Source organism: Uranotaenia lowii, unplaced genomic scaffold (assembly GCF_029784155.1).
Source record: "Uranotaenia lowii strain MFRU-FL unplaced genomic scaffold, ASM2978415v1 HiC_scaffold_52, whole genome shotgun sequence".
NCBI classification, from domain to species: Eukaryota; Metazoa; Arthropoda; class Insecta; order Diptera; family Culicidae; genus Uranotaenia; species Uranotaenia lowii.
Window position 1 is genome coordinate 1 of NW_026598445.1, and position 125,000 is coordinate 125,000.

The 125,000-nt window shown below is 36.0% G+C and overlaps 1 protein-coding gene and 1 pseudogene across 1 annotated transcript; one reads left to right on the plus strand and one right to left on the minus strand.

Moving 5' to 3' along the window:
* The first annotated feature begins 4,316 nt into the window (after positions 1-4,316).
* LOC129760232 (BMP-binding endothelial regulator protein) lies at positions 4,317-81,097 on the plus strand. Its single transcript, XM_055757838.1, has 4 exons — positions 4,317-4,411; positions 4,503-4,679; positions 63,887-64,323; positions 69,884-81,097. The coding sequence occupies exons 2-4, from the start codon at positions 4,523-4,525 to the stop codon at positions 71,069-71,071; spliced, it is 1,782 nt and encodes a 593-aa protein (XP_055613813.1). The 5' UTR covers positions 4,317-4,411; positions 4,503-4,522; the 3' UTR covers positions 71,072-81,097.
* A 17,835-nt stretch (positions 81,098-98,932) lies between these two features.
* Positions 98,933-120,335, minus strand: LOC129760231 (uncharacterized; annotated as a pseudogene).
* Positions 120,336-125,000: the final 4,665 nt, after the last annotated feature.

Below are 125,000 nucleotides of genomic sequence, written 5' to 3' on the forward strand. Positions count from 1 at the left end.
AAGCTTTTCAGAAGACGGCGGCAAATTTGAGTACTGGTCGGCTGGAAATGTTTGTGAGTGATTATACGGTGGGTTCTCTCTTCTAAATCTCTCGATAAAATAATGGCTTCGTTCACGGAGTTTTAATAAAAGTTTACGCTAAATTGAATTAAGAAACAAATGAATTTCTTAATTTTGCTACCTGTTACAATATGATTGAATATAAGTGGATTATTGTTGGAAATACAATACTTTTCTTTTCGTGCGTTTTCAACTAGGTGGAGTCTGCCCGAGACGTTTCGACCATTTTTGGTTGTCTTTCTCAAGGCTTTCGATGTCTTTCAGTTTTTACTGCCAAAATCGTTTTCGTCAATGTTGTCTAACGTTCAGAATTGCAGTGCTGCTGCTCTTTAATTTGATCGCTAAAAATGCACTGCAAACATTAAACTCATTACGTTGGACGAAAATGATATTGACAACAAATAAGGGGCAGACAATTTCCTTGAGAAGGGCCACAAAAAATCGTTGAAACGTCGGCATTTAAAAACAAAAATTGTTTTATTGAGGGTGTTCGGATCAAAATGTGTAAATGCATGTTAGTCGATTATTTGTTTACCACGGAGAAAAATACTTATTCAAGATTTCGTTAAACCTAGTCTAAATTGGCGAGCCTTTGGTTTGACGCCTGTCATCAGATTTTGTACAGTCACCTAAGGTTGCCAAAATTTTTTCAGCACGTATCCGGGCCAGACAATACGGGCATTTTTCTTTAAAACCCTGGCACAATCATGATAAAAATATAGAAAAAAAATTATTTTTTTTTTATCAAAATTCATAAACAGATTTTAAATGACATTTAAGGCTTCGAAACATCTTTTCATGATTATTTTTGCAAAATTTGTTCAAAGTTTTAAGTATCGGTGGCTTAATAAAAAAAAATTTACAACACAATTAGTTTTTTTTTGTTTGATTTGCCAAATAAAGTGAAGAAATCCGAGCATTTTTCAATGGAATCCGGGCAACCAGGCCGGACCGGACTGTTCTTAAATTTTGTATCAAATATCCGGGCAAACCCGGATAAAACCAGGCAATCTGGCAGCCTTACCTTATCCACTTTTTTCGCCACAGAATGCCAGCTAGCTTTGAACTGCTTCTCGCTGCCAACAGTTTTTGGGGTCTTCTTAACGTTCTGCTTAACTATCGCCCAATATGTTTCGATTGGGTGAAGTTCTGCCTATTTGAACCTCCCCCTCTTATGAGGGTCCAGAAAAGGCAAGCGAGGTATTTTACTCTGCACTCAAAATGCTAAATTTTGGTAGGTAACATTCTTGACTCAGTTCTAGTTCAAAATCAAAATTGTATTACTGTTCTAACATTTCGGTTTCTGTGTCCAGTTTGGGATTCTTGATTTTAAGTTCGAATCATCATTAGAAATAGGAAATGGTAAGCGGTTTGAATCCTAATTTAAATTCAAAACACCGTCAACCTTTTGCGAAACTCATACGCATTTTCAAAGTTTAGGTAATAATTTTCCGTTTGTAAAAACCAAGAAAATTAGAAACCATCTAGAATTTTCGTTTCACATTCAGTTCCGAAGCTCTTAAACTAAATTGTCATGCATAATTCTAGCATCATAAAGCTTCAATTGAAACTGATTCCTCATTCGAAGTTAATTAAATGCGATTTCCGAATGATGAATCTGATTCAGATTCACAAGTTGGATTAAAAATAAATAATTAAAATGACGAAGCGAAATTGAAAGCCAACATATCGAGATTTTACTTGATTCATGATTGAGAGCTTTGAATCAAGTTTCACTTCTTAGCTCATGCTTAAAACTGTGATCTGGAATTTAAATCTGTGATCTGGATTAAGAAAACGTTTTTTTTTGCTTTTCAAAAATTGTATTGAAATTCGAAAACAGAATCCGAATTCAAATTTCGAATTGATGTCCAGAATTGTGATTCAGAATTAATATTCAATATTCAGACTCAGATTCAGCTCGCAAATGAGTTTCAATTCATGACTAATGACTATTTCGTTGGGGGGACTTGCATTTTTGATTGTTAAATCAATTTTCAAATCATTTTTATTTTTTGAAGAAAAACTTAGTTTGTTCACACATTTTTGATAAATATCACTTGTATCAAAAAAGAATTTGCAGTTTTTTTTTATAAGTTATGTTTATGAAAAATTCTGATTTTATTTTAAAAAAATCCTACATAGGATTTAAAAAAGGGATTTTTTAATGAAATATATGAATAATGATATCTTCACGTGAAAAATACCGAAATATATGGTATTTTTCATGGTGTTCAGTTTCTTCAGGAGCTCAGTTTCAAACTGAAATTTCAAATTCGCGTCAAGTTTGCAAAACAAGATTTGAATGACAAAGTGTCTTTTTTATACTTTCTGTTTTGAAAATTCGAGTTATTGTGAAGAAATGATTTCAACTGTGTAAGTTGTAATTTCAAGGGATAGATTAGATTAAATTTGATGTTGTGAAACAAGCGAAAAAAATTAGCCTTGTCTCCCGGTAGGACTTGAACCCACATCTTACGCCTCTCTGGTGCCCATATATTAACATAATACAGGAGACAACCTGGCGTGTGAAAGTTTTACTGGTCGAGTATCGAAGTCTATCGGAATGAGGGGAAATTTGCTCTAGAGTTTGATGGAATAAATATTTTTCAAGTAAATGAAGGCTTTCCAAAAATAACTTCTTCAGAATCTAATAAAAAAAAGTCAAATCTACTAGACCTTAGACATGAGCCAATTCAAAGATATTCACGATCGATTAAAGTTAGTTTCCTAAAGGGTGATACGATCAAAATTTGGTCAATATCAACATGACGTACTTCTTTCAATTTTGCAATTAAAAAACCTGAACTCCCCTCATTTTGAAGGTGTGTGTGTGAAGAATGTTGCTCCTATTTTGATTTTGGAATTCACTCTTCAGTTGTCAAAATGCCGTCCAAGTAAGAAGAGCAGCGTATCAAAATTTTGCTCGCGCATCGCGAAAATCCGAGCTACTCGCACGCAAAGCTGGCAAAATCGCTAAAAGTTGCCAAATCAACCGTAACAAATGTAATTAAAGTGTTTGGGGAACGTTTGTCGACAGCCAGGAAGTCTGGATCGGGGGGAAATCGAAAACCGGAAGCCGCTGAGACGACAAAGAGAGTTGCCGGTAGTTTCAAACGAAACCCTAACCTCTCCCCCCGAGATGCCGCAAATAAGCTGTATCGTCTACAACCGTGCATCAAAACGAGCCGGACTATCGACTTACAAGAAGTTAGTGACTCCAAATCGCGATGAAAAACAAAATACGACGGCCAAATCGAGATCCCGGCTGTACACGACGATGCTGACGAAGTTTGACTGCGTGGTAATGGACGACGAAACCTACGTCAAAGCCGACTACAAGCAGCTTCCGGGACAGGAGTTTTATACGGCAAAAGGAAGGGGAAAGGTAGCAGATATTTTCAAGCCCATGAAACTGTCAAAGTTCGCGAAGAAATATCTGGTTTGGCAAGCCATCTGTACCTGTGGTTTGAAAAGCAGCATTACGGTAAAAAGACCATGCAGTGGTCCGCCACCAACAACGTGCAGGTGGTTGCCGAGGACAAGAACCCTCCCAACACGCCAGAGCTCCGCCCAATTGAGAAATACTAGGCTATTGTCAAGCGGAACCTAAAGAAGGACTAAGGACTGCTAAGGACGAGCAGCAATTCAAGGCAAACTGGCTTTCTGTGGCTAATAAGATGGACAAGGTGGCTGTACAAAATCTGATGGCAGGGGTTAAGCGTGAGGCCTGGCAATTCGGATTTGGAAAAGCGGAAGCCTTACTAAATATTTTTCCTGATTTTTTTACTAATTAAACTTGAAAAAGAAATTTTATTTGATTTTTTAAATAAACGATTTCACCGATTTACACGCGTTTTCCCTTGACCAAATTTTGACCGTATCACCCTTTAATATTCTATGCCAAACCGGAACTAACAAGCTTCCTTATCGCCGGCAATGCGGCAGACGACCAATGCAGTGTTTTTTTTCGTGGCGTGGGAGAAGGACTTTGACAATAAACCTTCGTCGACTGGCAAGTCAAAATAAAAATGTTGCGTCTCGCTTTATATTTTAATTTCTATTTTGGGATAAACTATCCAAAAGGATGAAAATCCCACAAAATGATTTTCTTGTTTTTGCGGCATTGAAATCTGCAACCTCTACTTTGAGTGAAGCAGAACCTATGTTAAGCTTAGAAACTTGTTGCGCAGGAGGCTTGTAAGGCCTTAAATGGATCCTAGGAAGCGTTAATATGGTGTTTTCGTGAGACTTTCTATTATTTACGGACAACTTTGTGTTTTGATTTTTTAAGCGATCTCTTAGCATTTAGTTTGGCACAGACAATTTAATAGCATTTCTGAAACATCATGTACTACTTTTCGAGAACTTACAATAAAAGATCTTCATACAATCTAAGACTTATAACTCATTTGTTTTTCTTCCACTTTCATTCTTTCCAGGATGCCTCCACGAGGGCCGTATGATCGATAGCGGCACCGAATGGACCGACCCTAATGATCCTTGCGACCACTTCAAGTGTGTCTCCGGTGTCATAACGCGGTCCCGGATCAAGTGCTACACCCCTTGTGGGAATCCTCTCACCACCAGGCCTGGCCAGTGCTGTCCAGTTTGTTTAGGTAAGTTTCAACTGGTACGAAAAAAGGACCACCCAAGAAGGGACTCGACGATGATTTGTTCTTAAAAGGGGTCGAATGTTTCTGTCGGCAGCTCAATGTAGACCCGATCGTTATCGATCGTTCCGAACAAATCGATTAACAGCCTCATTATTGTAATCATATTAGTTTCTGATGGTTGAAAATTACCCAAAGCAGTCTATATTCAAATCGACAGCTCTTGTTTGGTTTGTTCCTTGGCCCGCCGACGGCTCTTTTTCATCACGTTGTTTCCCACCAACCAGAGATTCGATACACAAATTTTACGAGAGTGAACATGCTTTTTTGGGGCGCGCATGTCAGTTTGGAAATCGATTGAAAAAGTCCGATAATTACACGATCATCTTTCATGGGTCCGTTCTTTGGCCGGGACGCTACTTATTTATTCTTGCTGTTGGTTTTCGTTATGCTCATCTCAAGTCGGGTCACGGCTTCGGCTTCTTCAAGTTCTTGTGAAAATGTTGGATGCCGCCGGCGCTTTTCGGGATGTTTTTTTTTATATTTTTGGGTTCCGGGGCCAGGGTCTTTAGCGATCACTCATGCATTCATGTAGGTATGTATATGTGGTTGGGTCAATCTCGTTCCCGGACGATGATTTATGATTCAATAAAAGGCAGCTGCCTGGGGAAAATTCCTGCAAAAAAAAAACTGGATCTCCAGCAACGTGGGTGATCTGTATTTTCAGATTGGTAAATTTGTTTTTTTTGGAACTGCCCGTGAAATAATTTAAGTTTCAATTTAACATTATTTTGAAAAAGCTTTTGCTAAACATTTATAAGCAAATAAGATTGTACAAGAGGCCATCGCCAGAACGTTTTTAAGAGCAGACTTGCAGCAGAAATGCTTATTGAGTTTAGGAAAAGCAACTAAATTTGAATGACAAATTACACCAAATAAATAGAAAAAAAAAGACAAAATGACAAAAATGATAAAAACGATAAAAATGACAAAAATGACAAAAAAGACAAAAATGACAAAAATGACAAAAATGACAAAAATGACAAAAATGACAAAAATGACAAAAATGACAAAAATGACAAAAATGACAAAAATGACAAAAATGACAAAAATGACAAAAATGACAAAAATGACAAAAATGACAAAAATGACAAAAATGACAAAAATGACAAAAATGACAAAAATGACAAAAATGACAAAAATGACAAAAATGACAAAAATGACAAAAATGACAAAAATGACAAAAATGACAAAAATGACAAAAATGACAAAAATGACAAAAATGACAAAAATGACAAAAACGACAAAAATGACAAAAATGACAAAAATGACAAAAATGACAAAAAAGACAAAAATGACAAAAATGACAAAAATGACAAAAATGACAAAAATGACAAAAATGACAAAAATGACAAAAATGACAAAAATGACAAAAATGACAAAAATGACAAAAATGACAAAAATGACAAAAATGACAAAAATGACAAAAATGACAAAAATGACAAAAATGACAAAAATGACAAAAATGACAAAAATGACAAAAATGACAAAAATGACAAAAATGACAAAAATGACAAAAATGACAAAAATGACAAAAATGACAAAAATGACAAAAATGACAAAAATGACAAAAATGACAAAAATGACAAAAATGACAAAAATGACAAAAATGACAAAAATGACAAAAATGACAAAAATGACAAAAATGACAAAAATGACAAAAATGACAAAAATGACAAAAATGACAAAAATGACAAAAATGACAAAAATGACAAAAATGTCAAAAATGACAAAAATGACAAAAATGACAAAAATGACAAAAATGACAAAAATGACAAAAATGACAAAAATGACAAAAATGACAAAAATGACAAAAATGACAAAAATGACAAAAATGACAAAAATGACAAAAATGACAAAAATGACAAAAATGACAAAAATGACAAAAATGACAAAAATGACAAAAATGACAAAAATGACAAAAATGACAAAAATGACAAAAATGACAAAAATGACAAAAATGACAAAAATGACAAAAATGACAAAAATGACAAAAATGACAAAAATGACAAAAATGACAAAAATGACAAAAATGACAAAAATGACAAAAATGACAAAAATGACAAAAATGACATAAATGACAAAAATGACAAAAATGACAAAAATGACAAAAATGACAAAAATGACAAAAATGACAAAAATGACAAAAATGACAAAAATGACAAAAATGACAAAAATGACAAAAATGACAAAAATGACAAAAATGACAAAAATGACAAAAATGACAAAAATGACAAAAATGACAAAAATGACAAAAATGACAAAAATGACAAAAATGACAAAAATGACAAAAATGACAAAAATGACAAAAATGACAAAAATGACAAAAATGACAAAAATGACAAAAATGACAAAAATGACAAAAATGACAAAAATGACAAAAATGACAAAAATGACAAAAATGACAAAAATGTCAAAAAATACAAAAATGACAAAAATGACAAAAATGACAAAAATGACAAAAATTACAAAAGCTACAAAAGCTACAAAAGTTACAAAAATTGCAAAAATAACGAAAATTACAAAAATCACAAAAATTACAAAAAATTACAAAAATTACAAAAATTGCAAAAATACAAAAATTACAAAAATTACAAAAATTACAAAAATTACAAAAATTACAAAAATTACAAAAAATACAAAAATTACCAAAATGATAAAAATTACACAAATTACAAAAATTACAATAATTACAAAAATGACAAAAATAAAAAAAAATAAAACAAAACTGACAAAAATAACAAAAATTAAAAAATTACAAAAATTGAAAAAAATTACAAAAATTACCAAAAAGTGTCAAATTTTCGGAATGTTATCAAATTTGAGATATTTCTCAATTATTTGCCAACAAAAAATTCAATTCAATTTTCTAGATTTTTCCAGCCCAGGTGAAATAATCTTAACTTTGTCCATTGAGGCACCATTGAATCAAGTCCAATTGTGCTGAAATTTCGCAAAGGCAATTTTTTATGAATCTTCTAAATTTCTTCGATGGTCACCCCATTGTACATGACAGAATATTTTTATTTTCCAAGGCACACAATCCTCCTTTTAAAGCTTGTTTTATTACTAGCTGGCCCGGTGTGCTTTGCTACTCATTTAAAAAATATTCAAATTGATAAAATTTAACTTTTGTTTTTTTACATATTAAATCTCAATGAAACTTGAAGAAGCCACCGTTTACAAAAAAAAAAAAATAGGAATGATCAAAGCAATAAACAGTTTTATAAAACTGAAAAGTGGGAAAGTTTTGAAAGTGGGAAGAGTCTTCCATTACAATGAATTTTCCAATTAATCCAAAAATAGACCAATCTTTTTAAAACACACTTAGAAATTGTTTTTCAAGATAATATGTAAGTAACACTCATTGAATATGACAATCTTCGCTCATTGAGATGGAAATGGCCAATAAATACAATATGTCATCTAGTTTTATTAAAAGTTATTTGTCAATTCAATAAATCATCTCTTTATGTCAAAACACTGATTAAAACATTGTTTAAAATAAGTCACATTCTTGTTAATTTGGTATGGGAGCTCCCTTTTTTAATTTGGACGGTTTTGGAAGAATTACAGAAATAACATCTAAAAGTCTCACAATCCAACCCGTTAAAAATTTGTCCAATTCTCTAATTAAATATTAAAAATTTGGCTTCTGCATGAAACATCAAAAAAGGCCCGCTTTAGGTTGCAATTGTCACCTGCAGACACCAAAATGGAATATTCACACCTTTTAGAGTTTTGAAAAAAAAAACACATTCTTACATCGGAAACTAACAATTATAAACAACAACAATCAAATATATGCGGGTAGTAATTGTTTCTAACAGCGTTGGTGTTGAAGAACTTTTAATATGAGGTATTTAACCCCTTTTTTGTGTGGAGTTTTCAGTAAAAGTGATATAAAAAATTTCAGGGAAAAAATGGCCCTTTGCGCAAACTTACAGACTATAAAAAGAAATCCCAAACCTTAACATACTCGAAATGAAAAAAAAACTCAACATAATCATTGAACGGTTAAAGTTAACAACAAGTACTTTTAATCAATTTTTTTCCAATGTGATCGATGGGTCATATTTTATTCTATTGCGAATCTCCAATATGAAGGAATAACTGTTAAAACCCTCGAAAATTTGTTCTCAAATAATTTTTTACTGAAAATTTGAATTTTATACCTATAAAAGACATCGAAATCAGAAGTATCGGAATTGTACTATGGTACTTTTGAAAAAAAATCTAGGTACTTAGTATTAAGTTTTGTAGTAGGCTCGATGATGCTTTTCAATTTAATTATGTAATTTTTTGAAAACTAGTCTAATCTGTTGTTTGTGAACTGTGTGTTTCAATTTTCAAAATATGTAAAATTAAAATTTTTTGTCATCAACCTAGTGTCTCCAAAACTCCTCCAGCACCCCGTTATGTGTAAAATTGTTTTAAATATTGGTCGAAAGAATTTTGTTTTGACTGAAAACCACACGCTTACCGGGAGCTTAGCCTTCGATCCTTGCATAATGCTATGGCTGAAAAATGGCTTAGCGAATGCGAGCGTTTCAGCAAAATTTCCATACGCGCAGCTTAGCTCAGCTCGGTTGTTATGGCCGGGAATCGAAAATTGGTTTAGAGAAACCTTAGAAAAAAAATGTTTGTGATAACACAAGCCAGAGCGATTTGGCTGACTCTGTCTGGGTCGTCTTCCTTTTTACCCTTTTCTTCCGACAGATTGGTGGATTTTAATAGTAACCTTTTTTCTGTAATAATTTTATATTTTTACGATATCATGCGGTTTGTCTTTGTGATTGGTACTATAAAAATGTCATATTATCATATACATAAGCTTCGCTCTTTTTCAAAGGGGATAATAGTTGGTAGTGAATCTTCGTGATGTTTGGGACCGAAAACAGGAAAAAAAACGAAAAAAAATCTCAGAGCACCTGCGCACGATATGATGGGAATGATAATGATGGCAGTGATAACGGCGAAGTTTTCATCAAGCGACGAACCCTACCTGTAGATATCTACTAACTGGTTGGCTGGCTGAAGCTGCTGAATTAGGCTGGCCGAAGAAGTGTCAAAATGTTAATTTGTTAACAGATTTGGGAAGCTTTATGGCAGCAACAGCCAGCAACTTGGGGGAATCCAAAAACAGAAAAAAAAGCCTCGCAGCATATCTTCGGGCAGCAACATCATCGGTGGAGGTCCATCATGAGTTGACTCTAGGCTCTCATCCATTTTGGAGATGCGCGTTTCTCAATTGTATTGCTTCCACTTTAATTTATGGGATTAAATATGGAGATCAACATGATGGTATTATAGGTGTCAAAAAATTCGAGTTCCGTGACGAGCGATGACCAGCCCGTGGAATGCGGGGATTGACATTTCGAACGACCGGCGATTGGCAAAGGTTGATTGGTTTTCCATGTTTATCGCTTTCCCAGGTTGGAAACGATACGCATGACAGACTGAACATATTTTCATTTTCATAAAATTCATGAATAGTGGATTTTTATTTTCAAGGACTGGGAATGTCTTAAGAATTTCCAATTCTGAAAGTTTTCATTTTAAGTTATGGTTTATCAAATATTGTCAAAATATCAATTTAGATTTTCAAAGGAAAAATTCAGTGGAAGAAACTGTAAACAAAATATTTTGTGGACTTCAGTAAACTATTAAAAATTTCATTCATATTTCGAGGTGTCCTTCGATAGACTGTAAATTATCATGAAATTCCAACCAAGCTAAACATAAAAAGATATGACAGGAACTTTATCTAATTCAAATGTATAATTTTTCAATTTGGTATTTTAAGGATTCGCTGTGTTCTTTTTAAAGGATAAGTGCAATGTTATTAAGTAACAAACTAAATATTGGATTCTTTTAAATTTAGAATACTTCTTTTCCTATTAATGTTTGCAAAATTTATGAAAGTGGATAGAATAAAAACAAAATCGGAAGGCTTTTTTTGCATGATTACTTCTATACCTACACAATTTTATTGGACCCCCTCCCCATTTCCTAAGTACTCACTGGAATAAAAAATGGTGTTTCAAATAATCATAGAACCATTTCTCGTACCAAAATGATTTCCCATGTCATATTTGGTTCGATTTGTTTGATAAATTCTTGGTTTATGCAAAACAATTTGATGTGAGCTCCTCTCTTCCATAACTTTATCCCCAATTGAAGAAGAACGGAGTCTCGAATAAACATATAACCATTCATCGTATCCAAATGCCTTCCCATGTCAAATTTGTTTCCATCTGCTCGATTAGTTCTCCAGTTATGCGAAAAAATGTAATGGAGCCCCCTTCTCTTCTTCCCATCATCCACTGAAAGGAGGCAGTATTACATATTGAACTGTAGTAAGGCTCCTTAAAGCTTATAAGAGGGAGCCATTCAATTGAAATATTTAAAAAAAAAACTTCTCAAAACATGTACAGACAAAAAGGAATTTTAGTCAATGAAGATGCTACGTCCAATGCTTAGCAGATAAAGGTAGTAAAAAATATTCGTTTATGCGAATATGTATCACAACTTCAGAAGATCTTGAAGTGATGAAAAGAATGTGTTTTTTTTACTAATTTTATGTCTTGATGTACACGTAACTTCCAAGTGCTAAGAATGTCATTCAGGAAAAAAATACAAAAAAATATGACATGTGCGGATAAAAAGTGTAAATTTTGTTGATTAGACTCAGTGAAACAGCTTTTTGATGCCTATATTTAAAACATTGAGGTTTGCTCTCTGAGTTCTGAAATTTTATTAGACTTAATTATTTTCCTCTTGGTTTGGTGTTACTTCGGCTAAATATCCCAAATGAACCACACTCGAGCAAAATCAGTTATTAATATCTGAAAAATAAACAACCTGATATTATGAATGAAAACTGAACTTTGAATCAATTTATTATCATTAATTTTATGAGGATCACGATATTTTTTTTCCAAAAATAATTAATGCACGATTTTTATAAAACTCTAGAAACAATTTTCTTTGGCACCACTAGAGAACTTCATTCATTTTGTTTTATACTTTTAAAAATAACAGGACCTAAGTTTAGTTGAAAATTCCTTCGAAATTTCTTCAACATTCACATATTTTTCTGAAAAAAAACAAAAGCCTAAATTCTTGAATTGTTTTCAGAAGCAAAGATAACTCAAATGTTTAATTTGATTGACTAAGATAAGGTTAGAATAAAAGATTCAAATAAGATAAAGTAACATTTAAACTTTTGAAGCATAAACTGTTAAGAAATAAGTCAAAATCGCCACGAAAATTGTAATTGCCACCAATTGTGGCATCTATGCCACAATAGTGTTTAAGTATTTTAAGCCATGGGGTCATAAGACCGAATCTCGGTCATGACTTAGGTTGCCAGATTGCCCGGTTTTGTTCGGGTTTGCCAGCATATTTAACTCCTCATCTCCTCTTTTGAGTGTCAATATGACACTATTGGAAGTTTGGCAGCTTCTAATTTTATTCGGTAGCATCCAAATAACACATTTTCTTCGAGACATTCAATGAATTATTGATATTTTTAATTTTGCATCATTAATTTTTTATAAACGCACCCTGAAAGCCCAAGAAAAAAATCTCCCTAATCTAGGCTTGCCAGATACGTTCAGAAAAAAGCGGGACATTTCACGACAAAAAAGTGGGACGCTGTCGAAAATAGCGGGACACAGTTGAAATTTATACGTTTTCAATCAGCCAAAGTTATTCATAAAAAGTACACTAAGGTTAAGTTTTTTTTGCATGACTTCTATTTACACGGATTTTGCCATAATCACGGTTATTTTCCACGATTCTCGCAAATTAACACATTTTTTGAGAAAATCATTTCAAAATACCTTTGTGCAATAACAAATATCAATATTTCAAATTTGTTTTAAAAATTTTAAAAATCAAAAAAACTTTAATCATTGTATACTTTGGAAGATTGAGGCGAAACAGGTGGTGTATAAAAGGTAATTCAACTAAGACAGCAATTGAAGCAATATTTTCTCCATACCTAAGTTTTTTTTACATTGCATTGTTTGAACGTAATCCAAGAACGTTCAGCTGAATTTGCCTTGTGTAAACTCTTATTTGTTTTATGTCAACTCTGAAAACCCGGAAATATTGATGCTTTTTTTGAGAAAAAACACGTATTCGAAAGATTTTTTGTGTCGAAATATATTGAGGATAATGTTTGATTTTTTTCAGTGTAAGTTAGTGAATTTTGTAGAAGTTTTCCATGAAAAAAAGCGGGACATTTAGAGAAAAAGGCAGGAAATTCAACAAAAAAGCAAGACATGTCCCGCATCATGACCTGTGAAAATATAAATGGAAAAAAAGTGCTGTAAAACCGTACTTTTCAATCAATGAATTGTCAAAATTGTTTGAGTCATACCAGATACATTTTGGAAAAAAGATTGAAAAGTTGACAACGTTGGGAAAATTTGGCACATTTTTGCATTTTTAAAAATTTGAAAACATGAAACACACAATGTTGGACGAATTTTCAAAGGTAGCTGTTTTTAGAAAATTTTGTGAAAATCGGTTTAGAAACAAGAGAGACTGTCACTTTGACTTTGAACTTAATAACATTTTACTCTGATGATATTTTTTGATCAAAATTTTCGCGTTAGATAGATCAACTATCACACTATTATATCACAAAATTTGAGGTGTCTGAAGTTTGTGTGGCCTGAGAAACAGTAATTCTTCAAAAATCGGACTTTTTGGACTTTTTCATTCAATATCTCTGAAACAACGCTACATTTTTCATTGAAATTTTGAATAGTGATTGTTGAAGTATAAAGCTAGCATGTCTGAAGTTTTCAAAAAGTTCTATCGATGGGATCAAAAGTTATGCGAGATGCAATATTTCAGGCATGAACCTAGAAATGCGATTTCTATAGAATTTTGGACGATTCATGAGAACAATAAAGTTTCCTCCACCAATCAGACAAAGAATGTCTGGCAAAGCAATGAAGAAAAAAAAAAAGAAATAAATGATTTATTTGTGTTTTGAAATCAGAATCTCGCGATATTGTTATCATTTTTTTAATTAAAATAGATTTACTGGTTGTTAAAGAGAGAGCATGATTTTCCTATGGAAACATTCGTCCAAAATTCTATAGAAATCGCATTTCCAGATCAATGCCTGAAATATTGCACCTCGCGTAACTTTTGATCGCATCGATAGAACTTTTCAAAAACTTCAGACATGCTAGTTTTATATTTCAACAATCACTATGTTAAATTTCAATAAAAAATGTAGCGTTGTTTCAGAGATATTGCAGGTTGAATGAGAATAGTCCAAAAAGTCCGATTTTCGAAGAATTATTGTTTCTCAGGCCACACAAACTCCAGAAAGCTCAAATTTTGTGATATAATAGTGTGATAGTTGATCTATCTAACGCAAAAATTTTGATCAAAAAATATTATCAGAGTAAAAAGTTATGGAAGTTTAAAGTCGAAGTGACAGTGCGCGTGCTTCCAATTTCTATAAAATTATGAACGGTACTGATATTGGTTTTAGTCAGTGGAGTGTTTGACACTCCAGGGACTGTAAGGGGTGAAAATTTCAGGGACGGATGATGGTTAATACTAAATTTGGAAAAAGTCTGGTCCGGTCCGGTTAACCGGATTTCATTGAAAAAGCCTGGATTTTCCCTGGATTTATTCATATTATTTCCCAAATCAAACAAAAAAAAAAAACAAATTGTGTTTAAAATGGTATATTTACAAAAAAATAATAGAAAAGGTGAAATAAAACCCATGAAAATGTATTTTTTATCGAGATACATCAGCGCTGTTTAAATCAACTGAACGATTGCAAAAAACTTTTTGCAAGTTTATTTTGAAGAAACAAGTTAAAAAAAATGTTGATTTTTGACGCAAAATCAGAAAATATGTTATCGAAATTTTATTTTTTGGTTTGAATTTGCTAATACTGTGGAAAAATCCGAGCTTTTTGCTCAAAATCCGAGCAACCGAGTTGAACCGGGCTTTTCCCAATTTATTCCTCGAAAAACTGGAGGAGATGGTGGCCTGATTGGAATAAACCAAAAAATATCTGCAGAGCGAAAATCAACGCACTGGTCCACGTTCAACACAATAATGGAAGCTCAAATAAATGTCTTACTCGATTAACAGGCCACTATCCTTATCCACCCGATTTGGCGGTGAAAGAAATTAGCTGTTTAATAATGGATAGCAAAAAATCCTAACTACATTTTTTCTTTTAATTTAATTTAACAGAAATGTTTCATAAATGTTCCGAAAACTGTTCCGATTCACCCCATTTTATAGAACCAATAAAGTTTTATAATCGTAAATAGTCATTTGTCTTCTGCTTACATGAAAGTTTTTTTTCGTGAAAATTACGTAATAAAAAAAACCGAAAATTTTTTTTAAACAGATACGCCATTAAACTGAGTTCATTTGGAGTCATTTTTGAAATTCTCAAACCTTGGGACCTAAAAAGTTTTCTTTTGGCTCAATACTAATCAATGTTTTTTTGCAGAATTTTAAAGTAACGTTTACATGAGTAAATTTGAACTCATAGGTTTATATGGCAAAATTGAAAATTTTGTACTGAAAAATCATCATCATTTTTTTTTCTTCTGTGGAACCAACCTACTAACAGTTTTTGAGCCAGTTTATAAATTCTCTAAAGGAAATTTTACCGCTGAAAAAACTTTGTCGACGACCTCATTAGCTATTTAAAAGAGATTTGTCTATTGACATTGAAAAACAATAAATACAATTGACATCACTACTTGTTGTGCCCCATTATGTATTGCATGAAAAAAAAAACATGCAATACCTTGCTAGGCACCCAGCAGTGATGTCAATTGAATTTTTTGTTTTTCATTGCCTCTGTTGAACAGCTGATAATTTTGTTTGGCTAATAAGATACGAAACTACGGTCTTCGACAAAGTTGTTTAGCGGAAAAAAAATCCTTTAGAGCATTTATGTACTGGCACATAAACCATTTACGGGCTCGGTTCCACTGAAGAAAAAACACTGATGTTAATTGGTCGGTACAGAATATTTAATTATCCCATACAATCCGAAAAGTTCCAATTTACTCATGAAAACGTAACTTAAATTTTTTTCAAAAAATCATGGATGAGTTTTGAACCAAAGCGAAGCTTTTGAGACCCCAGGGTTTGAGAAATTAAAAAATGACTCCAAATCGACTCAGTCTAATATTTTATTTTGATATTTTCAGTGGTTCTAGCATTTGTAATATGCTAGCCTCCGGCTTAACTCCAGATTAACTCCAGCTTTCTCTGTCCGAGGAAAAATTAAATAAATAAAAAATAGCCATCATGTCATTGAAAGATGTACGCCATAGATTTAAGTAAAATTAGATCTCTTCGAAGAAACATGAAGTTTCACTGAGATCCTATATGTGTATATTCGTTTAAAAAAATAGCTTTTAAAGTGCTAAGAACTTTCGGAGATTATGTTATATTTATGACTGCGAATTATACCTCAAAAAATTTTAATTAAATTTTTTTTTCATTAAGCGTGTTGTATTATCACATAAAAATAAGTTGTCTGTTTTCTAATGCAGAAATATTCATAATTTTTGTCTATTTGTTTGTAGTTTAGGTAATATCCAGTTTACCATTTAGTCCCAATTTTTTTAAAGTAACATCTACGTATCACACTTTTTTATGAACAGATCAAATGTTTTAAGTGAAATGATTGATGAATGAAATTGTGATTCAAATGATTGATAATAGTTTTAAACGAAAAAAAAAAAAAACAAATTGAAACCGCCAGATCCAAATCTGGAACCCATAAGAAGACAGCCTACGCTCATTTAAGTAAACAAATTCACTAGCCAACATACATACAGAATCCGCCTAATGGACCGGGCAGGTCCTTCGGCATAAATAAAGATAATCGCAATAAATTATATAATTTGTATTCAATTTAGATTAAGTTGAAACTCTGTGGCCGGTATAAATTAACTTTCGTTTAGTTGCTTGCTGATTCTTGCTGATTTCTGGACTCGATAGCCAGACCACGGCGTGGAGAACACGTGCTCGAATGAATGTCCGGGGAGAAAGATGTGTGTTTGTGGATTTTACCTCAATCTAATTTATGTCACTGGACTGTATTTGCCTGCGATTTGTTTGAGAGGGGGAAAATGAGGGAAGCCCGAGAAAGCGAGTAAGAGAAAAGGGGATTAAGTCGTTATTAATGGTAATCCCAGGGTGATGTTGAGCTTTGGAACTAACAGCAGTTTGTTGCCTTCCTGTGAGACATGAATTCCAGGCTTTGAGAGAACAACGTCAGTCAACTGCACAATTACCTTGCGTCGGATTAATGAAAACCGATTTCCCAGTGCCTTATTCCATCTGGCGCAGGTGGGAGGTGACTGAATGGGCCCGTCAGCAATTCAATTCTGCTGCTAATTGGTTCACATCACTTTTGTTGGGGAAATCTGTTGAATCATTGGCTTAACGGCAAGGGGTCATCATCGTGTGCATTCGTTTGTTTCTGGTTGATTTGCGTAAATAACCTTACATACGCTTTTAAGTAGAAAATCCTGTGTTATTGTTATTGTTTTATTGGAATTTTAACTTGAAACAACTCAGAATAATTGTCAGAGAAAGTAATATTTTTGCAAATTCAATCCAATAAAAAACTCCCAGCACTCCCACTTAAATCCACTGAATCTCCCATATTGTGCCTATTAGTCGAAAACGGTTGTAACCGATGAGTCAATTTGCTAACCACAAACTGTGCCGATCTTTCGGCCTCTTCCATAGCTCATCATCATCATCATTTCCATTGCTTGTGAGCATTTTTTTTTATTACCGATTTCTGAATGTCTTGACCACCCAGCTAGTCGTAAATCAAAAAATTATCAACATAAAACACATGTGTATTAATGAGATACCACGCTGCCGGCAGACGGCCTGACCAAGCAAACAGGCAAGCCGGCCGGCCGGTCTTTCGGTCCATTCGCTGATCGATTATGGTTCCCATAACCTCCTGCCTCCCTCGAAATTTGCCGGAGGAGTTTTTTGGAGCAACAAGGTGCTAATGTTACTACACTGGATCCAAAACTTTTGGGCTAGGTTTCTTTACCAAAAACCCCTTGGATCCTTTTCCAAACCGTTCGTTCATCCATATGGATGGTTAGATATGTTCGAGAGAGGTTAGGTTCATTACATATTTTATGGATGCGGTCGGTCGAAGGCAAAATGACATAAATGTCTCTATGAAAAGCTATATCGGGCCTTGGGCTTTCCGTGCGCTCCGGTGGGAAAAATAGCAATCTAAGAATGGGAAGATCCTGCAAAAGGTTTCCAACTCCCTCGACCCCTTTGGGTGGCCATCATCGGGGACATCAATCTTCGCAAAACGAGATGCCTAGCATCGATGCAAATTATTGGTTTGATGTTTGATCCCTCGACTTCTTGGGAAAGGGGAAAAAATATATTAGATACTTTTGCTCACGAATGGCTAACGAATGGTAATTAACCCTCATTTTGCAGTATACTGAGAAAAAAAAAGGATTGAAAAAATGTCTCATAAGTATAGTTTCGATCCAAGAAGTTGATCCTGCCAGTTTCATAACAATTTTTTTCGTTGTGACTTTTCTTGACAAGATTAGATTGAGTATAGAAGATCAACATAGAAATCTTATGAGCAACAAAACATGTTACATTTGATTATTTAGTGATTATTTTTTTAAAGGTTTTGAGCGATAACGCAAACTTTTAAATTTTTACCCATCCGCTCATGAAAAGTATTAAGTGTGCAGAGTTGAATACAAACGAATGCACTGGAAAAAATTATGCGAAAGTCGCAATGGACTGCTTGCGCAGACATCGAATCAACGTGCGCTAAGTTTATGCACTCAAATGTGACAGCGAACCGCAGCAAATAAATTCTTATCCGGCAAAATTGGCAGAAATGCTGCTGTCATCTTTAAGATCCTGCACGGGAAGAGTGAAAAAAGGTCTCGAGCGGTGTGGATCGTGTGTCGTCGGGGCAGAAGAATTCCGCCCGGAGAGCGAGATATTTCGCTCTGTGAAAGGCACCCGGAGGACAGAAGTCAACAGAAGCTTCCGCCGTTCGGCCCTGAGGACAAAAACGGAAAAGTTCTTTCCGTGAGAGCAACCAGCAAGAAGAAGGTAAGCGGCCCACCAAAGCCGACGGTCTAATTCACTAATTGCGGTGAAATTTCAGGCCAAAAGTGATTCTCGGGCCAATGAAGTTCAACCGAAAAACCAAAGGCACTTTTCTAAGCGGTCGTTCCGACGTAAGTACCCTCAGAGGATTGAAAAGCATTGGCCTTATTAATGGGATCATTTTCCCCAGTAGGACCCCTTTTGTGACCCGTTCGATTTCCTCGTGTGGCCACAATCCTTGGTCGATACCTGTTTCAACGTTCGGGATCCGATTGAAGCTGATAGCGTAGCCGGGAAGAAATGGAAGATGTAAAGAAATCCACGTGTTTTCATCGTGTTTTTGATCTTATAATTTACAGCCAGCGAGATGTCCTAGGCTAGCCAGGAGGTTCCACTAAAGGTCGAATCCGGGGAGATCAGGGATCGAGATGGATACTCTCGATGCTGTTACGGGCCACGTTGCGGTTAGCAAGCGTGAGCTCACAACCGACGGCCGGGAGGAGTCCCAGGATCCGCAACATGGATGGTTCACCTAGAAGGTCGGAAGGTTCATCCCGGAACAATTGGGTGGTGCTGATAGTCGAGAGTCTCATCCGAGCACATACGACCACCAGCGAAGAGGATCGCCAACGCAGAGGCCACGAGGTGCTCCAGATCAGCCAGTGAGTGCAACTGGAGTTCGAGGCCAAGAAATCGTGTTCCGAGCGGGCTACTCTCGATGCTGTCACCAGAAACACTGCGGTTAAAAGTGTGAGTTCATTTTCGACGGCCGGGAGGAGGGCTCTCGGGATCTGCAACGAGTAGGATGTTGAAAGAAGTTGTTTGTTGAGAGGGCTACTCTCGTGAAGCCTGATCCAAGCCAGCGATTCTTCTGAGGAATAGTGAACGAGTGCTGGCGATCGAAGTCTAGCTAATTCTCGGAGCCACCAAGAACAGGCTCTGTTAGCTACGATAGGATACTTTTCTGGGGCAACCAGAACTCAACATTCAAGATATGTTGTAAGTTTGTATGCTGAGGTAATTAGCCACCAGAATCAACGAAATATTCAATTCGTCATAGATTCTGATGCCAGTCGGCATCTGATACGAGACGAGAGCGACACCGACGGTAGCGATAACGAAGATTACGATGATGATCAATATTCCGTCAATCCCCAAACGGCCCTGAGACGCAGTTAGCAAACTAGATGAGCTATTCGGCGCTACGTGGCTAACGTAGCCGCTGATATTGAGTAGCTTTTTCTCAAATCACCAGCAGGCTAAAGCGACGGGGCAAATAAGGTTTCTGGAAGATCAACAAGAAAGTGGATGCCGGAACCTTGAGACACGAGACTCGAGCTGGAGGAAACTGAACGATGGTGAGATAATCGCTGAGAAGCCGTTCAACGATTTGGCCGGTTGTTTGCAGTCATCTCCGAGACCAAATAACTGTGCTGCTGTTAGCGCACTAGCGAATTCCTGGCCAGTCCAGCGAATTGACTGGGAAGCGGATGCCTTCGACGTATGACCGATATGGCGTTGGTAAACCGTAAAAATGCGATAAAACGAAACGTCAGTATACGGTCAGTCTATCATCGACCGAAGCTAAGACTGTAGCCTTGTGCCATGCGGCGAAGGAAGATTTGCGGTTAACAAACTTCCTCGGTGCGGTGGGCACTCTTTTAACATTGATGAAGAACAGTACCTGGAGGAGCCATGAATTATCACCGGATGAAACCCTATGGGTTCATCGAGGAGATCTTAAGAAGCAGTCTCCACTGACGATCAGCGAACTGATGCGTTCACGAAAGTGCTACCAATGGCGAAGCATGCAAATCTAATGGTCCAGCGTCGATTCTCTGGTGCAAAGAGCCGTTGTAAAAGACTTCCACTGTTGAAGATCCGGAGCTAGCATCTTCACTTGGTGCCAGTCAATATTCTCGTCGACGGTTCGGATTTCGGCGGCTGGGCTTCGCCACCACGAGTTTCTGGGTCTGCCTCTCCTTCGATGTCCCTCTGGAATCTACTCAAGCGCCTCTCGTTCTCATCTTTTTGCAGCGTGTGCCTAATCCATCTTTATTTACGTCCCGAATCTCGACTTCTAGCGCCTTCTGATGACACCGGCGATGTAGTATCTCATTTGAGATCCAGTTGCCAGGCCACCAAGCACCGATGACTTACTCCGCAGGCAGCGATTCACAAATACTTGCAATTTTCGCGTCGTCATCGCATATGTGCACCTAGTTTCACACCCGTAGAACAATACGGGTTTGACTTTTGAGTTGAAGATTCAGATTTTCGTTCGTAGAGAGATCTGGTGTGACCGCCAGATGTTCCGGAGACTCGCAAACGCAAACCGGGCTTTTGTGTTCCGGGTTTCGATGTTTTTCCTGATACCACCATCAGGTTTTATCTGGCTACGAAGATACTGGAAGCACTCCACTTTCTTATCTTGTTGCCCAGCTACCACGAAGTTGTAACGACTTGGTCTTTCTGATATTGATTTTGAGACCTACTGCCTTGGAGCTTTCGGTGAGGTCGTAGAGTTTGCTCTGCATGTTTTGTTGTCTTTGGGCGAGAAAAACAATATGCGAAGCTGTTCCCAATTCACGAATTGAGGGGAGATGTTGAACTATTTCGAATCTAGCTATCGCTATCTCCTCGTCGTTGAATTTTTATTGAAGCCCTTTTTTAAGACAAATACCACTTCAGCTCCGGCGCAATCCTTCAGGGACGGGGAAAGCTTACTGCCCTGATAGCCGTCTCTACATCGATGATTAACTGGTCCATCCCAAGGTTGCCGAAAAAAAAAAATCTGTGGTTTTGAGAAAAAAAAATCTGACTTTCTGTGATTTTATCCAAAAATTCTGTGATGGATTTCTGTGATGCTATTTCCTTTTATTTCATTGAAAATTCATGATAAATTCGGTCTTTTTTACATTGAAGTTGAGAAAAATCAACAATCCTATGTTTTTTTTACTGAATTAGAAAGTTGAAATTTAAATTTTATGTTGGCCAAAAAAATCAGAATTTTGGAAACCCTTTAAAAATTCGAAAATTCTGTGAAATCTGTGAATTTTTCAAAATTCTGTGTTCTGTGACACAGATTTTGTGATGAAAATTAGCTCAAAATTCTGTGAAATTACAGATTTTTCTGTGATTTCGGCAACCTTGGTCCATCCTCGGTTTTCTCGACACCGCGTTGTTCAGAACCGATTCACTACAAAACCCTCCAATACCGCCACGCTGGGTTTCTCGTAGATCCCGACCGATTGTCTCACCTTCAGTATCTCCAACTTATTCTGTAGCACATCTTTCTTCCGACACCAGGAATGACACTATCTTTTATGAACTTGTTTAGCTTGTTTAACTGGAAATGTTTCTTTCACAATCACTTTATGACTAACAGGAGTTACTCCAATATGAAAACATTCCTTCAAGAATGCTATGTTCTTCCGTAACTCCGCGATACAACGGCTTTCATGGCATTTTCACACTAATATGTGTTGTAAGCCTACTTGGTTGAAAAATTCTACTGAAGAAGATTCACTGAAAAAGATAGTAAATTGCAATCGAAACACCGGTATCTGAACTTTTCTTATATCGTGGTTGAATTAAAGGGAATCTTTCGATTGCTTTGACAAATTTAGTATTTTTATTACCATCCAGCAGAAATCCCATTGAAAATAAACACATCATAATGTGTTAAATATTGTTTATAAACTCCTCAATTTTCAATCACTATGGCCTAGAAGATAATCCATTTAAGACATTTATGAAATTTTCTACTGAAAAGCATCATTAATCAAAATAATGGGTCCAGCAAAATATTCTCAAAAATCGTGACATCTTAAAAACATGCAAAAACCATTGCTCCCCAGTTCACCGTGGCAGGTAGACCCGTCTCGTTCTCATTTTTCAATCAGCTGTAAATTACGCCATTATTGTTATTCTGACGTGCATATCTGATAGTGATTTGTTTACTGTAATGCCCAACAAAGGCAATCATATTAAATCACCGTTGATGATGTTCGGCAATAATCAATCATCAACCAGCGCAAATAAAAAAAAATCACGGTCGAAAACGAAGAAGATGCGAAGAATACAGAGAGAGTTCTTTGGATTCCTGGGACTCAATTAGCTGACCGCTACCGCACGGTGTGCCCTAGAACTCGTATCCGAAAGAATGGGAGGGAAATAAAGATGGCATAAAAAGAACTCAATCCAAAAGAACGGAGCCCGCTCAATGGATCCCCGCATCAATCTGAACAAATAAAGTCATCTTCTGATGGCTCGGTGGCTTCTTCTTCGGGTCTTTCCAGGCGATTCTTCATCTCGTCTTGTGCGATCCGATCCGATCCGTTTGTTTCCCTGAGCGGGCGCGTACCCATCAATTCCCTCGACAGAAATTGGTTCCTCTCAATCTGGGTCCATCGTCGTATGAGGGGATGCGGACCTTCAATCACCGTATCATTACGATCTGATGGACCTGCCGCATGGAGCGCCGTTTGGGTCCAAAGAAGAAGTCAGGCCCGGCAGAACCCCTCGTTTGGGGCCTTCAGAAGTCGCAAAGTACCCGGGACCAGAAGGAAATGGCAATAAAATCATCAAATTTGATTATATGCTTCATGAGGACGATGATGACGGCGTTGATGAAGGTTTTTGGAGGGTTTTTTATGCGCACTCTTTCTGGTCCCCTCCCGTGGAGCTCATGGAAAAATGGAAAGAACGAATCAAAGCCTAAATACCGCCACCCAAAGGAAGAATGGACCGCACAGCGACTGTTTGGGATCTCGAAGACCTTACGTACACAGGAAAGGGGCTGAAAGGGAGCCAAGCAAAACAAATAGAACAGCGTGGAACGGCGAAATCCAGCACACAAGAATAAAAGGGTAAGACAAGACGGAGGGGAAAACTCAAAATCACTTACAATAATGATGAGTTGTTTTGAAATTCTGCTTCCAATCAATACAATGCCATCAAAGCCGCGGACTAAGTATGGTCCCGTGGAGCGATTTAAGCGGCGCGGCGAGGCGTTCTACCGATTTGAGGAGTCATGTTGGGCTGAAAATAAAGTGCCCGTGACCACGAATAGCTTTGTTCTGGGGAGAGTTGATTCAACCAATTCGGATAATCCATTGATTTGTCGACAACTCTACTAATGGTTGAGAATGGTTTCGGAAACAACAAAGTTTTCATCGCCTTTTTCTAAGTAAAATCAATGCTGGTTGATGTCTAGTTAAGGATAAAAAACATTTTTTTCGTTACCTCAGATATTTTTTAAGTCTTACAATCGAGTCAATCAATTTACGCTGAAATTAAAAAAACTAAAAAATTTCTCTTTGAAAATTTTAAGACTTTGTATTCAAAAACAAATTTTAATCAATTCCAAAATAAACATTAATTTTTGTGTGCTGCTGTGATTCAATGAAAACTTTAAATTTCATTTTATTTTCTTCTTTTCCCTTTTGTATTTTAAAGAATAAAGCCACTTGCTGAGCGTTTACAGATGAGACGGGACAATTAACCTCCAAAACTCTCGGTACAAAAAACGGACAGTTGTGGTTGATTGTCCCAAAACTGAAAAGTGTTGGTGAAACAACCAGCATAATATCACCAACACTAAGGCTATGATCATTTAGTATCCGGGCAGTTACAAACGTGTGTATTTTAAAAACTATTAATTTGATTGAAAAACTTTCTATGGAGGAAATGAAGGTGTTAATATGACATTTAATGTAAAAATATAAAACAAAATATTTATCAATGAATTCAAGAAAAACTCTAACTTTTTCATTAAATCTCTTTTTTATCTTTGCACACTTTTTTCTGTCATGTATTGATTTATTTTTTTTACCACACCTTTGCAAAATCATGATATTTTACACAAACTAACCTGGAAACACCAATTGGAATCTGGTTGGAACCTTTTCATGAGTAGGCATCTCGGAGAATTTTATCTTTGAAATTCGGTTTTAACATAATTTTTATTGTCCATCAGAACACATCTGTCATATTGCGTAAAAACCGGATGCACAGATTGCGATCTTTGGAACTGATCATTATTAGTTATTTACTTGGTGTCTACTAGTCAGGCAACTTTTTTTGCCTGCCGGAAATAGATTTTTTTTTGCATTATTTAAGGAGACTGCATTCAGTTATCCCCAATAACCATAGACTTTTTACCATATTTAAGATCAAGGGTTGCACTCCGATGGTTGGTTTGAACTTCGTGTGGATCCTAGAGTGGCTCCTTATACTTCTTCACCATTTGGTTCGAAAAAAATATTAGAAAAACAAACAGTTCATGAGCTTTCAAGTCAACAATGAAGCATTTTCGAGGCGCAAAATGCGTAAAAGGAGCTAATTTGTGCAAAATTATTTTTACCATGTCTTTTCGCATCGTAAATATCTTAAACACACGTTAACTTAAAAATCTATCAAAAATAGGCAAGATAGTCCTTTTCATAACCATCACAACGCTACTAAAGTTTTGCATATCCGAGCTCTATTGACGTAGCTATCACCGAAACAAAGTGCCCGGATACTAAATGATCATAGCCTTATCAGCGGCAAATAGGACTATAGTCAAAAAAAATGTCTATGAGATTTTGTACAGATTTGCCTTTTTTATTTTTTTTTTTTTTTAAATACTACTAAGTTTCCCGATCACTTGGTTTCGTAGTTTTTAACAACTATTTTGAAAATATCTTACTGAAATTTGACTCGAAACCGTTATCAAATAAGTGTAGTGAATGAGAAAAGGTAGAAAATAAAATTATGTTAAATGATCTGATCCTGAACTATTTGAAAGTAATATCATAAACCGATTTGTATCAGTGTTTTGAACGATGATTTCATTTACTCTGTTGAAAGCTTTGGGAAAGAGCTTTTGCTTGAAAACATGGGAGAATAAAAGAGAAAGGTGTGGAAAAAAGGACAAATGATCTCCAGTTTATAGGAACGGGGCTTAATCCGTCATACGGTCATACTAGTTTCGACGCTTGCTTTAGACGTTTGTGTTTTCAAATTACCGGAAGGACGTTACGGATCGCGAAAGAAGCGCAGGATACGACAATGGCGCCGTCGGTATTCGAACCGCTCGGTAAGAAATCTAGTGTTTAAAAAAAGGAAATTGGAAATGTTGGAGAACTGACGAAAATTTCGAGGACGAGGATGATGTGTGAAAAATAAGGCAGAGCGAGAGAACTCTGAGTTGAAATCATAAATGTGATAGAAATGGAGGCAGAGCGAGAGATCTCTGAGCATCAGTGAAAGAATTGAAAGGCAGAGAAGAGAAGAGCATAGTTTATCGACAATTTTCGTTAGTCCTCCAAACAATTTTCATTTTATTACTGCCTTTCTCTCGGTTGAAATCCTGAGACGGTAGAACAAAAAATAATCTTCAGTTTGAAGCCTGAAGAATGTTTCCCTCAACAAAATGAAAGTTCATAATTTAAGGTTATGAGAAACGCGTGCGTGTCTTGTGAAATGTGAAAGCAAAATTACGCAAGAAAAAAGAGCGAAGAATCATAAGTAGTGTTATTTTAATCGTTTCTAACTGCAGATTCAAAGAAAATATTTGCGAACTTATCACTGAAGAGTTTTCACTATCGCAAATGAGAGAGAGGTATTATATAACCTGAATTTGACAGAGCGTATGGTTATTTCTTTCTTAAGAAGCGAAAGTGTAGTATTTTACCCTATTTGTGACCTAAAATAATCTTCATCACCTTTTCAATAATAAAATAAGGCTAATTATAAATTTGTTTTTTTTTTTAAGAAGAATAACATGTGTATTTTTCCCTTGATGCATGGAAAATTTTATAGCATTTTTATATTTCTTGACCTTGTCAATGGGCAATTCGAGAATAGAGAAGGAGAATAATGTAGTGAATGAGAAAAGTTAGAAAATAAAATTATGTTAAATGATCTGATCCTGAACTATTTGAAAGTAATATCATAAACCGATTTGTACCAGTGTTTTGAACGATGATTTCATTTACTCTGTTGAAAGCTTTGGGAAAGAGCTTTTGCTTAAAAACATGGGAGAGTAAAAGAGAAAGGTGTGAAAAAAAAGGACAAACGATCTCCAGTTTATAGGAACGGGGCTTAATCCATCATTCTAGTTTCGACGCTTGCTTTAGACGTTTGTGTTTTCAAATTACCGGAAGGACGTTACGGAACGCGAAAGAAGCGCAGGACACGACAATAAGCATTTTCAAATTGCTTGGCACTTGTTTCGACATGTTTTGTCCCGAATTTCATCCTTGTTGAAATACACCCTAGAAGCAACAAGTCATCTGATGTCCTTCCTGGTTGAAAATAATCGGCTCAAAACACGAGGGGCATTAAAATGAAAGAAAAAGTGGGAAATTGAAATATTCGCTTTTATTTTTTTTCATTGAATATTCGTTTAGTCGACTAGTTGAAAATGTCAACTGTTCGGTACATCTCTATTACAAATGAGATTAGACAATTTTCACAAAACGGAAAAGGGCAATAATATTTTATTTTCATGAACTGAATCAAATAAAATTTTGTTGCATGATACTTTCAAGGGTAACATTGCTTCCAAATAATGTAAGGATTTAGACTGCTGCAATATTTCAAGGTGAACCGGAAATTCAATAATAAAAAATTAAGAAAATTGCCCGGATACAGTGTGAAAATGCCTGCATTCACTAAAACTTTAACAAAAAGAACTGAAAGGAATTATGTTTTTTTTTTATTTTGATGCCCAACAACGAGTTTTTTTTAACGAATTTCATCATAATCCAAAATTGGATGTGGATGCTACAGAAGATCTTTGATAAAAAATAAAGATTTAGAATGTTATTTTGAGCTCTTCCTTAAGTAGTGTTTTACAGTACAAACCTGGATTATGTGTGGATGCGACCAGATATTATTAGATTTTGAGTTGAATAATTTTGAAGTCAAATGCCCGAATTTTGATAGTTTAAAAAAACCCAGATTTGCCAGGCCCAGATAAGCATTGTTAAAACTAAGAATATCTCAATTCTATATCACCAAGCTTCCGTCTAAACTACGAGATGATTTGATTAAATTCGGAAAAATCGGAATGAGTTTAAGTTCGTTACACTGTGGAGAAATAATATACCTAGAATGCATTTTCCATTTAAAAATAGTCAGACCAAGCAGATGAGCTCATAGTTTAAAAAAATCTACTGAACCGTTGTTGTTTTGGTTTATATCAAAGTTTATAACAAAAGTTCATGATCGTTTTGAGTTTCCACACAAAACTGAAAACATTGCATTAAAACTTTACAAAAATATTTGTTGGCTTAAATATTTCCTCAAAAATTGAGATGTAAAAAGAAATTTATTTGCAACTATCTAATGACATTTCTAATTCATTGAATCACAAATTTTTAGTTACTGATTTCAATAAGTTTTTCAAGGGAAAAAATAACTTATTTATCATAGATGCGTGATACATTGGGGGGGATTTGAGTGTTGTAATTTGCATCCAAAAAGAAATTTTTCGAACAAATTTTATAAAAATCATCCTGAAAGGTTTATGGAAGCCTTGAAACGATTCTGTTGACAAATTAAAAAAAAATAATAAGAATTTCAGTTTTTTCTTGACTCTTACTAATTATTTCCGGGGCTTTGACCAAATTTTCGCGGATATTGTCATGTTGTTTTGGTTGAAAATTTAGTAATCAAATGTCTTGATTTTGCCAGGTTTTTCTATAAAGTTGCCCGGATTTGTCCGGCCCGGATACGTGCTAAATAAATTCTGGCAACCTAATGCTAAACCAACCAAACTAGTGATGCGTTACAGCATTAAAAAGCAAATGGTTGTTCAAAGTTAAAACTTTGACAAAAAATTCGATTAACATTCTTTCATAAAACATAATGAAAAATGAAAATTTGGAACTGAACTATGATGAAAAGTCTATTTAAGCTTCCTAATGTCATTTTCGGAAGGGAATATATCACCAACTTGAGTTCTTGAGTAAGTATTCTAAATTCACTTAAAACTCTAGTTTTTTTTTCAATGACAGCCAAAAAAGGTTAGAATGAGAAAAAAAAATCTTTAAAATTAGTTCAAATGAGAATATCGCGTGCTTCAAGTTATCATGTTTTCAAACATGTGATTATTGTTCAACTGGAAAGTTTTTTTTACGTTCAATGATCTTGTTCTGTCGAATCTATATTTTAACTCTTTTTTAAGTATAAATCTTGAAGGTGGTGTATACATTTAGAATATTTTGCTGAGATACAAGTGATAAATTAAGAGCCGTTGTCATCTGTGCAGCCGGTCAATTCAAATTGAGGTTAAGTTTTTTTGTTTTTTTTCATAGTTAGTCAATGAAACTTGGTGTTAGTTTTTTTACAAAAATGCTGGAAGTTTTGAGACACATGACCCGCTTCTGCGGAATGGATGGCAACACTTGTTTAAGGGTATGTTATTTAGTGCATCAAAAGCGATTATAATTGGACATTTGAATTCAGCACACCCGAATTAGTTTGTGTGAAAATCAACGTTCAAATTCTTTGGAAAATTGAATTTTGTAGCCTTGGCCTTGTGTAATGACTTTTTGTTCTTTTCTTTACAGGTAAGTTGAGAAAAGTTCCATCAAGTGTTTATCAGTAAGTACAATTGAAATAACCAAGCGGAAAAAAAATCGAAACTTTATATCTCACTGTTGCAACTAAGCATTTCAGAGATCCGATTCAAAACCAATGAACTCTGCTCGGGTTGTTAACCTTACTCGGATTCGGAACGAGATCCCAGATGTTTATAGTTAGCGAGCATTTCATTCAAACCGACCGAATGATCCCTTTTCAAGCAAATTTTATTGTCGTAGGTCAACGATTTGTGCAAAATGTAATCCGATGTCACCAAACGCCCCGAGAAGAGGGCATTCAATTTCTGGTATTCTAACAACAAACTAACAAACGTTGATCCCTAGTCCAAAGCACGCTAGAGCATGAGTTTAGAGAGGATTAGAAACAGGAGTGGCAGAAGGGTGGACAAAAACTAAAAACACAACTAACAGCTTCTCGTCTTTTGGTTCCCCACCAAGAACCTCTCCCAATCCTACGTAATTCATCAAATATAGTCTTCGAACGCTAAGGGGGGCCACCTCTTCTAGAATAATAGATCGCATTCATCAACATGAGCTCGCAGAAAAACACATCAACAAAACACAAACTATAAATATGATACCGTAAACAATCTTGCCTTTTCACACTTGACTTGTCGTTTGGCTGGATTGGCGAATATGCTTGAATGTACGTATAAATATGTTTCTATACGAGTATCAACCAACAACGGATGAACGAACGAACGAACGACGATGATGATGATTATGGGACTGTTTTCTTGCGATTTGAGAAAGACTAGCCTTTCTCGTTGAAGAGGGATGGAATGATCGGCTGAGGAAGGTGTAGCACGGGTCACAAATCCGACCAAAGTTTTCCTTGTATCGCGAATTCCTTCGAAATTTTTGGCTGGCAACCACTTTACCAAGCCATCAGCCAAAAGTCTATCATCACGAGGGATTAAATCCTTGCTGGCCACGATCCAGGAACGTGAGGATTCGCTTTTGGCTGGTTACGGTAGGGTTGCCAAACCATATAAATTTGAAAGATACTTATACTCAGATCTCACTAGAATAGAATCTTAAGGTTATTTTCTCAACTTAAAAAAACAAAACACGTCTTACGTGTTATGTCTTACGTCTTTCGTCTTACGTCTTACGTCTTACGTCTTACGTCTTACGTCTTACGTCTTACGTCTTACGTCTTACGTCTTACGTCTTACGTCTTACGTCTTACGTCTTACGTCTTACGTCTTACGTCTTACGTCTTACGTCTTACGTCTTAACGTAAGACAGTTTATTAGGTATAAGATAAAAGACGTAAGACGTAAGACGTAAGACTTAAGACGTAAGACGTAAGACGTGAGACGTAAGATGTTAGAGGTAAAACGTAAGACGTAAAACGAAAGATGTAAGACAGAAGACGTGAGACGTAAGATGATAGACGTAAGACGTAAAACGTAAGACGTAAGACGGAAGACGTAAGACGTAAGACGTGAACGTAAGATGATAGACGTAAAACGTAAGACGTAAGACGTAAGACGTAAGACATAAGACGTTAGATGATAGACGTAAAACGTAAGACGTGAGACGTAAGATTATAGACGTAAAACGTAAGACGTAAGACGTAAGACCTAAGACGTAAGACGTAAGACGTAAGACGTAAGACGAAAGACGTAAGACGTAAGACGTGAGACGTAAGACGTGAGACGTAAGACGTGAGACGTAAGACGTGAGACGTAAGATGTTAGAGGTTAAACGTAAGACGTAAGACGAAAGATGTAAGACGTAAGATGATAGACGCAAAACGTAAGACGAAAGACGTAAGTCGTGAGACGTAAGACGTAAGATGTAAGACGTAAGACGTAAAACGTGAGACGTAAGATTATAGACGTAAGACGTAAGACGTAAGACGAAAGACGTAAGACGTAAGACGTGAGACGTAAGACGTGAGACGTAAGATGTTAGAGGTAAAACGTAAGACGTAAGACGAAAGATGTAAGACGTAAGACGTGAGACGTAAGATGATAGACGTAAAACGTGAGACGGAAGACGTAAGACGTAAGACGTAAGATTATAGACGCGAAACGTAAGACGTAAGACGGAAGACGTAAATCGTGAGACGTAAGACGTAAGACGTAAGACGTGAGACGTAAGACGTGAGACGTAAGATAATAGACGTAAAACGTAAGACGTAAGATGTAAGACGTAAGACGTAAGACGTAAGATGAAACACGTAAAACGTAAGACGTAAGACGTAAGACGTGAGACGTAAGAAGTATGACGTAAGACTTAAGACGTAAGACGTAAGACGTAAGACGTAAGACGTAAGACGTAAGACGTAAGACGTAAGACGTAAGACGTAAGACGTAAGACGTAAGACGTAAGACGTAAGACGTAAGACGTAAGACGTAAGACGTAAGACGTAAGACGTAAGACGTAAGACGTAAGACGTAAGACGTAAGACGTAAGACGTAAGACGTAAGACGTAAGACGTAAGACGTAAGACGTAAGACGTAAGACGTAAGACGTAAGACGTAAGACGTAAGACGTAAGACGTAAGACGTAAGACGTAAGAAGTATGACGTAAGACGTAAGACGTAAGACGTAAGAAAAAAGACGTAAGACATAAGACGTAAGAAAAAAGACGTAAGACGAAATAATAACATAAAAATTCGTTTCAACAATTTGTTTTAATATTTGTGAGTTTATACCGGCTCAGCATGTAGATCGGATACTTTGGAATGCTTAAATGAATGACTCTTCAGAAGCCACACCGCGTGAGGTCCATGATGTATTAACAAAATTATCAATTCAACCCTACTCTTCTGAATTCTGGCAACCCTATGCAGTTGACACGCGAGGATCCCAGCCACCCATTTGGCCGGCTCAGGAATGCATACCTCTGACATTCAAGATTTCGGTCGGTGGGCATTCGATTTTATCGATGCCATTAAACTCGGCTGGCTATGTTTACAAACGCACACAGCCAAGCAGAATGTCACCGAAAATCATCGAACCGGTAAGAGGAATCACCCCCTCGGCTGTTCCCATGACAAGAGTCAACTTTGCAGAACTGCCCAGCAAATTTGTCATATGTGGCAGAGGAGAGTTCTTAAGCTTCCACTCTTCGAGAGGCACAAGGCACACCTGTTCGAAAAAAAACCGGGAGAATCTTATGGAAATCCATGTGGTCTTTAGCAAAACCGCAACACCGCTCTTTCAAACCTCTTCTTTTCTCCCAAAGCCCAAATAAACATTTGGGTAAGGTAGACCTGTTTTGACGTACGATGGTTTTTTTTTTCAGCTCCAACCAAGTCTGGATGCAAAAGCTCGGATTTTGGAATATTTTTTATGGCCAAATCATAAGTGGATCAGGTGATTATTTTCCTTCGTTTGTGTGAGCTATTTCTAATAATGCGTTGCAAATTTCTTTTATAAACCCTCCTGATGGACGTCATAAAAGCTGATAGTCAGCTGATGGAGCAAAATTTGTACTGTTGCCATGGACCATACGAAACGGTTTTTTTTTTGAAAATCGTTAACAAATTCAAAGCTGCAAAACTAGTTCAGAAATGTGATTGAATCATGTATTTTTGATGCAAATATTTATGAACCATACATTAAGCTTCAAATAAGAAGATATTTTTTGACGGTCGCCAAGTAAGAAAAAATATTTACTTTGCAAAAGAGAATTTCTTTAGAATTTATGTATATCGCCACTTCAAATTCATATTTTTTAGACTATTCTATGCACTATTTGAAACACTTTTAGGTTCAATTTCCATCTATGGCTCCGTCCTATGAATCATCTTCACCAGTTACACCATGGGCCCTTATCTTGGGTCTAAATGGACTGCTCACATGAAGTGCCTCTGGATTTCAACTTTGTTTACCTACAGCGCAGTCCGTCCCTGGGCCAATCTGAAATGCGGATGATCCGCCCAATTGAAAGCAGGGATAAGATCAAGAACATACCTTTCCAGCTGCAGGCCCAGCAAGAAGCCACTTAGACTGGAGCCTCGTTTAGTCGTGTTTATTTTATTGACTTTTCAAGACAATGGACCCCGGTGTGGAATGTTGAATGAATGAAGACATGTGTGTTGGACTCAGCAACCAAATTACCGCTGCATGGCTGATATGCGTGCAGGTGTAGGTGAAAGAAGGTCGTGGAAGGGTGCTTTTTACCTGAATGCTCTGAGTCATTTTGGGGAAAAAAGGAACATCGTCTTCGGCGGTGGCCGCATCGCAACGCAAAGCCACGATACCAAGCAATATCACGGGGTATCGTTAGGAGGCACCCGGCAATCCCGGCAATGGACCACCGACCGTGTGCAAATTCCCAAGCTCTTCCTCCCTTTCGCTTTTCGGCAGGTCATTCTGAATGGTGGCTGCTATCAATCTCGAATCCTTGGCTTCAGCCAAGCCGAAAGTTGTAGCACTGTTTGTTCTGAGTTCGGGAATTGAAGATATCAATGCGGGTGCCAGATTATCTCCTAAGTTACGTTCAAAGCCCTTTGAACGAATATGCCAAGATCGAGAATTGATCTTATTATCATTAACATTTGTAGATAACTTAGCTTCTATCCATTGTGAAAAATCATACTCATAGATAATCTAATTAATAGAATTGTTGGTAATGTTTAGAACTGTCATCATTTCAAAACAAACAAAGCAGCATCCTTTCCAATCGTCTTATTTACCGGAACTGGAATCATCTTCAAACTAACAATGCTGCAGCAGTCTTCCAAATCTGCGTTACTTCAGTCCGTCTTGATCACCGGAACTGGCATCATTTCAAAACATACCAAACAGCATCCTTTCAAATCTGCGCTTTATCAATCCATCTTATTTACCGGAACTGGAATTATTTTTAAACTAACAAAGCAGCAGTCGTTCAAATCTGCACTACTTCACCGGAATTGGCTTTCATAACAAACAAGGCAGCATCCTTTCCAATATGCGCTTCTTTAGTCGGTCTTATTTACCGAAGCTAGCATCTTTTCAAAACAAACAAAGCAGCAGCCTTTTTTTCCTGCGCTCATGATGCCAACTTTGACGTGAACTGACGATTAATCTTTGCATAGCTCAGAATCTCGCTTTAACATGTCCATCTCTCACAAGATTAGACCAATAACTGATTTGTATTGTTTACACGCAGGTCCCGGCAACGATGTACAATCCGTATGGAGCACATCTCTCAGATTTAAGCTTTTTTCCTCAGATTTAAGCTTTTATTCCTCAGATTTGAGCTTTCATTTCCTATGCTCTCAAGGCAAAAAAAAACTTAAATCTGAGGAAAAAAGCTTAAAAACGAGATTTACAAGCACTTATTAAAAAGATGTTGGTTACACGATACATAGACAAATCGTGTATCGTTGCCGGGACCTGACAAGTTTTTGATACCTTTTGTTGTAATATTTTGACTTTTAAAAATTATACGTAAAGAAGGCCAAAGCAAAAACTTGGGTGGTTTTGGTTTCTAATTCAAATGAATTTAAAAAGTTAAACAAATTTAAGTTTTTATGAAGGTTTCATAATGATTAGGAAGTGAAACAAAATAGTGTTTTTGTATACCCCAATCATGTTAGTAAAATGCCTCTATCCTAAAATAACAGTTTAAATTAATATATAATTTTTATCATTAAAGCTTCAAATCTAAGCTTTCATTAATATCTTAAGGGAGAATTCAAGATCTCAAAACAGATTCAATAAAGTTATTCTTATGGATGAGCTACCTCCATAATATGGTAGTTTTGATTGATTGGTGGAAATTAAAAAAAATGATCAATTTTGAATAAATATCAATCATTTAGTTTTCGAGTTTTTTTATATTATCTTTCATATACTTTTTTTATGTTTCCTTTGTCATTTCTTCTAATAATGCACGGATTTTTCTAAAATTTTCCCACGTTTCCCGGGTAATGAATTGGAGAATTTGAGATCAAATGCCCAGTTTTTGCCATGTTTAAAACAAATGTTTAGAATTTTCCGGCTCGATTACGTGCCAGATAAACTCTGAAATGCTCAACTTATTCTATGCTCGAATCAGATAAGCTTAATCTTCTAAACTTTTGAGCTAATTTTAATGATTTTAACCATCGAGGAAAACAAAAAAAAAATTGTAGGCTAAAATCCGGTTGTTGCAATAATAAACAAATTTATGGTTTTAGTTTGAAATTTTGTTTTTGATATAACAACCATATTAATAATGTTAAACAATATACTGAAAAAATTCAGAATTTTGTGTAGATTTTTTAGATGAAAATCAGGTATTTTTTTTATCAGCAAAAAATTTTCATTAAAAATAAATTCTATGATGAAAATTCTGTAAATAATTTTTGTGATATAAAAATAAGGAGTTTTTCATAAAACAAAACTTCATGATTTTCAGCGAAATTGTGTGTAAACTGTTAACTTTGATTAAAATTTTAGAATTTTGAAATTGAATAAACAAGCAAATTTATAAGTTTGTTATCTCTTGAACTCCTCAACGAAATAGTTAATATGATATTTTTATCTCGAATGTTAAGCCCATTAACGAGCTAAATTTTATTCTGAATTATGAATCTGTATTCTGAATCTCAGTTTTGAACCTGATTTGAATAATTGAATTTTGAATCTGTTTCCGAATTAAATTTTGAAGCCTTGTCATGATTGAATTTTGTATAAGAATTTAGTTTTAGAGCTGCAAATCTGAATTTTCTTTTTTTTTAATTCGGAAAATTATTATCAAAATAATGAAAATGCATGTGATTTTCGAATACCATTAATCAAATTTGTGAGGACTAATGACCAGGTTGGTTAAAATCCTCAATGAATAGAAAAATAATAGAATATGATAGGTTGAAATTTAAATGAAATGCAAAACTAAATTTGAACCAGGATTTTAAAGCAGCTTTTCATTTCTAAACTTTCATTGAATATCAATATTGAAAATCAAGAATCCATAACTGGATTCGAAATACGAAAATAGAAATACAATTTTGTTTTAGAAATATGGAACTAAAACCTCCTAAGTTAGTTGATTTAATTAGAAATTAATTATTCAGAAAGTCCTAATCAATGCCTATGAACAAGTGAGAAAATTTTGAAAAACTGTAGCAGAATTCTAAACTTGTAGTAGGTTTTCGAAATTTTGGCATTAGTTTTTTTGAGTCTAGATTGTTATTTTTGAATAACCTTACTCTATCATCAAAATTTTATTACGAATTTAAAATTTTGCGTGGTAGAGTAAAATACATCGCCTGCTTTTCTTGGATCCTCATGGGGGGAGGGGTTAACCCCCAAACCCCCCACCACCCCCTCCCTGTTACTACGGTCATGGCAGATATTATTTTCAATAGGAAAATAATAATAATAATAATAAAATGATATAAAAATTTTGATTTTTTTTTTCAAAATACTCAAATAAGCTCAATGAGATCAAATTGTAGAAAAAAAGGCAGTATGCCATCCTCCCCTTCACCGAGCCCCCCTTCTCCCCCCCTCCCTTCCCCGGCTTATCTCATTCTTTCAAAACGAACGTATGTTCACTTGATATTAAGTTTTTTTCAATTGATCGATTTTGGAAAATTTGTTAAATCACCCACACACACATACAAAATTAAAAAATCTGTGGAATTTGTGAATGTTTCCAAAATTCTGTGTTCTGTGACACAGCTTCTGTCATGAAAATAATGCTCAAAATTCTTTGAAATTAATTTTTTTTTCTGTGATTTCGGAAACCTTGAAGATGAGCCGTTCAATTTTACAAAAAACTCATGGTGATTGCGGCTTATGTTCTTTCTTCCTTTGATATCTGATATTACTCTTAAAGTTTTTCCAAATCTTGCATTAAACTGCTGGGAGCAGATAGCATGCCTTCGGAAAAAATGATCAGGTCATAATGAATAGCATTTTTTCGATTCCTACATACATATATTGAAGAAAATTTCGATTTTTTTTTTTTTTTGGAAAACCAAATATAGAATTGATGATTTGTCAAATATTCTTTCACATTCAGAATCATTTGTAGCGTTGTTGAAGACTTTGAAAATAAACTTAGCTATTTCGTGTATGAAGGAGAAGTCACAAATTTTTTTCATAATATTCATACGAAAGGTATGAGTACCTAGTTAAATATTGTTCAACAGTTTTTAATAATGTAGTTTTCTATAAAATTTCCAATAGTTTCAGGACTTCAGGATAAGAAATAATCAGGAAAAAGCTTCGTTTTGCAGAAAATTAATGCCAACATTGTATCTAATAATTTTTATACAACTAAGAAAAGTAATGGTTTCAAGCATGAACGACACAAATTACGATATTTTTTTAGCAAAAAGTGTAACGGTAGTACAAATGATCAAAATGTAAGAGAGGTTTTACTTAAGTCTAGATATCGGTTTTTGATGTTTTTTAAGCCAAAAAACAACAAAGCTGATTTTGGAGAAGATTTAATAATACACCGAATATTTGGTTCCTGAAAACAATTAATCTGAGAATAACTTGCTTAAAACAACCTTACAACTGGGTAAGTTAAAACTACATATGAATCTGCTGCTGAAATATCAGCAGCACTGACAATACAAACCAAAGATTCCAGAAGACTTAACTCGACTGATTCAACTCGAAACAATCGGACGTTCCGACCGTTTTACACGACTTTGTTGAACATCGTCAAATGGAACGGACCGGGTGGATGTTCCTCGCAATCATTTTGTTTTTTAAGTTTATCTTATTGTTTCTTTTAATCTCTTCTTTAGCTGTTTTGCTCCCCGGGAACGCACAGCAGAATGAGTTTTTGTTTTTGTTCGAGGGTACTTTATTTATATCTTAATTGCATGTTTCTTCGGACGGCACGAACTTATCACGACGAGTGGGGATTCAGAAACATTCTTCTGGCGGCGGATCAGCCTATTCTTTGGATTCTGTTCCGGCCGCTGGGTTCCATTCACTTAAGGGAAGCTGAATCTTCGATTGATCCCTTTCGAAAAGCTGAAGTGAGTGGTGGTGACGTTGGGTGGTTTGGAGTTTCCCGCACAAGGAACACGATTTTCCAATGCCAAATGAATTCTATTGTTCTCAGGCAAAACATTCCCAAAATGAGCCACTAACCAGTCGGACCTCCTATGGGAACCCCGAGAACTTCGAAGATGACCGGGAGACCACCCGTTCGAAAATTTACTGGCAGCACCTGGAGGAAGGATCCTTGGACCATCTCAAACCTCATTCATTCTTTCTCTTCCCATCGTTCAGGAATCTGGAATCCACCCAGGAATCGTCGCTTAATTTATGACAAACTGTTCCACAATGCTGCCATCAACTGTCGCTGTTATTGGACTTTCAAGTTCACCTCCAGATGGCTGCTAATGGTATGCCTGATGGGATTTTAGTTTGTGATTTTGATTAAGTCTTTTCGGGTAATAAATTTTGAATTTTTTTTTTTTTTTGATTTTATCCCTCGATCATCCCCATCCGATCCTCGCAGTGCTCGCGTAGTGGCTGTTGTGTTGTGTTGTTTGATAAGAAAAATCATGCCGCACCCTGCTGGCAGAAATTGCTTATTTATGTTCGCCGCTTGTTTGGTCATCGCCGTTGTTTTCATTCGTACCCGGCCATCATCATCATCATACAGACATACATACGGAGACAGAGATGTCTGATGTCTTCTGTCAAAGATCTACATGGCGGCGGAATGTCAACGACAGCTAGCCACCACCAACCGGTGATGACTGAATTCTGATGGGCTTCAATTTGCTGATTTGGACGAAATATTATAATTTTATTTACATATGTATTTCAATCAAATTGAGCTGTGGAATTGTAGTTTTATTTATTTTTTTCTGACTTGATTAACCACCCTAGACGATGGAATAAAATGTTGCATGGAAAACTACAAACTGACAGAAATAGCAATGATAGAGGAAGGATGGCTATTAACAAGCAATCAATGACAAATGATAGCATAAAATAGCATATTTCTGCAAATTTTTGGACTATTTTTTTAAGTAACACAATCATTTTGGAATTGAATTATGTACAGTTCATGGTTAAATTGCGGGAATTGGTACTTTGTGAACGGCGTGCACTAAGCTTTAACATTTTCTTTTCCACGGATATTTCCGAGTTTTAAAAATAGAAATACATATTAATTTACAACTTAAGTTTGAGAGGAAAAGATGCTTTATTATGGGGTACTTAAAAGATTTAGTCGACAAATTTGGTTTTTGATGGGAATCATATCGGTATCGAATTTTGAATACGGCAAATGCGCCAACATCACGGTTTCGAGAGAAACGCGTTCAAAGTTTGACTGCTCCATAAGCTCCCAGCAAAAATTTTATTTTGTTTTCCTTATTTCTCGAAAACGAAATAGTCTTCGGTTAACGTTGTACACTCAAAATGTAGGTCTTCGAACGTATTTTAACACCCAGCTGATAACTCCATTTGTTTACATTTGGCGCTTTCGCCCTTTTCAAAATTCACTACCGATATACGCTCCATAGAGATGATAACAACACAAAGGGCTCACAGGAAACAATAAATAACAGCAAAATACTTGAAATTTTATCACCCTCACAAACACAAAATAATTCTCATGATATTTCTTAGATTCATTCATCTCCTAATGGTTCCCTTGTCAATATTTTAGAAATCTTCGTTTTTGTCTTCAAAAATTCAACAATAAAAAAAGGATAATGAGCAGGAAAGGGTCATATAGCCCCGGATTACTAACTTCAAAACTACTAATCCGAATCTCATAAAATATACCATTTTTGTTTCGTATTTATGTTCACTATCTATTTGAGCTTGAGTTTGATTGACTACTTACATCCAACTCAAGGTTGCCGAAACCACAGAAAAATCTATAGCTTCACAGAATTTTGAGTCAAATTTCATCACAGAATCTGTGTCACAGAACACAGAATTTTTGGAATATGCATAGATTTCACAGAATTTTAAAATTTTGGACGTTTTTTCCGAATTAATATTTTTATGTCAATTCAAATTTTTTTTAATTATCTTTGAATTGGAGTAATATGATAAAATTGATAATGTTTATTGATTTTTCTTAAGTAAAATGTAAAAAAGACGCAATTTGACATGAATTTTGATTGAAAATAATGGAAAAAGCATCACAGAAAATCGTCACAGAATTTTTGGGAAAAATCACAGAAAGTCAGAATTTTCTTTCGCCAAAACACAGAATTTTTTTCGGCAACCTTGCATCCAACTTGAATCATTGAACCAAAAATGCCATTTTTTAATAGTGAATTTTAAGATACATTTCGAGTTCCATGATCGCGGCGTGGCTCAGTAGAACTAAATCAACATCGCCAACGGAGCTACTCCGTGATTGACCGAGGCCACCAATTTTGTGCAGAGGTCAAATGAATGGTGTCTGGGATTGACATCACATTCACAATGTCCAAAACTGATGCTTTCTCTTAGAACCATCAATTACGGCGCCGGCCACGTCCTAAAGCTTAGTGCATTTAGAAATGGGACAGTTACGAATGCGTGTATCTCAATAATCATTCGTTTGGTCGAAATACTTTCTATGAAGGAAATAAAGGTAATGTTATGATAATTCATGAAAAATTTGAAAAAAAAAATTTATCGGTTTTTGTGTGAAAAATGTCTTCTTTATTCTTGATATCTCCCATCGGCCGGCGCACACTTTTTTTAGTCATGATATTGATTAGTTTTTACAACTTAGACTTCGTCTAATCCTCCTTCTCTCTTCCTTCAATACTTGCTAGTTTTTGGTCCAATACTTCTCTTTTTGATGAAACTAAGAAGGGCAATTTAGTGGATACTGCTGTTTCGAAATTAACAGAACATGATTATTTTTGAGCATTTTAAATGAAATTTCTTAAAAAATAGCTTCAGTATTTTGAAATAGAAATTTTAACTCTTTTAACCAGGACCTACATTTGTCTCTCATATTAAATTTCTGTTCTTTAACTCCTTTCAGTTAATCATTTTGTTTATTATCTTTATTTTTTTGACAAAAATATGTGTACCACCGAATTGAAATCAATGATTTCTCTAAGGTTGAAAAAAAAATAAAGTTTTGGTTCGAATACACTTTTTAGTAGTAAACAACATAATATTCATTTATTCTCAAAATACAATAAAGAAGTATTAGGAAAAATTTATTAAAACACACCTTTTTTCAGTCGATGACTTCTTAAATCTTACGTCTACAAGTATACTATCTATTTATGAAGAAGCATTATTATTTTAATTTTGTTGGTGTCAGAAAATTTGAGCCGAATGACAAAATGGTGAAAAAAAGATGGCGTTGTTTGAACGAAGATCGTGAAAACTCGGTTGAAATAATGAAATTTCACTATGTAAGCTAAACTTTGGCTGATTTAAAGATTTATTCAAAGTAATAAAAGTTTTGGGTTTCTGATTTCATATGTCATGAAAGAAAATATCAAAAAAAAAAGGAAAAAAAAAGGAAAAATCATCGATTTTCTTCTTGAAAACCATTGTTTTTTCACTGAATAATATGCGTACATTTTTAAATCTGGGCTGATATATAATTTAATCTATGAAAACCTCGAAATCAACTAACTTAATTTTAATTTTTTTGTGATATCATCCGTTCCTGCAATTTTTACTCGTTACAGTCCCTGGAGTGTCATTTTGACACTCCTAACTAAAACCAATAAATCTCGATGGTTTCCCAATCGTTTTTTTTTTTACCAAAATTATAGTTTTGGAAACCAAGTTCAACTCTCAAATATGTGTCTCAGACATTATTCACCAACAACTCTTCGATTTTCCGTTATTCAAAATAAAAAAAAAAATCATTTAAAAATAGCGTTCGAAAAAAAGACTGTATATCAGCTACGGAATGCTATAAAAAAATCACGTTTCGATCTGCGTCAAAAACGCTAAACCACCGAACTTTGTCTAATTTCGATACCAAGAGGTGAGCAAAAATAGACAAAAACGCAAGCGTCCACGTAAAATTTCTGGATTTACTTTTAGTTTTATATTTATCATATTTGTATAATGTATTGTAGCACTTATGTAATTACACAACTCGAATCGGTATAAAAAATCTGAGAAATTGCAAATTGATAAAAAGTTTGAAAAACAGTTACCTTTGAAAATTCTTCAAAAAACTTGTGTTTCGTATTTTAAAAATCTAAAAATCAATATGTCAACTTTTGAATCTTTTTTCAAAATTTTTCTGGTGTGACTTAAACAATTTTGTTATTGATTGAAAAGTACGGTTTGAACATCACTTTTTTACATTTCGTATGATGATTGCAAATGATCTTTGCAAAATTGCAAAAAATATGTCCTTATGTGCAACGTATAGTTTCCAGCTTCAGCTTTCTAGGACAATAAGGAATCTTTTTTTTTTTTTGGAGCATTACGTAGCTGATCTAAAGTCTTGTTTTCGAAGCATGTTTCTTCGGTTTTATTTTCTTGGATTTTGAATAACGGAAAACTGAAGCGTGGTAGGTGAATAATGTCTGAGTCGTATTGATCAAACCTACTGCGGTGATCAATGTTACCCCGTTTTACGTTTGAGTTACATCACGAGGTTTCCTTAACTATAACTTTTGTAAAAATCGGTTGAGCAACAAAAGAGATCTAGCGGTTTTTAGCGATTAGTGCCAAATTGACACGCATGGTCTGATAGAGGAGTTTTTTTCTGGGCTTTCAGGGTGTGTCCATAAAAAAATAATGATTTAAAATTAAAGATTTCAAAAATTTATTAAGGGTCTCTGATGAAATATTTATATTCGAATGCACCCGTATAAAATTTCATGCTGCCAATCTTCCAATACTGTCATATTGACACTCAAGAGCGAATTCGGGTTTGGAACCGCGAAAAATATTCGACGAAAGATTTCAGATATTCGTTGAGCCGTATTTCAAAGTAAAATGTATTAAATGTGCAGTTTTCAAATTCGTGAGTTAATTGAAGTGTCATATTTGATTTCTTATAATATTATTTAAAAAATAAATTTAACATTTCAAAGATAATGTGCTCAGGGTAGTAAAAGGCGTAAAGTAAAAGTTAAATTAGTAGTAGTAAAGTAACCTCATATTTGGTCCTCAATATGTTGAAATTCAATGATTTAATACTAGAATTGGTCATCCTTTCAGTCTCTTCTTTGTTAATTCAACACTATCGGTTGGAAAGGAATGTAATTGAGCAGAACGCAATTGTTTTCACTGAACCAAAGCAATCGAAAGATTCCTTTTAATTCAACCACGGTACGGTACCGTGGTTGAATTAAAAGGAATCTTTCGATTGCTTTGATTCAGTGGAATCATTCAACCAAGTAGGCTCATACCACAACAGAGTGAATTGTTTTCATCAATTCTGGTAAACCTGGGAACCCTATTCAAAAATCAAAAAATTAGAAGTTGAGGACCTCATCATTTTAGCAAAAGTAAAAAAAAATCAAAAAAAAATTCTATTTTCAAACATATTGCAAAATAGTGTTTTCTTTGAATATTTAATTAGTTTTTCGAGTTCTTGGTCAGTAGTTTGTTGTAGAGTTTCCAATCCCTCGGTTTCACGGGTTCAGCCTGTTTAGTACTTCTATTTGGCTGCTTCGGCTTAGCCACATCCCGTATTGATGCTGAGGGATATCGTTTGTTGTAAATAATCCTTGATTTTCTTGTCCATTGTAGGGTCAACAAGGCCAGGTTTCCTACCACGTCTCGGGGAATCTGTGAAAGTGCACTGTTCTCCATGCCCATTAGACTGAGTCGATTTGGGGTCATTTTGGAATTTCTCAAACCCTGGGGTCTCAAAAGCTTTGTTGTGGTCCAAAACTCATCCATGATTTTTTGCAGAATTTTTAAGTAACGTTTACATGAGTAAATTTGGACTTTTAGGTTTGTATGGGAAAACTGAATATTGCAAATTGAAACTTTATTAATAAAGGTTTGGGAAAAATGTTTCAAACATAGAAAACGTTGACAGGAAAAAGCATAATCGAAACTACTAGCCACCGATGTCAATAAATCTGCAATACAACAATCGTTTCTAGAGATAAATCTCTCGCTAACCGGAGATGGTATCAATTTCGGTAGCCAACAATGTTGACGACGCTTGTTGATGACAATTAAAAGTTCCTCAAACCTACTAAAGTTCCATAGTCACATTAGATTTTGTATGAAATCGAAAGCTCCTCAGCATTGGTAGAAAATTCGAGAAATGAAAACACATATTAGTTTCTGATTTCCCGCCCAGCCAGTCAGTAAACGGCAGCCACTGGTCATTGTCACAACTCGTTAGTGATAAAATATTATCAGCATGGTTCTGGAAACAAGTTAGGCTGCGTTTGGGATGGGTTGCTAGACAAAAAAAAGCGGCAGCGTTTAACTCTTGTCTGTGATGTCCCGGGGCGAGTTTCGGGAGTCCCCAGGTAATCGAGAATGAGCTCTGGCTTGGGGTTGGAGGATATTGGTGAAAGACAAATTCGTACTTTATTTATGAGCTTAAAAATATATCTCTTATTGCCTCTGCGTGCCAGACGACGACGACGACGGACTCTGCTTGAGATTAACCAAAAAGCGGTTCAATCAATGAGCAGCACAGATAAACAGGTGTGTAGTTGTTACTTAAGATTAAAATAGACAATTTTTCAATACATAGGTTTTTTTCCCAAATCAAAACTTTGTTTAAACTCTTGAAAAATTTTCCAAACTTTCGTTTCAAAAATAATCTTGTGTATTGTGTACCAGTCTGTGAAAAAGAAGCTCTCAGTGATAGTCGCAGGTGGTTTGGAATTTATGGATTAACTTATGCTATACATTCGATTTATCTCTACTTGGAATAGATGGAAGCATAGACACGCCGTTTATCTTCTTTTGTTCGGGAGTAATTTTCGATTTGTTTGGTTTTGATATTAAATTACTGTTCCTTCTCCTCTTAGAGGCAATTTATTGTTCAAATATGAACTTCGAATGAGGTGCACTTTATGACTTTGTTATAAGTTGTGAATATAACTGGAAACATTCGAATTAATGGTTATCCTCTGACATTGAAGCTACGCCTCAGAAATGGAAGCCTTCAGAAAATTGAAACTAGGGTGAGACGATCCACTAGCCTTCGCTTGAACATATGCTCATATTAAATAGTCGAGGTGGTTCAATTCCAGACAGCTCGGAGGCCAAAGATCAGTCGACCATCACTTCATATTCTCCACCAGTCATGTTTGGATATGTTTCCAGGTATGGCATGGGCTCCATCTTTTTGAAAACAACATTCTCGGGCTCACTGAAGTTTGCCGGAATCCACGGAAGCTCCTGATTCTTCAAAATTTTTATGTAGACAACTTTTACTACAGATTATACATATAAACAGGAGACATCTTCAATCCATGCGAATCAACCGCTCCAAACACCATGACCAGTATACTGCCCCAAATTTGTATGGGAAAATTTTATCTTAACTCGAATCGAAATACACTCTTAGGATGAAATATTTGTCATAGTTTAGGCTTTGAGAAAACCCGTCTTCAAAAGAAATCGGCTGAAGAGGACCAAAGTTTTTTTTTTTTTTAATTTACGTGAAAGAGTGTTTGAATAAACGTCTGCTGCCTTTAACTAACACAAACACATACAGGATCTCAATGAAACATGATGTTTCCTCGAAGAGATTCCTTTTTTCTTAACTCTAAGCGTACATCTTTCGAGGATATGATGGCTAGCATCTTACAAACGCTAAAACCACCAACCCACCGAAAGTGTACTATGTATGCCGTGACCGGGATTCGATCTCACACCCCCTGGCTTAGTAGACTTGAAGGCTGTCCTCTACGCCACGGGTGGCGGCAAGTTACTCATGAAAAACTGGATTTTCATATTTCTCCCGAACAAAATGTCTCAAATTCCCATACAAACTTTAGGCTCGTTGAGCGACCCCTTCTCGTGATCCGATCTGGCCCAAATTTGGCATGAGACCATGTACTAGGCCTAGGATCAATTTAAACCTGCAGCGCATAACTTTTTCAAATGTCGGGTCATTTGGGGCACTCTACTGTGCATCATAAGCTAAAATTATCAAACATTTTCAGGTTTTCGGAGGAAATTAACGAAAATTTGACAGTTTACGGTAAATATTAACGGCACTTTGGTCATAATTTCATATATACTGGCAAAAAAATCCGATTTTTCGGTAAAAATGACCGGAGTTTCGGTAATAATAACAAATATTTCGATAAAAATTACCGGTCGTTCGGTAAATATTAATGAACTTTTACAGTTTTTTGGTAAAAAATTATCGGTTTTTCGGTTATAGTTTCAGGCTGTTTGGAAAGGATGGTAGGCTGTGACCGTCGATGACGGAAGTGTTTTTTTTTTTCAGTGGAAAATTTTTCAAGGTCTGTCGAATCCTAATTTTTAAAGTATAGTTGAGGATAACTTTATAAAATTCAAGAACTGAAAAGTGCGAATATATACGAGTAAACGAGAAAATTAGAATTACCTACAATGAAATGCAAGCAGAATTGCTACAGGACGTCTAAAGGATCCGAACCATTCTACAACTTATCGAAGCTAAGTATCTTTTGATAAGTGTTTTAATAATTTTTTACTTACAGCATGGGGATATGCCAGGTGACTAGTGTATAAAAATTTATTTCTTTACCTTTTACGCCCCCAAAACTGAATTTCTAAAGATTTATGGTTTCAAAGGTTCGATTTAGTATTCCCAAATAGTTATTTGTTTACTGCGTTCTTTGAATCATCGTTATTTTGAGCAAATTATAGAATATCATTGGAAAAGTTTATAGTTCGAACATCTGAGACAGTTATTAGATATTTTGTTTTTAAAGATTTGCTGGAATAAAATTTAGCAGGTTCGCTCCACTTGAACAAATTAAACCAAATTGTACTAATAAGATATGAAGACTGTGTGCTGATTGATGTTCTGCCCAGGTATGCAGCACTTGATTCGAGATTTTTAAAGATAATTTACAAAAAGGCAAAATTCGCGTTTTGATAAGATAGGTCGTGTCCGGTAATTGTGTTTCAAGGATGATTATTGTGTTACCCATTAAACATTGGATTAAATTAAAAAAAAAAGAATAGAAGCTTATTAATGGAATCGTCATCAATCACGATAGGAACTTATCTGAGGCGATTGCTTAAAAATACATATTTCCAACATCGTTCCACAATCCAAGGACCTTTTTTGAAAAAAAAAAAAACAAAAATAATTCATAAGGGAAACGAATTTATTTGCATAGAAATATGCTAAATTAAGTTGACATATGAGATTTGTTCGAAGCAATCTGGAACACTCAAAGAGCTTGTGTGAGATAACTGAGGAATCAGCTCGCGATTTCTTATTTTCAGTAGAAGTTTATTTATAAAAACTTGATAATGAAAGGCTTTGAAAAAATTATACAAAACGAGATTCAAAGATTTATGTGAAGTTACAGCAGCATAAGCTCATCAAGTGAAATTTTGTTAAATGTTATAAAATTCCAATAACTACAAAACGTAAAACATCTAGTGGTCAACCTATGTGAAACAAAAGAATTTTAAATTATTTTTATTCTGAAATTTTTGTATTTGTTTCTTATCATTGCAGCGATAAGATAATTGACATAATTGACATAACTGACTACTAAGATAATCGTCGATAGAATTGCTTGAGGACTACATTAGAATTTTGTATCAGAAACAAGATCTTTTCCATGACACAGTAGAGGCGTTGATGAATTTATGGTAGAAAACTTAGATCGTTGCACTATTCAAAAGTGTCCCCTGATCATATCCTTTCACCCAAACCTCCAACCCAAAATTGTTTTGGTAGTATGCAGAGGTGACCTCGGTCCTAAAGCACAAATTTATTTCTGTCATCCCTCTTCCTATTTTTCCGAGCTATCTATTGACTTCTAGGACGTGGCCAGCGCCGTTATTGATGTGTAAAGAGAGAGCATCAGTTTTGGAGATTGTGAATGTTTTGTCAATCCCAGGCATCATTCATTTGACCTCTGAACCAAAATGATGGCCTCGGTCAATCACGGAGTAGCAACCATTGGCGATGTGGACTTATTTCTACTGAGCCACGCCTGTGTTCATGGTTCTCGAAAGCATTTGTTGTAGAAAAATGAAAAATAATGATAATATTATAATCAATTGATATTTAAAAGAAACACTCAATTTTTCAATGAAAATTATTTTGTAAAAATTGATAATATAGCATTACGGGTTCAATGAACTAGGTGGATGTGAGTAGTCAATCAAGCTAAGTTAAGCTAATAGTTTCAGGCTGTTTGGAAATAACTACAGATGTTCGGTAACAATAACAGGTCTTTCGGTAATAACAAAAAGGAATTTCGATAAATTCTAACGGTTGGTCGGTATATATCACCGAACTTTAAAAGTTCCGGGCTCCAGATTGATAAAAATGGATTCCATGGATATAAATGGATATAATCCGAAGCTGATTGAGCTGAAGTTTTGCACAGGTCAATGTTTGGACCAATTTACAAAATGTATAGGGTCGATTTGTAAAATTCGACATGATCCATTTGGCTGCTACCCTAATAGGGGAATGTGTTCCTAAATGCGCTTATCTGGGTTAAATGCGCCCATGGCCATTTGACGAAGGGTCATACGCTTTGAACATAAGGTAAGAAAGAATTTCATGAGCTTACCAACTCAAAAAGTTTAAAAATTCATTCAAGGTTTTGATGCCGTTTGATGTAATATTTTGACTTCTAAAATTTATATGTAAAGAAGCTCAAAACAAGAACTCGAGTAGTTTTTGTTTCTTATTCAAATGTACTAAAAAAACAAAGTTAGCTTTTATGGAGGCTCCATAATGATTAGAATGTGGAATGAGAGAGTGTTTCTGTATGCCCCCGTCATGTTTGTAAATTGCCTCTACCCTAAAATAACAGGTTAAATAGAATAAATAGATAATTTTTATGGTTGTATACTGTTTACCGGAATTCCATTTACCGGAAGTACCATTTACCGGAATACCATTTACCGGACTGTACTATCTACCGGAATTCCATTTACCGGACTATACCATTTACCGGAAAATCATTTACCGGAACTACCATTTACCGGAATTTCTTTAAAACGTTTAAATATGGGTTGTATCTCATTTCCCCAAAAAAATTTGGCAGAATATACCCCTCCCCGGAATTGTTATCACCCGAATTTATCATTTCTCAAAAAAAAAATCACCAGAATTACCATTACAAACAAGAATTCGAAAAAAATGAACTTGTATTCAAAAAAAGGATTTTTCAAAATATAATTCTTTGCGGCAAAGCCGCAACCAACGAGGATGAAGGGGCTGAGGCGGCACAAAGCCGCTGAGGCTCCCAAATCCGAGGAGGCCGCCGACCCGCCGTCGGAAGCGGCGGCCCTATTACATTGGTCTAGGTCTGTCGGGGCTTCCTAGGTCTGCGTGAAAGCTAGGGGTGATCTCTTAGCCCCGTCCGCCACGCGACAGCGTGAAGGACAATATGTCTTTCAAGTTCGAACGCGCAGCGTGAGGAGTCGGATATCAAAACGATTTTTTAATGCCACACTGGTAAGCATGAAATCAATTAAAATACTCAAACCTTGCCCAAAAATAAGTTTCCGGGTAAACGGGATACAATCACAGATTAAAAATACTTAATCCGGTAAATGGCATTCCGGTAAATAGTGCATTCCGGTTAATGTCATTCCGGTAAATGGTTCATTCCGGTAGATAGCAGTCCGGTAAACGGTTCATTCCGGTAAATGAATTTCCGGTAAATAGCAGTCCGGTAAATGGTTTTCCGGTATATGGAATTCCGGTAAACAGTATACAACCAATTTTTATGAATAAAACTTCGAATCTCAGCTCTAATATACATCTTAAGAGAGAATTTAAGATCTCAAAACAGATTTGTTAAAGTTTTTCTTATGGATGAACTGCCATAATATAGCCACCCTAACTTTTGTTGTTTTAAATAAAACTATAAGAGACATTGATTCTTATACAATTTCAGCTTTGTCGTATGAAAACTAACAGTGTCTACCATTTTTGAAAAAAATTTAACGAAAATATTATCAGAAAAACAGAAATTTTACCCAAAACATAAATAGGCACATTTAGCCTGTACGGTTTAAGCACTGACCATACTGACTGGACACTCGTTTTCGTTTTCTGGATAACAGTACACAAAATCGATTCCAGAGTGCGCATCGATCGAATTGAAGAAATGTGCTATCCCAGTTAGAAAATGCCACCCAACTCTAAAAAACAGGCAATTTATACGATAAAATCGGGCTAAACAGGTACACTTTTCCTACAGGGCATTTTTTGTAAAATTGTTCATATTCGCCACCTACCGTCGGTATTGCGAACCATCAAAATCTGACAATAAAAATTAGACAGAAAATGGATGAATTTTTGTTCTAAGTGTCGTGTCAGTGTGATCAGTGGTTTAAGGTTAGGAATTTTAGACAACATTTATGTAGGTATAATAAAATCGTTTTCTCCGAAACTAAAGAAGATTTCAACATTTAAATTACTCCAATGTATAGAAAACAGATGCTTGCTCGCTCATGCGTATATAGTTTTTGTACACATATTCGATGAATTCTAGATTTAATCAGTATTCGGCTTAATAGGCGCATATAGCCTGCTTCTTCCATATATATCCAAAAGTTTGTCGCATTAACGAACTTTGATTACTTTTATCTCCTTTCATCGGCTCGCAGGAAAGCATTTAGATAACTTTAATGACCTAAACCAACAAACAACGAACCATCAGCAGGACGATAAATTCAACTGCAAACTTGCTGCTGGTCAGCACATTTGAGACATTCCGTTTGCCAAATTATGAAGAAATAATCTCTTTTTTTCACACAATTTCAACTACTAGGCTACAATGCACAAACGGACCGGATAAAAGCTAGCCATAAATAAAGATCTCAATTCGCACAGAAGAGTAGAGCTGCAGGCCCGATTCGCTCCCGCCTTACGCCATAAATCTGTTGCCATAGACAAATCACTTCCTCGTAGAAGGACTGTTCCATTGAGCTGCTTCTGGTGAGTTGGTTCAAAGTCATCGATAGAATAAATCGACGAGGGTCATTATCGAAAGGGAGGGCCGGGAAAGAGGGAGGACAAGACACGAATTTATGGCGACATTGCCACTTTCTCGTCAGCCTTGAAACGCCTTAGAGTTTGATTTGTATTCCGCGAAGGCCCAGCCAGCTAGTGTAAGGTCATGTGCAGCAAGTAGCAAATCCGACTGAGACGGCAGCCAACTCAAGAACCTAAACAAAATAGGTAGGTATACGCACATGCAGGAAATTGCGATCGAAACGCAACTCATAGCGACTTGGCCGCCAGGCTTAGGCTTGGTTTGTCTGATTTTAATTTTCGATTTTTCGATCTGATCGATTTCATCGGCTTCGGCCCCCGCACTCTGGTTGTCACCGATATACGTCACCCAGAATGGGGGTGGGCGGGAAATATGATTTACATCTCTATTTGACTCAATTAATTAGCATTGTGACCATGTCAACTAGTCGCTCTAGCTAGCTAGACTACCCCGGAGGAATGGAGGCGGACAAGATGCGGAAAGGATTAACCCAGCCAGTGCTCGAGGGGAACGATTGAGCTGATATAAACATTACTTCCTAAGCCTGTCAACGATTGATACCTATGACCAAAAATGGATCCCCGATTTGATATTTGGAAATATTTTACTCTTAATTGTGTTTACATTTTATGCATTTAAAAACTAGATATTTTGACTTTTGACGGATATATGGGTTCAGTCCGTCATCTAAACTATCCAAAAAAGTGAACTTACAAAACAGCAATATCATTATTGGAAGATCATGAAATCATATTTGCGATATCGGTTCTCAAATAGATATTAAAAAAAAAACAATTTTTCCAGAGTTAGCCGTAAAATAAGCTGGCAACACTGTAGCAAATTAACAAAAGCACAGTACTAAAGTTGTATTCTCTATGATCATTTCTATCGAAGACAGTATGAATATTTGAGTTGAGTAAAGAAAGTTACAATTCAATAATTCAACAATATATTCCCCCTCCCCCTCATGAATTATTTGTACTTTGGACACCTATGGATGTGGATTTAAGAAAAATATATTAAAACTATCGGTTTTGATAACACTAGTTTAATCTTTAAAAAAATGTGAACTTTATTAACTGATCTTTATTTTTTGATTAAAATCGCGCGTTGAATCCTGATTTTCTATGGACCGTAGATGATAATTAATAAGAAAGGTTTCAAGAAGTTTTTCATCAAAATCGGTTGAAAATTGAAAAAGTTATGGGTATTTTACCATAACAGAAATTTGAACTATTAATTCAGGGTTAGGAAAACATTGTAAGGGTTATTAGCTTGCCAGAAGGTCACTTGCCAAATTTTAGAAAGATCTGACCATGGGAAAGGGTTGCTTGGATCTCAAGCGTGAATGCGATTTTAAAGTAGCTACAAATTGTGAAAAACACATAGCTTGACCCCTTAGTTTGCTTTTTTTTTAAACTTTCGCATTCCTATCTAAACTTAGCCTCAGAATTTCGGATTTAGTTTTCGTAAGACATAATTCATTTAAAATCAAATGTTATTTTAAAACACTTTAATCTTTGCAAGTTGAATAAACAAAAAATAATTCAAATTGTTCTGTGGCACAACCAAAATCTCAGGTATTTTTATTCCTCCCAGTTCATAACCAAACCTTAAACAATTTAAACCTCTTCAAATTCATTGAATTGATGATAACGCATGCAGTCAAAAGTAGTCTAATGAATACACACAAAAATTATGTCTTTCTACAAATTTGATATCCTTGAGTTACTGGGAATGTTGTGCTTTGTATAATAAAGTTCAATTAATAAATTCACAATTATCAAATTTACAATGATAAATGTTATAATAAAATTATTAATGATGTGCGAGAACTTATTTTCCAACACTCTTCCTCAATGAATATGATTAAAAGTTTTGTTATTCAATATTTTCGTTCGCTTGTTAAAAAAATTCGACAAAAATCTTCGTCGTTTCACGTATATGGTTTTACGTCCTTTTAAATAATTGAATAAAAATTATCTTCATTCACCATTAACGCTTCCGATTCATTACTGTGATTCAAAACGTGTGCGTGTGTTATATTTTAGCTCCTCTCACCATGGACACAGATTTAGCTTAGGTATTCGGAAACAATTGATTTTTCATAAATACACAGAAGTTAATTTCTCCTCACCTTCCCTCCTGTTATATTTTTTCCAAAACTACTAATTTGTGATTCTTTCAAAAACTTCAAATAGTTTCACGCAATTAGCGTATCTTCTGGTGTATGGAAATACCATTGTATAATTTTTCTTTTCTATGAATTAAAAAAAAACTATTTCGTTATTCTGAGCAATTTGAGAAAATCGATTTCTGAGCTATCGGCTCCGGAGAAAACAAGGAATTTCTCTTAAAATCTTTGGCCAACGCGATGATGGAATTGCCAGATACCGACGATCGCCTGTTTGATATTTGATTCTCCCGCAATGAGGATACATTTTCGCAAGATGCCAATAAGCTGGATGAACCATCTAAAGTTCGACTATTGCTTGTAAACAGTCCGACAACTGAAAGCCACAAAAAGGCGTGCCCATCGAAATGACAACAAGCACAAATTTCCACATACCTAGGAAGAATATCGAAAACTCACTCCGAATATAAAAAAGTCGGTCAACGTTGCTACCAAAACCATCTTAGCCGAGTTCAGCAAAACCTCAAGACTTACGTCAAAAATCAGCGTAATGAACCTGGATGGCATCATGGCGAATTCTGATTCCGGAATCTGCGTTCTATTTGCCAATAAATTCTCGAGCATCTTTGATACATCTTCAATAACCGACGATCAACTGGATTGTGCTATCAGGAGTGTTTTACCACTGGGATTTTCTTTAAACGGTGTTCCAGTCGAGGATATAACCATCTCTGAAGCAGCCACTAAGCTCAAAAGCGTTTTATGCCTTTTTTGCTAACTCCTGTAAGGCTTATCTTCCAAGCTTCACTGTGGATTGAAGCTTACATGTTCCCGGTTTATAAAAAGGGAGATAGGAAAGATGTCAATAATAACCGTGGAATTTCAGCTTTGTGTGCTATTACCAAACTTTTCGAATTGGTGGTTTTAAATCCCATTTTCCTGTTCTGTAAGCACAACTTCTCCAACGAACAGCATTGCCTCAACGCTCAACTACAACTAACTTACTGACTGAAGTAAGACTCTACTCTACTGAAAGTTTTTCAGAGAAATCTTAAACTGATGCCATCTATACCGATCTGTCTGCCGCATTCAATAAGGTGAACCATGATATTGCCATCGGAAAGCTCGAACGTTCAGGATTTTGTGGATCTCTTCTTGGCTGGTTCCGCAGTTACTTAGCTGGACGTTAATTGACAATTCGTACGGGTAACTGTTTTTCAGGCAGTTTTCAGCTTCATGAGGCGTGCCTCAGGGAAGTCATCTAGGGCCAATAGTATTCCTGATCTACTTCAATGACGTGCTGCAACTTCTCGATGGACCAAAATTAGCGTATGTCGACGACTTGAAACTGTTCTACTATATCAATGGCCCCGAAGATGTGAAATTCCTGCAGAACCAGTTTAACCTCTTTGCCTTCTGGTGTGATGCAAATCGCCTACCTTTAAACCGTGGTACATACGCAGTAATATCATTCTCCCATAAACGACGCCCGTTCTCAGCCGTTTATTTCCTTGGAAACGATGCATCAACACGTGAAAGATCTTGGTGTGATTCTTGACGTGCGGCTGGATTTTAAGACTCATACTTAACTAACTAAACTAACTATATCGTTGACAAGGCCTCCAGAAGCCTGGGTCTTCTTTTCCGCATGAAGAAGGACTTTGAATACAACTACTGCCTGAAGAATCTTTACTCAGAGGACGAATGACAGCTACTGTTAAAATCCTCTCTAAATAAATCAAATTAGAATTAGTCTTAACTGTAGTTTGGTTCGATCGATGCTTGAATATGCTTCTGCTGTTTGGTGCCCATATTATCAAAACGGTTCTGATAGCTGAAACTAGAGACGGAAGATGCCACGGCTCTCACAGTGGAAGCCCTAACCACTGAGTGCCAGCGTATGTTGAACCTAAAATTGGACACTGCCCTGATCGAAAAACACCCCTCATTCTTCTGCAGTTTCTATCCATGCTTTTACTGACAAGCAGCGAGCGAAACACTACCAGAAGTACAACAAAAATCCACATCACAAGCCAAAAACCGAAGATAAAGCTCCTGAATCACCCTGGCCCGCATTTCACGAAAAATTGTTCGTACTCCACCCATTTCTGCTGAAACTGTAAAGTCACTGGTCACAAGGAGGGTTACTGTGCTTTTGCATCCAAGCGGAAACCTAAACAGCTAGAGAAATTTTTCGTCGGCTAGAGAAATATTTCGTCGGTCGGAGACTGAAATTTGTCAGCATTCTCATCAATGGTAAGCCGATAAAACGACAAGACTGTACGGCTTTCGATATCACGATTATTAGCCGGGAAAATTGGATTGCTTCTGGTGCTCCTCCATCAAAACCAACTGATTACGAAGCTATTAGTGCTTCTGGTGGAAACGTCAACTTGGAAGCAGAGTTCCAGTGCAACGTTACGCTTCAGAATATCAGCAAACCTGCTACCTGCTACATTGCTCCGAGCAATGATCTCAATTTAATGGGCCTAGATCTGATCGATTCGTTCAACTTGTTGTCCATTCCATTGTCATCGGTATGCAACAGAGTCAGGGTGAAGTCTGGATTCGACGATAAGGTGCGACAGCTACAGTAAATGTTTCCCAAGCTATTGCAGAACTCCTTGAAATTGTGCACTAACACACAGGTAAAATTGTACTTCAAGACATATTCTCTCGACGCATTTGAACGACGCTCGATATTTTTTCCTCTCTTGCTGGTATACGCATATTCAGCATATTCGATTCATCCGCCTTGCCAGGTAAATTTTTTGACGTTTCGGAGTTAGGACAAATGTATGGCCGTTTTCAAAAGCTTTCCAAAAGCTCCCTAACTAATCGAAACTTTTCTATGGAGGACATGGTGTCGCTAGTGTTTGCTTAATAACTCCCATCGAACGCTTACTTGAAAATCGAGGTTGACGATGAATCTAAGGATCTGCTCAGGATAAACACGCATCATGGGTTATTCAGGCTCAACCGTTTGGCTCTTGAGGTCGAACCAGCACCCGGGCGTTTCAAAAGATAATGGATTCCATGGTTTCTGGATTGAAGGATGTTCGTGTTTATCTGGATGATGTGTTCGTAAAAAATGGGAGTTCCGATTCAACGTTTTAAAATCAAGCACTGCGTGCCTTTATAAGACATGCGAAAAAAGATTGATATAAACTTCTTGTTTATGTTTGATTGAAGTTTCAATAGAGCATTCAGAACTCTTTATAAACAACTTAAACAGTATATTTAGTATGTACAGTACCGTTCATAATTATATAGAAATTGGAGGCACGCGCACTGTCACTTTGACTTTGAACTTCCATAACTTTTTACTCTGATGATATTTTTTGATCAATTTTTCTGCGTAAGGGGCTGTCCATTAATGATGTCACGCAAAATTTGGAAAAAATTTACCCCCCATCCCCCCTCCGTCACATATTGTCACAAATTCCGTAACCCCCCTTTTGTATTACGTCACGTTTTCCTAACCCCCCCCCCCCCCCCTGGAGTAAAATTTTCAACTCATAGAAATTTGATTAAAAATGTTGCTTTTTTTTTAAATTCATCAGTTTTATTCAAAGAATTGAAAAAAAGGTTAACAACTTTTAACAATCCTTCAATCATTGCTTAAAACACATTTCAATCATGAGTCCAAGGATTATGTTGATGACTTTCCATATCAATGACCAAATCTCTATCCAACCATCCAAATCTAGTTCCTCTTCTTCAATCCATTCGCAATCCAAATCTTCTCCACAGGTTAGAATTGCCAAGCAATCCTGTTCCCGTTTTGCCACAATTTAAGTGGAAAGGACTTTCCTGAGTGTTGCAGTGAAAGTCTTCTTGTGAACTTTCCTATGCTAATCAAATTTACCAAAAGTGATTACGTGAGTATTATTCATTAAATGAATGGTGCAAGTATAGTTTTATTAAATTTAGGATAAAACTATTTGTTATTGTTTTGCTGCGTTTTTTTTTGTAATGATAAGTGATGTCACGCTCAAGCTGAACCCCCCTCCCCCCCATGTCACAAATTGTCACAAAAATCAAAACCCCCCCCTCTCCCCCTAACGCGTGACATCATTTATGGACGGCCCCTAAGATACATCGTGCATCAACTATCACACTATTATATCACAAAATTTGAGCTTTCTAAAGATTGTTTGGCCAGAGATACAGTAATTCTACGAAAATCAGACTTTTTGGACTTTTACCATTCAAACTGTGATAGGGTTAGTTGCCCTACTTTGGACCCATTAAGCGGTGGTTTTTAAATAATCAAGGTTTTCTCACGAATGGACGGGAAATTTATATCCTTCAGGAAGTTCATTTATAAGTCATGATCTTATCTGCAAGTTTCAATGAAAATTTTCAACATGGGTTTCGCCATTATTGAAAGATTTGCAAAGATATGGATGATTTAAATTTCCAACTTTGAACCTACTGTTCCTATTTTGGTACTGGACTGGTCCCTTTCATTGGACCTAGAACAAAAACTCCTATAAAAAGTTTGATTTTTCGAAAATAAATAAACAAATTTATTGTAAATGTAAACTTAAATCAATTACAATCATAAAATAGTATAACAGCTTTTTAATATTTAAAAAACTAAATGTTCTGTTATGAATATCACAGCACTCAGCTCTATCAGCAAAACGATAGCTGAAACTTGATTGTGTTTACTTACTTATAGTTTATTTGCGTAAATCTGGCAAAAATGTAGGAAATATTAAATATTGGTTCTGAATTATGCCCCTATTAAAAATTCGCAACATTGTTGATTTGTTGGTTTTGATACAAAGATTTGGTGATGTCAGGTCTAAACATGGAACATCAAAGTCGAAAGTTTCCTATATTTGGACCCTTTGTAAATTTTCCGAGTTTTCCATTAATTTTGATGATTTTTTGGAAAAATGGGTAGTATGGTTCATATTCTTCACAGTGAAAGTAATTTCCCTTTAAACTTTGGCGTGGAAAGTAAAAAATCGTGATTTTTCCTTAAACACTCTAACTTTTCAATACGCGCCCCACTGAATGAGCTGTCTGATTTACCACTGATGAAGAGGTTCATTTTTGAAAACGTTGAAAATTTTATCAGAAAGACTTTTAATGGCAAAAAACGGTACGGTAGGGTTCAGGAAGAATAAGAACTCATTGTGTGCATTGGAATATCTTTATTTTATGCCAGCAAAATGAATTATTTTCAATTTTCGGCATTTTAGGACTAAAGTAGGCTCTAGGTCCAAAGTAGGAGCACTCATCCTATTTCAGAAACTACGCAACGCTTTCTATTGAAATTTTGCAGAGTGACTGTTGAAATATAAAGTTAACATGTCTGAAGTTTTTGAAAAGTTCTATTTATGGGATTTAAAGTTACGTGATGTACAATTTTTCAGGCATGAACCTAAAAATGCGATTTCTATAGAATTTTGGAAGTTTCATGAGAATCATTTTTTTTTTCATCCACAAATCAGTCAAATAATGTCTGACAAAAGCAATGACGTAAAGAAAAAAATGAATAAATGATCCATTTGTGTTTTGAAATTAGAATCTCACAAAATTGTTTTAGACTTTTGATTGAAAGAGATTTACTGGTTGTTCAACATAAAATATGATTTTCCTGATGAAACATTCGTCCAAAATTCTATAGAAATCGCATTTTAAGGTTTATGCTTGAAATATTGTACATCGCGAAACTTTTGATCCCATCGATAGAACTTTTCAAAAACTTCAGACATGTTAACTTTATATTTCAAAAATGTCACTGCAAAAATTTCAATAAAAAACATTGCGTAGTTTCTGAGATATTGCAGTTTGAATGGTAAAAGTCCAAAAAGTCCGATTTTTGTAGAATTACTGTATCTCTGCCCACACAATCTTTAGAAAGCTCAAATTTCATGATATGATAGTGTGATACAGTGAGCGAAATAAGAATAGCACCACTATGTGTTTTGCTTGTTAAAATATAAATGTTTGAAAATCACCAAAATTTTCTTCTATAAATTGTTTTGAATTGTTTAACGGATAAATCAAGCATAAGTTTACTTTTTTTGGACGGAGCAATTGGCGTTGAGGACCAAAACTATGGAAAAAGGGTGCGAAATAAGAATAACACCACTTTATTGTGTTTTTCAACAAAAACAAGATTATTTCTAAAAATTTACTGTGTAAAAGTGAATAATAATGCTTCTACGAATGATTTGAATAGTTTACTGCATTTTCGGGAGTTTTCTAGAATTCCAAAGATTTTCAAAGGTTTTCAAATGGTGTTTTAAGAGATGCTCTACTAAGGAATTTGATATTTGAGCTGTAATTCTTTACCAAGCTACTTGTTTTCTTCATTAAAATGACGTGAAATAATGAATCAAATATTTTAGGTTTATTTTAAGTCAGAAAAAACGGGTTGGAATTCATAAACTTAGCTTTTTTCAATAAACATCACTTTTTCCAGTTTCAAGTCATAGATGGCAGCACTATCTTGCCGTTGAAACCAAATTAAGTCTCAATATTGATTTTTCAGGTTTATTTAGGCTCATATTCATCATTTCGAGGTAGTTTTCCAACACATTTTTGTTGGAGTTTACGCTGCAGAAATCTTTTTTCAAAAAAAAACTCCAGCACAAGAATATAACACCGCCAAAATTCCTGCTCATCTCAACTTCCGATTCAATTTCAAATCATACCAATAATACTTCTAGTTATCCGGTTTATCAAGCTCCATCGGAAAGTACAAAATTATTATTTATTTTTTGATTATTTTTTGATATTGTGATCTTAGAATTTCCAAGCCGGTCACACGGTACCAAGTACTTATTTCTTGACCAAAGTCATCCAGCACACCTGAATTAATCCCAGATATTCGAAAATAGACATCAATTCGGTTAAATTGCAAGATAGTGCTGCCATCTATGGCTTGAAACCAGAGAAATAGCGATTGACTATTTAAAAACATTAGTATTTTTGAATTTGAAGCCTGTTTTTTTATTCAAATTCAGCATGAAATCTATGTTTCGTCAATTTGCATCATGCTTATGAATGGTAATGAAGAAATAAATCAGTTTGATAAAGTATTACAGCTAAAGTATCAAATTCCTAAACGCTAGAGGAGCATCTCTTAAAATCCCTTTTTAAAACCTTTGAAAATCTTTGAAATTCTAGAAAACTCCTTAAAATACAGTTATCTATTCAAATAATTCATAGAAGCATTATTATTCACTTTTACACAGAAAATTTTAAGAAATAATCTTGTTTTTGTTGAAAAAACACAAGTGGTGCTATTCTTATTTCGCACCCTTTTTCCATAGTTTTGGTCCTCAACGCCAATTGCAACGTCCAAAAAAGGTAAACTTATGCTTGATTTATCCGTTAAACAATTCAATACAATTTATAAAACAAAGTTTTGGTGATTTTCAATCATTCATATTTTAACAAGCAAAACACTCACTGTAGTTGATCTATCTTACGCAAAAAAATTGATCAAAAAATATCATCAGAGAAAAAAAGTTATGGACGATCAAAGCCCACATGACAGAACGCGAGCTTCCAATTTCTATACAATTATGAACGGTACTGTATATATTTTATTAGCGTTTTCAGAACTACCTGAAAACAAATGGTTGAATAAAAAAATCTAAGCAGAACGAGTCGTGAATTGATTCAATGAGTTGGATAATTAAGTCAAGTCCATCATTACGCCTACCAATATCTGAAAGATTTTGTTGCCCAACACGGAAGCCCAAAACAACTGAAAAAAAAATCAAATAAATATTTAATTTTCAAGAAACCAAATCCAAATGATGCTTCAATGAAAGATCTCCCTCAATGAAAAAGAATCTGATTATGACATTATGGGGGCTACTTTTAATTTAATTTTCGCAACCCCACAATAATTTTTCAATCAGTTTTGGCCTTGACCTATGCAAGCAATGGCAAATCATACACCACTTCCTACGGCACCATTCAAGCAAAACGAATATGAATCAATTCGGTTTCCTCATCTGGATGAAGATTGATTAGTATTTCGTTCGCCCAACTGGAGCACGATGTAGTTTTTATCGAGCGTGATGGGGCTGTCCCCACCAGAGAAATGAAGAACGGCCCACACAATGCCGCATTTAGAACGATTTCTTGTCTCCCAAATAACTGATGAATAGTTACGTTCCAGTGCAAATATCTTAAGTCGAGTAGAAAAAAATTCTTTTATTGTTGGGTTTTATTTTGTTAAACTCTGATTGATATTTTCATTTACTGTTTTGGAAAGCTGTACATGGTATCAGGCTTGCAATTTCTCTAAGGCGTCGTACACAAATTACGTAACGCAAAAAATCTAGAATTTAGATCCCCTCCCCCCCTTATGTAACAATAAGTAACGTTTGATAAGACCCCCCTTCTAAAGTTACGTAACGCTAAATACCCCCCCCCCCCCCCCCATATTCAATTTTGAAATTAAAAGTAAAAGTACACAAAAGTTTATTTGATGCATTTTTATTCTGAAACGTTCTTTGAGAACGTTAAAATAATATAAAGATAACATACTACAGTAAAAATATCAAAAGAAAAAAGAAAAAGAAAAAAAAAACAGCAATGGTCCAAGTTGGATTCATGTGTTTATCAACTGTGACGACGACGATTGGCTTAAACGATAGCGTTGTAGAGGCGTTGAAACAGGTCGGGAGGAAGGTGAGGAAATTGCACACAGTCAGTTACACTGCACATAAACACTGAATGAGCTGCAGTCGATGACGTGACAGTAAAATAAACAAAACAGCAAAGCTCACTTCGTTTCATTCGCGCAGTGCGCAGACAAACACATAAACGGTTTTTCTGAATCAAACTTTTTTTACAAAATACTTAACCACCGTTGACGCTTTCGAACAAGGGGTTCGTAGATTTGCACGCCAAAAAATCGAAATCACAATTCTTTCTTTATGTTTTTTTTTTCCATTAATTTGTTACGTAACTGAACCAAGTACCCCCCCTCTCCCCTACGTAACAGCAAGTAACGCAGACTCAACCCCCTTCCCCCCCTACATGCGTTACGTAATTTGTGTACGACGCCTAACGAGAATCACCGATGTGCTCGGTTTTCGATTCTCGGTAGAGATTCTCTGAAACGCACCGCAGAGATTTTTAGCCGAACCTCTGTAGAGAATCTGTAAATCAACACGACAGAGCTAACACACACTACAGTGAAAAAATGTTTTCACCAAGGAGAGCGACAGCGACGGCAGCTGGCTTGGCTTGTTGCGTTTACCAACACATACGAAGCTGAATCACTCGCCCGAAACATTCATCGTTTGTTGATGCTATTATTATGCACACCGTCGTGTTTGTTTTTGTTTTTGCTTTTTGGTGGCTTCAACTAGTCGGTTCTGTGTTTTCACCGGGGTGCTCTACAGTGACAAATCGTCGCACGCCAGAGCTATTGAACTTGGGTGTGTGTGGCTTTCGAAACCGGGGTGCGAATAATGTGTGGAGAGGATCGAAAAATCTCACCCGGGTGATTTGCAACTATCGCACGGGGTTTTTTTTTTCTCCGTTCTCCGTTTTTCTCGGTAGAGAATGGCATCTCTGCATGGTATGAGGAAGAATGAAAATATCTGTTCACAAAGATTTTTAGCAGGCAAGATGGATGTATATAAATCCCTAGAAAAAATATCATCACCGTTAGTTAAGCAAATCTTAGACCACCTTGGACGGTTGAAAATGTTATATCAATGAAAGTATAAATTTACCATAAACCACATTCCAAGTTTGAAGAACGTACGGTATTTAGCCATTAAAACAGCAGAACGAAATCTTTTTGAAAATTGTTCATTTTGGGTGTAGCTCTTCTGCGCTTTTGGCTCCGTTTCAAATTCTATGTTTCTAGCAATTAATCTTGTTGCTGCTCTTCTGCTAGTTTATTGTATTTAGTTCTACTTCTAATTGCATCTGTGCACGTTTTTTTTTACTTTGAATCAGGCTATGAAGTCGACAGCTAGTTGTTGTGCTGAAAGCTCGCTTCATAAACTTGTTTCTTTATTTCCTTTTTAAAAATAATAAAGTATCGTTCGATTTAAAAAGTTGAACGCAATGCAGGATTTTAGTCAAGTAATTCTATGTCACAAGAGTTGAAAAGTAGAGAAAAAACTGTTTATATTAACAGATTTTTGAGAATTGGAACAAATGAATCAACCCTTTAAAATTACTGTTAAAATCGCATTGATAACTGTATTTTTTCCTGTCATTTCCCATTTTCAGGCTGCCAGCTTAATGGCCAACAGGTAACGGGTGAGGCCACCCTGAGTGAGGATCCCTGCGTCAAGTGTACCTGTGATGGGCGGAAGTTGACTTGCACCAAGAAGTCCTGTCCGGTGCTGCAATGTCCGATCACCAAACAGTACCGGCTTCCGGGAGAGTGTTGTGCCCGCTGCAAGGATCGGCTGGAGGAGATGAAGATGGACCAGAAGCGATGCTTCATGGGAAAAGCGGCACACTTTCATGGGAAATCGTTTGTTGCCGATCAGTGCGCCACCTGTGAGTGCCGCAACGGAACTTCGTTCTGTCAAAAGGACACCTGTCCGGTGCTGGAGTGTGCCGTTGAGGATCAGATCAAAGGACCGGCCGATTGTTGTCCTTCCTGTCCGGAGACAATCGAGTTGCGCTCGACTTGTTCGGTGGGAGGGAACATCTATGAAGTGAGTAGTAATGTAATCTATCATAAGTTTTCTGGTAATTTCAAGGTTAAATCTCACCACATCGACCCTCTCCGATTTCGCTCAAATCAGTAGGATGACTTGATCTGTATCTTCTACGGTTCACAAAAAAATTGCTGTGTTTGAAAAAAAAGGCAAAACAATTTATAATAGGGGCCCCATTTGGAGGGGGTGGACTGATTCCTCTTTATCAATAATTTACATTTTCAAAGCTCGATAAATCATAGCATTGGGAGCCACAAATTAAACTTTGATATTTTTCATTTTTCTGTAAATACTGCCATTTTGAAGTTCATAGTCTTTATGTTCTCTCTGCTCTGCTCAAGTCCCAACCGAATTGGATTTTTTTTTTTTAATAAAGTCTGTTTCACATAGAATCTTGTCGCATCTTTTCATTTACTGCAGTGCCCCTAGTTGTCACATCGCGAATCTATTGACAGTGTTTTGATCCGGATGGTTTGTTTACTTAGTGGTGAAAATTTCATCAAGATTGAAGCAGTCAGTCAAAAGTTATCGACGATAGAACGCAAAAGGCGAGAGGAAATTCTGCACACTCACGTAGAGAAACCGACGTGGTCAGGGGTTAAGATCGCGAAATTCCTGAAATATCTAAAATCGACTGTAAATTCGGTACTGCAACGTTACCGGGAGACCCTTACGGTGGATCGAGCAAAATAAACCACGCGTAAAAGTGGAACATATGACCGGAAGCTGCGAGAAAAGGTAATTTGATCAGTTCACAATAATCCTGGAATCTCCTTGCGTGATTTGGCGAAAAAGTTCAAGGCGAACCACAGTACAGCTCGACGAATTTGTTTGCGAGAAGGCTTGCGGTCGAATCATGCAAGCAAACACCCCAACAGGACGCTGAAACAAAACCTAGTTGCCAAAACCAGGGCAAGGAAGTTGTAAAGGGCGAAACGGTCAAAATTTGGTCAATATCAACTTAACGTATTTCTTTCAATTTTTCATTAAAAAAACATGAACACCCCTCATTTTGAAGGTGTGTGTGTGTGTTGTGTGTTGTGTGTGTGTGTGTGTGTGTGTGTGTGTGTGTGTGTGTGTGTGTGTGTGTGTGTGTGTGTGTGTGTGTGTGTGTGTGTGTGTGTGTGTATGTGTGTGTGTGTGTGTGTATATGTGTGTGTGTGTGTGTGTGTGTGTGTGTGTGTGTGTGTGTGTGTGTGTGTGTGTGTGTGTGTGTGTGTGTGTGTGTGTGTGTGTGTGTGTGTGTGTGTGTGTGTGTGTGTGTGTGTGTGTGTGTGTGTGTGTGTGTGTGTGTGTGTGTGTGTGTGTGTGTGTGTGTGTGTGTGTGTGTGTGTGTGTGTGTGTGTGTGTGTGTGTGTGTGTGTGTGTGTGTGTGTGTGTGTGTGTGTGTGTGTGTGTGTGTGTGTGTGTGTGTGTGTGTGTGTGTGTGTGTGTGTGTGTGTGTGTGTGTGTGTGTGTGTGTGTGTGTGTGTGTGTGTGTGTGTGTGTGTGTGTGTGTGTGTGTGTGTGTGTGTGTGTGTGTGTGTGTGTGTGTGTGTGTGTGTGTGTGTGTGTGTGTGTGTGTGTGTGTGTGTGTGTGTGTGTGTGTGTGTGTGAGATAATGCATGACGAAACCTACGTCAAAGCCGACTACAAGCAGCTACCGGGACAGGAGTTTTATACGGCTAAAGGCAGGGGAAAGGTAGCAGATATTTTCAAGCACATGAAACGGTCAAAGTTCGGGAAGAAATATCTGGTTTGGCACGCCATCTGTACCTCTGGCTTGAAAAGCAGCATTTTCATAGTTCCGGGACTGGCAACCAAGAAATTTACGTAAAATTGTGTTTGAATAAACGTCTGCTGCCTTTCCTGAAGAAACACGGTTGTTCCGCACTGTTTTGGCCGGATTTGGCATCTTGCCATTACGGCAAAAAGGCCATGGAGTGGTACGCCGCCAACAACGTGCAGGTGGTTCCCAAGGACAAGAACCCTCCCAACACGCCAGAGCTCCGCCAATTGAGAAGACCAAAGACCAAGACTAAAGAAGACCAAAAAATTGCTAAGGACGAGCAACAGTTCAAGGCAAACTGGCTTTCTGCGGCGAAGAAGGTGAACAAGGTGGCTGTACAAAATCTGATGGCAGGGGTTAAGCGCATTTTTCCTGAATTGTATACTTATTAAACTTGAAAAAGAAATTTAATTTGATTTTTTAAATAAACGATTTCACCGATTTACACGCGTTTTCCCTTGACCAAATTTTGACCGTATCACCCTTTATATCGTTTAGTGGTATAAGGAGAACAAGATCGATTTTGTTGAAAAAAGTATCAATCCACCAAACTGTCCGGATTTTCGTCCCATCGAGAAATATTGGGCAATAGTTAAGGGCAAACTGAAGAAATGTGGCAGAACCATGAAAAAACCCGCTCAAATGGAAAAGTTGTGGAACAAGATGGCGAATGAGGTTACCAGCAGTACTGTGCAGAAAATGTCTGCTCTGGGTATCACAAAAAAAGTTTAAAAATTCATCCGAAAAGCTGACGAATGATTTTTATGTATTTTTTCCTTCAAGTGCAATAAAAACCCTACAAAATGACATTTCTACTTTTGCTGTACGTTATTTCTTTGCGGAGAAATGATCTATTTTATCCGACCAGATTCTATGGAAACAGACTTTATGTTTTTATTTGAACCAATTCATTATTACATTTATATTACACTATTACATTAAATTAGGTGTTCAGCTCAATAATGAAGACTAAGTCGATTTGGAGTCATTTTTGAATTACTCTTACCCTGGTGCTTTAAAAGCTTCGTTTTAGTTCAAAACTCATCCATGATTTTTTGCAGAATTTTTAAGTAACTTTTACATGAATAAATTTGAACTTTTGACACATTCCACGCGCTTGTACCGCTCAAAAGTGATTTTTATCCGTTCGCGTATCAAAAAATCTCAAAATTGTCTATAATTTTGATAATTCGAATCACACAAAACGAACGGAAAAAAGAGAAAAAAGTTTTTTTACACATGTTTCAGATGATTTTGAAAATCAGTTTTTTTGTTGAAAAAAAGTAGTGTTTTTGACAACTTTTACAAAATCATTAATTTTAATATATGGATTTTTTTTTTGAAATTTTTTAGTATGTTCAGAAGCCAAAAAACACGGCTTCATTTTGTAGAAAAAAGAATTTGTTTATATCCAATGTAGTTGGATTGAAAAGCGAACAAAAACAGTTGCAAATGAGTGAATTCACGTCACAAAAAAGGCAAGTTTTTAATTTTACGAGAGAACACTGACTTTAAAAAAAATTAGATTTTCTTTCTTTTTCTCAAAATGATAAGACGATTCTAAAACTCTAAAATTTATAGAAATCGGTTGGAATCTAGCTGAGTTACAACAGCGCGAATGAGTGAATTCACGTCACAAAATTTGATTTTTCGTTAAATTTTATATGAAAAATGTGCTCTGAAAGCAGTTTTGACCTTCCAGATGGTCGGTTTTTTACAAATCGAGCATAATTTAGTTGATTTTAGTTCATTATTTTCAAATAAAAATACAAAAAGATTGAAAAAAAATAATTTTTTGTTTTTGGTGAATCTTTAAATGAAGACAGTAGTAATTTTAACATATGATCCCTCAATATGTTGCTATTCAAGTGCCAATCAAAATAAGGAAAAAGTTAGGTGCAGATACTGAAAATTTATGATTGTAAAAGTTGGAACAACAAAATATCGTTTTTGAAAGTGTACATAATATTTGATGACTCTAAATAATGGTTCAGTATAACCACAGTATAACTTTATATTTCGTGACGTGAATTCAGTCAACTACCCTGTTCTGTTTGAGCTGAGTGAATTCACGTCACAACTTCAAATAAGCATAACTTCGTTCGTTGCTGTTCAATCGAAAAGCTTAGTACATCAAATTGTGGGTAATTGTTTTCTTTACAACTCATTCGAGGACACCGATATTCTATTTCCACAGAGAGAACAGGAAATTAAAGATGTATGTACTAAAGTCCGAAATGGTTAATTCTAGCGTGAACTCACGTCACAAATGACAAAAGTAATTAACCACAACAAAATCAACTTAAATTATAAAATGACCGAATTTTATTCATTTTGAAGGAAATTCAATGCGGATAACGGAAAAGCGATTTCACGTCACGGTGGAATGTGTCTTTTATGTTTGTATGTGAAAATTGAATATTTTGTACTGAAAAATCAACATTTTTTTGTTTTTTATGTGGAATCATGGTTTTTGTGCTTATTTATAAATTCTCTTCAGGAAATTTTTCGCCCCTTTGTGGAATACCGTAATTAAGTACCTTATTAGGCAAAAAAGTTATTATCTAGTTGTTTAATAGGGGTATCGCTTTTGGCATTGAAAAACTTTTAATTCAATTGACATCACTGCTGGGTACCTAGCGAGGTCACTTCCCGGCAATGTTATTCAAACCGTGTGGAGCACATCTCTCAGATTTCCCCTTTTTTCCCCTCGTTTTGACAGATTTAAGCTTTTTTCCTCAGATTTAAACTTTCGTCTCCTATGCTCTAAAGGCAATAAGGTTAAATCTGAGGAAAAAAAGCTTAAAAACGAGATTCACGAGCACATATTTAAAAGATGTAGATCACACGATACATAGACAAATCGTGTAAAGTTGCAGGGATCTAGGTATAGTCCTATTTGCCGCTGGTAGTGTTCATGATATTATGCTGGTTCACTCATAAGTTGCATAATTTCCATTATATTTTGATGCAAAAATTTTAGTTTTTCCTCAGTCATTTCACCAAAATTAACAAAACTGTTAGAATAAGAAAATGAAGGAGAAGAGAAGGTATTTGAATTTGTGGGAGTTTCCCAAGCCTTCGCATGTGCATTGAGGCTTGGTTTTTCCCATCAGTTATACCCGAAGCAGGCAACCCATTTTCAAACAATTCTGAGATCGTCAAACGACTAGTCTGTGGTGCTGAATCAGCTCAGGTAACATTTAAACCACTTCGAGCATTACCCAGACGTGATTCAAAAGTAGGCCGAGGCTGACCGCGAACAGGCAGATTGTTTGCCAGCCTGACGCGTGACGATGAGAAAGAAGAAGGGGGAGAAGAAAATTTTCTGATAAGTTTGGGATTTTTCCTAGAAGCAAAAATTTTTGCTCTAACGGGACAGTCTATGGAATTGGAGGAACAATTACCTGCGCAATTCGCACATTTGAAAAATTCTGTTTGTGGTTTATCATAACCAAAATGGCATTAAGATGTTTCATGATCGAATGAGCCACAAAGTATGCATCTGACATTCATTTTACAATTTTTAGTGCCGTGACAAAAAGCCCAAAAAGTTGAAGGTTGTTGGAGCTTATACACACACAATGAAAAAAACCTCAAAAATCATCAAAACAAGCCAAAACAGACTGCAAAAAAATTGCGCATTTTATGAGGCTCATAACGAGCATTAAATATTTAATCTCTTGTGGTTGTCTTAACCTTCAGGGACAAATTATGGTGAATCCCCAATACACATTTCTATGGGCCAAATCTTGAATTAAATGTCATTATTTTCATTTTGCCTTTTAGAACGGAGAAACGTGGACCCTGAACGCGTGTGCCTCCTGTGAGTGCCGAAACGGTGAGATTCGCTGCTCCAAGATCCAGTGCACCAAACAGAAGTGCAAACCGAACGAATCGCTGGTTACGCCAAAGGGTGAGTGCTGTCCGAAGTGCATCGAGACCCCGGGAGTTTGTACCGTGTTTGGTGATCCGCACTATCGCACCTTCGATGGGCACTTCTACAGCTTCCAGGGTTCCTGCAAGTACCAGCTGACGGCGGACTGTGTGGATCATAGTTTTTCGCTCAGGGTTACCAATGATGCCCGGTCCACGAAGTCGAGTTCGTGGACCAAGACTGTGACGTTAAAGATGGGTAATTTGAAGGTGAACTTGGGTCAGAAGATGCGAGTTAAGATCAATGGATCGAAGGTGGATCCGCCGTATAGGATCGACGGGGTTTTGGAAGTTTACAAGAGCGAGGAGGAGACGGAGGTCGTTGTGAGCACTGAGGTTGGGATCAAGCTGACCTGGGATGGCAACAACTTTATCCAGGTGGAGGTTCCTACCGTTTACAAGAACAAGTTGTGTGGGTTGTGCGGCAACTATAACAATGTTTTCCGGGATGATTTGATCTCTAGAAATGGTGCAAATATGAGTAATAGCGTGTGGAAGTTCGCTCAGTCTTGGGCTGTTGGAGGAGAGAAGGCTTGTACTCGCCCGAAGAAGAAGGACATCGCTGCCAAGAACACGCATTGCAAGCAAAAGAAATCTGCGGCGGTCTGTAATATGCTAACGTCACCCATCTTTGCCAGCTGTAATTCTTTGTTGAACCCGGGAAATTACTTTAAGGCTTGTAAGATCGATATGTGCGAATGTCCCAATAAGCAGTGCTATTGCGACAGTTTGGCAGCTTACGCTCATGAGTGCAAACGACAGGGAATCCGATCGCTAAATTGGCGGTGGGACACCAATTGCTATCCGAATGCAACGAACGCTCTGTTCGCAGCGCATCATCATCATCATCGCGAGCATCAGCAGCAGCATCAACGACTACCGGCTGCTGTGCGGCAACAAAAGCAGAAGGGTCATGATCTCCCACCCTCGTTAAAGAACTCCATCGAAAAGCAACTGCCACGACATCGAAAGAAGCAACATCGGCCCAAACCGAACGTGGATCCGGGATCACGAAGACCTCCTCCGCCGCTTTACTCGTAGATTGTCTAGATTTTCAACAGACAACCCATTCTCGGAAGATACAAGGATTTCGGTGCCAAGTACTCCGTTGAACCAGAGATAATGTAGTAGTAAAAGTAGTAGTACTAGTAGACGTAGAACCATACAGTAGTAATAGAAGCGATGAGAAGGGCGGTGTTTTAACTTAACAATTTCTCTTCCCGCGCATGCCGGTGTATTAACAAAACTTGTTGCTGACAAATCAATCTAAGCTTACGTGTTTTTAGAGTAGGTAATGAAAATAAAAAAAAATAAAAGCTTTCGCGATCGACTGCTAGGTGGATACGTACGCCAAGCCAAGCCGCCGGGACAGGGCAAAGGAAACAAAAAACGAACGAAACTCACTAACTAGGCCGTACGTAATAGGAAGAAAGAGAAAGAGTATTTTCTTGTTTGTAAATAGGCATACCCAATACAAAGTTTAGATCGTAGACAAAAGAAGGAAAATAAGAGAGAGAGAGCGCGCTAGCGAGGAGAAATCTCATCCTATCAGTAAGGATTTTTAAATTGTACATTTGTTTTATTTTTATATACAGTGTTTATGTAGAACGGTTTTTACCAATGTGAATTTCTATGTATTTGTACAGTTTTTTTTTCGTTTATTTTAGCTAGGTTGTTCCCGTAGATTGTTAAGGCTCTCATTTCCTTTCATCAGTATTTATTTTATTGTTCACCCAAGCAAAAAAAAAAGCGTTTTAGGTTAGATTCATGATCGAACAATTGTAGTAAGAGGAAGGCGTGAAAAAGAAATCGAACTTCGGTGAGGAGGAGTTGGATGGTGGATGTCTAAGTTGCCTTAAGTCTTTTCGTACTGACTGCCGTACTATTACTTATTGAATCATGAAGAAGTGAGAAATATTTAAAATTTGAAACAAAAAATTTTGGGTTATACCTAGGTGATGAAAATTCAATCTTATTTTATAGATAAAGGTAGTTCGAACAATGTGATATCAGATCATAAATAAAATTTTTTACTCAAAAATTTCAGTTAACCCTCTTCTGCATACTAGCCCATGTATGAGGTCGATGCTTTTTCACATTTTTTTAGCTTTACTCAGCACTGTAAAAAATTTCAAACAACTTAAATGCATCTAAAATTCAATAAGCAATCATAATACCGTAGCCATTTTTTTTTAAAATTCGGCTCATTTGTATAAACTATTTAAATAATTAAAAATATGAAAAAAAATGTTTTTCAGCGAAAATTGCTTAGAAGTCAAGAAATTTAATTAAATTCTATTAATAAATACAAATTGTGATTCTTAACACATTTAAAGTTCATGCAGTACAGGGTTAATGATGAAACTATTTGGAAGTTACTCGAAGACAGAAAAATAATTATTTCAACATTATCATTTTGATATTTTTGTATTGTTCACAAATAGATTGACTTCTCTAATCGTAATTCTTAACTTAATAAAAGAATTACCAGTTGTTTTCAATGTTTTAATTTTGGAAAATGGATAAAGCTGATGAATTTATGTACATCTTATTAAAATCGCTAAATAAAAATTATCTCAGCTGTTTTGGATACAAAACGTTTATATTTCTGATTTCTTTCTTTAACCTGACTTTTAATTTTCAAGATTTTGAGCCCATTGATTTCAACTTTTATAAGATTTAATATCTAATTTTAGTTTTCCAAACTAATGTTTTTTATTAAAGATAAATTATTTTTCACCAGAAATCTTGTATCAATTTTTTTTTGCTTCATTTTCATGTTCAATCTATATTTTAAACCTCGTTTTCTCGCTCCTGATTTTTAAAACTCATAAGTCACGACTAAAATGAAAAATAATAGCTAATCGAATTCCATTTCCATTTGAACCCCTGAAAAAAAAACACTATCTCAGACAAATTTCAAATTTCATCGAGTCGGATGATTATATTTTGAAAAGTGATATTTTGCAAATCGGGTGTTGGTGTTTGCTTCAAAGGAATGAAATTTCAGATCGATCATTTTAAAAATTTTAGACCAAAATGAGGTTTTACTTTAAAAATCAGAAATCTTATCATGTAATTTCAATTCTACAAGATAAGGTTTTATTTTGCATTTCTGTACTTGAACTTCTGTGCGTGAAATACAAAATTTGAAACTCGAAAATACACATGTGACATGTGATTTTTTTAAATTAGAGTTGCAAGGTTGGTCGGCTCCTCCAAAACAACAAAGAGCTCGGCTTCCGAATGCAATCTTCTTTCGCTGATCATGCTCCACTCGTTATTCGAGTTTACACGAGTTGTAAGAGTTGTAAGCGATTCGGACAGCAATTGTGAGAGCATTTGAGTGAGAGCAAGAGATTTTAAGCCAGAGTGCCCTAGTTTACAGCGTTGCCACATAAAAATCTGTATTGAAATCTGTATTGCTCGTTTGGATGCAGAATGTATCAAAAAGATAGGATTGAATGATAAACTGATTGAAACATGAATTTTTAATTTGCCTGGATATTCATTAAAAAAAAACTCGGATTTATTCACTTTATTTGCCAAATCAAACCGAAACAAACAAACCGTGTTGTACATTTTTTTTATCTTTGCGTTCGAACAAAATTTTTCGAGCAAGTTTTATCAAAATAACCATGAAAAGTTAGTTTGGAAGCCTTGAATACGATTTAAATCAGCTGAAGAGTTTTTTGTTCTTGATTTTGGTTGAGTAATTCCTGGGTTTCGACCAAATTACCCGAATTTTCTTCGACAAATTTTTAATGTAATGTCCGGAATTTGCCATGTGTTTAGATAAAATAGCCCGGATTTGTCCAGCCCAGAAATGTGCTGAAAAATTCTGGCAACCTTAATTTAGACTTGTTTGGTTTTTATTGGCCAATTTCATACACTTGATAGGCCCTCTGAAGCTTGTTTGACCAAGATTCCTATCAAACGAGTCTCATTTTGAAGCTCGTGGACAGCATAATACGTTTTGAATTTTGAAAATTTCGCATCTTCGATATGCCTGTGGGAAGATTGTTGACCGCTAGCCAAATCTGTAATAGTAAACAGTGAAAATCTGCCAGGGACTGCAACTCTGTATTAAATCTGTATGAACCCTCAGAAATCAGTATATTTTGTAACGCTGCTAGTGTATCAGTCATGGGGTACTTCTGTCCAAAATGTCCATGCTGGGTAAAACACCAACAACTCTATTTTGATAGATTTGGATGATTTGTGAATTTTTCAGTGAATTCTTCTTACACAAATGTGTTCCTGGAATCAATAATATAATTTAAATAAAATTAATTACCAGATATTCAATCAATCGTAAAAATCAATCGATTTTTGGACAAAACGCCTTCCTCTGAAGGTGCTGTTCGGTAAGATGTAAACAAAACCACGTGTTTTACTCTAGATTTTGGAGTAACAGTTTTCTATTAATACAGACCGACTTTCAAGATATTCAAGATAATATATCGATCTTCTTCTTTACTTAGTTCTCAATTATCATATGAATGCATAATAATTGCAACTTTCTGTCGGTTTTCACAAAAAAATGTGCACTGAGAACCGAATCGATTCACTAAATTTTTCGCCAATAGCAGCAGGAAAATTTGATTCAAACCGATACAATTGAAAATAAAGCCAAAAATTTAAAATTAATTATTTTTCCATTGGAAGATATTTTAAAACCACTTGTATTCATGTGTAGATTAACTTGGAAAAAAATATTGATTTCACATTTTTTCAGAATTTATTAACAGAACTCATATACTTTCACTGTGAACATTGTGTTATATTCGAGTCGTTTTGATCCAATATTTCGGAGAATCACTTGTCTACATTATAATGCATTAGGGCGTCTAACATCCAATGATTTCAAAGGTTGCTTTGAGAAGCGTTTGTAAAACACTGAATATTTTCTTAGTTTTTACAATAAAAAGTAACTTTTTGATAGAATATCAGTTGCAGATAGAAATTCGAAGAACATGTTGCAATGCATTCGAGTTTTTAGCATATGTGTTCCGCAGACTCGGTCGTTTCCCTCAGGACAAACCCTGAAAAATCAGGACACCTGGCACCCCTGCTCTCACCACACAACCAGGATAGGTACAGTAGAGTGGGTGCATATTGAGGAAAAGTAGGCAAGGGGTACCAAAAGTTTCTCATTGGTGGGGGATGGAGACGGAGCGTTTTTTGACAGCGAATTGTTCGTCTACCATGCCTACGATTACGATTGCCTGTCACAAGATGGACGATTCCGTGCATTCTTATAAGAACACACCTGAAGCTTTACACGCCTTGCACACAACGTACCAGGGGTGGAAAACAGAAGAAAAAAACAAAAAATGTCAAATTGATCTGATTAAATCACCGACCAGTGAGCAGGCATCAAATTTTTTTTCATTAGATTGACCATTATTAATTTTTTTAAGTCCTTGGAGAGTTTTGCATTGGATAAGTTTACAAGTTTCACCTAACTGAGCATGTCTCATCCATGAAACAACAGCATTGTTGATTTTTTTTTTTTTTTTTGTTCCGGCACGAATTTTTATCATAAACAATTACAAATCTTTTCAAAAAGTGCTCATTTTTATGTCGAAAAGTAAAGAATGCTGCAAAAATGCTGCAGCAAAATTTCGATTTGCCTGATCTAGACAACGTACAAAAAAAAAACTACCATTTCTTCCTCGCTGTCAGCGTTGCCACATTAAAATTTTTACCCTCATTGTAGAAAAAAATATATGAAAAAACTGTCTCATGTGCACCAACAACCAAAAAGCTCATCAGTGGAAAGAAGATCTGTGTTTTTTGTTGTTTTTGACTCTTGATACCATTTCTGTGCTCTCAATATTTAAAATGATATATTTATAATCAATATTAATTGATTTCCTAAAAGGCGCCTTCTTTAATCTGTGATTTTTTTCTGTCTTTTCGTAATCAAATTTTTTCAAATGATGAAATCAGACTTAATCAGAACCAAATCCTTAAAATCTGTCTTCTGTGTGGGCAGAATCTGTACAAAAAAAAAGTAACAAATATTTACTTTTTTAGATCGAGCTGTACTTTTTTCCTGAAAAAAATCGCCACAGGAGAGATGCCAGTGAGTTCTGTCAGGATCAGTACATCGCGAAGAAAAAAATCAGCATTTTTCAGGACACCACAATATTTTTTGATATTATATGGAGGTCTACTTAAATTCCATAAATAAAGGCCAAATACAGTTGCTGTAATCGCCTTAGTTTATGCAACAGAATTGAGCATGTTCCTGGCTGGCCAGCCGTGTTTATCGAAAAACGCCAACTAAATTGTTGAATTTGATCTGAGATAGTGCCTTCTAAATAAGCTACGGACCACGACCTCACGCTAGCTGCCGGACAATCTAAACCAAGCTGCCGGGCAAACTTTTTCTGAAGAAAGTTTGGCGCTTTAGCCAATATTTTTTATCTTCAAACTCAATCTTGGAAACAACAATTTCTGCAACACCAAAATGTTATTGAATTCGATTATAATTGAGATATTTTTTTGAAAATCAGGAAAATCGAATATGGGACAAACACTGAAAAATCAGGACACCTGGCACCTCATGAGATAGCGTTCGAAGTTTTTTTTCGTGAGAGTAATGGCGTATTTTTTTTTGATTCCGGATTTGGCTCTGGAACGGTCAGAATAAAAAAGCAAGTTTCGGGTTTCAAGTTATTCCATACGTAGGTGTGCGTGAGAACGAGCGCAATGTTTACATTCAGCTGTCATTTTGTTCTCCCTTCTGGATTTCTTCATTCGGTTCTTCACATCCGGATTGCCGTTTTTCGTGTCCGGATTGCACTGGACTGCAGATAGTACGATTTTGCTTGGCTGAGAGGTTCAAAATCGCGGCAATAATCATTTGCCCGTTCATTATTTCAACTGTTTTGTTTTCAGCCAAAAACAGCTGTTTAATGTTTTGACAACAACGTTGAGAGTATTGGTGAACTTCTCGCAAAACTGACTTTTTTCTCAGGGCGACTCCGTCCCTTTTTCGAGCGAACCTAGGTTGCCTCTCGAGCAATAAATGAGCACGATGACAGCAGTTAGAGCGAACCTAGGTTGCCTCTAGTTTGCCTCCAGGTGAAAAAAAATACGGTATAAGTTCACTCGTGTTGGGAAAAATTTGTAGATATTTTGACACTTGTAGCACATTATAAAAGCTTAACCAATTAAAAACATTTTTCAGATCTGCGGCCGTCAAGTTATTTTTACAACACGTGTCCTATTTTCGCATGCTGTGAAGGAAAAATAGGTCACCGAAACCATGTTGTAAAAAATTCAACGGTCAAAGATCTTGAAAACAATTTCGCATCGCGAAATTTTCGAAATTTGCTGTAGGGAATAAGGCTTGCATAAATAGATTAAACAAAAGGTTTACACTGAAAGATTGGCAACACGGTAAACAGGAAATGAGAGAGCACAGAGAAATAACCGGTCGGCCGGCAGTCGGCAACATGCGTGAGCGTCGAGTAACGAGAGAAAAGAAATGTGTGTAGAGTTCTGAAAAAGAGAGCACGATGCGTTTTGAAATGAAAAGCGAGATCAGTTTATAGACTAACTTTATGAGAGATGGTTCGCGTTGATCTGTCGTGTGAAAGAAATTTGAATTAGAATCGAAGAAAATGGTGGTAATTACGGTCGGTTTCGACATGTGCTACAAGTGTCAAAATTCCTGCCACTTTTTCCCAACACGAGTGAACTTGCTCTTAACGTACCAAAAAAACTTTGTTAGCTCTCAGATTTCTTCTCAACACAATGATGTCAAGAGTTGCCAATATGATTTTTAGAGGCTCATTCTGGCAACCTGATAAACCACAGTTTTTCCCTGATTTTTTAAACTAAGCCTGATTTTTCCTGATTTTTGTAAATGTGATAGAAATAGGTGGTATTGAACTGCATTAGATTCCAATGTGGGAGATCAAAATTTGGAGCGACGACCATATAAAAAGAGGATCTCGCTTCATTTCATACTTTTCTGAATTTTAAAAAAAATGTTGGCAGCCCTGCAATGCGCAACACATTTTTCAAAAAAAGGGAATTCTTTTCGTCAGTGGATGTGAATGCTCTCGCTCATCCTCATGTGTTGGGTTTATTAAATGTAATGATAATCAAGCCCATGAAATTTTGAAATTTCAACTCATCAAGAGTAAAATTCTTTTTCGGTTGTTTTTCATTCGGCTTTTAACTTCAAGCCTTGACATCAAAATAACATTTTAAAAATTTTCAACTTTAACTCCGGGATACCTTCGAAAACAAACTGTGACTCGGATTTCACAGGGAAGAAATATTAAGGAATATAGCCTCTGAATTCAAATTTGATACCCGGTATCACGGAAGTGTTGTGATATTTTTTTACAAAATATGCATTATAATTGGCTTAATTTCGTACATAAACGAAACAAGAAAATTAAAATAGTTCAAACTGCTTCAAGTTGTGAGGCTAGTTAATCCAGAGGGTGTGATTTCCACGATTTTTGGCGGAAAGTGTACGAGAAAATGAGAAAAATCTTTTTTTTTACCACAATTAGCTTTTTGCATTCGTGTCCGAACAATTGGAAGATTTCTACAAACAGCTCTCAAACATGTAAGGCATATATTATTATTTATTAATTATGATTATGACAAATGAGTCGTTGTGTGTTTATGTGTTTCGGAATGCAAATGAAACAAACTTATTAGTTTTCTAAATTTTAACGCAATGCAAGTTTTTTCTGTTTGTTTTTATAACAAATTTATCTAGATTGTCTGCCCAACTTTTTTCTTCATAAAAATGGAATAACAATTTATTCAAGAATTTCCACTTTTCATCGTGATCATTCAGCTCCGATTCACTGCAAGTTCAAGAGAAAAGTATTATTCCACGGAATCAAATAGCACAATTATTATTTTAATGTATGTAATGGCGTAGATTTATGTTTTGTTAAGATGAACAAAAAAAAAACCTTAGAAGTTAAGTAGTTCAAAACTCAAAACACGACAACTGCAGTTAAACATAACAGGATTACTATTACAACCTACTCTAGTTAAGGACAATTATGGAATAATAATAATCATTTGTGAATGTGAAGAACGAACCGTACCAATTGTTCAGATGTACATTATTATTAAGTATCTAAGAAAGTTCTTTTCGAAGCTGTTCGAGATAAATACCGAAAACCAGAACAAAAATATGCATCCTCTTTAGCTCTCTCACGTTTCTATTTTCAGCCTCGTTCAAACGTAAACAAATGAAATAAAAAGGATGGAAGTAGATCCATTTTACCGATAGAAAAACAACCAGTCATTTTCTCAAAACAAAAGTATTAAAGCGCAATAACGATATCAAAATGCTAAAATCCATGTCTTGTTTGACGAAAAAGAAAACTGTCTGAAGCAATCGAAAACGAACAAACATATGTTACAAAAATACTATCTCTGCCACGATCAAAAACTACAAGAAAATACCGAAACATGAGTACTACTTAAAACAAATTTACATTCCATTTCACTTCTCAATCACACAAGTAAACATAACGAACAAAAAATTAGAATAGCAAAAGTGACACAGTAAAAACAAAAAAAAAATCTATGTCATAATTCTTTGGAAAACTGAAGAAAAAATTACAAGAAAACAAAAAACAAACGAAAACCGTCAGTTCATTTTGGGACAATAATAAACGTAAATTTTAAGACTATATACAACACAAAAAGAAATAAGAAAAATCATAACCGTACCACGTATCTTCCTCCAATGAGATCTAACCGTATACTGTATTATAAAGAAAACAGAAAGAAAAAACGCATTCTGATATCCACTCTTTGAAGTTTCAGCATTCATCTTTTGTTCTTTGCCAGTGACATTTTGAAACTGATGAACACAAACTAACTTACTTCATAATCGAGATTACCAGTGTATTAAGAGGGGATACTCAACAGTTATAGTAAAAAAAACGAACAAATCCACACAAAACGATTCTGTATGTGCTCATTCACGTAGTAAAGCCCATAAAAATTTAATTCGAGAGGAAAAGGCATTGATTCAAACATACTTTAAAAGTTAGCATTCGACACAATTGTATGTAAGAGGGTTTACAAATTTTGAAACGTTAGAAAAAATTACAGGACAAAAATTTAGCATAGGGTTGCACACGAATGAGCTTAAGTTATAATACTTTCCCACCATTTTTTTCATTTGGCTCACACTTCCAATTTTGAAGAGTACAGTTTTTTTAAGTTGATAAATTTACCCAATTTAAATCATCGTTTCTCTTTGCGTGCATCTGCTCGAAGAGAAGGTTCAAATGAACAAATAAAAATGAAAATGATCTCTTGAAAATATGTATGTAACTATCACAAAGCATCAAACATTAATCGAACATCAATCTCGTGGATGATTCATGTGTAGGTATTAGTCTGAAACCAGCGAAATGTTACAGAAACATGCGGAATCATTTACCCTGTTGTATCTGTATGAGTTGAAAATTGAAGAAAAAAAACTAAGGAACGGCAAAGAAACGTTTAAAATGCAAATAGTTTAAATCTAAGTAGAATGTTGTAGAGTTTAAAGCTTTCTTCCATTCTTTGTTCTGTATAATTCTGGGATAACGGATCACCACCTTTAATAGATTTCCGCTTCTCATTAACAACTTACTCTCCGCATTTTCACTACAGGACAAATCACACAAATTTATCAAAAATGGTTTTTTTTTGTAATTTAATTATGCTTTCTAGATTTCGATACTTGTGTTGAGTTCTGATGGTGCAGAGCCATGAAGGGAGGAGATGTGAAAGTCCAACCAACTTGAAGTGATTTAGAATTTACGAAACATGAAAGAAAACAAAAACAATATGAAAAGTACATTTAAATTTAAACCTAAAAAATGATAGCATTGTTCCTATGTTGTTGTATCTGTACGCATAACACAAACAAAAACATGATGATGAAAATCAATCAATCACCAGCCTTGAAACCACGAGTGTTGTGGTGAGCTGGGCTGTGGTTGGTTTCTCTGAATGTACGGGAGATCAGAAAATATTTAAATAGTAATGAATAAAACGAATAGTATTTATATCTCGAGTAAATCAGTGTATTCATGTTTTTTTTAAACTGTCCGAAATTCCTCAATGATAAAAATCTAAAAATGACAAGGTGAGCGAAGTGCGAGCATCTTTGTTTCTCGAATCTTCATTGAACTGTTGATTCTAGCTGTTTCCGTTATGAAATACTGGAAGAATATCAAGTTGTCATTTATGTATCTCATATTAAATCAAATGCTATGGGCATATATAATAAAGGTAGTTTAAAGTTGTTATTCGACAAGCGGTGGAAAAACGCTGGGCACGATTTTCAACAGATCCAGTCAACTTATCTGCTTTGCCGATAAGGCGGTGGAAGAAATCTACCTCTAACTGTAACGCAAGGCAGGAAAGATTTTGTTAATGAATTATACGTCCAAGGCGGAATAAAGCTTGCTTAATTTAGAATTGCAACAAACTTTTTCTTACTTTTGCTCATATTGTGACACTCCTGGTGGACGGATTTGGAAGTTCTTGACGCTCACGTGTCGGGAATTTGGTTAGTTTATGGAACGTACAGGGTCTGGCAATTGAAGTGCTACATTGAAATAAACATATAAATTGATCAAAACAACAACTTTTAATTCCAAATTCATTCAATGCGCAATCCAAAGTTGGGTTTTCTTCGCTTCGTGAGCCGGCGCCGAGTCCTATTGGAAAACCCAATGCCTAGAATCAAAATGTCGACGTGCCCACGGTTCGACGACATTCTGTAGACCTAGTTCCCGATATGATAAGATATCTTCACTCCTTCAGGGACAAAAACCAGCGGAGTTCGGCCATCACGGGTGATCCCGGCCCAAACCATCACCGATGCTGGTTTCTGCCGCCGGGTGGCCGTCAGAAAGTCGGCATGGCATCGTGATCTGCCTGGCAACCAAACTCTGTCGTTCTGCTTATTCACGAACTGCTGTACGGTGAAGAGTTTCTCGTCTGTAAACACGATATTCTTCAACCTTGCTTCTGCGGCCCTCTTCAGTAGCGCCTTCGCTTTTTTTTACCCGATCTTTTTTCTGCTTCACAATAAGGTCTAGAACCTTTTGGATCTTGTAGGGCTTGGTCTGAAGTTTATCTTTCAGGATCTGACGGAGACTTCGATCCGATATGTTGAGATCCTCTGTGGCGGGTGTCACCACAGTAGGTCAGCGTCCCCCACCATACAGTTTTTTGGCACTTCCGGTCTCCAGGTATCTTTTAACTGTACGGTATACAAAATTTCTGCACACACTTATAACGGATAGCTCACGAACTATGTCCTTCTGCCGTTTGCCAGCTGGGAACAAGGCAACCACAGCGCTACGTTTCTGTTCGAGATCCATTTTTCCGGATAACACCTGATAACAAAAGTAACACTTTTATCCAATGATAGCTTAGACTTAATGTAAACAAAGCGAAGAGGGGTCGTTCAATACTTTTTCGTATGCAACGAAATAATAACTCTTGAAGTAATGTAGCAATTCAGTTGCCGGACCTTGTATTTGTGAGATTCTGCAAATCGACTGAATTTTGCAATCAACCTGGAAGCACAATGGAAGCCTTATGAAGGGAAAAAATGTGCATAGTTATTTGGAAAATCCATTGTGGTCTGCATCTAGGCTAGCTAAACAGCTGAAATTTCCCGGAAATACCGTATGGCGCGATATCAAACGGTAAAAGGAAATATTGACGACAATTTGGAAGCCTCAAGCCAATAGTCGGAGTAAAACCACTGACCATACTGACTGGACACTCGATATCGTTTTTTGAATAATTTTTCCAATAGATCGATTTGAAGAAATGCTATCCCAGTTAAGAAATGCCACCCAACTTTGAAAAAAAACAGGCAATATCTACAATAAAATCGGCCTGAACAGGTACATTTTTCCTACAGGGCATTTTTTGTCACATTTTTCAGGTTCGCCACCTGCCGTCGGTATTGCGAACCTACAAAATCTGTAAAAATAAATTAAACAGAAAATGGTTGAATTTTTGTTTTAAGTGTCATGTCAGTGTGATCAGTGGTGAAACTGTCGACCGGAAACTGCGTGGTAAGATTTTGAAAACGATTAAGAGGATTTCCAATGTGTCGGACCGTGATTTGATCAGGAAATTCGATGCTTCCGATGCTGCGAAGTTAGCAAACAGCCAACTCGGACCATAAAACAGAATAGTGTGACCAAAATCTGTGCTCGGAAGCTATACGACCCGGTGCTGACCAAGTTCAACGTGTGTCTTCTGATGGACGATGAAACCTATGTCTAGGCTGATTTCGGGCAAATTCCAGGTCAAAAATTTTATTTGGCAACGGCTCGGGGGAATGTTCCAGCCAAATTTGAATTTGTTTTTGCCATCAAATTTGCACGAAAATTTATGATTTGGCAGGAAATTTGCAATTCTGGCAATAAAACGAAAGTTTTCGTTACAAATAAGACAATGACGTTGGAACTATACCAAAAAAAATGTCCCCAAAAACGATTTTTTCCGTTTATTCGATCCCATGACCATCCCGTAATGTTTTTCCTAGATTTTTGGGCTGTCATTACAAAAAGTCGTTCAAAAACGGTATGCAGAGAAAGGGGTCCAGTTTGTTCCGAAAACCTTAACCCATTCAACTGCCACCAGTTCCACTCTATTGAGATATACAGAGCAATCTTGAGGGCAAGAGGCATGGCTATCTAAGGCATCAATCAGATGAAGACCTCGTGGAGTAAGATAGCTAAAATGCTGTTTCCAGCTAGCAGCAGCAGTTGTCCCGGCCCTGAGTTCGATTGAGACGAGGTTCTCCAGCCTGCAGTGACTGGCAAGAATAGGTTGTCCTTTGTGACGTGACGCTTTTTCGGTTTCCAGTCGTACCAATAGTGCTGAATTCAGCCAGTATCACTTCGACAACCACCCACCCAAAGAGAACATCCCCAATTCTACTGAGATTTCTGCACCGAGACGCAACGAGCTAGACACTTCGGAGACCTCTGTGCCCTTCGACTCAGTCGCGCTGATTCCAGTCAGCGTCATCAGTCGTCCGGGCCCTGAGTTCGTCTGCCTCGAAGGGGTTCTTCAGCCTTTGTTTTTAGTTGATAACCACAGGTGGGGTTCTTCAGCCTGTGAATTGAGGCAAGTATGGTACTCTTGATTTCCTGTGCCTGATGATGTTCTACCTACCAGTAGATACACGTCTCTTCAGATCCGCTCCGGGACCTTTAGATTCCATAACTCTTTACAACCAGAATGTCAGGGGTATAAATTCCTGCCTGACCGACTCTCTCCTCGCAACTTCGTGTTGTTGCTATAACGGGATCGTCTTTACGGAAACATGGCTGAATGACCGCTCAGCGAAAAGTCCAGGGGAGGCGGAATACTACTTGCCGTGAAGTCGAATCTCCCAGTGCAGCTCATCGGCGATAATTCCTGATGCGATCTGGATCTTGTATATGTTTGCATTGATCATGTAGACCGAAATCTGTACGTATGCGTATTGTACATGCCACCCAATCGCTCAAGATATGTTGCCTTCGCTGAGTCGTTTTCATGCTGCATCTTCGAAGCAAGCGAAGCCAACTATGGCAGCTTTCTGTACCCGCACCTTGCACGCTCTACTTTTTCGGCGCCTTCAACCATCATATAGGACTCCCTGAGTGCAGCGACCTTGCGCCAGATTAACGGCGTGGTGAACGAATACGCTCGTACGCTGGACCTCTAGTTTGCCAATGGTGGATCTCGTTTATCGACCATCGAAATTGCTCCTGCACCGCTTGTTAAAGTAGTCCTCCATCACCCTGCTCTATCGGCATCACTTGAAGTAACTAGGCTGAACGCTACTATACATAGAAAAACTAGCGACCTTCTACCTCGACTTCAAGAACGCTAACTTTGATGACATCTTTCACATTCTGGTCACTATCGACTGGGTATCTGGGCTCGATCTATCAAATCCCAACACTGCCACTGAAAACTTCTCACATATTCTGAATTATATCATCGATCGCCACGTTCCAAAACGCTAAAGCGGTGGAAATATGCGAATTCCCTGGGTCACGGCTGAACTGCGACAACTGAAGACGGCTAAATGGTGTACCACTCGAAATTATAATAAGAAAAATCATCCTACCTGTGGTATATAAGAGTTATAAATACAAATAATATGAAATGTGCAATCTAAAAATAATTACATATTCAAACAAAATGTGCAAGTGTAACCAAACGTGTTAGATAAAATGATCAGTAAGTTCGACGACAGCCCTGTGTTGATTTGCTTCAAACAAAAAGAGAGCATTCAAGGGCGATTTAGGCAATTTCTCTCGCTCACGCTAGTTGGATGAACTCGAACAGGATGAAAATGAATAGATGAACTTTGAGTTAAAGAGTCAGTTGAATGGAGCTATTTGGAGAAAACGCACGCGTATGGAACTCGGGCCGGTCTGCTGACTAGTAGTCGGTTAGGTCGGCCATGATGGACGCCCCAAGAACCGGTTACGACACTATCCTAAGACCCTAAGCTTAAGGATATATATCTTAAACTTAACTCCGTTTATAAAAAAGCCAGTGAAAGTTGTTACCATAACTACGAATGTCACGTACAACGTAACCTCAAGTCTAGCTCAAAAAAATTTTGGAAACGCGTAAATAGTCAGCGGAAAGAACCTGGCATACATACAAACATGTTTCTGGATGGCATTACGGCGAACTCTGATCGTGAATCTGCGAACTCTTTGCTCAAAAATTGTCTAGTACCTTCACTTCAGCTTCGACGTCCCCAGACCATTTAGCTAGCGCTGTCATCCCCAAACGCTCTACGACAAGTAATTTGCTAACGTTCACTTCATTTGGGCATTAAAATTTTGCTACCAAATCTCAAACTGATGCTATCTATACCGATCATTCGACAAGGTGAACCATCGGAGAACTCGAACGCTTAGGATTCTGTGGTACTCAACTTGGCTGATTTCACAGTTATTTAACTGGCCGTAACGGGAGACAACTTTTTCAAGCAGTTTCCTGCCACCTCCGGCGTGCTCCAAGGTAGCCATCTAAGACCGATTATTTTCCTAATTTATTTCAACGACGACTTATTTTCACTCCTCGACGGCCCCAAACTTAGCCATGCTGATGACCTAAAACTGTTTTACAACATAAACGACCACGAAGACATAATTTTTCTGCAATTTCAGTTCAACCCTTTCACTGATTGGTGTGACATAAACTGTCTGCCATAAACCGCAGCAAATGTGCTTTTCTCGTAAGCGGCAGCCTTTAATAGCGTAGTACTTCCACGGAGACGAACCCATCGCACGTGTGTACCACGTTAACGATCTTGACGTAATCTAAGTTCAGCGCCTGGAACTCAAGGCACACACCAACTACGTGATTGATAAAGCATCCATAATTTTCGGTTTCATATAAAGAGTGGCGAAGGACTTCAAGGACGTTGCCTGAAAAGCTAATACTGCAACATTGTTCGTACCATCCTTGAATACGCATCAGTTATCTGGTGCCCTTACTACCTGAACTATGTCGATACGCTCGAGGCTATTCAGCAGCGATTCATGCGATACGCCCTTAGACTCCTAAGCTGGCAAGACCCTTCTCGCTTGCCTAGCTACGAAAATCGATACCGCCTCATAGATATTGATACCCTTCAAGCCCGCAGACAAGCAACACGTGCCTCATTCGTCGCCGACTTCCTGCCATCGCGAATCGATTGTCCCACGCTACTTGAGGCTATCCCGCTTACCACCCCGTGGTTATAGAAATCAGGATCTTCAATTGTACATTCCCATTCGAATGAATAATTATCGAGCTAATAGCGTCCTCATCGGTGCAATGAGATTGTTCAACCGATTTCGGATAATTTTGACTTCGACGTTTCGAGGGATATTTTCCGAAGAAAAGTGATAAGGGCCTTGAGAACCCCATAGTTAGACTTAAATGTTTTGTTTTAAATTTATTTTTTAAGTAATCATTTGGATCAATATGTGATCCGTTGATCAGAAATAAATAACAAATAACGATGGACGAAGAAGGTGTACGCCGCCTAATGAGCCGTGTTAGAGTAAAAATTTGAGAATTCCAATTGTTTTTGTTCCAATTCTATCTGAAGAAATCTTTATATGCTGGCCTGCGGATCAGAGACCCTCCGAGGGCAAAAACTTGCATGCAACAAACTTGCGTACAATCTAGATTGCACAAAATCAAATAATCGAGTTATTTTGGCGAAAATTTGTAAAAATCTCAAATACAAATGGTAATACATTTTCAATCTTCTACAGTTTGACTTTAAGATGTTTTTCAAAATTTTAAATAAAATACATTAAACTAGGGTTGCCATTCGTCCGCAAAGGCGGAACATGTGCCGCTTTTTTGTTGAATGTCCCGCAGGGGTTGAAAATCGAGTCGCTAGCTAGATGCCCGAATCGATCAAAACGCAAACCATTCCAAATCATGCTTGAGCTGAATGATTCCATTTTGTAACATTATGGAATGGAATGGATTGCCAAACAAATTATCCTGAGCCATCGCGTGGACGAATGAAATTACTTCGACCTATTTGATATCAACCAAGTTCAATGCGGAGGCCAGTGAAAATGAAAGGTATTCATAACTTGTCGTAGCGAATTGATATTACTAACCAATAATTGTTTGCACTTAACCTCCACATTATGGATATTGGGTATAAGGGCTCAACGGGTGGAAATCAAATTTTACTTTCCGACGCCATCTTGAAATCCAAGATGGCGGCTTCTTCTCAATTAAAAAAATGCTGTAAATGACTGAAAATCGAATGAACCACCCACAATATGGGTATCAGGTGAAAGGGCTCAGCGAGCAGAAGTCGAATTTCGTCACCCGACGCCATCTTGAAATCCAAGATGGCGGCTTCCGTTAACTTAAAAATGCTGTGAATGACTGAAAATCGAATGAACCACCCACAATATGGGTATCAGGTGAAAGGGCTCAGCGAGTAGAAGCCGAATATCTTCATCCGACGCCATCTTGAAATCCAAGATGGCGGCTTCCTCTTAACTTAAAAATGCGCTAAATGACTGAAAATCGAATGAACCACCCACAATATGGGTATCAGGTGAAAGGGCTCAGCGAGTAGAAGCCGATTTTCGTCATCCGACGCCATCTTGAAATCCAAGATGGCGGCTTCTTTTTAACTTAATAAATTACTGAAAATCAATTGAACAACCCACAATATGGGTATCAGGTGAAAGGGCTCAGCGAGTAGAAGTCGAATTTCGTCATCCGACGCCATCTTGAAATCCAAGATGGCGGCTTCCGCTCAACTTAAAAATGCTGTAAATGACTGAAAATCGAATGAACCATCCACAATATGGGTATCAGGTAAAAGGGCTCAGCGAGTAGAAGTCGAATATCTTCATCCGACGCCATCTTGAAATTCAAGATGGCGGCTTCCTCTCAACTTAAAAATGCTGTAAATGACTGAAAATCGAATGAACCACCCACAATATGAGTATCAGGTGAAAGGGCTCAGCGAGTAGAAGTCGAATTTCGTCATCCGACGCCATCTTGAAATCCAAGATGGCGGCTTCCGCTCAACTTAAAAATGCTGTAAATGATTGAAAATCGAATGAACCACCCTCAATGTGGGTATCAGGTGAAAGGGCTCAGCGAGTAGAAGTCGAATTTCGTCATCCGACGCCATCTTGAAATCCTTTCGCTTTCGCTTAACTTAATAAATCACTGAAAATCAATTGAACAACCCACAATATGGGTATCAGGTGAAAGGGCTCAGCGAGTAGAAGTAGAACTTCGTCATCCGACACCATCTTGAAATCCAAGATGGCGGCTTCCGCTTAACTTAATAAATTACTGAAAATGAATTGAACCACCCACAATATGGGTATCAGGTGAAAGGGCTCAGCGCCCAGAATCTCAAGCCATCTGTCGCTGCATCGTGAAACCATTGTGCTTCATCAATAAAATTAAACAAATGATAATAAACAAGCCAAATGAAAACTGTCTTGATTGAACCACTTAATAGTATTGGAAAATCAATCTTTAATATTTTTACTTTGGTCTTCGCCTAAAATGTGAAATTGTTTATTTTAATTTACTGTATTATAGATCAATGTTGGACAATCAATTGGCTGTTGATTGATTTTGACTTACAAAAATATACAACCCTATCGTGCCGTTTGTGAGTTGGGTACCAATTTATTGTGGGATACTCTATATTTTGAAATTAATCCGTCTTCATTGCAGTGTGGAGATTATAATGTTCGTAATAAACAATTAATTGGGTTTTGAATTATTCATGGTTAATATTTAAACAAATAGTTAACTACAAAAAAAAAATACAAAAGTAAATAAGCCACCATGAAAAACTTAACTTCTAATTTTAAAAACTGTGATGGCTGTTTGGTTTGGTGGCAAAATTTATAACAAACCCCAAAATTCAATGCTTTTCAATACCATCAATACAAATTCAAAAAGGTACTAGAACATTGCTATCTTGATGCCAACAAAGGTTAATTTTTGTTCTTGCCATTGATGGGGGTTTGAGTGAATTCGTTTATTTGTTTTGATTTGGATGTGGAAGCGCGCGAAGAATTCACGCTCAAGAATTGAATTAAAATTTAGCCAACAAATAAGGAAAATCGTGTAAAAAGTAAAACGGTTAGGGTAACGATAGATCAAGAAGCACAACAGAAACAGAGGATTTCAAAATGGCGTTGCATGGAGAAATTAGACTTCTACTCGTTGAACCCTTTCACCCAATACCCATATTGTGTGGGTTTCATACAATTTTCAGTCATTTACAGCACTTTGAAGTTAAACGGAAGCCGCCATCTTGGATTTCAAGATGGCGTCGGATGACGATATTCGACTTCTACGCGTTAATCCCTTTTCCCCAATACCCATATTGTGTGGGTTTCATACATTTTTCAGTCATTTACAGCATTTTGAAGTTAACGGAAACCGCCATCTTGGATTTCAAGATGGCGTCGGATAACGATATTCGACTTCTACGCGTTGAGCCCTTTACCCCAATACCCATATTATGTGGGTTTCATTCATTTTTCAGTCATTTACAGCATTTTGAAGTTAACGGAAGCCGCCATCTTGGATTTCAAGATGACGTCGGATGACGATATTCGACTTCTACGCGTTGAGCCCTTTACCCCAATACCCATATTGCGTGGGTTTCATACATTTTTCAGTCATTTACAGCACTTTGAACTTAAACAGAAGCCGCCATCTTGGATTTCAAGATGGCGTCAGATGACGATATTCGACTTCTACGCGTTGAGCCCTTTTCCCCAAAACCCATATTGTGTGGGTTTCATACATTTTTCAGACATTTACAGCATTTTGAACTTAAACGGAAGCCGCCATCTTGGATTTCAAGATGGCGTCGGATGACGATATTCGACTTCTACGCGTTGAACCCTTACCCCAATACCCATATTGTGTGGGTTTCATACATTTTCCAGTCATTTACAGCATTTTGAAGTTAACGGAAACCGCCATCTTGGATTTCAAGATGGCGTCGGATGACGATATTCGACTTCTACGCGTTGAGCCCTTTACCCCAATACCCATATTGTGTGGGTTTCATTCATTTTTCAGTCATTTACAGCTTTTTGAAGTTAACGGAAACCGCCATCTTGGATTTCAAGATGACGTCGGATGACGATATTCGACTTCTACGCGTTGAGCCCTTTACCCCAATACCCATATTGTGTGGGTTTCATACATTTTTCAGTCATTTACAGCATTTTGAACTTAAACGGAAGCCGCCATCTTGGATTTCAAGATGGCGTCGGATGACGATATTCGACTTCTACGCGTTGAACCCTTACCCCAATACCCATATTGTGTGGGTTTCATACATTTTCCAGTCATTTACAGCATTTTGAAGTTAACGGAAACCGCCATCTTGGATTTCAAGATGACGTCGGATGACGATATTCGACTTCTACGCGTTGAGCCCTTTACCCCAATATCCATATTGCGTGGGTTTCATACATTTTTCAGTCATTTACAGCATTTTGAACTTAAACGGAAGCCGCCATCTTGGATTTCAAGATGGCGTCGGATGACGATATTCGACTTCTACGCGTTGAACCCTTTACCCCAATACCCATATTGTGTGGGTTTCATACATTTTCCAGTCATTTACAGCATTTTGATGTTAACGGAAGCCGCCATCTTGGATTTCAAGATGGCGTCGGATGACGATATTCGAATTCTACGCGTTGAGCCCTTTACCCCAATACCCATATTGTGTGTGTTTCATACATTTTTCAGTCATTTACTGCAATTTTTAGTTAAGCAGAAACTGCCATCCCCAGCCATCTCCATTTGAGAAAGAATAAAATTGAAATGACCATCATTCAATTTTGTAACATAAACGAATGACGCCGATTCGAAGAAAAGTTCGATCCTGACGAAAACCAAACAGAATGCCTTGGAGCTTCTCCTATGTCTGAATATTCCACTGCGCGCTGGTTTGAAAGTAGGCAACACAGATAACACAGAAGCATGTTGTTCACAGAGCAGATCGAAGCACGTTCATTTCTGTAGGGCTTCACTAAGGGGGTGAACGTGAATTTTGATTCATTTTTCAAACCCTGATGTCCCGCAAATACTTTTTTTTTTTCAAAATAAGAAAAATGTTTCAGAGTTTATATAAGACAATACTAAATAACTGTAAAGTTTTTAGCATTAGAGTAAGATTCTGATTCAGCGAAACGATCTTCAACCAATTCCATTTAAATAACTTTGTTTTAAAGAAAATATCGTTTTAGTTGCTTCCAAATGCTTATATCTTTTAATTTTTCGCCAGAATCTCTACTAATTAGCCTTATATTTTACACCACTTTTTTGACTCAATTGTCCAAAGAGTACAACGATAAAAGTCTTGAGTATTCAAATTTTTAAAACCAACTTTTAAATTTACTTTTTTAAACACAAAGGTTTTACAAAACCGCGTTTAATTAAAATATTTTCTTTCAAATAACTTCGCAAGAACCGTGGAAAATAACCGTTCTTATGGCAAAAAAAACGTGTAAACAGTAGTCATAAAAATCAATCCGGGTAAAAAATCGTTGTGTACTTCCTATGAACATCTTTGGTTGATCCGCATTTTTCTGGAAATATCTGACAAGTCTACCTTAAACTTCATTAATTTCCCATTCGAAATTTCGGAAAAATCGAAATGTATGTATGTATGATAAGAATTTTCCTGTGTTATTGTAAAGATAATGTCATAAAAAATCATTTAGGCAAAATAAATGTTTCAACAAATTCTCTGATTCTGATTCTAATACCTATCATATTCCAATAAATCAAATGAACAGTTTGGTTCCTGTTTATGCAACAAATCTAACTCGTGAATAAAAAATGAATGTTCTTCTTGGAATTTTCATTCAGAAATCTTATACAAATTTTGAAATGGCAGATTGTTACTCAGGAGGAAACTTGACATCTTCTACTAGGTACAAAAAAAAACAATCTTGTAATGATCCCCTATGGCAAACAAAGGATTTAATCTATATATATAAAAAGCAATTTCTGTATGTTTGTTTGTTTGTTTGTTTGTTTGTTTGTTTGTTTGTTTGTTTGTTTGTTTGTCCTCTATAGACTCAGCCGTCTTAAGGGCTAGAGAGCTGAAATTTGGCATGGGTGCTCGTTAGGACCAGGAAGGATGAAAAATGTTTTTAGATTTTCGGATGACCCCTTCTGAAGGGGGTCGTCCATAGAACACAAATATTGTTTTCGCGATATTGACGTTACTTTTCGTCGGATCATGTTCAAAATTGGCACATGAGTATTTTGAAAGACAAGCAATCGATTTCGGTTGTCAAATTTTGTGTAAGGGGTCAGCCAAAGGGGTCGTCCATATTAACTGTTCGCTGTTTTTGCGATATTGATGTTATTATACATCGTATTCAGATGAAAATTGGTACACGATAGTTTTGAGTGATGTGCAATCGATTTGAGGTATCAAATTCAGTGTAAGGGGCTGGCAGAAGGGGTCGTCCATATTAAATTTTCAGTATCTTGGTGATATTGACATTTTTATACATCGGATTGGGTTGAAAATTTGCACATAGGAGTTATTAGGGACAAACAACTGATTTCACTCATCCAAACTAAAATCAGGGGTCAGCCAAAGGGGTCGTCCATATTAACTATTCACTGTTGATGCGATATTGTCGTTATTATACATCGGATTCAGACGAAAATTGGTACACGAGAGTTTTGAGAGATGAGCAATGGATTTCAGGTATTAAATTCAGTTGAAGGGGCCGGCAAAGGGGGTCGTCCATATTAATCTTTCATTATTTTTGCAATATCGTCGTTATTTTACATCGGATTGGAATGAAAATTTGCACACGGTAGTTTTCAGGAACAAGCAACCGATTTCAGATGTCAAATGTTTTGCCAGGGGTCGACAAAAGGGGTCGTCCATATAAATTAATTTTTCACTGTTTTTAGCAATATAGACGTTATTATACAATAAGTTGCTTTGAAAATTTGCACACGGGAGTTTTGAGGGAAGGGCAATCGATTTCAGTCATCAATGATTGTATAAGAGCCCCCGAAATGGGTTTAGCTTTTTGGCAATAATTGCGTTGTTATGCAATGATCGAGTCGAAATTAATACACGTAGTTTTTTGGCACGGTCAAAGGATTTCTGATTTCAAATTTAGTAGCAGACGACATACAAAGTGATCGACCATTATTTTTGCAATTATTACTTAACAATGAATTCAGAAGTGCATCTGGAAAATGCTTGGCAGTTGGCTTTCATACAAACTGTTCATGACACATTCCAAGTTGAAAGCGAAACGGAGTTCGTATGGGATCAGCTAGTATTTTATATAACTTACTCTTAGATTCCGAACATCACAAAAGACTTATACCATTTAGGCCGGAACAAATATCAATTTCTTCTTTTGTCACCCCCACTTTCGAAATTTCCAAAAAGCCCGAAGGGGGGAGTAAATAAAGTTTGAAGTATTTTATGAAAATTTCGAAAAATTCATGAAAAGTCCGAATGATTAGAATAGCTAAAAACAAATTGTGGAAGATAGGAATCACCTTTTGTATTCTTGATTTGTTTGACTTTTTCGATAAAAATTTACTTGATTTATAGGTTTTGTGCAATGCTATAGTATGCAAGTTTGTTGCATACAAGTTATTATGGAATTTATTACAGTTTATTAGTTTTTTGTATTATTTTTTATTCCCCCCCCCCCCCCCTCGTGATGTCCCCCTTCGCGATGTTACAACTCCGAGTGACAAAAGCAGAATTTGAAATTTGTTCCGGCCTTATTTCGATTAAAATAGATTCTCTTAATTCATAGTTTAAGAAATTTTAAACTGTTACGATTGAAATAGTTGTCCGAAAATTCCAAAGGAAAATTAAAAATAGCAAGCAAAACAAAAAAAATTAAACGTCGACACGAGAAAAAACTTGGTTGCATAACACATTCATTAGGTTTAGTTAACGGCGCACACAGGGGTAAATGAACCTAATAAGCGATCAAAATTATTTGCGGACAAACGGTAAACGATAGACATTTGATGTCTTCGCAACATTTTTATATTTTTTGATGATCTATCAAATTCTTGAAAGAAAAAAGTGATTTTTTCATCTGGAAGGGAGATAAAAAAATTATTTCTTGAAATAATTAGTTTAGTGTCTTGATGTCTTCACAAAAGTTGTAGATCTTATTATTTTAAGCAATTTTGTTGAAGACATCATAAAGATCGCATGAAATTCAAAAAAGTTACGAGCATTTAAAATATAACGAGAATTTTAACAAGTAATTTTGAGTTTTTATTTAATATCTTTTTAAGTACACGATTTACAAACTTGGTATATTTGAGAATGTTGTTCAAATTGTTAAAACACACAATTTTGTAGAACATTTCAAATACATATTTCAACTAAGAAAGGAGATATACTGCAAAATATCCAAAATAATGCATTTTTTCAGTAAGTTATAACCTTAAGAGTTCGGACGAGTTCGGATAATTTTTTAAGTGGGTTTTGTTGGTCAAGTTATTGGCTTTCCATTGATATATAAATTAAACATTAGTTTTGAATAGATTTTGTTCAAACAAGCAATCAAAAATGAGCTTTTTCCTCTAAAAACAGGAAAATTTGAGGTTTTTTTTCTTCGAATTTTAAGTGTTTCTAAAGGAAAAAGCTCATTATTGATTGCTAGTTTGCAGAAAATCTATTCAAAACTAATGTTTAATTTATATATCAATGGAAAGCCAATAACTTGACCAACAAAATCCACTCAAAAAATTATCCGAACTCGTCCGAACTCTTAAGGTTATAACTTACTGAAAAAAGGCATTATTTTGGATATTTTGCAGTATATCTCCTTTCTTAGTTGAAATATGTATTTGAAATGTTCTACAAAATTGTGTGTTTTAACAATTTGAACAACTTTCTCAAATATACCAAGTTTGTAAATCGTATACCTAAAAAGATATTAAATAAAAACTCAAAATTACTTGTTAAAATTCTCGTTATTTTTTAAATGCTCGAAACTTTTTTGAATTTCATGCGATCTTTATGATGTCTTCAACAAAGTTGCTTAAAATAATAAGATCTACAACTTTTGTGAAGACATCAAGACGCTAAACTAATTATTTCAAGAAATAATTTTTTTATCTCCCTTCCAAGTGAAAAAATCACTTTTTTCTTTCAAGAATTTGATAGATCATAAAAAAATATAAAAATGTTGCGAAGACATCAAATGTCTATCGTTTACCGTTTGTCCGCAAATAATTTTGATCGCTTATTAGGTTCATTTACCCCTGTGACTTTAATTTTGGAACGAATTAATATAAATGAGAGATTCAATTCTACAATTTTTTAAATTGTTTTGTGTGTAATGTTACTTTCTCGTAGTATGTACGAAAAGGTGTTTTAGTTCGAATGCTCACCAAACCGTAAAATATGTCGCTACTGTTCACTATTCACCGCTAGATGTCACTAGCTGTAAGCTCGCTCGATGTGTTACGTCCCCAGGATAACGCTCTGTCAACTCCGCGCTTCCTTTGCATTTAATCGTTTCACACTTTTCAAAGGCACAGCATGGTATTTGATTAGAGAAACGACTCGGATTGGTGTTAAGTTATGATTTATTTCCGCCCTAGTGTGAGCATTTTTTCAACAAGCATTACAGTGGGGAGGTTTCTTTCAGAATCGAATCCGAACGTAATCGGCATTTTTAAAATACATTCACTTTATTTTCTTCGGTTTCTTTTTTTTTCTTTTAATTTAACAGTTTTACATTCTCTCTCGGTCACATGATTCTGTATGTACTTAAACTCTGCATTCATGATCTGAGGTACAATGAAACTTATTCATAATAAGGTTTTTTCTGCTTAGCTTTCTTTATCTTAAACTTGAATGTATAGTTGATATCGGTTCCTTCACCAATGTTTTTTTTCTTTTTCTTTAGTTAAATTTAGAGTCGTAAAAGGTTCTTGTTAAACATGATTTGATTCGATTTTATCTGTTATGTTCATTGGGCTGTTGCTTACCCAAGAGCCTGACTTGAAAGATATTTAGCGTTATGGTTTTTCCATTCTTTTCTAATGATGATATGTTTGTTATACTTCTGTTTTGATATGTACTGTTCGTTTCTGTTTTTGGGTGCTTAGTTTAAAGTTTAAATTTTGTTTCTCGGAAATTCAAACCAAAATTTGTTTGTCGTGATATGTTCAGTTTCTTTTCGTTCTGGCATAGATTGTTTTTCTTTGGATATATATATTTTGGTTTTGCGTTTTCTTACTTTTGGACGCTGGATGACGAGAGTTAGAGGAAAATACATCAATTTTCAACAAACTGTTTAATGTAAAGGGAGATAAGGGAGTCATTTTGTTTGTTTTTTTTTCTTTTCAATACAGCACAGTTAATTTCAATTCAATGATTTGATTGAACAATATTAAACGATAGGCTTTATTTTATCAAATTGTAAATAGCAATCAGTTCTATATGCCCTGAGGCAACTCAAGTTTTGGCCCTAGAGTGGTAAAACGATTTGTTTTGATTTGTTTTTGTATTTTTAAACTTATCACTTGCTTGAAAATAATTCATTTGACCTACTCAACAAACGGGAAACGATCTACTAAACTGTGTAGCATTTAACAATTGGCGTACAATAATAGAGTTTTAACAAGTGTTCAATTGTCAAACTTAAAAGTTAAGAAACTAATAGTAGCCAGTAATCCTGTAAAGCTTGAACCGTTCAGTATTATCTAAATTATTATTACCTATTAAAAGTATCAATCATTCATTCTTCCTACGGCAAATTTTACCTTTCGCGCATTCAACGTATTATAAAATGATCGTTGTCTGGATTCTTAACTTTTTCTTTTGTTCAACTTTGCTTATAAGGTTACTTCAAATTTTATCACCTCTAAATTGTGACGATTAGTTAAAGTTTATTGAAAGAAAATTTGCCTAAATAAATAGTTCCTTTTCCTTTTTCTTTTTAATCCAACTTCTAGCTGCTAACATTTTTATAATTTTTCTCTAGCTTTCGTCGCTAAATCAACAATATAATACCAGTGAATAACTTCTAAAAAAATATAATCCATAGAAGAATTTGCTTTTATATATTTTTCGTTAAGACAGTGTTTAAAAAAAACTAAGTGGGGCAAATTGCGCTAGAAACTAATTAACTGTGTTCTACACTTGAGCTTGAGCTTGAGCTTGAGCTTAGATAAACCGTACATTTCAGTAGTTGCTTCTCCGTGATTGACAAGAACCATCAAAATTGTACATAGATCCAAATAAATGGGGCTTGGGATTAGCTTACCATTTTCTGTGTACACGTTTCGAAGGTTCCTTATCTTATATGCAAATTAACTGTGTTCTACACTGTGCATAAATTAAGGGGTAAAATCTAACCCGTTTTTTTGCGATAATTAAAAAAAAATCATAATAATTTTGTTTTTGTCGTTCAACCTTATTTATTATGTAATTTTTGAAATAACAGAATTTCACTGGTATTACTCTATCCACTGATTTGATTTAGCTAGGAAAACATCTCAACGTTTTTTTTTTGTGTTAACATCCAAATTTTCAACATTTGCTACCGCACACTCTAAACTCAAACAATCCAAAGTCAAAAACGTAACTGAAATGATCTTTTTCTCAGCTAAAAACGCTATCACACAACGGGGGATCAAACGCTAATTTTCCTGTGTGTGTGTCTGTTTTTTTTTCTTCATCTTCTTAATCTCTGTTTAAGTTTTGTTTTCATCTAATTGTTAGCCTTATTCGTCAATATGGATTCCCTTGTCTCTATTCAATATGAATGAATGATAAAAGTACACGCACTTAGTCTTTAACCTATATAGCAATTACTTAATTTGTTAAAATTGATTCTCGTCCGTCGTCGGCCATTTCTCGCAAAGTATTTCTACCACCTCAAATACTCTTTAGTATGTATAGTTGACCCACAACAAACGCTCGAAAAACGCTCGCACTTATTAGCTAACCGCAATATAAGTCTTAAATTTAAATAGTTCACAGTAAATAATGCATAGTAAAATCTGTTTCGATTTGCGAATCATCATCATCGACGCTCAAAAATAACGCTATAAATATTCCCTTTTTTGCCTCTCTCGCTCTCGTTTTTTTTAAATTTTTAATTCGCCAGTTTTTTTTCTTTTGGTAGTTTTATTTATCTTACTTCTCGGAAAACATTTACACAGATAGTTACACTCTATATTAGATTTATAGGTCGCAAATGTACAATGTATACGATAAGCTTAAAGGATTTCTCTTCGATAGTTACAAGTTTATTTTTACAGTGTTTTAGCAGCGTTAACTGCTTGTGTGATATGTTTTTGATAAGTTTTGTTAGTCTTCGGAGAAGTGTTTTGCACAGCTTCGTTTTTTTTTTCGCTATCCAGTTTAAAGTTTAACACGGTTGTCATTTGGTTTGGTTTCCTATCAATTCGATAACAGCTAATGGAGGGGAGCTTGAAGTTAACCTGCATTACTAATGCGTGTTTTCATGGATATAAAACCCATTTTAAAAATAGATACTGGTTTGTGATGCTTCGGAATGATTGTTCTCAATGAATAAATTAGCTTAAATTAAAAGGATTTTTGAAGGTGGGTCTGAAAAGGGACAAAAAAGATTTTCAGTCGAGAAGAAAAGCTATTTATAAAATAATCATTAGAAAGTGCACATAAAGAAAAACTATCATTAGAATTCTGAACACAAATTGCCAGAATTGCGATTTCATAACTTGGTATTCAAAGTAATGTGTTGTATCAGATTAAGTATACAAGCTTAAGTTTACAATTTTTCAGAAAAAAAAACTTAAATTGTGGTCTTGGTTTCATGTTTGAAACAAAAAATAATAGAAACAACAAAAAATTTCTAGAATAAACTGAAATAAAGTTATCAAATTGTTGATACCAAATGCAAAATCAAAATAAAAAGTCGCAAAAAATTGTCAACTATTCATAGAAGAATAAAAAAAAATATTGAATAAAAAATTTATTGAAAAATTAGGTTTTTGAAAACCAGAAAAAAAACTGGGGCTGGGTACTGAATTTAAAGGGCCGATCAAAAAAATCTCGAATGATAGAATTCAATCAGTGCAAAACTTGAAAGCATTCAAAATTGAAACTGAAAAAAATGAGGTTTTACAACTTTGAGAAAAAAGAATCAACATCTAAAAATGATAACAAAGTTTAGAAGTCGCCACGTGACTCAAAATTTCGTTTTTCTGATTGACAATTTCAGATCCAGCAAACCTTAACTTCTTTTTCTTAGTTTTGAGTTTTTTCCAAGCCAAGCAAATTGAAGTTTCAATCATAAGCTCTGAGTTGAAAGAGGCTTTAAAAATAGTTTCTTTGAATCTGAAACTCTGAATCAAGACAACCAGGTACTCAACTCTAAGCCCTATTCTCAAAGTTCTGGGAGCTTTAATATCTGAATTCAGAGTGCCGACTTTTGAGCCCTACACTCCGATGTTAGAGTTTTGAGCTCTTGAATCTCCATCTTCAATTTAGAACAGTAAGTTTGGTCAACGGAGCTTTAAACTTTAGAGCTCTTTACTTAAGTTTGAGATATCAATTCCTTATTCATTAATCATCATTTTATATACTACTTTATGAGTTATAAACTAAGGTTGCCAGATTACCCGGTTTTATCCGGATTTGTCGGAATATTTAATATTAAATTTGGGAAAAGTCCGGTCCGACCCGGTTGCCCGGATTTTATTGAGAAAAAAATCCCGAATTTTGCCTGGGTTTATTTTCATTCTCATTCTCAAATCAAATCAAAGTAAATTATATTGGAATTTTTTTTTATTTATGCGTCCGGAAAGAAATTTTCTTGAACAAGTTTCATAACAATAATCAGGAAAAGTTTTTTGGAAGCCCAAAATACGATTTGAAATCTGCTGATGAATGTTGGATTTTTTTTTTCAAGTTATTATTCTTGATTTTTTTGTGGGGTTTGGCCAAATTTGCCCGCGTATTGCCCGGATTTCTGGTCATCAATTTTGAAATCAAATGCAAGGGTTTCGCCAGCTGATTAGATAAAATAGCCCGGATTTGTCCGGCCCAGATACGTGCTGAAAAAATTCTGGCAACCTTATTCTGAACCCTAGAATTTTGAGAGCTGTTTTGCGTCAAAAGAGCAAGGTGCTTTCAATGAGAACTCTGAGTTTTGAAACATAAGATCTTGATCATGTCAATCTAAGTTCAGAAATCTGAATCAAATATATGAATTTTAAATTCATGTAACTGAACTATGAATTTTTAGAATTCTATTTTCACAGTTCTGAGCTCTGATTTTTTAGTTCTGCCTTTGAGGCTCAGAACTTCAAGTTTCTAAGCTGGGAGTCTGGTCTTCAGTTTTGAGTTCAGAGTTCCAACTTCTGATAGTGAAGATGAGAGTTCAGATTTCTGTGTTTGAGTAGTAAATTTCGAATTTTAAGTTGTAAATTTCCATTCTAGGATAGACTTCCAAAATCTTAGCTCTTCATTCTAAGTGTTTTTCTGCGTTGAACGCTGATTTCTTAGCTCAAAATTCAGGATGCAACGAATTAAGTTTTTAGTTAGAAATCAGTTTTAAATTCAAATTCTGAGTTCTGAATCCTAAGTCTGAGTCCTGAGTTCTGAGCTGAATTTCAGGTTCCGAGAATGGAATTTGAGTTCTGAGCTCTCTTAGTTATCAACTCAATGTTCTGAGTTCCAAGTATTGATTTTTGCTGAGACCTGAATTTCAAGTTCTGAGATCTGAAGTTTGAGATCTTATTTAAAAAATTTTAATCCTCAATTTCTTGCTATGAGTTCTCAAGTTTAAGTTCAGAGATCTAAGCACAGAATTCTTAACGTGAGTTTTGAAATCTACGTTCTGGGTTCTTCAGTCATAGTTCTAATTAAAAAGTTTTATTTCGTACTCCTGAGCTCTGAAAATTTAGTTTAGAATTTAAATCTCTGAGTGAAAAGTTTTAAGATCTGAGTTTTGACTTCTTAAAACTCAAAGCTAGGAACTTAAAAATTTAAACCCAAAAATTGCGAATCTTAATTCATATTTCAGAATTCAGGACTCAAAATCAAGATTTCAATCCCTATTACTCAGAACCAGAACCCATCTGAGCTTTGAATTCTTACTTATGAGTCCTGAGTTCTTTAATTTCAGTTTAGAATTCAAATTTCAGAGTTAAATTTTTTTATAAATTGTTTCTAAAATATGAAATTCTGTGATCTGAGTTCAGCATTCTGAGTTTTCAATCCTTTATATTAATTTCTCAGTTCTAGGGTCTCAGTATTGCCTTTTAAGTGATGAGTTCTAATCTTCGAGTTCTGGGTTCAGAGGTCTAGGTTTTCAGTTTTGAGTTCTGTGATCTGAAGTTTGACTTCGGAGCTTAGAGTTTTGGGTTCTGTGTTTTGTGTTCGAAGCTTAAGGTTTAAGTTGACATTCTGACTTCTGTGGTTTGAGGTTCGAATTCTGAGATCTGAGTTATAGGTTGTTAATTCTGCGATCAATGTTCCGAATTTCAAATTCTAGTTATGAGTTCTGATTTCTGCATTCTCCGTTAATCGTCAAATATACTTATTTTAAAATTCAAGATTCGGATTTCAAATTTCTGAGTTAAAATTAAAATGTTTTGAGTTCTGAGTTTTTGTTCGTAATTATGAATTCTAAGTTCTCGGATTGCGTTCTTATTTCTGAGTTGTCAATTCTAAGTTTTAAGATCGACGTTTCGAATTTGGGGTTTCGAGTTCTGAGCTCTGAGTTATAAGTTCTGCATTTTAGGCTCAGAACTTCTAGTTCTAAGCTGGGAGTTCTTAATTTCGGACTCTATGGTCTGGTCTCCAGTTTTAAGTTCTGAGTTTAAACTTCGAATAGTGAAGTGCAGACTTCAGATTTCTGTGTTCAGAGATCTATTTACCGAGCTCTCAATTTTAAGTTGTAAATTCTCATTCAACGATAGACCTCCGAAATCTTAGTTCTTCAATCTGAGTGTTTTTTTTTTGCGTTGAACGCTTATTTCTGAGCACAAAATTCAGGATGCAACGAACTAAGTTTTTAGTTAGAAGTCAGTTTTGAATTCAGAATCTGAGTTCTGAGCCCTGAGTTCTGAGCTGAGCACTAGGTTCTGAAAATGGAATTCGAGTTCTGAGCTCTCTTAGTTTTCAACTCGATGTTCTGGGTTCTAAGTTTTGAATTCTGCTGAATTGTTAGTTCTGTGTACTGAAGTTTCAGATCTAATTTAAGAACTTTGAATTCTCAATTCCTTGCTCTGAGTTCTCAAGTTTGAGTTCTAAGGTCTAAGAACAAAGTCCGAAACGTGAGTTTTGAAATCTTCGTTCTGAGTTCTTGAGTTTTAGTTCGAATTTCAAAGTTTTGAGTTCTAAATTCTACTGTTCTACGTTCTAAGCTCTGAAATATGAAATTTTTGCTCTTATTTAACAGTTTCAAGTTCTGAAATTGAACTACAAGAACTCAGAATTCAGGACGCAGAATGTAGTATTCACAACTCAAAGCTTTGAATTTGAAAATTTTTGAGTTGAAAGTTTTCTTAAATGGTTTCATAGTTCTAGGGTCTCAGTATTGTTCGAGTTCTAGGTTCTGAGGTCTAGATTTTTAGTTCTGAGAACTGTGGTCTGAAATTTGAGTTCGGAATTTAGAATTTTGAATTCTAGAATCTAAGTTCTGGGGATTGAATTCAGAGGTTTGAGGTTTTGTCATTTAGACTCAGAACTTCTAGTTCTATGCAAGGAGTTCTAAATATCGAACTCTTAGGTCTGGTCTCCAATTTTGAGTTCAGAGTTTTAACTTCTAATAGTGAAGTCGAGAGTTCAGATTTCTGTGTTCTGAGATCTGTTTTCCGAGCTCTCAATTTTGAGTTGTTAATTCCCGTTCTAAGATTGACCTCCGAAAGCTTAGTTCTTCATTCTGAGTATTTTTCTGCTTTAAAGGCTGATTTCTGAGCTCAAAATTCAGGATGCAACGAATTAAGTATTTAATTAGAAATCAGTTTTGAATTCAGAATTTGAGTTCTGAGTCTTGAGTTTGAGTTCTGAGTTATGAGCTGAGCTCTAGGTTCTGAAAATAGAATTTGAGTTCCTAGCTCTCAGTTTTTAACTCAATGTTCTGAGTTCTTAGTTTTGAATTTTTCTGAGCCCTGAATTATAAGTTCTGAGTACTATAATTTGAGTTCAAATTTCAGAGTTTTGAGTTCTAAATTCCTTGCTCTGAGTCCTCAAGTTAAAGTTTTGAGTTCTAAGAACAGAGTTAGGAACGTGAGTTTTGAAATCTACGTTCTGAATTCATGAGTTTTAGTTCGAGTTTCCAAGTTATAAGTTCAAAATTGTATTGTTCTGCGGTCTGAGTTCTAAGTTCTGAAATATGAAATTAAAGCTTTTCTTTAGAGATTTGAATGCTGAATTTGGAACTCAAATTCGTAACTAAGAACTCAGAATTCAGAAGGCGAAATATAGTGTTCAGAACTAGTAGAAGAAACTAAGAACTTAAAAATCTTAACTCAGTAATCGGAAATCTTAACTCATCCTTAATAACCAAAATTCAAACCTCAGTTCTCAGAAATCCTTTGAATTCTTATTTCTGACTCCTGAGTTCTGAAATTTTAGTTGAGAATTCAAATTTTGTAGTTAAATTTTTTTAGATCTTGGTTTTTAATTGCTGAAAACTCAAAGCTTTGAACTTAAAAGTTTTAACAAAAAAATTTAGAATTTTGAATCATATTTTAGAATTCAAGACTCAAAATCAAAATTTCAAACCTCAGAACTCAGAACCCATCAGAGCTTTGAATTCTTATGTCTGAGTCCTGAATTCTTAAATTTAAGTTTAGAATTCAAATTTTTGAGTTAAAAGTTTTCTATACTGGATTTTAATCTCTAAAATTCTGAGATCTGAGTTCTGTAGCCTGCATTTTCAGTCCTTAGTTTCAATTTCTCAGTTCTAGGGTATCAGTATTTGAGGAATGGGTTCTTATATGCGAGTTCTGGGTTCTGATGTCAAGGTTTTGAGTTTTGAGATCTGTGTTTTGAAGTTTGATGTCGGAGTATAGGATTTTGAGTTCCGGTTTCTAAGTTCTGAGGTTTGAAATCAGAGTTTTGAGTTCTGTGTTTCGTGTTCAAAGTTTTGAGATCTCAGATTGAGGTTTTAGTTCGGACTTCTGTGTTTGAGATTTGAGTTCTGAGATCTGAGTTTTAGGTTGTTAGTTCTGGGATCTATGTTCCAAATTTCAAGCTTTAGTTCTGAGCTCTAAATTCCCTGTTCATCGCTCAATATATTTGTTTCTCGATTCAAAGTTTGGATTTTAATTTCTGAGTTAAAAGATAAAAGCTCTGAGTTCTGAGTTTTTGTTCTTAGTTCTGAATTCTGAATTTTGAAGTTGCGTTCTTATTTCTGAGTTTTCAATTCTAAGTTTTTAGATCAACACTTCGAGTTCGGGGTTTTGAGCTCAGAAGCCTGAGAAGAGTTTGAGTTTCGCTAACTTTATTTCGAGCTCTGAGACTTCTTATTTTTCAGTTTTAAGTTTGAGCTCTGATCTTTCCATAATCTGAGTTATGAAGTCTGCGTCTTCAGTCCTTAATTTCAATTTCTCAGTTCTTAAGTCTCAGTATTGCCTTCTGAGTGATGGTTTCTTATCTATGAGCTCTGGGTTCTGAGGTTTAGGTTTGAAGATTTAAGTTCTGTGGACTAAAGATTGACTTCGGAGTTTAGAGTTTTGGCTTCTGGATTCTAAGTTCTGAAATTTGGAACCAGAATTTTGATTTCTGAGTTTTGTGTTCTAAGTTTTGAGATCTCAGCTTTAGGTTCAAGTTTAGGTTCTGACTTCTGTGTTTTGGGGTTTGAATACTGAGACCTGAGTTTTAGGTTGTTAGTTCTGCGATCTTAGTTCCGAATTTCAAGTTTAAGTTCTGAGTTCTGAATTCCCTATTCATCGTTCAATATATTTATTTCTTAATTCAAAGTTTGGATTCTATATTTCTGAGTTAAAAGTTCGTAGTTCTGATTTCCAAGTTCTGAGATTGCGTTCTTATTTCTGAGTTTTCAATTCATAGTTTTAAGATCGATGTTTCAATTTTTCAGTTAAAGGGTCTCAGAATTGCATTTGGAGTTATGAGTTTTAGTCTTGAAACTCAGAGTTCTGAGGTCTAAATCTTGAGTTCTGAGATCTGTGGTCTGAATTTTGACTTCGAAATTAAGAGTTTTGAGTTCTGAATTCTAAGTTCTGAGGTTTGAATTCAGAGTTTTGAGTTCTGAGATCTGTGAACTAAAGTTTGACTTCGGAGTTTAGAGTTTTGAGTTCTGGGTTCTTAGTTCTGAGGTTTGAATTCAGAGTTTTGAGTTCTGAGTTTTGTGTTCTAAGTTTTGTGTTCTCAGCTTTAGGTTTTAGTTTAAGTTCTGACTTCTGTGTTTTGAGGTTTTAATTCTGAGATCTGAGTTTTTGGTTGTTGGTTCTGCGATCTAAGTTCCGAATTTCAATTTAAGTTCTGAGTTCTGAATTCCCTGCTGATCGCTCAATCTATTTGTTGCTCGATTCAAAGTTTGGATTTTAAATTTCTGAGTTAAAAGATAAAAGTTCTGAGTTCTGAGTTTTTGTTCTTAGTTGTGATTTCCAAGTTCTGAGATTGCGTTCATATTTCTGAGTTTTCAATTCTAAGTTTTAAAATCGACGTTTCAATTTTTCAGTTAAAGGGTCTCAGAATTGCATTTGGAGTTATGAGTTTTAGTCTTGAAACTCTGAGTTCTGAGGTCTAAATCTTGAGTTTTGAGACCTGTGGTCTGAATTTTGACTTCGAAATTTAGAGTTTTGAGTTCTGAATTCTAAGTTCTGAGGTTTGAATTCAGAGTTTTGAGTTCTGAGTTTTGTGTTCTTTAAGATCTCAGCTTTGACTTTAAGTTTAAGTTCTGACTTCTGTTTTTTGAGGTTTGAACTATGAGATCTGAGTTTTTGGTTGTTAGTTCTGCGATCAACGTTCCGCATTTCAAGTTTGAGATCTGAGTTCTGAATTCTCTGTTTATCGATCAATATACTTATTTCTTAATTCAAAGTTTGGATTTCAAATTTCTTAGTTAAAACTAATAGTTCTGAGTTCTGAGTTTTTGTTCGTAATTCTGAATTCTTAGTTTTGAGATTGGGTTCGTATTTCTGAGTTCTCCATTTGAAATTTTTAGATCGACTTTTCGAGTTCAGGGTTTCGTGTTCTGAAGCCTGAGTTTTGAGTTCTGAATTTCGAGGACTTTATTCTGAGTTCTGAAACTGGAGTTCTTATTTTTCAGTTTTAAGTTTGAGCTCCGAGCTCCGCGCTCCCAATTCAGCTTTCTATAATCTGAGTTCTGATGAATGCGACTTCAGTCCTTAATTTCAATTTTTCAGTTCTAGGGCTTCAGATTTGCCTTTTGAGTGATGGGTTCTAAATCTTTGAGGTTTTGAGTTCTGAGGTCTAGGTTTTGAGTTTCGACTTCTGTGGTCTAAAGTTTGACTTCGGAGCTTAGAATTTTGACTTCTGGATTCTACGTTCTGAGGTTCGAAATGAGAGTTTTGAGTTCTGAGACATTCTGACAATTCTAAGTTTTGTGTTCTCAGCTTTAGGTTCAAGTTTCAGTTCTGACTTCTGTGTTTTGAGGTTTGAATTCTGAGATCTGAGTTTTCAGTTGTTATTTCTGCAATCTAAGTTCCGAATTTCAAGTTTGAGTTCTGAGTTCTGAATTATCTGTTCAATGCTCAATATATTTATTTCTTAATACAAAGTTTGGATTTCAAATTTCTGAGTTACAAGTTAAAAGTTCTGAGTTCTAAGTTTTTGTTCGTAGATCTGAATTCTAAGTTCTGAGATTGTGTTCTTATTTCCGAGTTGTCAATTCTATGTTTTACATCGACGTTTTGAGTTCAGAGTTTCGAGTTCTGAAGCCTGAGTTATGAGTTTTGAATTTTTAGGACTTTATTCTGAGCTCTTAGGCTGCAGTTCTCATTTTTTAGTTTTAAGTTTGTGCTCCGAGGTCCCAATTCAGCTTTTCATAATCTGAGTTCTGAAGTCTACGTTTTCAGTCCTTAATTATAATTTCTCAGTTTAAGAGTCTCAGTATTTGAGAGATGGATTCTAATCTTCGAGTTCTGGGTTCTAAGGTCTAGGTTTTGAGTTTGTAGTTCTGGGATTTGAAATCAGAGTTTTGAGCTCTGAGTTTTGTGTTCTAAGTTTTGAGATCTCCGCTTTATGTTAAAGTTTAAGTTCTGACTTCTGTGTTTTGAAGTTTGAATTCTGAGATCTGAGGTTTAGGTTGTTAGTTCTGCGATCTTTGTTCCGAATTTCAAGTTTAAGTTATGTGTTCTGAGTTCTGAATTATCTGTTCAATGCGCAGTATATTTATTTCTATATTCAAATTTGGATTTTAAATTTCTGATTTAAAAGTTTTGAGTTCTGAGTTTTTGTTCGTAGTTCTGAATTCAAAATTCTGAGATTGCGTTCTTATTTCTGAATTATCAATTTCAAGTTTTTAGATCGACGTTTCGAGTTTGAGGTTTCATGTTCTGAAGCCTGAGTTATGAGTTCTGGATTTCGAGGACTTTTTTTTAGCTCTGAGACTGGAGTTCTTATTTCTCAGTCTTAAGTTTGAGCTCCGAGGTCTTAATTCAGCTGTCTGTACTCTGAGTTCTGAGCTTTATTCTCTGGATTTTAGGTTGATGTTGACAGTAAAATCTGAAAAGCCGACTTGAAATTCTGAGTTCGTGCATAAAGCTATTGAGAAATAATTAAAAGAATAAAATTAACAAAAAATATAACTTCATCTGATCCAAACTAAAACTACACTAAAAATTGCATTCAAGTTAATAGAATTTCTATGAAAAACCATATTTGAAGGCAAATTTCCACCTTTTTGGAACAATCGGTTCTGTTTTCAAAAACATCATTCGTTATCCTAGACTAGGGTTGTGTTTAAAGCAGATTGCTCTAGTACGACACCAAAAAAAGTTATTCGGTTTGGTATATCCGGGGAAAGTTTTGCTTTCTAACTGTTTGATAGTTTGGTTTTTTTTCTGAGACAGGCGAGGAAATGGGGAGACATTTCGAGCTGCAACGTGCTCCAAAATCAACCGTTAACGTGTTTTTTTTTCTTATATTTTCTTATATGTATATTTCTTCTTTACCGGTTGTGCAAATAGGCTTGTACAAAATAAATAACATCTTAGCATAACTGCAGGGGTAAATGTGATATGTTTGAGATTTTTAGATACAGTAAGTACTTTTTTTGCTTAGTAAAGTTTTGTTACATTTTTTTTTTTTGGTTTGGCGTAATCGTTTCGACGGATTATTCATTTGCAAAGCAAATTGTTCAAATGGCTCCTAGTAAGTTTTGCTTTATACATAGCTTAGCTATTTTTTTTTTCAAATATCAATACTACTCGCTTCCATACATGAATTCTGTACACTCGAGGGGCCTTTGGCTGCTAGCATCCAGCCCAATTTTTATTTCATCATATGCCCTTAATCATTTTCATAAAGTCTCTGTGTGCTGTAAAATTTATAAACCCAACATGGAAACATAAAAAAAACGGAACACAACAACCATCATTCTGTATGGCCATGGTTTTTTTTTGTCCGCACCATAAAATGCACCAAGTTCACTCACTCAGCAGCAACTCCGCGGATTAGCTCGTTCATCAAATGGACTTATCGCAACATTCGGTTTTTTACTGTGTCGGTTTTATCATTTTTTATTCTAGGTTTTTTGTTTCCTTTGTTACTATTGGTGGGAACACATAGTAAATCAACAGCAAAGCTTTGAAGAAAATGGTAACACACACATTTCCGTCCTGTCCTTCCCCTGGGAACATTCATTCCGATAACACTCTGAGAGGTGATTTTGTGTTGGAAAGGGGGGCAAGCATCCGTTCAATGTATTACACGTAATTTATAATGATTTATCACGTAACGTGGCGCTTCCCGTGGTCGATTCCCGTGGCGGTTTCCGCATAGGTATCGTTACTAAAAATGTAAAAAAAAATTATGCATGAAGCGCCTAACATTATTCTTGCGCCTGGGGAACAGAAACTTCCGAACAATATCAGAGCCCGGAATATGTTTGTTCTACTTACTTACCCTACACCTAATAATGGAGATAATCTTCAATAAGAAGAATGTCCACCACCACCATTGATATGTTTGCTTTTGTTTGGTTGATTTGATATGTTTCGATTGCATATTTTCAGTTTTGGGTTTTCTTACATGCTACCTAACAAATTAAACAGCTTTGAGTTTTTTTTTTGTGATTTTCCTTTTGGTGTAATGAGAAAATATGAAACATTTCTAATATTAAAAAGAACATGCGTAACTTTCAATTTATTTCCTCTTATCCATTTTATTGAAATAATCCTTGAATTCTGGTATCTTTAAGATTCATAAACAGAAAAAGGGTTTCTTAAAAGTTTCCTCTAATTATATTTTGCCTAACTGATTCATTTACAAAATAAAGGCTATTGGATACGCATTATTTTAGCTGAGCTCCGGTAATCAGTGCTTTAAATATCAATATTCTGGTTTCAACTAAAAATAATTACCTTAACTACGATATTCCAGTGAGACTTTTGAAAAAAGTATCCAGCAAACATAAAATAGCATTAGAAATCGTTAACAATGCTACTGCGAATCGCAAAAAGTAAAAGGTCGTAAAAAAGGTTACTTGTAGTCGGTTAAATCGAATATAATAAAAAGTCCCCCATGTTTTCAGATTCTGAAGACGATTTCGCTCAATTTGTTCTCCCGCACGGATTTCAAGTGAGAGAACAAGCTTTGTTGTTCTTTCTGCAACTAGCAGAGCAACCAGATTGCTTAAAATCAGATGGCATTTTTGAAACAATTGTCCAATAAGAGAAGCAGGAAATATTGTTTCTGCAACGGTTTGCATGCGTTGAGAGCAAAAACTTGTAGTCAGAGATGCCAACATGTCTGATTTTTCAGGATTTGATTGATTTTTAGAGGTTCAGCCTGACAACCTGATAAACCATTAGATACCATTGCTGAAGTGAAAATGTGAAGCGACGACCAAAAAAAAAAGCAAAACTAAGTTCTAGGACAGGCATACTCAAAACTTAGTTTGACGACCGAACTCCAATGTGAACTTTGGTTTATGCTAAACTCATAGCTACTCAAAATGCAGTTCGACAAAAATTGTCCAAAAAGGATTAGTTTTGAGTTCGCAGTTTGAACTCGGTTTTGAACCATCGTAAGGAGGAAAAAATTAAATCAACTAAAAGTTCATAGAATCGAACTCAGTTTTGAACTACGATCAAACTTAGTTTTGAGTTCGAAAAAAGGAGCGTGTACTGACGATAGGGAGTCAAGCTAGGTATTCAGTGAAACACTTTAGAAACGCGCCCTGAACACTGACCATTTACGAAATTGGTCACTAGGGTGGCCCAAAACTGGCTTCTGTCTGGAATTCTGGGGGCTCAACCTGCAAATGGTTTGTTTGTTTGTTTATTTTATTTAACGACCATTTAACAGCTTAGGCCATTCTGGTCGGTAACCTGCATATGGTATCTTAGGGTGTAAGAAACAAATTTTTATATAGCGGCGACTCAGAAAAATGATGTTTAGAGGTCGCACTGGTCCGATTTTTGAAAAAAAAAGTCCGTCTTTTATAAATTTCGTTCTAAGAAAATTTTGATTCCTAGAAATTACACTAAACAAATGGGTTTTATATTTTTGAATTTTTTTTAAGGTTACAAACCTAACGTGAAAAATAAAAAAAATCCATTTTTTGTTTCACAGGTTTTTTTTAGCATGGTTTTCTAATATATTATATGATTTAATCAATAGATTTTTATTTGAATCGTCCAGAAAGTGTACCTTGCGTTATGCTTTTTGAAAACCAAGACCACCAAAAGATGCATAATTTTACGTACAACAAATTTGCCGAAGAAAATATGTTATTTATTTAAACATTAAAAAAGTTATTCATAATGTACTGCTAGGCTGCCTTTATGAAAAAAAATCTATTACAGAGTTAATAAACCAGCCATCAGCGGTTCGACGCCATATGCACGTCCTACAAACCGTCGTCTTACCGGAAAATTCGCTCGGTGCTTGGTGTTTTAAGGATTCTAAGCAATTTTCGCATGGAAGAAGAAAAATTGGCTGTCGAGAGGAATGGAGCAGATTCAATGGAGCAAATAATAAGTTGCGATTTTATTGAATGCGGTATTGGAAAATCAATTGCAGAAAAAGTACACCAAAGTTTGAAAACTTGGATCTCAGAAAAAGTTATTTGCGCCAAGTACTAAGATACATCCAATAATAACTCGGGTGAAAAGAACGGCGCTGCGCCTATTTTAAAACGTCTGTTAGGCAGAAAACTACTTGATTTTACTTACAGGCACCAAATATATGAGCAAGTTTTGATGACAGCCTATCGAACCTGTTTCGGAATTCCAACTACAGCCACTGAAGAAAATTTTTTTAAACAGTTCAGATCCGAATGGGACAGAATTAACAAAAAATCATTACGCTGGATTCAGTGATGCTAAAATTTCTAATATCTTCTCAAATGAAATCATTTTTTTTCCTTTCAAGGAACAATCAACAACACAGAACAGCCTCTTTGATAGCATTTTGCAAAAGAATGATGCTTCAGGAATTAGTTCGCGAAGATTATCTAGAACTTCTTTAACTAACTTTTGTTTGTCTAAATGAAGAACAGGAAGGTTAATTCAAAAGACCAGGTGCTCTACATCACGCAAGGTGGATGGCTAGAGCAATTTACGATCTGAAAATGTATTTGTTTAGAGGACAATTTCAAAAGGATATTTTGAAACTTGAAAAGTTCGTCCAGTTTGTAGTACGAGTTTATTCAAAAAGGTGGTATCAAGCTCGATCTTAAATTTATAAACAACCTCAAAAACTACGATCATGAAGAGTTAAGCCTGGACACGTCGAAAATATTCGAAAAACATTTATGATTTTTGTCAGAGCTCAACATCTGTCTGACTTTTTTTGATGAGCAAGTTGATGCCGCTTTGAAGCGAAAAAGGGTCCTGAATCTACTGAAGAAGAGCAGTGGAGAAAACATTATGCGACTCAAAAGATTTTCTTTCAAAAACTCATTGGGAATTTCGTTACCGAGTAATCCTTGGCATTTTTGAAATATTGCAACTTGAATTCCGTTTTCTTTGGGAAACAGAGCTCAAACTTTGGGAGACGACAAGTGATTACAAAGCTGCTAAAATTTAATGCCAGAGTCTATCATGAGGTTGCCAGAATTCCGGGCATTTTTTCAAAAAAGCTGGCAAAATTCGGGCATGGATTTAAATTTTTCTAATCCAAAAACCGGGCTTAAACCAGGCAAAATTTATGTGTTATTATAGATAAAAGCAAAAAAAAATGCAAAAAATGGAATTAATATTTTATTAATGTAATTGCAGACTTCCTGGACTTTTTGGAAAACTTAAATATTTAATAAGTAAATCAGCGAAATTATTTGAAATAACCGTTGAAAACTTCCTTACCGCTTATCGATTTTGCTGAAACTTTCTAAACAACTTTGTTTTATTTGGTTTCTTTGTGAAAATTGTGAAAAAATCCGGGCAATATCCAGACTTTATTCACGATATCCGGGTAACCGGGCCGGATCGGACTTTCTCGAAATTTTGCATCAAATAACCGGGCAATCTGGCAAGCTTAGTCTATCAGTCATTAATGACTCAGCAGAACGAGCCCTAGGAATAGCAGATGAATATAATGGATTTGGTCCGACCGCTGATCACAAAAAACAAAATGTGTTGATGATAATTGAAGAAATCCGAAAAAATCAGAACAATTCTTTAAAACCATCAGGTTTGACTATTTATCAAGTTTGTTTTTTGTTAAAATATTTTGTGACTTTCATTGTTCACTTCCTTACTTTAAAATTAATACTAGTTTTTTATATATTTTTTTCTCTTCTTACCATTATTGTTTGCTGATAGTTAAATTAAAATTTCCTTAATTTGGTAGAAACATGTTTTTTAAGAAACTAAATCATCAATAACTTTTTGTACTTTTGAATAAACATCAGGCTTTCTTCAGTAAACTTGTTGTACGAAAAAATATGCATCTTTTGGTGGTCTTGGTTTTCAAAAAGCATAACGCAAGGTACACTTTATGATCGATTTAAATAAAAATCTATCAATAAAATAAAATAATGTATTAGAAAAAAAAACCATGTGAAAGAAAAAACCGTTTTTTTTTTATTTTTCACGTAAAGTTTGTAACCTAAAAAAAATTTAAAAAATCTAAAACTTATATGTTTAGTGTAATTTCTATGAATCAATATTTTCTTAGTACGAAATTTATAAAAAATAGGACTTTTTTTCAAAAATCGAACCTGTGTAACCCTTTTTCTGAGTCACCGCCATATAAAAGTTTGTTTCTTACACCCTAAAGGTACCATTTGGAGGTTGAGCCCCGAGAATTTCAGACATAAGGGAATTTTGGGCCACCCTACTGAATACTCGAATTAGATTTTTGGCTGCTCAAAAAATTAACGAGCATTGTCGATACCAGAGGCGCTTCGATCGATGTTGTAGCTCGGCTGGAAAATTAAACCAGACATTTGATAAATATCGTTCAGTTCAGACTAGGGTACTTCTGTCCATAATGCCCTTGCGGGGTAAAATGCCAGCGACTATATTTTGATAAATTTCAAAGATTTGCCAAGTTTTTTTCAAAATGTGTTTTTTAAATCAACACCATGTAATTTTAGTAAAAATCATAACCAGATATTCATTTAAACACGAATAACAATCAAATTAAATTTTGTGGTTACTATTCATCACTTAAGTTGTAAAAAGTGATCAAATGAAATAGGCTTTTACACCAATATGATTTCTTAAAACATCCTCACCATTGATTTTATTGATTGTTCAAATTATATATTCGAATTTTCAATTGATGAAAAACTGTGGTAAATTGTTGTTTTATTGTAAACTGAAGATTTATTAAATTTTACATAACCGATCAAAATGCCCCCATCAATTTTTGGACAAATCGCCCTCCTCTCAAGGTGCTGTTTGATAAGATGTAAACAAAACCACGTGTTTTATTCTAAATTTTGGAGTGCAGTTTTCCATGAATACAGACCGATTGTCGAAATGATTTATCGATCTTCTTCTTTGCTTAGTCCTAAATTATCATAAGGATGCATAATAATTACAACTTTCGATCGGGTTTGAGTAAAAAACGTGCACTGAAAATCGAATCGGTTCGCTTAATTTGTCGCCAAAAGCAGCAGAAATATTTCGTTGAAACTGACACAGTTCGAAATAAAGTCAAAAACTTAAAAAAAATCCTTTTTCCATTGAGAAATGTTTACAAACCACTTGTTTTTATGTTTGGATAAACTTGGAGAAAAATTTTTTTTCAGTTTTTTTCGAATAAAATAACAGAAAAAAATTATTCTCACTGTGAATATTGTGTTGTTTTCGAGTCATTTTGATCCAATGTTTTGGAGCATCATGTGCCTACACTGGGGCGTTTAACATCCAAGGATTTCAATGGTTGCTTTTGAAAGCGTTTGTAAAAAATCAAATATTTTCATAGTTTTTACAATTTAAAGTTATATTATTGACGAAATATGAGTAGAAGTTAGAAATACGAAGCACATGTTGCAATGTATTATGTTGTTCAGCTTATGCATTTCGCATACTCGGTCATTTCCCTTAGCAGGTGCATATTCCCCCGAAATACCCTACTCGAACGGACTAAACAGGCTTTTAAGTCAAATTTGTATGCTCGAATTGCTGCCGCGCTATGTTGATGGTAGGAGCAGAGGTGCCAGGTCGTTTTGTCAAAAATCAGGACACCGCGAAGAAAAAATCAGGATTTTTCAGGACACCACCAAATTGGTGAAAACAAAATGCAGTTCTGCTTAGATTGCATAACTAAAGGCGAAATATAGGTGCTGAAGACGCCTCGAATTATGCAACTGAAGCGAGAATAACCTTGGCTGGTCTGCAGTTAATATCGAAAAACCTCATTTAAATGTCATTTGAATCGAAGAATCTCATTAGTTTAACTGGTTAAACTATTTTATTTAAGATTTGTTTGATGTTCTCATCATTTAACAATAAATTTAGTTATATTTAGGATATTTTTAAAAAATCAGGACAAATCAGGACATTTTGAAGGCCAATTTTCAAAAATCAGGACAATTCAAGCGTTTTTGAAAAATCAGGACGGTCTCTCGAAAATCAGGACAAATCCTGATAAATCAGGACACCTGACACCCCTGGGTAGGAGGCTTCTAGACAAAATTTGAACGAAATTTTGTTCTGAAAGTTATGTCAGTGTGATCAGTAGTAAAAGTAAAGGTGCCCGTACAATAGCCCGTCGGACGTCGCGTCGCGTCAGCGTCACGTTGACATTTCATTTTGGGGATACCGTGTTCTGTTTGAGCCATCACAATGGTGCGTCGCGTCAGTGACAGCATTGTACTAAAACGCAAAACTTGTTCTAAACAGCAGCGTTCTCCAGCGTCGACGTTTTTGTTTTTAAATAAATCAAAATTCCAGCGCGTCAGCAGGGTTTGAATATTCCTTTTTTATCCTTTTTGGTTTAAGTTTCGACACAAATATACTCAAAAATATAATTATCGTCATTTTTCTGTGTTCCGTGATGTTTGGCACCCCGAGTTTGGTCTCAAAAATTCTGGAAAGCTTTGTCATAGTGAACCTTCATATAAATATGAATATTATATGAAGGTTCACTACTTTGTTGTTGTGCAGCACTTTGGGCAGTGGAAAGGAGAGACCTTGACTACTTGATGGTAGAAACTGGAATAACTTTATTATGCGTAACCCACTTGTTTATATACATGTAAAACTCTTAGCGTTGCACTGCGTGTGTTGCTTTGATCGGCGAATGCCAACATTTGTCAGTGAACGCTGTATTGTGCTGCAAATAAATTGCAGTGTGTCGCGTCAGCGTTTTAGTACTCAACGACAGCGTTGACAGCTGACGCGATGCGACGTCCGACGTGCTATTGTGCGGGCGCCTTAAACCGTGCAGCACACACTGAAAATCAGAGGTGCTCATCTTGTTTCAATTTCCGTCCTGCAAAAAAAGTGTAGCTATCAAATAGTGTTTAAAATTTAAATTCATTTGCTTACTGCGCCACTGAAGCTAGCAACAAATGTCTAACAAATCTACACGGAAAAAAGTATAGTATTTTCAACAATAATCCACTTATATTCAATCATATATCTGATTGATTCTCGACCAACTAAAATAATCAAAATTTCAACAATGCATATAATAGACAATCTGATTGATTTCGTACATTCAACAATTATGTATTACATTCAAGAATGGTTGTATGATTGATTTAATACATTCAACTATAAATATTATAGATTCAACTACAATGTACGATGGATGTCATACATTCAACAATAGTTATAGTAGGCTATAATAATATAAATGATTTAACTGTAAATTTGGTAGATTCAACTATAATAGTATGATTGATTTAATTATAAATATGATGGATTTAATTAAATTTCATTGATTGATTAAATTAGGTCAACTATAAATATTTTAATTTTGAATTCGGTGTATATTGAAAGTTATCATATTTTAAGATGTTTTTTATTCAGAATAATTTTATGGCAACGTTTTATTTTCTTTTAATTTATTATTTCAACATTTTGCATCTAGTTCGTTTTAGCCGCCACCATGCTGGTGGAGGAAAAAGTTTCCTCATCTTTGGAGAGAGCTTGCTTATCAGGAACAGCCGGCTGAACCCTAAAACAGTACTTAGATTGCAGCAGGGAACACGTATTGGTCTCAAACTTACGATTTTTTTTTATTTTTTTGCGGATGAACACTATAGTATTCAAGTATCATACAAAAAATCATAAAATATAGTTTAATTTACTATAAAGCTATGATCATATAGTATCCGGGCAGTTACAAACGTGCGTATTTTTAAAACTATTCATTTAATCGAAAAACTTTCTATGAGGACGTGAAGGTATTAATATTACATTCGATATAAAAATATAAAAAATATATTTATCAGTAATTTCAAGAAATACTCTTACTTTTTCATAAAATCTCTTTTTTATCTTTGCACACTTTTTTCAGTCATGTATTGATCTATTATTATTACCACAGAAGTAAAACCTTTGCAAAATCATAATATTTTACACAAACTCACCTGGAAAAAGCAATTGGAATCTGGTTGAAATCTTTTTATGAGTAGGCATCTCTAAGAATTTGATCTCTTAAATCCGGTTTTAACATAAATTTCTTTGTCCTTCAGAACACATATGTCACATTGCGTAAAAACCGGTTGTACAGATTGCGATCTAAGGAACTGCTCACTATTAGCTCTTTACTTGGTGTCTACTTGTCAGACAACACTCAATTGGATTAATTGCATTATTAAAGGGGTCTGCATCCAGTTATCCCCAATAAACATGGACTATTTACCATTTTTAAGCTCAAGAGTTCCACTCCGATGCTTGGTTTGAGCTTGGTGAACGTTTTAGAGTGGCACCATATACTTCTTAACCATTTGATCCAAAAATGAATCAGAAAAAATCAACAGTTTATGAATTTTCAAGTCGTCAATGAAGAATTTTCGAGGCGCAAAATGCCCAAAAGGAGCAAATTTGTGCAAAATTATTTTTACCATTTCTTTTTGCATCGTGAATATCTTAAACACACATTAACTTAAAAAGCTGGCAAAAATAGACAAGATAGTCCTTTTTTTAACCAACACAACGCTGCTAAAGTTTTGTATATCCAATCTCTAGTAATGTAGCTATCACCGAAATGAAGTGTCCTGATACTAAATAATCATAGCTTTATTTATAGTTAAATACCTAGAATCAATCATACATTTGTAGTTGAATATGTCATATTTACAGTTAAATAAATTATACCACTAGTGTTGAATCTATCATATTCATAGTTAAATGTTAGAGGTCAACCAAAAATGTAAAGTGGAATCTATTATATTTATAGTTGAATATCTAAAATTGTTGTTGAATTTATCATATTTACAGTTGAATCAATTATACCACTACAATTGAATCTATCGTATTTATAGTTCAATGTGAGAGACCAGCCAGGAATGTTTTGTTGAATCCATTATATTTATAGTTGAATGTCTGAAATCAATCATACAAATGTAGTTGAATCTATCATATTAACAATTGAATCAATTATACCATTAAAGTTGAATCCATAATATTTATAGTTGATTGCGTAAAGTCAATCATCAGTGTGTAGTCGAGTCTATAATATATATAGTTGGATGCGAAAAAATCAACTAAGCTTTGATGATTGGTATAGCCAGCTAAAAAAATTAGAACAACCGTGGTCTTTTTTCCGGGTAGTATCATAGAGAAGAGCTGAGTTCTAAAGAGTAAAAAAAATCATTCAATCAGTTTCAAAAAGTGTCAAAAGAGAGTCAAAAGAGAGTCAAAAGAGAGTCAAAAGTGTTAAATAGTCAGAAAAAGCTTTCGAAAGCTTTCGCAAAGTGTCAATATTAGGCTACCTTTTCATTGGATAAAGGATAAAGAATCGATTCATTACCCTCCCTACCGCGCCTACAGATTTGATTTTCTTATTCATCCCAAGTGACAAAAGTTATCCGCCAACAACGAACAAACGCTCTGTCGGCCGGCCGGCCGTCTGATTATACAAGGCGCAAGGTCAAAATCTTTAAGAAACTTTTTCAGAATTTGCCCCCGCGACGCGGGAAAAGCCAAGCCGACTCCCAAAAGTACCTAGATCGCGAAGATGGGGGTGGTGTTACGAAAAAGTTGCATGTTGGACCATCTCGGCGACCCGTCCTGTCACACCGCGTTTTAGTTGCGGGTTGAAGTGTGACTTTTCGAAGCTTGGCGGGCTTGTAAGAGGAAAGGGACCTGAGTAAGCCTGAGAAAATGTTGTGATTATCATCACCAACACCGTTCATTTTCCTTCTTGTTTGCCGTTTTTTTAACAGCAGCAACTGTCCTCTGCTCCTAGGGAAAGTTTCCAATTATGATTACGTGTAAATGAGGACTCATTCAACAATCTGATATGTCATCAATCACAAGTTTTTCCGGGAAAAGTTGGATCATTTCCTACGATTTGTGACGACTATTAAACTTTCCTCATAAAAATAGAAATGTTTCATACTTTCTTAGAATTTTATGTTCCAATTTTGTTTGTTCTGATAACGTCGTTAGTTTAAATTTTCTGTATATGTACTTAACATAAAATTTGATTCCTAACTTTATAACTTACTTTTCTGATAACTTTTCTTATCAGAATACTTTGTTTTTTTTTCTAGCCTTGGTATTTGATCACATTTCAAGTTTCTTATTTATGATATGTATGTGTTACTCTCTAGATGAATTTTAAATTTCTTTACAAGTTTGGAAAGGGGACGTTTGATGAACTTACCGCTAAATGTTTAATTTTCTTTGTATTTTTTTCTCCGTTTGAATTTTGGATTAAAAATCTCACGATTCGTGAGTGTTTTCCAATAATTTTTTTTTTGATTAGGTTTCTTTCCTCAAGGTTTCGTGTCTAGGGGAAAACTAATGCTTGGGATTTCCACTTCTGGGTTGTGTTGTTGTTGAAACTCGTTTCGGTTATTCGCACTATATTTGGGATATACAAAAAAAGCCAATAAAAAACCTAATTTTCATTTACGTTATTGCTTTCGGGTTGGTTGATGTTCGTTTCTCGTTCGTTTGTTTCGATCGCCATGTTTATGTCCTTTCGATTTCGCACTCCGGCAAGGATTCTTCTACGATATTGCTGATAGTCACACACAGTCCTAGATTTTTTTCTCTCTCGGAGGACCTAGAGTGTGACTTGTGTAAATTTAGACGAAGCTCTTGATTTGCCACGCATTTATTTTTGATGATGCTTCGATGCTGTTAAGTTTCTTGCGATGAACACGTCAGGCGCGTGGAATTCTCTGTGGAAAAAGGGAGAAAGAAAAAACGAAACATAGAATAAGGGCAATGTTTATTTAATGTAGATGAATCAATTTTAGCGGGAAACAGACACGACACCTCAATCAACCGGAAATAGGTTCTACTAAGAGCGGGAGCTAAGCGAGGGTGACAAAATTCTGGGCAACTTTTTTCCCCAAGTTTTTTTTCAGCAAGAACTTTCTTCAATGTCAAATCGCGGTGTGGTGGTGGCGTGCTAAAGAGAAACGTTAAACTTTATTTCTTATCTCGAAGGGAGCGGATTTTTCTCGCCCTTCCGTAGCAGCTTATCTTATTACAGATTTTACTCGTTTTATTTTGTTTTGTTTCTTTCGTAGAGGTGCAATCAATGCGAATGACGTTACTTCAACTAAAAGCTCTGAATGAAAGAAGCGGGAGGGTAAAGATGACAGCAAGAGAGCAAATACTTGCACAACTTCTTGGTAGCAGTTAAACTTCCGATTATAAGAAGGAGCGCTGAAGGTTTTAACTTTTTTTCACCTTGTTTCTCTGCTAAAAGATATCTGACGAAGACGTTTGACTGGAAGAATGAATGTTCGAACGAAATATTTTCAAGCACAATCGAGTGGAAAATTGAAAAATCTTCGAAGGTTTTCTCGGTAACCAACCTTGGGGAGGATGGAAGATGAAAAAAAATCAATTGTTTCAATTTCAGGGATAAGCGTTGATACCGATGGTTAAGTCCGAACCAGTGATTTTAAACGTTTTATTATTTTATTGCCTAATCTTTATTATCCACTCTGTCAAGTTTATCACTAAGTTGGAGATAGAATGAAAGGTATTTTCCCGAATCAGTTTAACTTCTGAAAATCATGTAAGCCAGAAAATGTTCGCCAAATGTAAAACACCTCAATTTTTGCTTCATTGCTGTGAAAAAATGTCAAGTCTTAGTCGTTTTTTTTTCAATTGCAGATGAAGCATTTACTAAAAGCTAGCTCTCAGGAGCCACTCAGGAGCAAGTTCATTTCAAATGTAAAAATAAGCTAATCTAAAAAGATCTCATTCGATGATAAAAATCGCTTCTCAGAGTCAACAAACAAATATACAGTATTTTCCTTCCAAACAAATCATAAAAACATTGGCATGCTCTCTGGAGCCACTTTGAAAACATTCGTTGCTTTTAACGACATATGATGAAAACTTTAGCAAATCAGTTCCGAGGAGGCCTTGCTCGAATGTGGACGCATTTTTTCTCTGTTTTTTTTTTTGAAGTAGTTTGTCGTTTAATGGCTTGAGAAAAGTTTGAGGATATCTCGTTTAATCATCGTTTCAAAATTAATTTTGAAAGCACGGTTATGCCACTTTTTGGTATTGAATGAGCCCAGAATATGATATCGCTATGCTTTCAAAATTTCTAGAAAAAGGCATGTTTAACGAGGTGTCAAAATACTTTCAGTGAAATCGAAAATTTGCAGAACTGTACTACCCACATTGGAGCCAAATGTTGGCATTTTACCCCTTTTATTGTGCCAAAATGACACCGAATTTGGCTCAAAAGGCATGATAACAAAATTTGGCTTTATCTGCTCTCGTTCCGATCGAAATTCAAACACTCAAATAACCCTGAAGGGAAAATCTGAACAAAAACAAGGCATTTTTCTTAAACATAAAAAAAGAAAGAAAATTACTTGAAATTTTTCATTGAATTACAGCAACAGTGTTACATCAGTGTGATAATCTGTTGAAAACGTTGATTTCAGTGGTGGAATAGAGTTATCTTTATTCAGATTTGTTCATCAAGCCCTTAATCAACTACCCATTACATTAGCGATAGCTAATTATCACTTCCCACTTCTCATATTCTCAAACCGGGAAAGTACCCATTTTCCAATGAGTACTTTGATACTCTTAACCAGAATATATGGCAACACTGTTGTGTTGCCACGAACTCAATTTGAGTAGTCTTGCATAACCGTGTGATGATGTAAACATTTGTACCGCGTTCATCATCATCATCTGTCTATCGTTATCTATTGTTCTCGATTGCTTTTTGGACATAGAAAGGGGGACCAAAACTGCTCGTGGCAGCAGAAATCATTTGCTGCTGCTCCGGACGTCGTTAGGAAACCGTAAGTATCAACACCTCCCCCCAATTCGTAAATTGAGAATGCTGAACAGCATCACGTGCTTTGCCCTTGGTTACGCCTTCGCGAACGCATCAGCTGGCTGATCCTCAGTGGAGATGTGTCTCAAAGAAAGCTGACCGCTCCTTTCGATCTCCCTGATAAATGCATACTTCATGTCCAGATGATTCATTCGCTGATAGGTCCCCACCTCTTCCAGGTACTGGATGCAAGGGATGTTGTCCTTCATTAACATAGAAGGGGCTGTTAACCACACCCAGTACACCAAGAAAGTTTGTTAACCACAAACCATTCTTGAGTGTATGGCAAAAAGCTCCTATCTCAACTTCGGTCGACGACAGACTGACCGTCTGCTGACGTTTCGTTGACCACGAAATAAGGTTTCTCGTAAGTGGATCCGTGTCCCCGTTTCTGCGGTATACCAATGCCATATCGTTCATACGTCGAAGGTATCGCAGAATACGCTTCAGGCCTTGTTAGTGCCTATCAGCCAGACTGGCCTTGTATTGGCTTAGTGAGCTAACCGCTGCACAAATATCTGGTCTCAATGATGTCGCCAGATACTAAAAACAACCGATTCGGTGATAATCTCACCATCGTTCAGCTTCGTCCAGGTCACGTGCATGTCACGATACCTATGACGTAGGGTAAGCCAACCGCTCCCCATGCCGCGTACTTCTTCAGGGCTGCCATCCATTTGGCGATAACTGTCTTCCAGAGGACCCATTTGTACGGCTCTTCAGCTCGCTGATGATTTGAGGTACCACTTCATTAATACCAATAGCTACGTTAGCCACGTAGCGCTTAGTATGTTCTCTGATTCGCTGACTGCGTCTCAGAGTCGGTGCTAAATTGACAGAATTTTGATCATCATCGTCAGGAAATTCCATGCTACTCTCGTAGTCACTCTCGCCTTGATCATCTACAACCACACTCTCAGTATGATTGAGATCAGCAGGCACATCAGCTAACCGCTCAGATGTGTATTCTGTTGTTAGCACATCGGCTGACCACTCGGATGTGTTTTCGATGTCTTGCACGTCGGCTAACTTCTCGAGTGTAGGATGATGTTCTGGCTCGTACCTGTAGAATCGACCATCTGCGTCCGGTTCGTTTCGTGGTTGCTGTAAAAGAGAGCGACTATAATTCGGCTCTCGGCTCTGAAGCTTGTACCGCCAAACGCGTACACTTTTAGAGGAACACATTTGACAACCGAGGGGTGTCTCAATAGATCATGGCAATATTTCTGCACTGTGATAAATCGGTGGTAATATTTACTAACAGTAGACTCTACAGTACCCATAGGCTAACCGCTCAGATGTGAGGGCCTCGAGTGGGATCTCAACACTCTTGTCGATAACTATCTGTTCATGAACAGCATCGTCTCGATTTGGCTCCAATAACAGATCGAGGCAGTTCTCGTTGTTCAGGAGTTTGTCTCGGGCGAAAAACTCCCCTGAAAACGCAAACTGTACTTGCTTTCTGAGAAAAGTAACCCTTTTCCCGTTCTTGGAGCAGTTCTTGACCGAAACTAGGTTGTCCTCCAAACCTGGGATCACAAACACATCCAACAGTATAATTTGAACAATTGACTTTCCAATTAAACTGCTCTAATGCATTGTTCCAGTTTTGAAGGCTTTCAAAATTTCTCTGCTCTTCGCTGTTGCAATTCCAACTGGCTCTGGAAGATTCTGAACGTCCTCCAGCAGCCTCTCGGCTCGCACCGTTTGCTGACTGGCACCGGAATCGATAACAAACCTAACCTTTCGTTCTTCCTTGTAACTGATAACCTCAGCAAGCGAATGTACAGCATGTTGCATGCATCAACCAGCTCCTAAGTAGGTACGACAATAATCCTCCATCTGGAGCAATCCTGGTTACAAATCCCGAGAGTCCTCCTCCCGGCCGTCGGAAATGAACTCGTGAGGATATCAAGAGTAACCCTCTCGAAACTCTACATTCTGGCCACGAACTCCAGTGACACCTTCTGATTGGCCTGGAGCATCTCGGGGCCTCTGCTCTTCCGAACCTTTACGCTGGTGGCCCTCTGCGCTTGTATCAATTCATAATTGACCACATCGCACTACAAAACCACGAGAGAACCCCTCTTGGCTATCACTCGGCACAAGCCAAATAATCTGCGGTGTTTCTGAGTGTCCTCCCGGCCGTCGGACTTCAGCTCACGCTTGCTAATCGGTCCACAAACTTCCCCGGACATCTCGCTGGCTGGTCTCTGCGCTGGCGATCCTTTGCCTGCTGGCTGGCTCTCTCCGGTGGTCCTCTGGATCGTCTCTGGGCTGTTTTGTCCCTCTGCACTGGCTGCTGCAGAA

Excerpts from the sequence above, each read along its gene's own strand:
- LOC129760232 (XM_055757838.1), top strand. The coding sequence starts at position 4,523 with ATGATCGATAGCGGCACCGAATGGACCGACCCTAATGATCCTTGCGAC. Across the intron at positions 4,680-63,886 it reads GTGCTGTCCAGTTTGTTTAG|GCTGCCAGCTTAATGGCCAA; the intron begins GTAAGTTTCAAC and ends TCCCATTTTCAG. Across the intron at positions 64,324-69,883 it reads TGGGAGGGAACATCTATGAA|AACGGAGAAACGTGGACCCT; the intron begins GTGAGTAGTAAT and ends TTTGCCTTTTAG.